The following is a 144,179-nucleotide window of genomic DNA, read 5'->3' on the forward strand; positions in this document are numbered from 1 at the left end:
AGGCGTATTCTAGAAGAGGTAATGATCCACCCCGGACTGTAACGCCAAAATGATGGTGATGATGACTTCAACGTCTCATCGAATCGGTCCAATAAACCAATTTGGCGTTGCCTTATTATCGTTATTGCTTTCTGAAAGAAGTCAAGGAGAATTTTTTTTTTCGAGTTTCAAACAAAAAAAATGGGGGCTTTTACAATTTTGCTCGATATAACCGTTTTGCCTTCTTTGGAACAGATTCAGACGGAAAAATGTTTCTTGTTTTCGACTGTCGCTTTGTCAAAGGCTATTTAAAAAATATCCAGGTTGCAGCGGGCTACGGACAATGGGCCCGAACATCATCGGAAAAAGCAACTTATTTAGCAATAAAGACGAGCAAATAATCGAAAAAACCTCACTAACAGAGATAAAACAATTAATTTCGACAATAAAAAACAACAAATCGCCTGGATATGGGCTCATTTCAGGAAAAAATTTAAAGCATATGCTCGACAGAGTAATAATTTATCTTAGGGACGTTTTACAACGCTTCTATGCAACTCAAATACTTCTAAAAGACATGGGAAATAAAAACGCCAGGTTTGAGTCGTCGTACCGACGAATAAGTCTGCTGCCTCCTATCATAACAAAAATAAACTTAATTCCCCAACATCAGTTCGGATTTAGACGAAAACATTTGACAATCCAACAAGTGCACAGAGTCAATCACAAAATTAGTAAAGACTTCAACAATAAACAAGTATGCGTGGCTGTATATCTCGGCGTAGCTAAAGCGTTTGACAAAGTATGACACCCTGGATTACTGCGCAAATTCTAATCTCAAATGACTACTTTCTAATGCTCAACAGTTACATCAAAGATAGAAAATTTTATGTTACGTATAACGAACCTATGAACGCAGGAATACCCTAAGGCAGTGTACTAGAACGCACTCTGTATCTCATCTACACCGCTGATTTATCGGGAAATAGCATGACGTTTGCAGATGCCATTGTACTAATGGCATCTCATAGAGACCCGAACATAACACAAACAATTTTACAAAACGACCTAAAAAACCCCTTGATTGGTCAAAAATGGAATATAGAAATTAATGGCGCTAAAACCACTCAAGTCAATTGCACGAACAGAAAGGTAACCATAGACCCATTAAAGATTGGAAACTCTGACGCAAATACTGATACGAAAGCTAAATACTTTGGAATTACAATTGACTCTAAGTTTAGTTTAGAAAGGACCATATAATAAAAAAGACGAAATGAAATTTCGATAACTGTACTGGCTCTAGGACCTCACTCAAAGCTCTCGCTGCAAAACAAAACATTAATCTACAAAACGACAATTGCACTAATTTGGAAGTATAGTATAGAAGTTTGGGGCACAGCTTCTAAATCCATTTTGACAATATATACTGCAACGTGCCCAGTCAAAGATACTTAGAACAATAACAAATGCACCATGGTATATACCAAACGCTTACATTCACCGCGACTTAAACATCGATACAATTGACGAAGCAATACAAACTACGAGCAGAAGGCACACAAGCAGACTTCTGACGCACACAAATCCGACGATGAGAAAGCTTCCTGCTGAAGAAAAATTCAATAAGAAGAGACTTAAACGAAAAACACCTGGAGATTTCTTGTAATATAATAAGAAATAAAATGAGAAATATGCTTATGTAATTATCTGAATTATTATAGTAAATATTTTACAAATGAATCACATATTCCTAAACGATCCTGAAGTGCAATGGCCTTACAGTACTAGTAACTGGAGTAACTATCGAAATATCTTTAAAACAAATTACTTATTGTTAATATAGACAGGTGTAATATTTTTTGGAAGCAATAAAAAAAAGCTTACAGCAACGGTGGCGACTCAACACGAAAAAAATTATTTGAGCGGTTACGCAGTGTGATAATTTTTTGACTCTCAGAATCGAAAAATTTCGGAATAAAAATTCGCGGTTATTATAACCAGATTATAACAAACAAAATTTCATTCTAACAATATTTTTATTTTGTGTTATTATTTTAATTTTCATGGCATTTATTTTTTTTAATATGATATCCGGCATATGTCCGCAGTGGCTACGAAAAATATCTGCCTTTCGGAGTTGGCTTAAAACTGTAGGTCGTAGGTTTTGCCAGTGCCCACGGAGTCCTCTTCCATTTACTATCGCCTGGTGTTTCATGTCCACAGTGGCCATCGAACCCGCGACCAACCGAATGGCAGTTAGGCAGAAACTTTCCGATAGAAAATAGCGTTCGCTTTACGTGTTTCCCATGAAAATCCGCTTGATTAGAAATCAACATAGGCCCTGAAAAATTTTACTAATAGTAACCAAACCGAATTGAATGAAATGTGTAACACAAATAAAAAAATATATGTGTATGTATATGTGTATATAAGAATCATATTGTATAGGTATATGCGTCACGTATGATGTATGACTAGAAGGGAACTTCCAATAATAATAAACATAATAACTTTCCCCACTACGCAATTAAATTAAAAATGAGCATTTATAATTGGAAGACATTCGGTGGTTGGGCCGAATTAAATTGGCTTTCGTAATGCTGCGTGCTTACAAGACGCCCTGCAAAGATATTAACGGTACTGAGCGGCAGGGGCGAAAAAGAGAAAAAGTAACATAAGAATAAGAAGGAAAAAGTACAAATTTTAAAGGAAGAAGAAGAACTACGAATCGTGTTACAAGCGCTGACTTACATACATACACACATACATGCAACAACATATACACACAGACAAGTACGCATACAAGAAAGCAACAAACAGAAAAGTCCATCAAACCAGGCAAAAGCAAAGTGACAGCAACAAGAATAAGAAAAAAATAAGTGGCAGCAAATAAAGATGACAAAAACAACGATGAAAACACAAATACACATACAAATACAGTGTAGTTGTGTTGACCTAAATTCAGTGCAACAGCAAAAGCAACAACAACTGCGTTATACTTGTACAAACAAGCATTCAAGCAACCCTCCGCACTGCCCACTTACCAACACCAGCCCAGCCCAGCCCAGCCCAGCCAAGCCAAGCCAAGCCAATCAGCGCGCCAACCAGGCAATCAGGCCAGCAGCGCACCAGCGCATGGCGTCGCATAACAATTTCGGGTTCTGTTGCACGTACACACCAAGCCAAGTGCATTCCTTTACCAACGGTTTTATTGCCATAGCCTTTGCCGTCACTGCCCACCTGTGGCCCACCTTCGTCGTCTCGGCGTACGAACGAGGCAGCGTGCACTTTGAAGTGCAGCAACGCAACGCAACACAAGAAAAACCTTAGATTTTATGTATTTTACGCGCACATCCATGCATGCGAATGACTTTCTGTATTGTTCTTTGTACAGCTGTAGTTTGAGCTTTTGTGGTCTTCTTCCTCCGTTGCCATCTTAGCGGATGCAAAGCGTTTCGAAATACCCAAGGCAGGTAAAAAAGCAACTGAAATTAGTTAGAAACATCGGTCAACCAGCTGTTGCTGCAGTGTAAACTATTTATTCTCCATTTTATGATGCATTTTATAAGTTAGACAATTAGCTGTGGAATTGCTTTGAAATGTAGTGGAATGGAGTTCTCCTTGATGATGCCCACAGACAAATGGTTGAACTAGATAGGAAGCCTATTGATTGTACATGTAGTTGAGCTTTTCTCACTTAGTGAAGCAAAAGTGAATTAATAGAATTTATTTCTATGTACGTAGTTGAGTGTACTTATGCCGGGAATTTCCACTAACAATTTGCAGGCCGTGAGTTCGATCTCTAAACGGCATGAAACGTAAGAATGAAGAAAAACTTCTAGCAGCGCTCGTTTTTCCATCGGGGCTGCCTTTCTTGCAGTGAACTTCAATTAAGCCGTTGTATTTGAGTCAACGATGAAATTTCGAGTCAAAGATGTGCCACTTAGGCCTAATGAAAAACAGAGAGGCACAGAAGAAATACTCTGTGTGGCCCTCTTCATACTCTAGGGTAATATTCACAAAATAAGATGATGTTCCAAGTGTACTGTTCGCATCTCACTACTTTTTAACATCTAAGTATATCTTGAAATTTCCGGCATACGTCAGAAAAAGATTAAGTGTATAATTGAGCCCTTTCGCTGATGATTGTAACTTTCGGTAAGTTGCCGAACATAGCCATTACCAGAGCACAAGACCGCAACAAAGTTCTCATTAACTAGTACCACTTGGAGTCAATTCAAAGAAATTGAAAATTCAAGACCTAGTAGATGCAGTGGATGAAGCTAAAAACGTATCGAAATACCACACACAGAACTGAAATGCAATGCTCGTTTGAATATGTAAAAAGCACCGTAAGCACGTCTGCAGGTAAAATCCGCCAAACAGTCGATTCATGAATGCCGAATTGTTGGAAACTGCGAGAGATCGATGCTGAAGGTTGTTCGGCAACACTTTGCGCTACAGCAGCTATGTTCTCAACAAGACGTTCAGTTTTTGGTTTGTCCGTATTTCTATCCGCGATAGAACCAGTTTCTGGATTTTGTTCCACCAACCTTTAAGCACTAGGGTCCACTACAAGTAGCACTAGATTGACATTTTGATATCATAAATTAGACCACTACTTGCGAAATGTTTCACAACCTAAAGGAAGAAAAAACATTTACAGCCATCTAATGCTCTTGTGGTACTGAGGATAAAGTCTTTTTGAGATAGCAAACGATAAGATTGAACTCCATCAGTCTTGCGTTTTTTTTTAAGAAAGAAATTGTGCAGTTTCCCTTTAACAACTGTCAAGGGGACGCCGATGTCTGAGATGGCGATAATTGAAACCTGTTCTGTCGACCCTTTCCTGGCAAGCTCACCAGCAATTTGATTTCCTTATGTTCTATGCTCTGGGACCCAGCTAAGAGAAATTTTCTTTTTCATTTCTGACAAATGCCAAGGATGGCATGAAAAAAGGTATTGCCTAGGAAGTAAGTTTTAGTCAAATGTTAATCTGCGCTAAAATACCATCCAAAAACATGTACGAGTACTCTTTGTGCTTTAAACACAAAGTCGAGTACTAAATAAGGCTGCAAAGTAAGCCAAAAAAAAAAATTTATAAAAACAAAATTAGAAATTAGTTCAAAATCGATAACGTTTACTTGTATAGGGTAAAAGATTGAAGGAGTTACTGTTGTAGTTGCTTAAAAAAGTTGTTTTTACAGACATAATTTTTGTGATCTTACTTTGGAATTGTGTCACATATTTTTGTTGCGCTTAGTTGTTATTGGCATCCTACTCGAAATAATCTATCCTTCAAATTATTAAAAAAAATACTATGTGAGTATAGGGTTTTCTAATAGGGGTGAGTCGATATTGGCAGCATAGATGGGCACTTTGCATGACCAGTGTAAAATTGCAGAAACTCTTTTTTTACTGATTAATGGAAAAAATAGCGAATGATGCTTGATCCAGGCCTTCGTTTTGGATGCAGGGTATGTAATCAATGAAAATTTTAGTGGTTACCTCTATTTCTTTAGAAATTACTAGAAATGAACTGTTAACTGCAATTTTTTAGTAATCCGTGAAAGTTTACTGGTACCTTTTTTGACTAATTGTAAGGCTTAATATAATATATATACCGTAATGTGCCCACGTATGATTGACTGGCTATGGAGGCCAGGTTTTTTGGAAGCGTCTATAAAATGTACAGTTAATATCTTTAAATGGCTGACGTCAAATTACCTCGGTAAGGTAGACAATTCGGTAAAAGTGCAGTTGATAAAACTTTATAATGAAGGGTTTGAGGATATTGTTTTCCCTTCCGAAGTTGACGGGCATTGGCCGCTAAGATCGAGCGATTTAAAGATGTGCGCTAGACTTCTTCTTGTCGACAGATGACCTCAAAGTCAACATGACCTAGGCTTTTGCTCAAATTCAACCGCAATATTCGGAAGTCATTGAAAATTGAGCCATACAGATTTGTGCTGAAGTCGAGACTACTTTCCAGAAACTTTAAGCTTCGAGCGTATAAAACCGTTATAAGACCAACACCCACAAGCGATTGCGAAGTCTTGGCGTTGAAATCAAATGAAGTCGATCAATTAAGTTGTTTCGAAAGAAAAATTCTCAGTGAGATATATGGCCTTCTACGACTTGAAGATGATACCTAACGCATTCGGTGCAATGACGTGTTAGACACACTTATCAGAGATGCAAATGTTACCAGATACGTTAAGGCGCAAAGAATTCGATGGTACGGTCACATTTTGCGAATGAGCAAGGATAGAACTGTAAAAAGATCTCCGAAACTAGTCCACAACGCGACAGGCGAAGAGGGAGGCCGAGAGAAAGCTGAAGCGCTGACATAGAAGGAGACATAAGAGCGAAGGAAATATCTTATGTCAAAAGAAAAGCTGAGGGCCGAGTGTAACGGAAGTAAAGGTTCACCCCGAACTGTGAAGCTATGATGACGATGATTAGGATTCGTACTGATCTCGGCTCTGTGCTAATATTCCATACATAAAAGCTTGCATGAGCCTTTCAAATAAAAAAAGTTTCACTACATTATACCTCACACGCAGCTTGTTTAATTCCACTTCGGCACGCCCTTATTGGAAAACCCTATAGATAGAAGCAACATAAAAAGGCAACAGCGCAAACAAAAATCAGGTGACCTTGTTGTTAAGTCATTGCGTGCCGGTTGTTGCTGTTGTAGCTGCCGTTTAACGCACCACACATAGCGGTTATTCTGCGATGAAAAATTGTTGTTTTGTGAAGCCAGCACCAAAAAAAGCTCACAAAGTCGCAGCCAAATCCATAAACAAAGCAAAGCCAAAACAACTGATCAAACTGAAAAAAAACCATATCTTCGACAAAAATTAATGCAGAGCGCCAAATAAAATGGAATGGGAGCGAATGTGTTCGCATTTATATTTGCTTACATTTTTGTTAATTTTTGTTTTCTGTTTTTCAAGCCAATTACGCCTGCTACTCAACGCTTCTGTATCGTAAGCAAAAATAATATAAAGCAAAATAAAAGCGGAAATAAGTTTGGATAAACCAAAATTTTTAATCATGAAATGATATCAAAGTTTTAAAGTGCGGCCACAGAGTGTTGTGTTGGTCGGACGCGAGGTGCTTTGAAAAATGGCAATTTTTTATTCGATATTAACTGGTAATCAAATAAGGAGAGAAGTTAACTTATTTTCAGAAGCATTGAAGTAATTACTGAGGATTCAATAAGGCATTGAGGTTGGCGAATTTAAGTTCGTAGTACGAGGATGGATCAATAAATCCTTGAACGTTAGAACGTATGGTATCACCAGCTTAAATCCCACAACTTTCTTGACAAGGAGGATCTGGCAAAAGAAGGCATTTTCACTTTCTGTCATATTTGCGAAATATTTTGGTTGCGACAGAAATTTGAAATGGACGCTTACGTTTTGTAAAAATTAAAATAAAACGAAAGAACGATGCACAAAATCGGTCAAAATTGGCCTAACTGGGGATTGTAAAAGATCATCATTTTCTGACAGCTTTAACCTCGCTGAATCGAAAAATAACACTTAGAATGTTGTAAACCCCGGGGAAAGTGTTGAAAAACCACCCTCATCCCTTAATCTCAAAATATGAATATAAACTGTAAAACATTTTAATACAAAAATAGCACGAATTTTATTCTCATATATTATTTAATTTTATAAGCAATTACTAAAAAGATGTAAAATCAGATACACCCTTATCAGTTTTAAAAAACCACCCCTTTGCACCCTTACATTGAGTGAAGTAATTATCTATTGTTTTAATCATTTTTTTCATCCCAAGATTATTGTCATTAATAATATTTTTTCTCTCAAGCGAGCTGATAATTACCCCATAGAATTTTAATACCCCCTGGTATTTTTGAAACCACCCCTATTATATCCTTCTTACAAAATACAATCAAAAGTGTTCAAAAAGCCGAAAGTTGTTTCTTTTTCTAATTCATATAATCTTTGTCCTATATGAATGTTAAAAAGACTCTAGTAAACTTCAAAATCCCCACACTAAAAAAACTCACCCCCTTTACACCCCTTATATAAAAATAAATCATTAAAATTCCCAAAAAAGCGTAAGAAATCTATTCTTTTTTGCTTTCGTTACTTGCTTCTTGACCTTATTTCAAAAACATTCTAATCAATTTAAGGAGCACCTGATGGCTTAAAAAACAACCTTTTCACATCCCTTCAAAAATAAGTAATAGTCAAAACTTATATACTGATAAAAAAATAGTGTTAATATTGTCAATTTTTTTAGCAAAACCACTTGGTAAAAATAAACAAGAATCTGTTAGCCCCTTGTCATATTACAAAACTACCCCTATCATTTGCTTAAAAACACTAATAAGGTTCAATCCTTTTTCTATAGTACCCATCCCTTTTGCAATTGACAATATTAACACAATTTTTTTATCAGTATATAAGTTTTGACTATTACTTATTTTTTAAGGGATGTAAAAAAGGTTGTTTTTTAAGCCATCAGGTGCTCCTTAAATTGATTAGAATGTTTTTGAAATAAGGTCAAGAAGCAAGTAACGAAAGCAAAAAAGAATAGATTTCTTACGCTTTTTTGGGAATTTTAATGATTTATTTTTATATAAGGGGTGTAAAGGGGATGAGTTTTTTAGTGTGGGGATTTTGAAGTTTACTAGAGTCGTTTTAACATTCATATAGGACAAAGATTATATGAATTAGAAAAAGAAACAACTTTCGGCTTTTTGAACACTTTTGATTGTATTTTGTAAGAAGGATATAATAGGGGTGGTTTCAAAAATACCAGGGGGTATTAAAATTCTATGGGGTAATTATCAGCTCGCTTGAGAGAAAAAATATTATTAATGACAATAATCTTGGGATGAAAAAAATGATTAAAACAATAGATAATTACTTCACTCAATGTAAGGGTGCAAAGGGGTGGTTTTTTAAAACTGATAAGGGTGTATCTGATTTTACATCTTTTTAGTAATTGCTTATAAAATTAAATAATATATGAGAATAAAATTCGTGCTATTTTTGTATTAAAATGTTTTACAGTTTATATTCATATTTTGAGATTAAGGGATGAGGGTGGTTTTTCAACACTTTCCCCAGGGTTTACAACATTCTAAGTGTCATTTTTCGATTCAGCGAGGTCAAAGCTGTCAGAAAATGATGATCTTTTACAATCCCCAGTTAGGCCAATTTTGACCGATTTTGTGCATCGTTCGTAATTATATATATAAGTTCATTCATACCACTGCAGTGCTTTCCAAGCGGAGGTAGCCGCAATTAAAGAAGCAGTGGATTGGTTGCTTATTTCTGCCATTAGAGTAGGGAGGTAAATATTCATTCCGACAGCCAGGCGACAATGGGGGCATTGGGCTCGTTGTTTGTGCGTTCGAAATTAGCCGGGGAAATGCCTGATTTTTCTCAGGGCTGCATCCGAATACTTCGATATTGGGCTCATTCGGGTCCCCGGTCACAGTGGTATAGCAGGGACTCTCGAGGCTTTTCACTGTAAAATGAGCGGATTGTGATTCCCTTGAGAACCTGTAGCCTGTTCTTGGAAAGATGCCCCTCACGTCAACTCAATGGCCTCTAGGGTAGCACATAGACGTGTAAAGTCACGAGCTCCTTTAAGCCAACTGTAGATCAGGGGTGCTCGAGGGAACTTCTGAGGCTAACAAAGCCGCAGCTCTCTCTCTCAGCACCTTCTCTTTATCTACTCTGCTTCTGTTGGTCTAAGGTTCAGTTATCTGCTACACCTGCAAACCCGCTGGCAGCCGAGGGGCGACCGTTTTTAGAAAAACATGTTTTAGCAATCGGTGTTTCATGCATGAAGATCCGAACCTGTGCAGGAATGCTAGTCACGCACCAATCCATTCGGCTATGGCAGTCGCCTTTATTTGATAAAACCAATTTTGCTCGAAATCCCTTAACGCGAACCGAAAAAAAAACAAAGTTTGAAAAGTATTCCCCCTGGTTTCCCCCATTTCTCACAAATGAGAAGAAACGCAATTGTTTAATAATTTCGAAGGCTTGTTTGGCGATGTGCAACCTTAATTCGAATGAGGTTTTTTGCAGTGGACATGACATGTATATGTCGTCGTGAAGCTCATACAGCTCATCGTTTCATCGTCTGCGATACTCCCCGTCACCAACATGCAAAGGTCCAAACATCTTCCGCAAAATGTTTCTCTCAAATTCTCCAAGGAACGCCTCCTCGAATATTGGCATTGTCAAAGCTTCTGCGCTATACGTTAGGGCGGACATAATGAGGTACTAAAAAAGTGTTAGTTTTGTTCATCGAAAGAGGGATTTATAAACCAATTGCCTACTTAGTTCAAAGCAGCAGTTGTTAGCTGAAAAAATCCATTTTCCGCGAGTGGGCCAAAATACCTGCAAGACACATTCGGGCCGCTTGCGATTCGTTTCTGGACCGTCTCAAGGCAAGGCAAAAGGTGGTCATACCGAGCAAAAGTCAATTGATTCTTAATTTTGTACTTTAAATTGAATAAAAGTAAATTTCCAAATGAAATTGATGGCCTTTTGAATTAGTCACACTTCGAGTGCTGGACCCTGTATAATAAATTATGCCTGAGCGATTAAATTCTGCGGCTGGCACAATCTTTTCTAGCATCAGATTAACGCACATATTACCAGTCTTAATGAAGGAGTTTCTCATTACTAAAAAAGATAACAACAACACTCGGTATATTCTCCAGATCACTATTTATATATACAAACTCACTGTGTAAGCGCGGCACAGCTCCTTGATAGCCAACTTTAAGGTAAATATAGACACCCTGGCTACCAGACTCACTGAAGCATTAAGCTCAAGCAGTAAACTAATTGTTTTAATAAAGCGGCGCAATATGGTTTCTCTAATTCTTAAAAATTATTTGAATAGAAGATTTGCCTCAACAAACTAAAAAGCACTCAGAGGTGGTTATAATTGCAGGTTTTGGCTTTGTTTTATTTTTTTTTTTTGGCAGAGGAGGTTAAATTCGAAAATGTTAGTAGCATCCTCAAAGGTTTCGTCACTCCAGTGGTATGTATGGAATGCTCCCACAAACACTATAACATTCTTCCCTCTCCTGATTCCACTTTGGGACTGCTAAAAGCATTTCATCAAGGTGGAGGTTATACGCTGTCAATAGCCTTCATTACTCCTCCATAGTTGCAATATCTTTGCTGCTTGGGTTCGTCTTGAGGCTTACCTCAGGGGCTCGTGCATGTCATCTGTTCGTAAATACAGCCACCCCGACAGGAGATTTGGTTCAACACGGTTTATTTGGATAATATATCTGCTGGATGTTCTAGCTCGGTTGCGTTCGCCTTGCTTCCGCTTTGTGCTCCCATTCTATGTTTCGGAGTTTTATTACAATCCTTGCTGCAAACGTTTTTTCTGCTTCCCATTTCTCTGCGGTGGAGGTACGCAAGAAAGCCGCCATGTCTGATGAGAAACTGGGTAGATAGAAATCTATTTCGCCGTGTTTTCTACTTATCCATTCATCCAGTTTGGGAATCAACTTATATATCCAGCGGCCTTTGGAAGAGTGACCTCATCTCATACACTTTGCTATCGATCTGCGCACTCGGTTGTCTTTCTTTCAGGCGTCGGCTTGCGTCCACGTGAGTGATACCGTCGCTTAAGCTCCTTTGCTCGTATATCAAGTTTGCAGGTGTTAGCTGGATGGTATCAAGCTATAGAGTTTGCAACAAATTTATTTGGAAGCCTTAGCTCTCACATTACATTTCTACATTTAACCTACCACAATTTTCCATAACCGCCTGTTAAAACCAATGCAAGCCACTTCAGAACCTAAATGAAAATAACACTGGCTTTCTTGAAGGGGTTCAGTGCTTTATTACTTTGGTTTGTCTATACTTACTCGTACATCATCCACAGTAACACAAAGATCAAAAACATTTTCACAGAACGTGATTTTTTACGTACATATGAATTTTATACGAGTATATCGTCAAAGAGGTTTAATTCATGGTCAAACTGAACGTGGCTGCGGAGACCAACGACAGTAAAAAAATTAGAAAAAACGTAAAGTAAAAACTAAAAAAAAATATAATAACTAATAAAATACAGACATCAGTAACGTAAATCAAACACAATTAATAGCAGAAAAATCTACTTTTACAGCAACAAATGCAACAGAAATAAACAAGACCTTCCAAATAGTAATAAGTCAGCTGTGGGATTACGACAATGTAGATGCACTAATCCGAAAGACCAAAGGCGACGAAGCATCAGATGCGTGCGGATGGAATTGAATTTGTGATGGCATTAAGAAACGCAAAATATGCAAAATAAGCTGATATACTAAAATAAAACAAAAGTTGCAAAATTTACACAAATATATTAAGTTTTTTTTTGTATTAAAACAAGAATGGCATAAAATATTTTTTTCTGCGATGGCAAATGGCAAATAACAAATACTAAATTTTCTACACTTAAATATTCGGGTAACATCTCCATGACGTACCCAGTGGATACCAAAATCTTTTGGCTGCCGTCAATGTGGCTAAAATCTACTAAATTCCTTAAATGTTTACACACCACGCAAGTACAAGCACTGGAGTCAAACAAGAGAAATTTCTTTATTCAGTTGTTTTGGGAATGACCAAATAACCGTCCATCTGCGCTCAGTATAGTGGAACCTCTACCTAAACAACAAAACTACCATATTCATTATGCCTTGCCCAACCCTTCATTCAAGAAATATCAAAAGGAGTTTTAAGGCTAAGTTTCAAGATCCTTCTGAATCTAGCGGACATTCCCTCGAGCGTCACCACTGCGCATATTCAAAGTACTTTGAGCTGCTCGCCTCGCACAAAAGCCAATAAACCCTACGCTCCTTCACCGCGTAAGATAACTTTGCCGGTCGACAGATGTGATACACCAGAGAAGAAGTGGCAGCAGACTGACTGATTGGTTAACATCCGAACAGCATTACACACCTCGAATCGACTGTAGCCTCAATGGGATGAAGCTCCACAGATCTGTGCACCGTTTCGTGGGCAATGTTCGCAGCAGTCGCCAAAGTTGAGGATGGTATAAACCAGGGATGGCCAAGCTCCTTGATAGTCTGAGTCATTTTTTTAAATTTGAAAATTTTCGCGAACCGCAATTAAATACGTATTTAAAAGGTATGCAAAAAAGGTTTTGAAATACTTTTTTTACAGAAATTATATTTATTGAATATGAATATGAATTAATATTGAAATAATAAACAAGCAGCCCTTTTTAATTCAGTACGAGGTGTGTTCAAAAAGTATCGCGAATTTTGTGTTTTTCAAAAATTATTTATTTATTCATTAATATTTATTTTGTAATCCACTTCTGCCAACGTTTTTTCCAATCTTCGAAGCACTCCAAAAAATCATTGTTTTATCTTGTTCAGCTCCTCCTTCGATGCCGTCTTTATCTAGTCAATCGTAGCGTAGCATCGTCCTTTCATGGACCTCTTCAGTTTCGAGAGCAAGGAAAAGTCAGAGGGGGCCAGATCTGGAGAACACACAGTTTGCTGTTTTAGGTCAAAAAGGAGCGCACAAGCAACGATGGGTGAGCAGGGGAGTTTTCGTGATGCAGTAGCCAATTTTTGTTCTTCAACTAATCCGGGCGTTTCTGGCGGATTGCTTCGCGCAAATTGCGCATAACTTGCAGGTAATATTACTTATTGACCGTTTTACCCTGTGGCAAGAACTCATGATGCACAACGCCCTTGCAATCGAAGAAAACGGTAAGCAAAACTTTTACATTCGACCGAACTTGATGCGCTTTTCTCGGTCTTGGTTCGTGCGGCAGCTTCCATTGAGATGATTGAGCTCACCAGTTATGACCCTCTGGAGCAAATTTGGATCGTCGCGGACAGAGTCCAAAATCTCATTAGCAAAGTTCGTGCGATGCTGCTTTTGATCGAAATTGAGCAGTTTTGGTACGAATTTTGCGGCGACCCGTCTCATGCCCAAATCATTGAAAAAAATCGAATGGCACGAGCCAATCGATATGTCTAGGTCGTCAGCAACTTCTCTAGCGGTGATTCGACGATTGGCCAATACCATTTTCTTCACCTCATCAATTTTTTCGTCTGTTGCTGAAGTGCTCGGGCGTCCGGCTCGCTTTTCGTCGTTCACATCTTCTCGGCCTTCTGAGAACATTTTGTACCACCGATAAACGTTACTTTGGTCCAAAGTAGCTTCTCCGTATGACACACTTAATTTCATTTTTCACACAAAATTTGATCCAGGTTCTTTGATCCATCTTTTTGAATAGGTAAAAATCGAAGACGAGCCGAAACACGTGCAAGCAAAGTAGCTGTCAACAATTAACTGAACATTCAAAATGGCCGAGCTGGTCGGCAGGAGTGAGAGACATGAGTACCAACATATCGCCACAAAAAAATCGAAATTCGAATATACGTAACCTGCGAAAATTCAAAATGCGCGATACTTTTTGAACACACCTCGTATACTTCGATATTTAAAATTCTATCGTTACGGATTTGAACTAGGCATTATTTGAAGAATGGTAACACTTAGCTGTCATCTGATTTGACAGAAAATTAGTTTTATTCTTCCGCTGAATGAAAATGGTTGTGTATACGCTCAAAGAACGCTGGGAAATACTGCGACTTTACTTTGAAAATCATGGTAATGTTGCAGAATGTGTACGAAAATTACGTACGGCAATGGGAAGAAGAAAAACACCGAATGAAGCGTATGTGCGTTACTTTGCGAAAAAAGTAAGAGAAACTGGGTTGCTTATTGACAAATCAACGCGTGACCGACCAAAAACCGTGCGTACACCCGAAAATATTGCTGCTGTGGCCGAGAGTGTTCGTGAATCACCAGGAACATCACTTCACCGTCGTTCTCAACAATTGGACATTTCGGAGACATCATTGAGACGAATTTTGCGTAAAGACCTTGGTATGGCTAGCCGAGGCAGCCATATGAATGAAGTTGTGTTCCATCATTAACCGGAAGGATTGTACTTCAAAATAAAAAAAAACAGTTTGGAAAAATATTGAGTAGTTTCTTTTTTATAGCATTTTTAATTCCGTAAAGTTATATGGCGGACCCATTAATGGTCACAAATTCGTAACAATAGAGTAGCAAAGAAATGGAAAGGGAACTCGGGTACATTTATCGAGAGCCGCAAATAATCCTTCTAAGAGCCGCATGTGGCTCTTGAGGCTCTGGTTGGCCCCCCTAATTTAATCACAAGTAGGGGTAACCTTTAAGAATTTCCTCTTTCATGAGCTGCACTGAGATTTTGAAACCTTCGAGTGGTCTCTTTAGGAGGAGTACGTCTACCAATACTTGCTGATGAGCGAAAACCAGTTTAATTCTTGATGCTGTGAGTTTTAGTTTGGTAATTAGTAAATTATTTTTTTCGTAATTCCGTATTTTTGATGTGCTAAAAATGCTGCAGAAAGTGGCCTCATTTCTCAGATTTTAAATTATCATCCTTTTGCCATCAGCCAATATTTTGAATGAGACTCGACAGCACTGCGTCTGTCCACAGATGTGACCGGCACAAGTCTATTTAAGGCAAATACGACTTCAAAAATTTCTCACAGTGTTGTGTTGACTAAAGAAAAACCGTCTAACATCGAAGTTTTGCTATTGGGGCGGTTTTCAGCTACTTCGTGCGACTACGCGAGTGAGTGAATGTACACACATACATACATACATACATACATGCACTTGTATTTACTTGTATGTGAGACTCGCTCAAGGTCATCACGCTTGCAAAATGCAACATAAGACAATTATACAAACAACAATAATACCAAAATTCAACAACAACAAGAATAACCTACACAACTTTAACGAACAAAAAAGCATATTAAAATACACAACAAAAAGCGCCGAGTCTGCAACCAGCTTCCAAAGCGTTAGCATTGTGCCGGCGTGGCCTCGTGCAGCGCCAAATGGTTGCAGCTGAGCTGAGGTGAACTGAAACTGAGTTAAATGGCAACACGCAAAGCTCGGTTGCGCAAGACAATTTAATTAAAGCTGAGAAACTGAAGGAAAATTGGTTGGTTGGAGGAGGGGACAAAGGGGGTCAGAAGGCAGAATGGCAGCGAATGCGAGCGGGTGATGAACAAAGCGAGAATAGAATAGAGCCAGAGAGATGAGTGTCACCAAAATGGTAAATTTTTCAAGATTTCACGCGATAATGTTGGCTAAAGTTTAGAAAAAGAAATACTAGGTACAAGCGCAGGAAAATCCAATGAATAGATGTACTTGCATATGCATGTAGTAGTGAGCTGGCGGCAAAGGAGCTTAAAAAGATATTGTTAAATGGTTGAAAAACAAAAGCAAAAAATTTAAATATTCACACAATTCAATACAATGAAGTTGTTGTGCGAATACAACAAAAGCAACAGCCACAGCTACACAGCCAATACTAAAGGTAAAGACGGCATTAGCTACAATAGTTCAAGTTAAGAGAAGCAAAAGAAAGGTTCATAGAAGAACAAAAACAAAAAACAAAAAAAAAAAAAAACAGTAACCGCCCATATATTTGGCTATGCCGAGGACAAATTCTTTTAAGAGATTAGAGGTAGTCAGAGGCCCGAAAAAATTATGATTTTCAATACATTTTTTTGCTAGTCATTTACTTTATTTTACAAAAATAATAACATAGCATTAATACATTATGTTTCGACTTTAAACAAAATTTATAATTGTAAAAGTTATCACTATTTCTCCAGAAATCCCTTGCGGTGATCGTCACAAGTCTTTGGAGATTCATCTAAAATCAATCGGACAAGAGAAATTAGTTTTATTAATAGATAATCTTGTGCCTGATCGGCGATTTTTTTCAAAATTAACAATACGGCGGCCTCGGGAAATATTTTTTAGACTTTCGAGAAAAGAACCGACAATTAATTCTTAAAAAAAATCGAAAATTTTTGAAAAAAAAATCCCTCGAGTAACGAGTTTTTTATGTTTGTCAAAAGCAGTATAAATTTTATTGAAATCTACCTAGCGGTTTTTAAGTTACAGTGATCACCAGTTCAAAAAACATAGTTTTGAGAAAAACGCCTTTAAAGTTTTGTTATCGATTCCGGAGCGCCCAAGCGCCCTTTGCAAAAATGCAAAAACAAATTCCAATGCTTTGAAAATTCTGACTACCCCTAACCCTTTAATTACATAGAAAAGTTAAGTTTTAAAATTTAAATTTTGAACTCAAAAGTAGTCTTATGGGATGCACAGGGGAATTTAGTAAAATCAACTACTTTCAATGCGTAAACAGTTTTGATAAGTTGATCAATCAGCTGATAAAGTTTTCGGTCAGGGCTGATATGTCGAAATTTAAATTCCTGAGAACCCCGGAAAAATTGCAAAAAACAAAATTTTATTAAACTTCGAAAAATAAGGTATCGAAAAAAATGACGTAATAATACAACGAATCGCGATTCTGCAAGCATGCAAAATGCTTAGGCAGCGCGGGAGCGAGGTACACATTAACATTTTTTCCGATAGTCAAGCCGTGATCAAGGCTCTGACGACGCCATGGTGCAGAACCGAACTAGTCAACTCCTGTAAGGAGGAGAACAAATCGCTTGGGTTTGCAGGTAACAATTTCTCTGGTTCCAGGACATAGGATCATAGAGGGAAATGAAATTGCTGATGAGCTTGCGAAGAAGGGAAATGAATTGGTCTCAGAGACTTCCATACCGATCATCGGCATCCCACTGACTGTTAAAGGGAAACTGCACAACTTATATTTGAAGAAAGCGCAGAAAAGATGCAGCTCCATTTCTTCAAGTGCTATATGGAAAACCCTTTGGCCCCAGTACAATAAACGAAGGACTCAAAAAGTGCTGGGGACTCCACGCCGTTCAATTTTCAAATTCGTAGCTGTTTTTACCGGTCATTGGACGATCGGCACACACGCGGAAAAGCTGGGTTTACCATTCATCCCCCATTGCAAAAGCTGTGGGGACCTTTCAGAGAAGAAGACTGTTGAGCACTTTCTCTGTAAATGTCCGAGATTGGCAGCTAGACGATTCAGATCACTAGAAGCTCCTTTCTTCGACAACCTTTAGCAGCACGCCCACCTAAATCTCATTAAACTTCTCCACTACATCAACAGCTCTGACCGGCTATAGATATCTACCTGTTGGTCTCATAATGGTATCAAAACGGCGCTTTAGTGCTACTTGGGGAGTGCCAGATTGGTACTTAAACCATTTCACCAAAGCACGGCCTGTGGCATTAGTCCCCATTTTTTGGCGAACATAGATTTGACTATTAATTAACTAGGAAAATTTGACTAGTAAAAGTGAACTTTGCATCAAAAATTACTCCTAATTCCAATATTTCAATGAAAGATCTCAGACAAAAATTTAGCAATAAACTGAGATGACTTCAAAGGGAAAAACACTTTACGAAGGTTATGTGTTTGCATTTCGAAATATTTAGAAATAGTCGATTATTGGTACACCAAAAAAGAACTTTATCAAACTCCTTTTGGAGAATTTGCGAAACGGATGAGTTTCTTGCAATAGAATAGATTTTAGAATAAAGTAAAAACTTGACAATTGAAAAACAGTTTTTTATGTCATTGACAAGCAAGACAAATAGCAAAGGACCCAACTTACTACCTTGTCGGAGTCCAGACGACACAATAAAAACATAAGACCGATGATTATCAACAACAACCACACATCTACGATTCAAGCGATAGGACTGCAACTAACGGATAAATATGAAATGGAAGCCAAGGTATGATAATTTCTTAACCCGGATTGAATGCGAAAAGCCTTAGAGAAATCCCATATATATATGAACAATATCAACTTAGAAACCTTTCTGAAAAGCTGCTCGTATTTTAAGCAAATTTGTTTTTTTAGGGATAGTCAAATTTTTTCAAAAAATTTGATTTTTTTCTTTTTGCATTTACTTAAAGTATAATATCGTAAAAATATTCTGTGAAAATTTGAAATGAGTCCGACAAATACTATTCGAGTTATTCAACAAGTAGCAAAGGGCGCTCGGACGCTCGGACGCTCCGGAGCAGAAAGCAAAACTTTAAATGCCAAACAATTAATCAAATCAAATCAAAATCAAATCAATTAATCAAAACTATGGTTTTGAACTGGTGATCACTGTAACTTAAATTTATACTGCTTTTGAAAAACATAAAAATACCTGATTGAAGGATTTTTTGGTTTTCAAAAATTTCGATTTTTTTAAACAATTAATTGTCGGTTTTCTTCTCGAAAATCTGAAAAATATTTTCTTAAACCGTTAATTGGTAGTAAACGGCTACCCAAAACTATCAATTGAGGTAAGCAGTGCATTAGGAAAGTCGAGTAGTGCGAAAACCGTTCGCAGAGTGCTACCCAAATCTGGATTTAATGGCAGAGTAGCAAGCAAGAAGCACTTCTTCATGCAAAGAGCATGCTTGCAAGAGCTCCAGTTTTTAGGACGTGCCAAAATTTAACATTTTTGGCTCTGACGGCCGGTCGTATGTATGCATATATATATATATATATATATAATTGGCGCGTACACCCTTTTTTTTGGGTGTTTGGCCGAGCTCCTCCTCCTATTTGTGGTGTGCGTCTTGATGTTGTTCCACAAATGGAGGGACCTACAGTTTTAAGTCGACTCCGAACGGCAGATATTTTTATGAGGAGCTTTTTCTTGGCAGAAATACACTCGGAGGTTTGCCATTGCCTGCCGAGGGGCGACCGCTAATAGAAAAATGTTTTTTATTAATTTTGGTTTCACCGAGATTCGAACCGACGTTCTCTCTGTAAATTTCGAATGGTAATCACGCATCATCACGGCCGCCGTAGCCGAATGGGTTGGTGCGTGATTACCATTCGGAATTCACAGAGAGGTCGTTGGTTCGAATCTCGGTGAAAGCAAAATTAATAAAAACATTTTTCTAATAGCGGTCGCCCCTCGGCAGGCAATGGCAAACCTCCGAGTGTATTTCTGCCATGAAAAAGCTCCTCATAAAAATATCTGCCGTTCGGAATCGGCTTGAAACTGTAGGTCCCTCCATTTGTGGAACAACATCAAGACGCACACCACAAATAGAAGGAGGAGCTCGGCCAAACACCTAACAGAAGTGTACGCGCCAATTATTTATTTATTTTTTTTTTTTAATCACGCATCAACCCATTCGGCTACGGCGGCCTTATGTATGACGCAAGCCAAATACGAAGCTGCAGAGGGTCATTTGAAAAGCCCATGCAAAGTCAGAGAGATGGCACTACTGGCGCGTATCGAGGTTTAGTTTAGTTATCGTAGTAGCATCGCTTGGAAGAGCACACACCCAGTTTCAGCCAGATCGGAATATTACTTTGAGTTTGGCATTCGTTTGAAACGAAGAAGTCGAGTAAATTTCCTTTTTCATAACGACAACACACCAGCTCACGCCTCAGCAGTTGTGGTTGCAAAATTAATTCCAACTCGTTTCTCATCCCCCAATTCTCCAAGCTTGACATCCTTAAATCGCTCGGACTACTATTTCTTCCTCAATTTGAAGAATTAGCTGGCGGGAAAAATATTTTATTCAAACGAGAAGGTGATTGCGAAAGCGAACGGTAATTTTTCAAAATTGGGCAAATCCTATTATTTGGAAGTGGACGAAGATTATAAGCCTAAATACGACTATGTTGAAAAATTAAAAGGTTTACCCCAAAGAATTAAGTAGGTTTTGTTTTTGCATGGACATTTCAAACTATTTTCGCAAATATTTGAAAACTACAGTGGAACACTGAGGTGAACACGTCATGGTTTTGGCTTGTACCTTCTACTCAAAAATGAACGAGACGGTATCAATAAAACGGTCCGCGGATGACATATGGCAAAAATACATTTTTTGTTTTTTTGGTAGGACTGTTATAAGCTTACATGGCAAATTTCAGCGTGATATATCACATAGTTTGTTTTCTGTGCTACTGTAAACAAGTCAAGCTCGCGTCTGTTCTTCGAATTCTCTTTTATGACTTCAATTGTCGCAAAATGTTTTCCACGGAGCGGCAACTTCAGCTTGGGAAACAGGAAAAAGTCACATGGAGCCATATCAGGCGAATACGGTGCTTGCGGAACGATATTAACATTATTTTTGTTCAAATAATCGCGAACAAGACGTGATGTGTGAGCTGGTGCATTATCGTGATGCAAGAACCATGACTTGTTGTCCCACAATTCCTTCCTTTTAAGATGAATGTTCTCGCGCAAATGCTTTAAAACGTTAAATAATATTCAGCGTTAACCGATTTTGCGATTTGTGCGATTTTCAAGCACAATTTCCTTAACTTTTCCGATGTTTTCGTCGTTTACTGATGTTATTGGACGACGTTCATGAGGCAAGTTTTCAACCGATGTACGGCCCTCTTTGAACGATTTGTACCACTGGAAAACACGTGCACGCGATAGAGCAGACTCCCCATAGGTTGTCTGCAACATTTTTAAGACGTCTGAAGCCGAAATTTAGTTGGAATAACAAAATTTCAAACAAATTCTTTGTTCAACTTGAATTTCCATCGTTAAATTCGAAGAACACACTCGAGCTTGACTTGTTTACAGTAGCACAGAAAACAAACTATGTGACATATTTCGCTGAAATTTGCCATGTAAGCTTATAACAGTCCTACCAAAAAGCAAAAAATTTATTTTTGCCAGAAGTCTTCCGCGGACCGTTTTATTGATACCGTCTCGTTCATATTTTAGTAGAAGGTAAGTCAGCAGCTCTCCTTGGTAACTTAACGTTTATAGAAAATGAGATAGATAAAAATAAGCTATCTAAATACTTTGAAGGCGTCATTACATTAATATTTTGAAAGCGTCATACACATTTACGTAACATTTTTGTGCAGCATCAAATTAATTCACGCATTTGCATTTACATTTTATTTATTACTCCGTCGAGTTTAAAAATTATAATCACTTAAAGTTATCAGCGCAAGCTGGTTGCAATAAGCTGTCACCCACTGTATCTAATTTATTAGAAATTAACATATGTACATATCTACACTTTATAAAACAAAAATCACCGAAGAGCAAACAAACATTTCCCCTATAAAACAACCCCTTCGTTACCACATCCGCCATGCACGACTGTATTGCTGTAATTGTTATAGCTTCTGTTGTTATTGTTATAACTGCTAACACATATAACCATCAGCCGGTTATGATGGTCATCCATTCCACTCTAACTCACCAACTTATTGCTTCAATGCTCCACAATCGCTGCAGCCTTCAATATTTTAATTCTCCTCCTCATGGCGTGCTTTGCATTCCACTTTACTTCCATTCCATTGCAGCCCTCTTGACATTTTACGCTGCAGCGCTGCTTTTGCCCCTTTCAACCGCTGCGACTAAGCCAACCGCGAAATTTACCCAGACGTCAACGTCTAGTTTGCCAGCTACTATCTTGCAAATACCAACTCAACTAGTCAGGTGCTGAATACATTTTCAAAGCCCACACGCCTCTTGCCTCTTGAAATTCGACATCTCAACCTCCACTTTCAGCTTTCGATTGTTGGATTTGATTCATGAATGCCTTTGCGGCGGAATGTACGGCACAATTTTTTGCGCTTGCGCCACTGTCTCCTCGTCGATATACATGCATGCATACATTCATACATCCACATTGCTGTAGGGCGAGCGCCTAATGTTAGTTGTTGCACAATCTACAATAGCAATAATTGCGGCATTTTACAACTCTCGCATTGCATTTCGATTGCAGTGAGTGTGTGTGGAAAACCGAAGCAGCGGTTTTTATCTATCTCGAGAGGATTACAAAACATTAGAAGTGTATTTTGGAAGCTCAAAGAATGTTTTCTCGGTGATTCATATTTTATGTTCATCCGATGTTTTGGCTTGTAAAAGTGTTGCTCGATGCTGTACGGGAAGCTGGTAATTACCGAAGTTGTACCGTCGTTGTACTTTTATAAACATTCTAAGAAATCCATCAAAACTGCCTTTTATATCGAACGAAATCCCATACGACATTACAGCGCTGTAGGCGATATTTTTTATCACTTTCCACACAAAAAAAATTGTTACAGTTTTTCCATCGAAATTATGATACAAATTATATTTTAAAATGTCCGCTAAAATATTTCGGAGAAATATTAAGATTTACTTTTGCTGGGTCAATTTGAAAATACCTCGCAAAATTTAGTTTTTTTATTTCAATACAATAAGACTTTACAAATATTTGTTCTTAAACTCTACAAATATGCTTTCTATAACTATTTTAAGCTTAAAAAGTCTGCATCCAAGTCTGCATATGTCCAATTCATTCACTTCTTAAAATTTTTATTTTTGCTTGTGTTTTATTCTACATTTTTTTAAGAACATCGAATTTGTTTTTATTTCATTTTAAGTGCAGCTACACCTTTGATCAAAAAGTTCCCGGATATATTTAGAAAATTCAAAATACAATGGCATTCCTTAAAAGTGATATTATCGCTTTGAAAATACTCCCCTGCAACGTACTTATGCCAGCGCTTGATCCAGCTCTTGAAACATTTCTGGAACCCCATTTTCGATTTTTCCATTGCTTCTTCGGCTGTTGAAACGCGTTACCCGTAGTAGTTTTTTGACTCGATCAAACAGAAAAAATTAAAAAATCGCGGAAAGCCATATTAGATGAATTCGATGGCTGTTGGATGGTATTTGTTTCGTTCTTGCTCAAAAGATCACGGCTGATGATGGCGCTGTGCGACGGAGCTTTATCCACGAGTTGTTTTCCCACAAATCATTTCTTTTTTGGCGAACTGCTTCACGTAAACGTCTCATAACGCCTAAATAAGAGTCCCTTTTAACTGTCCGACCATGTAGCAAAAATTGTTGGTATACAATACCGTTGTAATCATCTTTTTATGGTAAGCATCGCATTCTTTTCTAACTGACAACGACGTGTTTTTTATGATCTTGGTTCATTCGGAGCTCTTCACTCACTCGCTGTCGTATGGGCTGCATGTTGTACTCACAAACCCACGTCTCGTCTCCATTAATGATGCGTTTGTCGAATGTTGGGTCGAATTCAATCTTGGAAATCATGTCTTTGACGACATCAACTCGGCCCCTTTCTTGTGTAAAAATCAAATCCTTTGGCACCAAATTTGCAGCAAACCCAAATCAACTACAAAGCCATAAGCAATGTTCAAGTTCTCTCCCGCCTCTCTAATGGTTAATGTGCGGTTATTGATCAACTTTTCTTTCACTTTCTTGATGTTTTCATCAGTTTTCAATGTTGATGGCCTGCCACTATGTTCGTCACCCTCCATAGGCTCACGATATCTTCTGGAACGTTCATGCCACTAGTAAGCCAGTGCTTTTTTTAAAGTCATTACGGAAATATCATAGTTCCCAATATTTCTAAGATTTTCGCACTATTGAGTTCACTGTCAACAAAATCGTTGTTGCAAATTCAAATCCATTTTCAAAACTGTACACAACCAAAACCACGTGCAGAGACATATTTATGCAAGACAACGTAACTTTTACTAATGTCAAGCAGTGGCAATAAAATTTAGGTATGAATGTTAATCACAGATGTGGCAACCTAATGAAAATAAACGGAACTCAAATCAGTTGAGGTAGAGCGTTACCATGTGGTTGTTTCGAGAACTTTTTTATCAGGATCCTCTAATCTCGAAACTGAGAAGTGATAACGCGGCAGATGGCGTATTGTTGAAGATGCTGAAGATGTTGAACGCCATCAACATTAAGTTTGTTGGTTTTCTCGCACTGGACTTTTTTTTTTGACGGGGCAGACTAGCAAGTGCAGCAATCAGACATTAATTAAGTCCATTGTACTACACTTGGACTCCCTTTTAATTTTTTTTGAAATCTACTCGATCTCCGAAGAAATCTGAGTAGATTTTATGGTGCCAAGTAGACAAAGTGGTCGCTTCTGCACAAGCTGGACAGAGTGCGTTGTCTGAGAAGCCTACCTTCTCCATGTGCTTCGCCCACAGAAAGTGGCCCGTCATCAGTTCAACCAGCCGTCTGCACTCCCTTCTGCTTAATAAAAGGAGGATTCGCGACAGTCGATCGGACATGACAGGTAACATCAGTTTAGTCCTTCTGCAGCCTCTCTCAGCACTGGACTACTAATCAGGTCTTTTAAATAAGTTGCAGCCTTGAATAAGAATCTAGCCTTATAGGGAATATCATTTAACGATTAGCCAATTGAGGGACTCAATATGCGCTTTTTCAGTTAACACAGTCCAATGCATATTGCCATATGTCTCAAAAGTATTATCCGAGATTTCTTAGCACAATTCACCAATATTAGATTTTCCTGTAAATTTCTAAATTTATGCTAAAATATATACTAACACTTTCTTAGAGCGCTTGAGAGAGAAAGATTCTGCGGAAGATTTTTGGCCCGTTGGTGACGGCGGTTATCGCAGACGATGGAGCTATGAGCTGTATGAGTTTTATTTCGACATAAACATAGCGCAGCGAATAAATATCCAGCGGCTACGTTGGCTGGGTCATGTCGTTTGCATGGTTACAAACGCTCCGGCTCTGAAAGTATTCGATGTGGTACCAGCTGGCGATAGCAGAGAAAGAGAAAAGTATCCTCTGTGTAGGAAAGATCAGGTGAAAGAGGACTGCGCTTCCCTAGGTGTTTCCAATTGGTGCCGGTCAGCACGAAAAAAAATACTGGCGCGCTTTGTTAGAGTTGAACATCGCCTAAGCGGTTATCGCCCCATTCAAGAAGAAGTAGATATATTAAAAATTTCAGCCTGAAGAGCTTCAAAAGATGTCTCATTGAACTCGTTGACAACATCAATAAACCCTACATTGATTAAACCCTGATTTCTATCGCATGAATACCAAATAGTCTTAGTACTTCAAATTAGCAGCAATAAGCGTCGAGATTCTTTTCAGTTTTCACTAAAATTTGTTGCTCTCAATTGATTTCAATTTTGTTACTTTGCAAGGATGACTCTTTAATGTTAATAGCCCAGTGAATAGTAGAGTTCAGTTAAAAGTAAAGAACAAGTACTACTTATGGGACAAATTGCATTGTATGACAAACACGCATTGGGAGCTTCTGTGGTGATTCTCCTGCCTTTCACAGTGGCATTGAGTTTCACACTCATCCACTCTGTCAGCAAGTTTTTATCTCTTGAGTAGACGCAACAACTTTTGCTACCAAAGGGTCTATTACGATGCTCTCAGCGCCCCCTGATATATTCAGATATTTTTGGGGTTCTCAACTGGCATCAGCCCCACTCAGCTCGAAACACGACAGACACACTTCAGTTAACTACAACAATTGGCTTCTCTTTTATTATACTTTCTGCACTTACACATAAGACTATAGATTACCTTGTTTTGCCGCTTCTTCTGCTGCGTCAAATCCGCTTCTGCAGCCTTGATACATCCACATACATTAGCTCACTACTATCGTCAGTGCTAAATGCGAGTCGCAGGTTTTTATCCACGCCAACACTAAAATGGCAATTTAGAAGTACATCATCCATATGTACGAGTAAGAGCACATCAACATATGTACATATATATAATATATTGTTAGCTTCGGATGGGCATCAACTCCGCACTCAGCTGCTTAGGTGCGGCAAAGATCAACCAGTTGAAAGCGTCGATCATCTTCATCATCAACATTAGATGTGCGCTAGGTCGCAGAGTCAGACGCTGGCGACCGCTTCAATCCTCAAGTGATCACCACCAGCTATAACAGAATTTGTTCAAATATGTATGTATATTCATATGTCTGTCTGTATGTATGTATGCACAATGTTGAAAAGTGGATAGATCAATTTGTCGTTTGTACGATTGCGCTTCTTTGGAGACTGATTACTAGCAGATACAAATTGGATACATGGCTACCACCTACGCGGACTCTGTTGGATATGTTTCGCATTATAAATACATTTGTACTTTTATAAAAACTACAAATTACAATACAAGGCGAATCTATACAAGGTGGCGACACTAGAATAATCGATTTGTTTTTTTTCTTGCGATTTGATATTTTGAATGCCAAAGTGATCAGCTGCTGTGTTTGAAATTTGAATAAGTCGAGCCAAGGAGCACCACGAGATTTGGTGGCTTCTAAAACACTCAGGCTAAAAATTTATAAAAATTTGTATTTAGAGCTCCAGAAAGAAAGATAGATAGTCAAGGAGGAAAGGAGAAAAGTATCAGCGAAAGAGATGGGAAAGAATAGAGGCAGAGACAAATGTAGTTATTCCTGTGAGAACTTTCCAGATTCTTTGGCAAATCTGTAAATCTCCTCCAGTTTTAGAGAACGAATCCCAAGCCTTGCTCTAGTAAAGGCAGGACACTCACAGAGAAAGTGCTCAGTACTATTCGCCTCCTCCAAGCAAGACAGGCACATCGGGTTCGCAATGATTCCAATGGTGGTCATATGCTGACCCCATGGGTTGTGTCCTTTAATAATACCGTGATTCGGTTGGAGTCTTTTCTTCCAAGTTTTAGTAGAAAGTTTGACAGTTTTCTGTTCGGACTTGTCACAAAACACTTTGCAGTTCTGCAGCGTTCTAGACCTGTGCTTACATTCTGATTGAGATTTTGATATGCAATGCAAATCTCTAGTGCCATCTTGTATACAAATTTATGTATGTATAGCTTAATAACTAAAAGTGTTCCTACCCGGCAGGTAAATCCACGGTCCTTTAGCGGCGCTCAAATTATCACTGGGGTTAAGAAGTGAATTTTGTGCGACGGATCCGGCGAAGCAGTATTACATTGGATCGATTCGTGGGTTGCCTCAAAATATAGGTAGTTTTTCGAATTGAAATCTGAAATTTGCTAGTAATAGTGCGACAGCGATACAAATTATATGTTTTTCACATTACTGTAGAACCTGGTCACTTAATATTCTGTTATAAGAGCAAAGAATTATTGTAGATCAGTGAAGAACTTGGGTACAGCGCCGAAAAGAGGCAAAATCGGGCAACTCCGCTACAGAGGAAAAACATCCGTGTGTGCATAAAAGTTTTGATCCTCACGACACTGGTTATAATTGCGATGTTAGGTCAGGTGAGGTTGATGCAGTAGCCTCTGTCGGACACACTGATGCTTATAGCCCATTGTCATGGCGCATGAGGAACTTGTCCTTATCTCTCCTAAAACCAGTGTGTACTTTGCAAAAACTTTTAGAAGATCCCTGAGTCCCACAGTATTGAGATCTTCCAATTCATTCAAGAAACGTCTACCTAAAATGGTAAATCTACATCTGGATAGAGCAGGACAATGGGACAGAAGAGGTGCGAGACCGTCTCTTCATCTTTCTCAGCTTGTATGTGTTTGCAGACCCATCCTCTGGGCGTGCCGACCTATTAGACAGTGCCCCGTTATAACTGAAATCAGTGTACGAAGACTGTGCTTACTTCGGCTTAGCAGAGATTCTGTGCGCTTAGCATTGTCTAATTGTCGGGTAATTTTAGAAATGATCGTTGGACCTTCCCCTTCCACTAGAAACCGGTCCCAGTTCGCTGGCAACAGCGGTGCAGTCAACATCGCGCCGCACGTGAAAGCTGTTTTAAAAGTGTGTTAGGATTTTGCAGTTGCGAAAATGCAGCGGTCGTTGGAGCAACGTTGTTCGATCAAATTTTGCGTAAAGCTTAACAAAACGAGTACCGAAACCATTGGACTACTCAAGGAGGCTTGCCGGGACCAATCTCTGTCCAGTGCCCAGGTAAAACGGTGCCACAAGTCGTTCAAGGAAGGCCGGGAGGACGTCGAAGACGAACAGCTATCTGGAGGGCTTTCGACGACGCAAACAGACGAAGATGTGAACCGGGTTCGTGAATTCGGTATTAGCACGGTATTTTACAAAGAAGTGCTCCTTCGGCTGAAGAACCGCGTCGCCCGGGTTCAGCCCGACCTTGTCAACAATTATACCCTTCATCACGACAATGCGCCGGCGCACACCGCCTTCCTCTGCACCTCTACATTGGCCAAGAGGGGGGTTCCGGTGCTTCCCACCGTCCCTACAGCCCAGACCTGTCCCCTCCGGCCTTCTGAAGTGGAGGCGTTTCGACTTCATCGAGGTGATCCAAAAAACTGAGACAGCCGAATTTCACAGCTACCTTGGATGTTGCCGACTGCTTTTTGAGGAATTGTATCGCCGCCTGACTATCAGTGAAAATGTAGATATCATCTCAAGGTATGGCTTCACTCTATACCAGAGTCACGCCTCTCATTATTACCATCAGTTCAGCCTGAAAAGCATTTCAATAGTCGAGATGCCGAAAACTGAAGAAGATTTTCAGATGCTCGGTATATACACCCCGCCTTCGAGCTTTGAGCCATATGTGCATACTTGGATGGACTCGTCTGTCTTACATCGTCCCGTTCCCACACTTCCATCGAGGGTAGCAGGGTCGAGGTTGCACTTTTTTACAATACAAAAAAATAGAGTGGATAATCGTTATTTCCAGCCACCTGGAATGTACGCAATTGACTGCTTTCTTAAGCAAAAAAAAATGCAAGTTTCTCATGAACGAGTTGTTTAAAAAGTCCGTGAAAAGTCAGAGAGATGGCACCACTGGCGCGTAACGAGGCCATATTTAGTTGGTAGCATCTCTCTCAAGTTTCAGCCAGATTAGAGTATTTTTTGTGTTTTGCATTCGTTTGAATAGAGGAAGTCGAGTGATTTTCCTTTTCCTTTACGACAACGCGTCAACTCGCGCTCCGGCAGTTTTGGTCGCAAAATTAATGGAAATAGGGTACCAACTCATTTCACATTCCCTCTATTCTACAGACTTAATTCCCTCGGATCCCCCGGGCTACTATTGTTTGACAATTTGAAGAACTGGCTGGCGGGCAAAAGATGTTATTCAAACGAGAAGGTGTTTGCAGAAACGAATGGCTAATTTTCAGACTTGAACAAATTATTCGGTAGTGTTCGACGAAGTGTCTAAACCTAAAAGAAGACTATGTCGCAAAATAAAGAAGATTTACCCCAAACTATTAAGTAGTTTTTGTTTTTGCATAGACTTTTCAAACGAGCCTTATATAGTTTATTAAAGTGAAAGGAAGCCCATACTTTTCCTTTTGACTGCCTAAAATCCAGCCACGATGCCACAAATTCACGTATTCTGGATTAGAAATATTTTTCAAAAGTTCGTGTTTTCCTGCAGGGTGTGCGTAACGTTAAACTACTATATGATCCATATGCTTTTAATACTCGTATCTGCATCAACAAGTGGGCTTTTGTATTTTTTCTTTTCGTGTAAATTTTTTCATCTTTTTACAACCGTTTCAATTCAGCATTCATCGACAGGAACTTGGCAATGCAATGTTAAATAAGTTCTACAGTTTTTCCTTTCATTTGTTTTCTTCGCCTTTTACTGCCACGCTCGATCACTCGTTAGCGATCGTGTCATTTTAAGGTTAATGTGAATTTAATTCAATTACGATTTTTTGGGTCAAATAAGGTGCCGCTTTCGATTTGGCGTCGCTTGCAAAGCGCATGTAATGAAGGAAATTCCATGTGAGGCACATAGTTAAAGGGGTCAGTTGTACGGGTGGATGCCATGAGAGCGCATACACACATACATGCATACATTTCTACATATGTGTAAGCATTGCCATATGTGACTAATTGAATGCTATGAATATTATTGCTTTAGTGGTGACGACTTGAAAATTGATTTCATTGAAAATTATTAAAGTAGATTTAGAAAGTAATAAAATCCAATGAAATTAGTAATTATTTACAGTAATTAAGCGGGATTATATGCATCACCTTCTCTCTTCAGTTTGAGGCAAATATATCGGGGTGGGGAACTGGATCTTTCAGTATTATTTTGATATGAGCGCAGATTTCCTAATTAGATAATTCACTGCTTGAATACGGGGAAAGAGTTAAGCGAAATATATTTGCTTTAAAGGAGAAAATTACACCGAAAACGCACAGAATATGCCGATCGGCGTCACAAAGTAATTTTTCTTGATGACAATGCACCGCCACATCGAACAAGAGCGACACGGGAATTGGTGGAGACGTACGATTGGGAACCGCTGGTGCATGCGGCTTTCTCACCAGACTTGGCGCTTTCCGATTATCATTTGTTTGCATCGATGGGCCACGCACTTTCCGAGCAGCGCTTCAATTTTTCACGAAGAAGCCAAACAATGGCTCGATGATTGGTTTGCGGCCAAAGACGGCCAATTTTTTTGGCCCGGCATCCACAAATAGCCTGAGAGATGGGAAAAATGTGTCGCTGGCAATGACTATTATTTTGAAGATTAAATTTGTAACCATTTTTTGTTAATAAACGTTTGAAATTGAAAAAAAGTCTCATTTAATAGGTATATACCTGGTAAAGTATTTAAGTATTGATTTTCGCGGCACTGGTTCTTATTTCGAAGCAGTAGAAGACTTTTTAGCTTACATTTAGAATGCAGCTTGAAAAATGGAACTGAGAATTTTGTCTCTAACCTGGAAAGCCGTGTAAAACTGAAGGCAATTGAATATTAAATTTAATTTTTGTCTCATAAACATCACGCAATACAGTTAGGTTCATAATTATAATTCTAAAAGAAGTGAACGTCGAAAGAAAATGAAAGATTACACTGTGTGACAAAAAAAAATTAAATATACTTTTATGGAGACCTAGCACAACTTGTGGCTATAGAAAAACTAAAAAAATGGTATAGGAGAAATTTCCAATACACCCCCAAAATCTCATTTTATGGCCATAAAACCGCTTTTCAGTAGGTTGATGTAAAGAATCACTTCTAACTTCGCCAATATCCATCCGATTTCGAATTTGTTTTTTTTAGTTCGAAAGAACAAAAACAAGCCTTTTTGACAGTGTGTTGACAATTTTTCTGATATTACAACTGACGAGACTGTAGACGGAAGTATTTGGAATTTTTTTATTTTTTCAACTTTGACATAATTTTTACGATATTATCCGATATTGAGGATTGTTTTCAGGACACTACTGTTATAGTAAATTTAATTTTGCGTCGAATGAGCTATATTTGACTGTAATTGAATTAAAATTAATAGAGTTCTGTGAGTTTTAAGACTTAATTTTTTTTTTTACTAATTTGGTATGTGGGTATAACTTAAGCTAAATGGGAATAAGGACGTGTTTTGATGCGTTATTATAGATACGTAATATTTATTGGAGTATATATGTATACATAAGAGTACACTTTACTACATACAACAGAACTGGTAAGAACTTACGAAAATATCTGACATATTATCACACATTTTTTTTTCAATTGAAATATGAAAAAGCTCCCAAGTGTACCAAAGTTCACACTGTACATTGATTAACAAAAGAAGTTTGTTAATATATTATAATTTAACCTCATTAAAACGTCAAAGTTGTATTTTTTGGCTTCAATTTGTGAGAAAGAAATGTGCGATTATCGCAATAAATTTTGTTTCATATGTGGTTTGTGGATCAAAAGCATTGTTTGAAGTTACAAAGTAATAAAGCTCTGGTTGATGGCTACAACGATTTCTTTAAGCGTATATATACTACTTCTGATCGCTGGTATGAACCAGAATTTGCTTGTACTGAGTGTTCATTGAAATTCAAGAGATATAAATCAAAACGTTGCCAGAAAAGTAGAATTTCTTTATATTCTCCGATAATGTGGCATCATCAGCCTTTTCATAAACCAGATGATTGTTATTTTTGTAAAACGGACGTAAACGGCCATCATTATAAAACTCGAAAGCACAGAAAGTATGCTAATGTTGCAACTGTTAAGAACCCCGTAGTCTTGGACGATATGATTGACTCAACTGCAGGAACTGAAGGAAGTTCAACTCATTGCTGATGATGATCAAACTGATAACAATAAACCTGATGATGAAGAGTACTTTCCGTCTGGTTCTAAGTCTTCAGAACGACACATTGTATCAAATTCAGATTTTCAGGATCTTTCTTGTGATTTACTTCTATCGGGAAGACAATCTGAAACGCTCGCTTTTCGATTTAAACAATGGAATTTAGTTGATGACGACTTCAGATGAATGATGATGATCGAATTTCTTATAGAGAAGTATTCAAAACTGATGAAGAGAATGACAAATGTACCGTACCATACTAAACTCCAAAGGGCCGTTGTGTACTGCCGTACCATACCGTACAGTGCTGCACTGCACAATACTCCAATAAATGTTATGTGTTTATAATGACACTTGTTATCATTTTCATGCTTCGAAACACGTGCTTATGCCCATTTAGCGTAAGTTATACCTGCATACCAAATTCGTAAAAAAAAAAAATCTTAAAACCCACACAAGTTAGAAGTGATTCTTCACATCAACCTACTGAAAAACGGTTTTATGGCCATAAAATGAGATTTTGGGGGTGTATTGGAAATTTTCTTCTATACCATTTTTCTTAGTTTTACTACACCTACAAGTTGTACTAGGTCTCCATAAAAGTATAAAATCACTGTCGCACAGTGTTATTTTATTTTGTAAAATACTTTATTGGAATAATGTGCTGAGTTTTGATTCCTGCAGCATTTGTGGCGAAAAAAAGAGATTTTTTTTAATATTATTTTATTTTTTTATTTTAGTCAGAAACAAAAAAAAAATATAAATAAATAAGAAAATTAAGAATTTTACTTGCTTTCAATACCTGCAATACTTTTTTATTGTAACAATTCTAAATTAAATTCCCATTTTTTTGGAAAACTCGTTTCACCTTTCATCGCCGAATTATCTCATAACTACTTGACGAATATAGTGCATAGGGTTTTCCCAACTTCGAGGTTGATTTACTCATATTGCCAGTTGGATTCACTGAGCTGCTGCGGCGGCTGTTGGTTCCCACTGTAAGCTGCTCTGTGTATTTTTTTTTGTTTTTGTTTATTTGAGATACCCGTACTTGCAATGGGTAATGTTGCAGGAAACTGGTTTTTCATTCATTCATAAAACCAAAGCTTCACGCGCATATTTACATACATACGCAATATAGTACATGCCTACATCATATAAATATACATACATACGCGTATATAAGTATGGACTCATGCTCGTTTAGTAAGCCATCAGGGGACTTTGCTAACTTGGCTTAGCCACTGCGAGAAATCTGTATACTAATTTATGAGTAATAACGCATTATAAATCATTTTACAGCTATTACTTAGCCTTGAATGCCGTAAATACTAACTTCTTAGCCTTGAATGCCATAAATAAATTATTAATAAGAATATCCATAATAAATAAGAAATTTCATATATTTTATTCGCCAAATACCGCGCCTTGATACCGGATTCTTTTAATTATTATTATCGATAACTCCCAGTTATGTGCTCTTAGTCAAATCTCTCATCTAGGCAATGCTTTCGCTTCTAAATTTTTAAATTCGTAATTATTTAAGCCACATCATTGCAAAATCCCACTCAAACATGCTTTTATTTCCCAGTTTGGTTCAGTATCCAGTTTTTAGTAGTCCGAAAACTTGAAAACTTTTTTGTTAAATTCCCTTGATCTATGTTAAAAAATACTGTTTTTATTTAGAGACCATACCAAAATTATAACTGAGCAAATATACCTATAAACATATTGGTGGCCACGTTTTTGAGACACCATTTACCTAGAGAACGACTGAACACCGATTTTTAAGGCTGAACCGAGCCGAAACCGAACTATAATTGTTTGGCCGAAGCCGAATATTTGTCATATCGTAATAGAAATCTTAGGAATCATGATAATCGAATCTTGGATCTAGGTAAATGAGTAAGATGAGTAAAACAGCTACGGGCATTCTGGATGTTCCATGACGAGCTTAATCCAACAAAAGTTGTTCGCGTTAAAAGCGCCTCAAAGCAAATGGTCGCCTGTTTTTTCGGAAAATCTGGTCATATGGCAACTACCTATGGTACCTAGTGGTACAGAAATAGTTACAGTGAATTCTGAGTGAGTGGTACACAACCTTTTGTTTGACAGAACTTTTCGGAGAATTAAGGAAAACCAGCCATCAACCATCAAGACAAGGTGAGCTCTCATGTGTCGGCTCACACAACATAGTTTTTCAGCACTCAAAAGATCGAATTAATGAGTCGTCTGATTTACAGGCCTGATTTGGCAACAAATGATTTCTTTTTGTTCCCGAACATCAAAAATAAAATGCGAGTCCAGCGTTTTTCATTACCTGAAGAAGCTGTTGAAGCCTTTAAACAAGTCGTTTTGGAGGTGTCCACTTCAGAAATGATGCTTTGAAAATTGGTTCAAGCGAATGCGGAAGTTTTGATGAAACGATTTCAGAGAAATGGCCAAGATCAGACCACTAAACGGCTCACGAGTGTGTGAATACTTTTGAAATGAGCGAGCAGAATTCCGCTGCCGAGACCCTATGATGTGGCAGGCGAAGTTACTCTCACAATTTTGTTTTCACTTTAGCCAATGGCCAAACCTGGTAGTCCATCATCCTTGTGCAGTAGTGTAGAAGTGTATTGACTGCCAAGGAGAATATTTTGAAGATTAACAAAGCTGCTTTTATTATTGGGTGCAGAATGTAAAAGGCAACCCTCGTTTGTGCTAATAATGAAATCTAAATAAACAAATAATTAGATCTAAGTTAAATATTTGACTTTGTAGGACGTAGGACTTCTTCAATTTTTGACTTAAGGCGTCCGGGTAGTCTAGAGCTTCAAAATTTAGGGTATTTTCAGACATTTTTTCTTACAATAAAAAAAAATGAAAAACGATATTGAAATTTTTTGGGCTTATTATTTAACTTGTTTTACATACAAAAATGAAAAAAATGTGTTTTAATCTTAATAATTTTAAAAATGGCGCTGAAGTTGAAAAATTAGACCTGGACGGTGTTGTTCATTTAGGCTCTTCTATTTATCTGAAACACAAAAGCCAAAAAATGTATTAATCAATATGACTATAGCTATGTCCCGTACTAGAATAAAACAAAATTTAACAAAATGGCGCGGTTTTGAATTTGATACTCTAAAAATCGGGGTTTTTTCAAAATTATATTAATATGATTCTAGTATGGGCGATAGCCATTCAAATTTCAGACGATTCGGTTGAATAGCTTCTTGTTTTTGATAACACCAGGCCGAAAAAGTCGTTTTGAGATACCATAAATGAGTTCAAAGTTTGAAGTACAGGAGCGCGCGGGTTGATAAGCTGTAGAAGCTATAATATTGGGAATTTTCGCATTAAAATTTCATAGTATATTCTTAAGATACTATACTTTCAAAATATCGAAAAAACAAAAAATCAATTTTTTGAAATTTCTAAACCATCGGGACCTCTTAATAAATGCTAATGCCGGCGACGCCACTTCACATAAATATTTGGTACAAAATGGTGAAAGTACATATATTTAGAAAATAATTTATAATTTTTTTTTTGAAAACTGAAGTTTTAAACTCAGCAATCGATAAGTCGGTAATTTTTTCTTGAGCCTTTAAGGGTAAATGACTGGCACTAGTTGGTTTTTTTTGAAACGTCCAAATATCAAGCAAAATTATCTAAAATTACAGAGCTTCGGATATGGAGATTTGTAACCCTCATCGCTTTATTTATTCCTAAGTTTGACAGCCTTTCCAAAAAGGACACCTCTTAACCACTTTCAGTTCAAACTGAGGACTTAGTACAGACTATTAGTGAATCCTTAAAGTAACCCGCAGGCCTACAAGGGCGAAAATCACCGATCCACCGATTTGATAAATGTTGCTGAAGATTTGTGTAACTCTTAGAAATTGCGAATTGGAAGAGAATTCAAAATATGCGTCACGCTCACGCACTAGGTATGTTAAGGGGTTACATGGGTTTCGTGGGTTCAAAAAATCGATCTTTTTTGGCTTATTAATTTCTACAATATCTCAGAAATATTATCCTAAATTTTCAATTCGATCCGAGTAATAGTTTCGGAGATACAGCCTTTTGAAGGTGTGCGCTCCAAGTCACTTTTATTGTTACTCAAAACTTTAAACGCGTTTTTCTCGGAACCGTGTTTTCAAAGTCCTTTGTCAAATGTTCTCGAAAACTACTCAACCGATCTTGATGAAATTTTACACTGGTGTTCGAGATACAATTTATTCGTGCTTGAACGAAGGATTTTGTTTTTTCAATTACAACTATTAAAAAAAAAAAATTGCAAACAAATTTGACCGAAATTTTAATTTTTTTGGAAAAATGTCTGCCAAAAATCCAATTTTTTCTCTCCTTCGTGCAAGCACGAGTTTATGGTCTTAACTAAAACACTTATTTTGGTTTTTTAATTTTTGATAATCCTGTCAGGAGTTTTGCTGGCAACGCGGACGCACCTTTCTTTCGAGGGGTCACCGGAAATGACGTCACAATATAGGAGTTTAAATTGTTTTTGTTTTTTAATTTCAGAAAGTATTCTTTACATATGTAGATATCTATAAGACAAAAAAGTTTGAGTTAAATAAATAATTTTTTACATAAAAATATATTGAAAATGGGCCTTTTTTTACTCGACGAAACCCATATAACCCCCTAAAAGGTACATATATAATAAATAAATAAAATATGTAATTAAAAATTATATTTTATTTATTTTTAGTAACTAGAAAGAAAAAACATCGATCTGTGGGTCAAAACTCACCCTGTACAAGTGTGAAACTTGTAGCATTTTCTCTTATTTTTATAAACATTTGCCATGTCTCATCTACTGATGCATATACATAATGTATGCAGCTGTGACGTCACATATCGACAGAAAATCCAAAAATAAATGGGAAAGTTTAAAAATAATCCGTAATAGTCAAACGTACGCGACTTTGTTTTTACTTTGTTATTGTTGTTGTTGTTTGGTTTCTGTCGCGATTACGTTGTTTAGCAAACATTTACATACACACGAGCACTATGCGCGAGCACACATGCACACTACTGCCGGTTGTAGTTTTGTCTTTTTTTCGCGATCACTATGCGCTCTCGTACTCACTTTCTGCTGCGTTCCAATTATAAATCAATGGGCTACGTTGCGGCTCTCAACGACTTTGGCATACATTTGTTGCTCCTTTGCACATTCACTTTAACCGTTTGTTTGGTTTTTATTGTATTCACTCGTAAAAAGTTGTAGTCGTTGTTTATATGTAAGTTATGCATTGCCGCTTCTCTTCCTCTGCTCATATGTGTTTATCGTTAGACCTATCGATCGATTGACATTGATTTCTCTTCCTCTTCCGCACTCTCTCCCTCCCTCTCATTCTCTTTCTATCATGTATTGTAGGCGATTTTATGAATGAAAATTTGTTTATTTTAAAACGTAATTTACGTTTATGTTCATATGTATGTAAGTTTGTAAAATAACACAAAATTAAAAACAAAGTGAACAACAACAAAAAAACGCAAATTTTATTTATCGCACGCGCCGATAGGCAGAGAAACAAACGAACAGAAAGGAAGAAGTCAACTTTACATACCCAAGCACATTTTAGTAAAATCGAATTTGTGCAGGCAGTGCATTTTTGGAATCAAATAAACTCTTAAATATTGGGAGTTACTGCTTGTTATATCAGAGGAATTTTTAGAAAAATTCTTGGCTCACAGTTTTATAGCCCATTCAATTTTGGTACAGTAAAGTGAAAGTTTTAAGTCAATCGAAAGTTGGGTTGATTTTTGACTTTTTTTTGCTTAAGATGTTATTGAGAATTTTCTCCTTTATAAAGTCCATGTTCGAAAGTCTTTTGTGTACCTGTGACCCATAGCGTAGCGAAAAAATTCTTAATGGTGCGCTACACCTTCATAAAATATTTATTTTAATCTACTTTTCGCCTTTCGGCCCATTACTTTGGGTCAATATTTGGTATGTACTCGTAAATAAGATTAAAAAAAATGTTGTGCCTTTATCACGCCACCTAAAAATAGAATTATCTCAGCGCGATAAAGGAAATATGAGTCATATCAAACAAAAACAAAGCCATAGCAGAAGGCAAATTAATTTTATCGTCCTTTTGCTGATAAGACCTGAAAAATACAATTCACGCGCCTGACTGCACACAAATTGTCTACAACTCGCTTAGAAAATGTGTATCAATATAAGCTTTTACGTACATAGAACGCATGCAAATTTATATGATATATGCAAGTAGATACGTAAGCATGTGTATGTGTGCATGTAGATACAGTTACGAGTAGATAATTCATGCTAAGTCATACAAATAAACGAAAACCACGACTTTATAACTCTGCCTGCAGCTCCTGCTCCTGCTGCGTCCTGCGGTTCGTAATGATTGCGGTGAAACACAATCGCACTAATACACTTGTGGCAGATAGGGCCATATGGATGTAGAAAATAAATACTCTTATCGCTTGCCTTTTGTTTAATATTCCCTTTGGGCTTGATATTGTTTTTATTCGCAGGCGACGAAGTGATAGTAAAGTGCGGTATTGGTTGGCACTGTCGTTGATGTCGAAGCGCTATTTGGAGGACAGTAAACATTTCACTGGAAAAATATGTTTGCTATAAAAATAGCTGTGTTGTGAAGGCTTTGTTGCTGAAACTGATAATCGGGTAATGGAGAGATCCGAGTCAGTTCTGGGAAGATTTTGAAGTTTTAAGGTTGGATCGTAGCTTATTTTTTAAATCACTTTTTAACTGCTCTTAGTAAATATAAAAAAAATAAATAAAAAAAAATTGAAACTGGAAATAGCGCATTTAAAGGAAATACCATACAAGTTTCAATGCGATATGCGTCACTGCTGGTACTTATAACTTCGAAATTGTGAAGGGTTTTATCTATTTAGAAAACGACAGAAACACCGCCAACAGTCGCGGACTTGAAATCAAGCTAAGAATAACTTTTTCCAAAAGGTGTTATTTTAAGTTCGAAGGCAATCGAAAAGCAAAGTCCTCGCTTGACGAACGCAAACTACACTCTAAATTCGTTTCATCCTCTGTTTCCCTTTATATAGCGAAGAAACGTTAATGAAATTGGGAAAACAAAATTTGATTCAACTGCCAAGGGTGGCACGCAAAACCAAGAGCGCCGACAAATACACAGGACACAAAGTGTAGGAGGATCTGTAAGCATCTGAAGTTATCTTGAATGATGAGACTCATTCCCAGTGCATGTGAAGAAGTAATATTATCGCATTTGCAATGTAAGCAATCACCGTGAAGCGTAATTATTGGGTCATGTTGTTGTTGTTGTTGTTGTTGTTAAAGTGGTTGAATATTTCCACTAAAATAATCCTAATTAGTGACCAGCACCGTTTTACTTTCCAAGGCAGATCCATTTAGTGAGGTCCAAGTATAACAGCAAATCCTTTACCTCGATGTCTGAGATCTCATTAATTTGCTGTAAGAAAGGCTTACCGAAGGAGCGGAGTCGTACCCTAGCTAGCCCTGGATGAAATGGAATTGGAGTCTAAGGCCTTGATAGCTGCTAGACTGTCTGAGAAGATATCTAACTAACTTCCTTGTAGAGTTTTAGTGATTTGCATGCTTCTCTGATCGCTAATAGTTCTGCCTGGAACACGCTGGCATAGTCAGGAAGATAACTAACTAACTTCCTTGTAGAGTTTTAGTGATTTGCGTGCTTCTCTGATCGCTAATAGTTCTGCCTGGAACACGCTGGCATAGTCAGGAAGTGAAATTGACTGAGATAGGTTGAGCGGCTCCGAATGCAAGCCAGTTACTACACCACAGTTCATCTTAGAACCGCCAGTGTAGATTTCGATATCATATCTTCCAATCACCTTCCCTTTGCCCCATTCGGCTCTCGGTGGAAAACGTGCAGTAAAGTCTTTCTTGAAGTTAAGGTCGGGGACTGTGTAGTCTGATCTGTTTTTGAGCAGCGAGGGTCTCTGTAGGAGGTTCTTGCAGTGACCCTACGATTGTTTTTATATGTAAGTCTAATGAGTTAGTACACTGAGCGCTTCAGTAGGACTGGTGCTAAGCGCTCCTGTAGGTAAGAGCGGGTAGCTGTTCTTTGAATCTTGTTTGGGTGATTCTCTTTTCTATTGCGGGCCACCAGACTAGTGCCGCATATGCTAGTATTGGCCTTACAATGGCTGTGAAGGACCAATTGGATAGTTTTGGTTGGATACCCCATTTTTTACCCAACATTCTCTTACACGTGTAAAGTGCTCTATTCGCCATATTATTTTATATTGGGCCATATTTTTATATAAATAAAGATAGAGCCAAAAAAGTGAAATATATAAATGGCGCGTAAACTTCTGTTAGGTGTTTTGCCGAGCTCCTCCATCTATTTGTGGCGTGCCTCTTGATGTTGTTCCACAAAAGGAGGGACCTGCAGTTTTAAGCCGACTCCGAACGGCAAATGGTTTTATGAGGAACTTTCCCATGGCAGGAATACACTCGGAGGTTTGGCATTGCCTGCCGAGAAGCGACCGCTATTAGGAAACATTTTTTCTATAATTTTGCTGTTTCATGCACTGAGATTCGAACCTATCCACTCCGGAAAGGTAGTCACGCATCAACCCATTCGGCTACAGTGGCTAGAACCATTGTAATAGTGAATTTGTCTTTCCACAAACTAAATAATAAGTTAATGTTGTCAAATTGTCCTCAAATACCTTACGCACCATTTGAGTTTAGAATAAAATGTTTTACTGTGTCAGTCTCGTTATTTACTAGGCACACCTCGTATTTAGATAATATAAAATGAGTTAATTAGAAAAAATATTTTTTTCCATATTCGACTAAATTTAAAAATATTTTTTTTCCATATTCTATTAAATTTGAAAATACAGTTACAATTCAAGTATAACCCGCAAAAGAAATTTTTTACTTATTCTTAGTTAGTGAGCTTTCAAATCTATGTACGGATCCCCCGAGTTGCGGGGGTGCAGTAACTGAGCTTAATTAATGTTGGTATATTTTGCATTATTCCTGCGGGCATTCTCTTTAAAATTTTGTGATATTAACCATAAGCAGACAAATATATGCACATACACACATACCCACCTCGAGTCAAATAACCAAATAACTTTTACGGCCATATGACAAACCGCATTAAATGAAATATTTAATGTCCTGGCACCATCAAAGCATACAGATAAATGAGTTTATGCAGTAAAGGCAAAATACTCCCAAAACTGAATAACACAAATATTGAGCTAAAGTGGTATGTATGTATATATTTGCATACAAAAATGCCCGAAATCCGTATGCCATTTACCTGCAGTGACTCACTCGATAAATAATTTGGCGCTGTAGGTACCTAACTTGCAAAAAGATAACAAATCAACTGGGGACGCTAGTTTTTGGTTTGGGAACAGGAGATTGCCTTGAATACCGCGATTTCAGTTAATAAATATAAGCATGTATGCGTATGCCTATATATATGTGCCTATATGAGTATGTGTGTGAGGTAGGTGTGTACGAGTATACGCTTGAACTTCGCATTTGGGCTTTTGGGGATAACCCTGTTGAATCAGCATTGCTCCCTGAACGCTTTCTGAAAATGAAATAAAATGAAATCAAAACTAGTTTTATAAACGATTTTGTTTGTCCACATTTTTTTAAGGATTAATGACCAATTAAAGGCATAACTTATAATTAGGTTGAGTGTGTAGAATTTTGGTTATATTATTTGCGGAGATGATTCAAATTTATATTTCTCGCCCTAACGCAGCTCGATAAAATATATTCGTGAAATTAAAAAGTAATTTAAAAAAAAATTACTTAAATTTTTTCGGTATTTTCTAGGTGATTTTCTTTGATTTTCCGACTGTTTACGACCTTTTTGGCTTATTTTTGTTAGGGTGGCATATAGTGGTTCGCAAAATTAGCTTCTCGCATTAGGCGGCCGCCGTAGCCGAATGGGGTTCTGTATGACTACCATTCGGTAGGGCCCGAAACCCACAGTGCGTATGAAACGCCAAATTATAAAAAAGGTTTTTCCTAATATGCAATGGAAAACTTCCGAGTGAACTTCTGTTACTCATGAAAACTATCTGCCATTTAGAGGCGGTATAAAACTTCAGGTCCATCCATTTTCGTAACAACATCAAATTGCACGCCAAAAATTGTAGGAGGAGTTCGGCCAAACATCTAATGCATAAATTTTATGGTGTATCTGTGTTCAAAATAAAAGGAGCACGATGAATTACCACGTCTTAACTATTTTTGTGTTAATTTTTTTATTTTTTATAAAAGTACCTCGCGTTTTACAACAAAAACCATATAACTTAAAGCTCCAAACTTTGCACAAGACTCACAAAAATTTAACAAATCTAAAAAAAAATACCTCAACATTTCTTTTCATTTAGAATTTTTAGAAAAATGCCTGCTCCATTCAATATTCGTATACCAAAGTGCACCCACATTTAGGTGATTTTATTGATAAACCTTCCATTTTGTGTATTTATTTGAAAAAAAAGAATTAAAATTGAAGCTAATAAAACATAAACTTTAGAAATAAATTTCTCGTACGGAAAACCCCTTATATCCCTTTCAGATCAGACACTAAACTGCTGATGCTATTTTTGTGTTCGCTCTAGTAATACACTGGTGATTTGAAGGTGTATATGTGAGGTCTCGATCGCAGTAGTTGACATTCGTTTGCAGCGTAAAGATCTCTTTTTATCTGACGTCAAAAATGTCTAAGTTCATCCCGAAAAAACAGCATTTGCGAGAAGTCATTCTTCATTACTACTTTTTAAAGAAAAGTGCAGCTGAAACATGTTGTATATTGATCATTATTCACTGTAAATAATTACGTTCCATAAAATACAACTTGTAAAGAGTGGTTTCGACACTTCCAAAGTGGCAATTCGACGTGAGTGATAAAAATCACGAAGGACCACCGCAAAAAATTCGAAGATACTCAACTACAACAATTATTGGATAAAGACGCACGTCGAACCCTTGGTGATATGTCCAAAGAGTTGGATGTTGACAGATCAATCGTCGGTAAATGTTTACACGCGATGGGAATGGTTCCGAAAGCGGGTAAGTGGGTGCCACATCAATTGAAGGAGAGGGATATCGAGAGACGTTTGGTGACGTGTAAGATGCTTCTTGAACGACAGAAAAGAAAAGGTTTTCTGCATCGCATCGTTACTGGCAATGAAAAATGGATCTATTATGATAACCCTAAGCTTGGAAAATGTTAGAGACTGCCAGGTAAACCAGGTCTATCGACAGCGAAACAAATATTCATGCTTCAAAAGTTATGTTGTGCATCTGGGGGGATCAGAAATATGTCATCTATTATGAACTCCTTATACCATCTTAAAGCATCACTGGCGATCGTTACCGACTGCAGCCAATGCGGTGGAATCGAGCACTCAAAGAAAATCGGTCAGAATGGGACGGTAGACATGACAAACTGATTTTGCTGCATGACAACGCCAAGTCACACGTTGCTTAATCGGTCCAGAAATATTTAGAGGGGCTGATATCCCCAGACATTGCACCTTCGGATTACCATCTGCTCCGATCAATGCAGTCAGCCCTTATTGGAGAGCGGTTCACTTCTTACCAGAGCATCGCAAACGGGCTCAATGAATGGATCAAGTCAAAAGAACTCGAATTTCTGGTCAGAGGAATCCGTATGCTGCCTGAAAGATGAAGTAAAGTTGTAGCTTCCAATGGCACACACTTCATAATATAATATTAGGTATTATTTAATTGTATAAATAATTAGTAACTTTGGCTAAGAAAAGACGTAAACTTATTCCTATACCCAATATATTTTGAAGCTTACACCCTTTTTGGGTATTTATGGCCGAGCTGCACCTCCCATTTGTGGCGTGCGCCTCTATGTTTATCAAAGTTTAGCAGGACAACTCTTGTTTCACTTCTAACTTCACTTTCTAAGTAGCAGTTTAACCACAAGTAGAGGTTTGGAGTGGTGCCAAGAGGATACTTCAGGGTCTTGGAGTTTTATTCGATACGAAATTTTCCTTCAGTTGTCACATTAATTTTATTCTTTCAAAAGCGCATTCGCTTCTAGGCTTCATTCGTCGCAATATATCGGAAATTTCTGAACCTATACACTGCTGTTTACGACTCTTGTTCGTTCTCACTTAGAGTGCGTTGACCCTACGAGTAACTTTCGATTAATAGAATGGAACGGGTTCAGTAAATATTTCTTAAGAAGGCATTACGTTCCCTGCGATTTGAGTCCCCTGTTCCATCCTATCCTATCTCTAGAAAAGCGAAGGACAGTTCTTTCACATTCCTTTATTTTCAGTGTTGCTAATGGCATCGTCGACTGTCCAGTTCTTCTTGCGCGGATAAGCTTTAATGTTCCACAAAGCAGTCTTCGTAATTTTTATCCTTTTTATGGGTAAAACTTTAAGACTAAATTTGCGCGTAAGGCACCCATTCCTCGCGCACTTGGAGACTATAATTCATTATCTTATTCCAGCTTGCTTGATTTTGCTTTGTTTAGATCTAATTTTGTAAAAAATTTTAATTTAGTTACTTAGTATTGCATTTATATCGACTGCTAATATTTTAGGTGGTAAATTTACTGTGTTTTTCTTTACATGTTTAGCCAGTCTGTAATTTGTACGGTAGATTATTAATAGTATAAGATAAATAAATTATATATATTTATAATTGGCGCGTACACCTTTTTTGGGTGTTTGGCCGAGCTCCTCCTCCTATTTGTGGTGTGCGTCTTGATGCCCACAAATAGAGGGACCTACAGTTTCAAGCCGACTCCCAACGGCAATAAGTTTTAATGAGGAGCTTTTTCATGGCAGAAATACAGTCGGAGGCTTGCCATTGCCTGCCGAGAGGCGATCGCTATTAGAAAAATGTTTTTCTTAATTTTGGTGTTTTACCGAGATTCGAACTTACGTTCTCTCTGTGAATTCCGCACCCATTCGGCTACGGCGGCCGCTAAATAAATAAATTACCAACTTTATTAAATTAAAAAAAATACTTTTTTTATAAATGCAAAAAAATTTTTTAATAAAAATATATTATTGTATTTTTTTTTTTAAATTACCTTGAATATATAAAATAACAACATTAAAGAAGTCTTCTATAACTTCCACGGACACTTTGATTAACTATGTATGTATGTGTGTATGTATGTATGTTTATATGCATGCATACAGCGTTTTTTCTCTGTATCAAGTATAAAAAATACCTGGTAATCCAAATAAGTTAACCTCGATGTGGCGTAAAATGTCAGCAATGAGCGTTCTTAGCAATTTTTTCTTGATCTCTTTTCCTATACAAAATACCTGGTACGTGCTTGAAGAAGTGCACGCGTGAGCGTTTTACCTTCGCAACAAAATAAATATGTATATGAATATTTCGACTCGCATTTACATATGTATGTACACACATACTCACACATATTTGTATATAAATATTATATCTTGCAGAATTTGACTTGACGTACTTGAGGTGATGGCAAGAATTCTACTTTGCTGATTTTGTGGCTAACCATGTCTAGTTTGCCACTGTTGTAGTTCTTTACAGTTTTGTTGTTCTCGCAAAATATCGTTGCTGCTGTTGGTCTGTTGGTGGTAGTTGGTTACAAAATCGTCCGAAATGTCACACTCTTTGACCTGATTCTTGTTTTAACCTTTTTTAAATATTTGTATGTGTGTATGTATAGTCTGTAGAAGCTTAATTGGTATAAAGTGGGGTGAGGGTATTCATTTACTTTGCATAGGCTACGAGGTAATTTCCATGGACATCTTTACAGTGAAGGTACCAATTTTTTTTTATGAAGTCTGTGGACTATGCAAAAACGTACATTAACAGTTTTGTGCAAAAGTTTAATACCACGAGGGCGGTAGTCATAAATATTAAAATTAGAATCCCAGTATCCCAGCTGCCGTAGCCGAACGGGCTGGTGCGTGACTATCATTCGCAAGGGCGTAGGTTCGAGTCTCCGTGCATGAAACAGCAAAGATAGAAAACCGTTTTTTCTAATAGCGGTCGCCCTTAGGAAGGCAATGGCAAACCTCCGAGTGCATTTTCTGTCATGAAACAGCTGCTCATAAAAATCATTTGTCGTTCGGAGTCGGCTTGAAACTGTAGGTCCCTCCATTTGTGGAACAAAAGCAAGACACACGCCACAAATAGGAGGAGGAGCTCTGCTAAACTACTGGCAGAAGCGTAGGTGCTAATTATTTATTTTTTATTTTTATTCTAAAACTTAACTCTGAAGAGCACAGCTGTAAGTAACTATTTAGAATCCTTCATTATTTATTATTTTGTTAAGAATTTCGTTTCAATTTAGAGTTCCTAGAAACAAATTTCGTAGCCTCTGAATTTAATTTTATGCAAACTAAAAATGGGTAAAGCATAGATCGAAAATCAGTAGACATAGCTACTCTTTGACTGGTAAAGATGTTTTATTGTTATGGAAGTGATAACACAGACCAAATGCTGTTACCGGAGAACAACCACCACCACCTATTTCAGACGAAGAGCTGCAGATGGCTGTTGTTGTTGTTGTTGTTGTTGTTATAGCTGAAGTGACAGTCCTTGGCCGGATATAAATCCGGCTCTTTCCGATTACGTAGAGCCGACTGTCGTAGGAACGAGCTGCAGCTGCCCGGCGAGACCTGCTTAACTTCGGCACAATTTCGTTCTGGATATTGCAGTAGCTTAAACTCTTACTTATCCAGAAAAGACCCCGACACACTCAATATATGCTCGGCTATGAAGGCACACTGCACGATACTAACTACCTACTCATATGCTCACTCAAACCTATCCACCTACACCTCTCTCCCTCTGGACACAACCCGTCGAAGCAGCAGGCTTCCTGGGCCTACCGTTATATGAGTTAGACGATGACGATCAGTGACTACACCGCCCTGGCAGGGCTTAGTAAACTGTTACAACAACAACAACCCACGCAGACTGCAAACCAAAAACCAGGATACACTTTTCGAAAGGTTTTTGACATATTGAAACCGATTCTGAATTTAGCACGTCAAACTATCTAACGGTGCTACATAACCTTAACTATTTTCGGAAATTGCGCCTTTTGTACTTCTAAGCCAGCATACGAAAACGCGAGGCAGCTCTATTCTGAGCTTACATTTGGCGTCTATGGGTCAATGAAATTCGGCAAATTTTAGTCTAGTTCTTGGTTCTGAAATTTAATCACATCGGCTTGTGTAATTGGTCGATTTCTAATGCCACATTGTGGTGTTGCACAAACGACAAATTTTCTAAAGCGAAATCGAGAAATTGCGGACTTGTGTATGACAGAATAAAAAAAATATAAATTGAAATGAGAGCAGAGAATAAAAAACCGCATTGCGTATAGACACCAAATATTATAGAAGAGGCTAAACGCAGGGCTTTGTGTATTCGAAAATATATAGGTTTCTTTCAAGCCATGAACTCAACTATACATTTGTAAATCTGGTAAAAAAAATGTATATGGAATCTTTGAAAGTTTCCCTGTTTTATAGTCTATAAAAGTCGTTCTGAAGTTGAAAATCCACTAATCTTCAAAAATAAGCAAAAACTCGTAAACTGGAGACGGAGCAAATGGATATTTTTTGTTTACACGGATGAACGTACATTCCAGATTGCACCTAATGCAAGAGTATGAGTGCCTCGTTTTCAGGAGGACCGATTCCAACAGAAGTGAGTGTAAAATCAAGGTCTGGAGATTACTGCTTGGAAATCTATGTCTCGGTATGGACAAACTTAACATGGAAAACTACATGTGTACAAAATCCTACATGATTTCTTGTTGCCGTTTCGTGAACTGGAAATACTTTTGAAAGGAAAAATCTTCCAGTAGGGCAATGCAATATCACACAGCACTTTAATCCCAGAAATGATTAAGGTGTCGCGATATTAAACTTCTGGATTTTAGTATTATTGAGATTTGCTGGAAAGTTTTGGGTGGCCTTTACACTGCCTGGAATTAAGTGAATATTTCGTAATTAAAGCAATTTTGAATTGAATTGTTGTTTGGAAAGTAATGGCCCATAAATACAAATCTTTCTTCTACTCGTATGACGTAATATTGATTGATCGTCGAGATCAAATGGACCCGAATGAAATCAAGAATGCTCCTGTTGCAGATATCCTGAAATTTATCCGAAAGATAGAGAATGTACTTATAGAATGTGGCTTCCAACCAATTCCGAATCTGAGACAGGGAATATACAGGTTAAATTGAGACTGATGTGAAGTAGTTAAGGTAGCAGTTCCAGTCAACTACTTCTAAATCATGTAGTAGGACATAAAAGATCTTTTTGGTCGAAGTGTCGGTCATTGGGCACACTACAGATTCAAATTCAAAAAAATTTACGAGTTTTTATATTCTCTACTTGATGAAGGTTGTATCGAGTGTTTTTTTTTTTTTTTTTTTTTTGTTAACTGTATAAGAGTACCATTATCGGCGAAACCAACCGTACTATACGCTCGGCATACTCCAGTTTAAAGAGAGAGGCCAGCAATGTGGGTCTTGCGGTGAATGAGGGTAAGACAAAGTACCTGCTGTCAACACACAGGGAGTCTTCGCGTCTTGCACAATATGTCAGTATTGACAACCAACAATTCGAAGTTGTGAAGAACTTTGTCTACCTTGGGACTAGTATTAATAACAGAAATGACGTCAGCCTGGAGATCAAGCGGAGAATAACTCTTGCCAACAGAAGTTACTTTGGGCCCAGTAGGCAACTGAGAAGTAGAGCTCTCTCTCGAAGGACTAAACTGGCACTCTACAAAATGCTCATCATTCCCGTCCTAAAATATGGCGCCGAAGCATGGACGATCTCAACAGCGGATGAACAAGTTTTGGGAGCCTTCGAGAGAAAAATTCTGCGTAAGATCTTTAGCCCCCTCCGCATTAGAGAGGAGTACCGCGTACGGTGGAACAGCGAGTTGTATGAACTATATAGGGGCATGGACAGAGTTAAGTGTGTAAAAAAACAGCGGCTACGCTGCCTTGGCCATGCCACCCGTATGAAAGAAGACGTTCCTGCACGGCGAATTTATGACACGGTACCCAAAAAAGGAAGGCGTGGAAGAGGAAGATCACATCTCCGTTGGAAAGACCAAGTGCTGCAGGGCCTGTCTTCTGGCACCAACGAGCGCAGGACAGAAACGCCTGGCGCGCCATTTTGGATTCGGCCAAAACCGACACACGGTTGTAGCGCCACATAAGTAAGTAAGTAAGTAAGCATGAGAACTATCGATAACGATAACTATGGTTTGAGAGCTGAGAATGGCAAACTGTTTTTGCAAGTCATTAAAGGAATCGTTAAACGCCAGAACAACGCTTTCAAATTGTGGAAATTTAGTTTGCAAAAAAACCATCTGTTCGCGAAGTAGGTAGACCACTGGTGGCTCATCGGGCCTTATTTTTTTCGAAACGAGTCCTGCCTCAGCAGCTCCTGCTGCTGCTCGCAGTGAATGGCGAGCGCTATACTCGTAGAGCCATGTTGACTGATTTTTTGTTTCCAAAAATTAATCAACCTAAACATCGATGACATTTGATTCCAAAAAGACGGCGCAATTTGCCATACAGCGAGCTTACTATTTGAGTTATTGCAATATTCAAACTACCATTGACAGATTTATTGGAAAAATTAACTCGAAGCTGCGGCGGAAATGTGACGGATATTATATTAAGAAAATAAATGCCATGAAATTATCTACCAGTTGAAATTAACTAAATAATTGACGCGAACACTTATTTTAAGTGTCTGGCCGAGATCCTCCTCCTAATTGTGATGCGCGTCTTGGTTATAGTTATACTAAAAAAAATTCATTTCATCAATATTTCTGTTTTGTTTTATTAGCTCTTAAAAAACACCCGATATAAGCCATAGTGGTCTTAAATTTTTGCGCAAGACTGCACAAAAGTGTGTACGGTTATAAGTAAATTTGTTAGTGCTGCAAATTTAAGAATTGGCACACTACTTAGGTCGTAAATAAGCGAAATATTTATACTCAAGCGAAAAGCACGTGCCGTTCTGCTTATCCATTTAATCTAGAACAGGAGTTTGGAGTTGAGTGTGCATGTACGAGTACATGTGTGTGTGTGTGAAGTGATAAGTGTAGAATGTCGAAATGCACTTATTTCTGGGTAGATTCATCTAACAGGACTTATTGGTCAATTTGCTCCAGATCACGTAATATTTTCAAATGATTCGGTTATCTGAGAAACCCTATATGCCAGTCAAAGCTGCGACATCTACTGATTTCATATCTACCATTACTACTTTTTATTGTTGTCGTTAATAAAACGTAGCAGAAACATAATATTCATAAAAATGCATACGAATGGACGGAAATCGATTGCTTTCTTTTTGCATTCGGCACATTTTTATTTACTATACATCCATAGCTACATATGTACAGTGCTGGGCAAAAGTATCTGCCATTGATATTCATCATACAAATGATAACATGAAAGTGGAGAAAATATGAATGAAATGCAATAATTACACGGTGTGACAAAAAAAAAAAAATTAAATATACTTTTATGGAGACCTAGCACAACTTGTAGGTATAGTAAAACTAAGAAACATGGTATAGGAGAAATTTCCAATACACCCCCAAAATCTCATTTTATGGCCATAAAACCGTTTTTCAGTAGGTTGATGTGAACAATCACTCCTAACTTCGCCAATTTCCATCCGATTTCGAATTTGTTTTTTAGTTCGAAAGAACAAAAACAAGCCTTTTTGACAATGTGTTGACAATTTTTCTGAAATGACAACTGACGAGACTGTAGACGGAAGTATTTGGAATTTTTTTTATTTTTTCTCTATTTTTTCAACTTTGACATCATTTTTACGATATTATCCGATATTGAGGATGTTTTTTAGTACACTACTGTTATAGTAAATTTAATTCTGCGTCGAATGACCTACATTTGACTGTAATTGAATTAAAATTAATAGAGTTGTGTGAGTTTTAAGATTTTTTTTTTTTTTTTTTCTAATTTGGTATGTAGGTATAACTTAAGCTAAATGGGAATAAGGACGTGTTTTGTCGCGTTATTATAGATATATAATATTTATTGGGGTATATATGTATACATAGGAGTACACTGTACTGCATACAACAGAACTGGTTAGAACTTACGAAAATATTTGACATATTATAGCACATTTTTTTTCAATAGAAATATGGAAAAGCTTTATAATAATGACCGTTTGCGTCCGTTTTATAAAAATAACAATCATCTGGTTTATGCCACATCATCCGAGAATATTGAGAAATTCGACTTATCTGGCAACGTTTTGATTTATATCTCTTGAATTTCAATGAAACAAACAATGAAACTTTGACGTTTTAATATGGTTAAATTATAATAACAAACTTCTTTTGTTAATCAATGTACAGTGTGAACTTTGGTACACTTGGGAGCTTTTCCATATTTCTATTGAAAAAAAATGTGCTATAATATGTCAAATATTTTCGTAAGTTCTTACCAGTTCTGTTGTATGCAGTACAGTGTACTCCTATGTATACATATATACCCCAATAAATATTATGTATCTATAATAACGCATCAAAACACGTCCTTATTCCCATTTAGCTTAAGTTATACCTACATACCAAATTAGAAAAAAAAAAAAAAAAATCTTAAAACTCACACAACTCTATTAATTTTAATTCAATTACAGTCAAATGTAGGTCATTCGACGCAGAATTAAATTTACTATAACAGTAGTGTACTAAAAAACATCCTCAATATCGGATAATATCGTAAAAATGATGTCAAAGTTGAAAAAATAGAGAAAAAATAAAAAAATTCCAAATACTTCCGTCTACAGTCTCGTCAGTTGTCATTTCAGAAAAATTGTCAACACATTGTCAAAAAGGCTTGTTTTTGTTCTTTCGAACTAAAAAAACAAATTCGAAATCGGATGGAAATTGGCGAAGTTAGGAGTGATTGTTCACATCAACCTACTGAAAAACGGTTTTATGGCCATAAAATGAGATTTTGGGGGTGTATTGGAAATTTCTCCTATACCATGTTTCTTAGTTTTACTATACCTACAAGTTGTGCTAGGTCACTATAAAAGTATATTTTCACTGTCGCACAGTGTTATTATTCCTTGAAAAAAGGGCTATACGTAAGTACTCGTATGTGTGTCAAGAACAAAGAAACAAATTTCATTTGTTAAGAATTAAACTTTTTTCAAATCAACTGGTTTTTGGCTGTATTCGTGCAATGCAACAATCTGGTATTGCAGATATACTATTTCATCAGGCGACAAATTTTAATTTTCTTTCAAAACCGAGAAACAGATTAAAATTTTCTGAAGTTTTTTGAGGAGCTGAATACGAATCAGATCGGCTATATGTAGTTTAAGAGGTCTCGGTGGTCTAGACATTTTAAAAAATCGATGTTTTGTATTTTCGATATTTCGAATGTATCTTAAGAATATACTGTGAAATTTTCATGCGGAAAGTCCCAATATTATAGCTTCTACAGCCTATTAACTAGGTAGAGAGCGGTCCGCGCGCTCTTAAACTTCAAAATTTAAACGCATTTATCTCGAAACGCCTTTTTTCGGCCTGGTGTTGTCAAAAAAAAAAACACCTTTCAATCGAATCGTCTGAAATTTTAATATGTTTTTTACAACGTCTATAGCCATCGCCCGTACTAGTATCATATTATTATTTGAATTATTTCATATTTTTTTTATTAAAAAACTGAAAAAACCCGATTTTTAGAAAGTCGAATTCAAAACCGCGCCATTTTATCAAATTTTGTTTCTTTTATTCTAGTACGGGACATAGCTACAGTCATATTGATTAATAATTTTTGTGGTTTTTCTAATTCAGATACATAGAAGAGTCTAAATGGACAACACCGTCCAGGTCCAAGATTTTGGGAGGGTCAACTTCAGCACCATTTGCAAAATTATTAAAATTAAAAGGGATTTTTTTTCATTTGTGTATGTAAAAGAAGTTAAATGAAAAGCCTAAAAAATTGAAATATCGTTTTTCATTTTTTGATTAAAAAAAAAAATCCTGAAAATACCCTAAATTTTCGAGCTCTAGGCCACCGGGACCCCTTAAGATTTTCGATTTATAAAGCAATTTAATAATAAAGTTTGTCAAGGAAGTGTTTTGACATCTCGTCGAACAGTTACATTTTCTACCATAACTTTGTATCTATGGGGAAAGTTTACAATCGGGTTCTACAAAAATCAGCCTAAAACTATAAAGAATGAACCTCTGTAAAAAAACAAAAATCGATTTTTTGAAAATGCTGGACGTATGTAACCCCTTAAGAAAATATGTAATTTTTCCTAGTTCCTTTTCGATTTTTGGTTTTATTTGTCTAATATAAACAACACACGGGCTGAAAATTCACAGGCCTAACACGTAGTTGGCACTAGATTTATTGCATTCACCTGACTTCAAACACCAAAAAACAATAAAAAAATCCACAAAATCGTTTTGCATGATCGAAAAGTGAAGTTGCGCGAGTTAGCTGAATCAAAAGAAGAGACTATGAAAAAACTCTGTTGAAAGTGAGTGCCGCGTTTGCTCACTGTTTTCTTTCATCAAGATAAGTCAATCAAAACAATGTCAAAACTACATGAATTGAACTTCGAATAGCTCCCACATGGGGAATGTGTTCGCCAGATTTGGCTCCCAGCGGCTATAGGTCCCAGCAGATCTAACAAATGCTCGCCGGTAAGAAATGTCGCTCGAATGAAGAGATATTCGCTGAAACTGAGGCCTATTTTGAGCAAAAGATAAATCGTTTAACAAAGGGGTATTGAAATATTAGAGCGGCGCTTGCGCTGTTCTTGCTGGAAATTACGTTGATGAGTAAAGCTAATTTTAAAAACAAAAAACCTGTTTTCTCTGTTAGGCCCGGGACTTTTCAGCCCATGTGTTAATTTATAAGCCAGTATTAGGAAATAAAGTTGTCCGTTTAAAAATAACACAAAAAAAAGTAAAAGCAATATACACTTCAAACACAGCTGGCCAGGAAATCCTTTTTTGTTTTAAGTTATAAGTTTTAAAAAATGAAACGTGAATCAGTACTTTATATGACTACCCCTAGCATCTATAACACCTTGTAGTCTGCTACTCATTAAATTATTAAATTTTTGAACATTATAGTCCTGAGTTATTTTGTGACATTCCCCGAAAAGAAAGTTTTTCGAACTTTTGAGTATATTTTTGCTACTTTTTCTTTGAATATGCCCACACATTTTCTATTATATCCGGGCTTTGGGCTCGTGTAATTCTTTACTACTTACTTACGTTGTCCTGGCAAAACTTAACTTGAGGTTTAGGTCAACAATGAATCCAAACTATCCATCTTATCTTCAATAAACACCAAATCACTCATTCTTTTACACCATAACTGATAGTTTGTAAATTTTACTGCCGGTATAATACTCCGCCTTTCCATAATACAGCATAATTTTATTCTCATCGCAGAACATCACATCATCTCAGTAGCTAGATTGTGCTAGGTACATTCTAACGAAAGATAACTGCTTTTCAATATGCTGTGCCGAGAGCAAAGCTTCTTTCGAAAAAATCGTGAAGTTTTGAGAATGAACTTTTGCAAAACTTGGTGGACTGTTTCATGAGAAACTTCTACCTCCCACTCATCTCTAAGCTCATCAATCAGGATAAAATTGGCAAAGTTATGTGGATTTGAACATCCCGTTGCTCCTGGCCGGGTTTCTTCTAAACTGGCTCAGCTTTAAAGCGTTTTTTTGAAATTGTTTATTTTTGAAGTTCGTGATCTCCATAACTTAAAATCTGGCAATCATTTTGAAATTTTGCACAGTACTTCTTCAACAGGTATTCGTGGGAGCTTTTTCGTAATAATTAGTAGTCTTATATCGAAAAGAGGCTACCCCGAGAAGCATCTTCTTTAAGAAATGTTATTGCAAGTTCGAGCGAGTGGTGAGATGCTTTAACCATTTCGATCCGAAAAGCAGCTGAAGTAAATGGAACTTTGGTTACGTGTTCAATCGTTACAATAGGGAAAATAAAAGCATTCCATCACTTCAGGATTTGAATCGGTAAAAAGGGGTGGTGGGAGTGGCTGGCACATATAGGTATGTCCCGTCAGTATTTTTGAATGGGTATGTCCCGATTAGTATTTTATGATCGGGTACCTCATATATAATTGCACTTTGGTTTTATATGAAACTAATTTTATTTGGAATTCAATTAAATGCTTCGGTAAAGAATATAATAGAAAATAATACAAAAGCAATATAAATATTTAACATAAAAAAGTTTGGTCTTTATTTATGGTACGGAGCGAAGCAATCTTTGCAGAGAGGAATCTGACATTCTTCGCAAATTGTTTTTGTTCTCCTCTCTTTTTTTTATCTGCACAGCCTGTGCAACGTCTTCGATTGGGAAATGAAATGAGTAGGTGACCTGCAACTAGCTTCCTTTTTCTTCCTGACGTGCCACTGTGTTGAACAGCTGCTCTTTCCTCCCCTTCAGCAATCATCTGTTCCGCCAGCTCTATCATAACTTCTGTAAGTGGTTTTTGTTTCCGTGAAAGTTGCGAACTGATTGCCCAACAATTTCCTACTGACATCATTAACAATTGGTAAAAAACTTGTTTCCACTATTTATTAGACTTCCGATCCAACTCATATTGCCCTGCAATTTCATCAGCTCGGTCAACTCCCCCCATTATCTGCCTGTAAAATTTTATCATTTCGGGGCAGTCCACGCAGAGTCACATCAGTTTCTCGAATTGTTGCAGCTAACTGATTTACCACGCGCTCGCTTAGAGTTCCTTCGACATTTCCATCTTCTCTCCAACAATAGATATTAAAATCGTAAGTATAGCCAGTAAGAGCATCACATCTGAGCCACATTTTGATACCACGTTTAGTGGGCTTCAATGGTAAGTATTGTTTCATAGAGGAGCGTAATTATCACTGCTACCGTTTGAAAAGTCGTCATCCTCATTAGATGATTCCAAAATTAGGCATTATGAGTCTGTACAAACAATGTGAGTTTATAAATGAAAAATAATATCAGTACCTACATTTTAATAAATTTCCAAGAATGTTCAATACTGACTGGGACACCATGAATACTGGTGGGACACATATGTACGTCCCAGTAAAATGAAAATGCTAATGATATTTAAAATAAACAAAAGAACGAATACTTACTTACCTCAGTATATAACGAAACCACTAACACAATAAATCACTATACTTTTGGTTGGTTTTAAAACTCAAAAACCAGGAATAATTGCAAAAAACAGTGTCACTTACGGAATTCGCGTCCAAACTTGCGATCTTTTTTCAACTTATGAGCACGTGTTTACCATTAAATATCCAATAACGGAAGGAAATACCGCTGAGAATACCGTAAACTACTACCATTTTAGTCCTTAATTTCCAGGCTAGGCATCCTCGAACATATACTGGGACATATAGGTCCCGTTCGGATCGAAAGGGTTAAGTGCCTAAGAAACATTGCACAGTATCTAAAGTCCCTCGGCTTTGTGCAAAATTGAGATTCCCTATCCATCTTATGACTAGGAGTCTTTTTTAAGTTCGCTCACCTCTAATCGTCCTGTGTCAACCGCGGATTTTATCAACAATTTCTGGTGGGGTAATGTCAATTGGGCCCCCAGAGTAATCGGCGTTACATCAGCGGGTACAACCGCGATCAGTGATGGAAATTTGGATGGTTGTATCAATCGATGGTTTTTAAATGTTTTTCTAGCACTTTTCTTTGCGTAATGGCTTTGACGCTCTAAAGTGAGTAGCTAAAAAGCCACAAAATGGTTGCAGGTGTCCGTTTCAACCAATAAATTTTTAAAAATTTATAGATCAATCGGGAAATTAGAAAATGTGCTTTTGAAATCTGCGTCTTGACAAGCAAAATATTGTATTCGAAGATGCAACGCTAAATATTCGCACTTTAGGGATTTGTTGACTAACTCTAGTATTTAATAGCTTTGAGCATGAGCAGTCAATTAATTTTTATAACTTAAGCGCTTGAGTTGTGTTATTTGAGAGTCTTGAAATTTGGTGGCAGTACAGAGAGGCCACCAGATGACAAATTCAGCAACATTTTTTGAGTGAGTGAAGGCTGCTTGCAGAAAACCATATTTTTAACAGCGAAAACTAACGAAAACTAACGAAAAATGTTTACTACTAAACTTCCACTTACAATGACTCTCAAAAGTATATTAGTCAGTCCACTAATCAAATTAAATCCTACCCTACAAATAAACAAAAAATATTGTCCGAACTGAGGAACTCAAAATTTTATTATATTTAATCATCTAAAAATTCAACATTCCTGGCAAAGGCACTGCACCAAGGCTGCCACATTCCATATCAGCAATAAACACACAACGGCTAGGCAGTTCCTTAGCAGCCACTTGATTGGCAAGTTCATTGAACGCTTATAAGGGTCGTTGGAGGGCATTGGCGTTTATCAGTGGGCCCAGGAAAACTTTCTTTGCACATTTTCCTCCAAGTGGCAGCAAGTGGCACGCGGCGAGTGGCGAGTGGCAAGTGGCAAATGACATTATAGTGCACTTGAAAATTTCAAATCCTCCGTCGAGTGCAGTGGCCGCTACAGATATTCCCTATCGATGCACCAACACAAACTTGCTTGCACTCGTACATACATACACAGCAGGCGCAGGCAAGTTGGAGCTTATCAGCTCAACACAAATTAAACAAATATGCAGGCCTCTAATGTATGTCTGTATGTATGTATGTACTGGCCTGCATACTTAGCTACTTGCACAGGGAAACGTTTGTATGTTTGTTTGTGCGTAAGCGAGGAAAAGTAAATACAGTAAAATAAAAATAGCAATGAAATGCAAGCAAGGAAAAGCAATTTTCCTGAAACAAAAAAACAACAACAATAAAAACGTGTAATGCGAGGAAAACTTCAAGCAGACCAGCGAAGCAGGCTGCAATAGGCAAAAACGAAGTAAGTTGAGGAAAATGATATTATGACCACTGCTTGAGAGGATTTGCTGCTATACATCGGGCGGTTTACAGGGTCTCTCCAAGCACGTCTGCATAGCAATACAAATGGCAGTTCAAGCTAGGTATGCATATCTTTATATAGACTTTATAATATTTAATAAAAAACCCGCGAATCGGGTTACGGTCAGAATATGAATAAAAGAAACTGCAGTCCCAAATCGTTCCACCAATAAAAATTAGATAGTAAATTTCGGCATACAAAAACCAATTAGAACCGATAAGAATGAATTTAGAACCATCGACATTACATTGCTAAAGATGAAATGATTTCGCTACATTTCGAAACTGTTCAATCTGCACGGAGAATGAAGAATACGTTGATTAATGCCCAAAATATTATAGATTTTATGCTGAAATCGGGTGATAACTCGAAATTAAGTGAATCTGCGCGCATGCAAAACATATCCCCAATAATTTAAGACGCATGGAGGTTCGTAGACGAAATAACTAGCAGACTATGAGTTAACCAGACCCGTGAGGTAATAACTTTTTGGCAGTTCCGCGGGGATAGTGGTGGACTGTGAAGAGATGTTTAGTACGTAGGTGTAGCTGTGAGGCTACAAGTCGTGCATGTTGGTATGCCGGTATAGCAGTACTCATTAGAGTTTCCTCTTCACGGGCGTCATTCCGAAAAAAAAAAAGATTTTAAATGTTTATCCGAGCCCCTTGGCCAGCCCTGTCAGTGCTTTCCACGAGGCTGTGCCTAGATTCTTCAAAGACTAAAGTTTTTATCCAGAATTCTGAAGTTATGCAGGAGTGCATTTTTCAAATCCTCGTCAAGTACAGCGGCCGCTACAGATATTCCCTATCAATGCACCAACACAAACTTGCATTCTAATAGGAAAAGTTGAGTCATTCTGATAAAATGTGTTTCAATCAGGGGCCCCGACTAACTAAACTTGTTTGAAAATTACTTTGAAAAAATTACTTAAAAAAGCTTATTTTTATTGCTAATTTTGAGATTGCCAAGCGGCCATTAGGACCATAAGTACACCCAGCTCAAAAATATTCCAATACGTTACAACAAAGAGGCTGAAAACTTCATTATTTAATAACTAGCAGACCTGACGAGTTTCGTATCGGTTCGACAGTCGGTTCTACGAAATGAATGAAACACTTTTGAGTTCTGTTGTATTCAATTTCTTTTAGAAACCAAAATGTTAGTGAAAGTCTATTCTGCTCTGGCAAACCAAGTAAAGATAATCAATAAACTTTTGAACTTCAAAAACTGAGGAACAACGAGCTAGAGATAAGGCCAGTTTGAGAAATACGAAGATCCGAAATTATTATCGGCAGTTAAGCTGCACATTACTAATTTTAAAGGAAACCGGGCTGCATCAATTTTAGCAAAGACAACATTTGCTACTTTCAATTACTACTGTCGCTAATCTAAAGGTAGATTTAGGGCAAGTTCATCATACAAAAATTTGCGTAAAATGGAGCACTAGGGAAGATGCCGCCCTCAGCGATTATCGCGCCAATCAAGAGGAAGAAGACGATGACGTAAAATTACTATAAACTCGTTAGATGCGCATAGAGGTAATTGGAGTTACGATTAGGAAGGACACGGGGGACAAAAGCGATGCGAATGTGCAGAATACCCGACTTTATCTACCCTATTTCCGTACCGTGGCTGTCGTGGGGAAATAACATCAGCGGTTCCCAGGTTGGATTCCTGTTGCAGATCTTAAATAACAAGTAGAGTTTTCTTACAACTAGCGACAACTGCCATTCGAATTCAAGCTCCACATTTGTAAGGCAACATCAATACGCACACAGCGAATTGGATGAAAAGTTGAGGCTAAACCACTTTCGGTGGTGGCCACCGTAGCCGAATGGGTTGGTGCGTGACTGCCATTCGGAATTCAGAGAGAAAGCAGGTTCGAATCTCGGTGAAAGACCAACATTAAGAAAAATATAATAGCGGCCGCCCCTCGGCAGGCAATGGCAAACCTCCGAGTGCATGAAAAAGCTCCTCATAAAAAAGATCTGCCGTTCGGAGTCGGTTTGAAACTGTAGGTCCCTCCATTTTTGGAACAACATCAAGACGCACACCACAAATAGGAGGAGGAGCTCGGCCAAACACCCAAAAAAGGGTGTACGCGCCAATTATATACCACTTTCGGTAGTTTAATATTCTAACTTCTACCTAACCTAACTTAACAATCTTAGCTCTTGTTTTTGTTTGCAAACTTAAAAGATTTTCGTTTTAAAATCACGCATCCACATGCGCATTCACCCTGTACGCGTGTGACCGTTCCAATGCAACGCCAGGAATAATCGCCTGTGTATGCAGTTGAAGAAGCAAAAGAGCGGACGAGCGTACAAACGGACAAATGACCTGGCGAGGCGTAGCTCAAAGTATAGAGTGGCTATGTGCGTGTGAGCAGGCGTGTAAAGGCAAAAACAGTAAAAGAGAAATCCATTAGCGGTGTACAGGAGGGACAATGGCCCCTACTGCAGAAACAACAACACCAACACCAACACCAACAGCAGCAATAAGTCGTAAGGCAGCACACACGTACTTGCAACTCTGACTCCAATCGCAGTTGGCTGACCGGCGAAGGCGCAAGCATGCGAGCATTTTCGAGTAAATGTGTGTGTGTGTGTGTGTGTGTCAGTCAGCAACATAGTTTGCTGCACCACGTGGTTTTGCATCGGACGCAGACGCCAAACGCAGTTCATTGTCCGATTTCTTGCAATGTAATCTGCAGGAAGTGTTTACAAAAGTACAAAAACAATGCAGTGTCTACAATGCATGCGCCAGCATTGGGATAGTTGCTCAACTACAATATATTGTGTACTTGTGTACATATATGGATGTATATATGTATAGGTATGTACGTGTGTGTGTAAATTAAAGTCGCTCTGGCGCAATTTAAAGTCGCTTTGGCAAAGGACATTTGCCGGCACGCTCTTTTCCGTTGTTTATCAATGAATTGAGTTCTTAAGTATGCACCTAACTACGATTTGCGGCTTCCACGCGCACATCCCCTACATCCTCAACCCCCCCCCCCCCCCGTTCATGCCATCGCTCATTGGTTGTCACAATCTAAAGTGAACTCAATTGAAAAATGTTTGCTTTTCGAGTTGGGAATTGAAAATGCGTGCACTTAATTGTTTTTGATTAAATCAACTTATGGCATATTGAACGCATGAGGCATGCAACATTTTGTTGCACGTGCATTTACATATGCCAATTGACATTCATCGACAACATATGCGGGCATTTGAGTGTGCCTTTTTTGGTAAAGCGCACAGAAAAAGGATTCCTTTAGTGCATGCATGTACGTGAGTGTGTGTATGTATGTACCCCCATTCAAAATATCGCATGCTTCCTGATTAATGCAACCCTTGTGGCTTGTGCTGGCAAGCTTTCGTTTTTTTTTCGTTTATTCGTTTATGCATTTTAAAGCATTTTTTACTAATTCATTCAATTCATTTCAATTGCGTCAATTGCGTTGAAAGGCTATTTTCACTCGCGGTCATATGTTACACGCGTCAGACGTCACCCTGCCGCTTCAACGCCAACAGCTGAGACATCAACATGTCATGCCACTTTTCCATTTCGATGCTTCAGCGTTTTGTCCTTATGACTCGACTGTCTTTATTAATGACCAGTAGCTGCAGCAAACAGCAGGCCAAGCTACGACATGGAATATCAGCAGTGGTGAGTAGCTGAAATTATGTACCTCTCCTGCGGGCAGGACCAATAAACGTCCTTTTGTGTGTCATCGCCGCAGCAAATAAGCCACAAAAATGACTTTCCGGTGTGGTTTATTGACCGCAACGATTCGTCGCGCCTTTAGGGCTGCACAATTAGCATATTGTTTAGTTTTTTGTTGTACCTACAGACATACATACTTACATGTATACATAGATATGTATGCAGCTATGTTTGTTATAGAGGATCACCAAATGTTTACTATCTTTTATGAGCAATCAAACTGAATGCTGGCAATTAAAAAACGCTTTGTGGAATATTTCTTCCTTACTTTGTTTTACAAATTTGCACCAAATTATAGTGTAGTTATATAATTTACACTTCTGGTTAGCTGTTTGCGCTAATTCGGAAGGAGATAAACAAGCGTTAATTATAGCGCAGGAGGGTTTGGTGAGTTAATGGAAGGCAACGCAAATATGGCGGAGTTCAGCTAAATATCAAAACTGAGTTAATGCGGAAGGGAAGGGATGAGGAAGGGAATATCTTTTCCTATTTGGCGAGTTTTTTATGTTTTTTTTTTTTTGAAGGAGGTTTAAATCAAAATGTCAGAAACATCTCAAAGGTGCCATCACACCAACGATACGTGGGGCAAGCTCCCACTAATACTATAACAATTCTCCCACCTCGGCTAATTCTTCCTTGGAATCACAAAAGTATAACATCTGGGTAGAGCCGCGTTTATGTCCGAAGACACAACAGGTATCTGCGTCCAGGTTCCTCTCCTGTAGGCCTTTGAAGGCTACACACCGACGATAGTCCCAATTACTCTCAGTGTGTTTATAGGTGGTTCTAAAGTAACGGAGGCATCGGAAAAGTTGCATTAGTGTTAAATTAACTCACTATCGTCTTGTCTTCTGTACGATATTGTTTTAAAAATTTCGCTCAGAAGTCTGTGCTTGTCGTCGGTTCGTCAGAAACTGTCCGCCTTCTCTGCTGCTGTACCTGCTCCTGCATCGCTTTGCGCTCCCAATAAATATGGCGGAGTCGCGTCAAGATTTTACCTGCGAACGTTTGGGCTGCCTCCTACTTAGCGCTGGTTGCGCACATATGAGGATGCTGGGTTGGTTCATGACCCAGGGCTTGTTCGAGAATAGCTCGTTTCTCTCTGACGCGGTCGCAATAAAAATCACGTGATCTGCGTTTTCGTCAGTATTCGGGCAGTTTGGACAGAAAGGGCTGTCTTGGTCAGCTTAAAACGGTGCAGATATCCTGAAAACAGCCATGCCCTGAGCTGAGCAACTGCGAAAGGAGGTTAATAGTTCTGACAACAATCAGAAGATGCCGAAATAGAGGCAAAGAGCTTGAGAACTTAAAATGATAATACGAAACAGAAATATTGTTGGTAATTTTTTTTTATTATAATCTAACATATATTTTTTTAATAATATACGATATACGGTATATGTCCGCCGCGGCTACGAGCTACATGGTCCATTCGAACGGTCCAATTTTTGACTAAATTTCCAATAAATCTGAATAATAAATCAAAATGAGTCCAATCAGCAAAAATGTGACGCAAACTACTGTCATTTGGCCTCAATTCTTGCGCGAGCTGTATTTTATTGGCACGTAGGCCCAGGTCCTTTTGAAAAATTCTCCGGAGTCCGAAGTAGTCGGCCGACAAGATGAAAACGGCGATGAATCAACATTTTGGCGTCTTCTTCAACACTCCGCTCTGTGAACTTACTGCGAGGAAAAAATTACAGAACAGAAGTGTTGACACCGTTTGCCATTCTTATCTGTCCAACCATAGTTATCGATATCGATAATTCTCCCTCATCTAAAACAAACTTCCAAATATATATTAGGTGGCGCAAAATTAATCCTTAAGAAAAGTTTAGTCCCATTCTTAGTTCTTAAGATCAATAACAATTTGTCAGTCTGTCTTTTTCTAAAAACCGCAAGGTCGATCACTAGGAATTCATATAAAAGGTGGTGCAAATTAATCATTGAATTTGAATAACTTTTTTGATAAATAAAACTACTTGTACTATACAATATAATGCAGCTGTCTAACTCAGAAGTGTCAAATATGTCTGAAAATTACAAATCTTCCGATAGAGTGATTAATTTTGTGCCACCTTATTGTAATATATACATATAATAGGCACTATCGCCGAATGGATTGGTGCGTGACCACCGTTCGGGAGTGTGTAGGTTCGAATATCGGTTGCCCCTCGGCAGGCAATGGCAAAGCTCCGTGTGTATTTCAACCATCTAAGATACTAAATGAATCCTGTTAAGTTTAAACAATTTTCCAAAATACTGGGAATTTACTTCAAAAATAGGTGCTGTGTTGCCAAGATTGGATTGCATTATATGGCAAGCACGCCGTTTTTCATCCGTCTTTCGGCACTTATCTTTCAATTCAGCGTGGCCTCTAGCTCGATATTCGACACGTACTTCGCATTGGATGGCAAAGGGGATGGTAGTGGGGAGTATCCATGAGGTCGGGGTTTGCACTTCGACCTCACGGCTTTTTGTGCTCTCTACTCATCACAGTACATCATGCAGACTTAGTTCCCTTACTAATCCCGTTGGCCGTAGCATAAATCGTATAGCAGATACAACCAACCGTTCCATGTTTTGCGCAAAGGTGAGGTATTCTATATTATGTTCTGTGGAGCGGTAAACTGCAAGCCACATTTTTGATTGAATCGATCAGCTGTGCGACTTTTTTTTAGGAATTGTCATCCTTAAGCAATAACAAAAAGTATTAAGGTGTTAAGGGTAGTCAGAATTGGAAATTGGATTTTTTTACCTTTTCTTTAAGTATAATATCTTAAGAATATTGTGTGAAAATTTGAAGTGAATCCGTCAAATGCTTTTCAAGTTATTCAACAATTAACAAAGGGCGCTCGGGCACTCTGGAGCGTTCAAGAGCAAGTACCTAGCAGCAGCTACAAGCAACGGACTTCTCGGGTTTTATTGTTATGAATGTCCATTTTGATGTATATATAAGTATACCTAAATATATATATTCTCTATATATGCCCTACTATATATATGTACAATTTCTAGGTAGTACAAGTGCTGAAAAAAAATTTTTTTTGACAGTCTACCTGTATTCGTTGCACTGAGCAGTCAACAGTTGTGTGTTAAAATAAATTAGTTTTGAAGTAATTTACCATGGGACGTCATTCTAGAAAGGTTTCAAGATAACTTCGGAGTTCTGAAAATATTAATAAGTCTCGTTCAGTCAAAAGAAAAATGTCTTTAATCTGGGACTTAATTGTGAGCCTAATACTCATCGGTATGCTGAAAAAATGGATGCTGCACGTACGAAAGTGGCAGATAAGCGCGCTAACGATAACACTCGAGAAGGTAGAATGCTAAGTAGGCAACAGCAAATCGATATTTTGGAAATTGCTATGACGGCTTAGGAGCTATTATTTGGGAATAGATGACACATTGTAAGTAATCAAATAATTCGTATCACTCTACATAAATCGATAGCAAAACTTCAAATGCGTTTTTCTCAAAACTAAGTTTTTTGAACTGGTGATCACTGTAACTTAAAAACCGCTTTGTAAATTTCAATAAAATTTATACTGATCAAAGGATTTTTTTTTTCAAAAATTTAGATTTTTTTAAACAATTACATGTGAGTTGTTTTCTCAAGATCTGAAAAATATTTCCTTAGACCGAATTATTGTTAATTTTGAAAAAAAGCTTCGATCAGGCACAAGATTATCTGTTAACACATTGCCGCCCGGTAATATTTTGCTGAAGTTTACTAGAAGACTGCTGATTTTAGACCTAAAAATTACTTGTGATGATCACCGCAAAAGACTTCTGGAGAAACGGGCTCCACACAAACAGCGATAACTCTTATAATTATTAATATTTTTTTTTAATTTTGCAGAAGTCAAGTCGAAACATGATGTGTTAACGCTATGTTTTTATTTTTGGAAAATAAAGCAATTGACTTGCAAAAAAAGTCATTGAAAATCATAATTTTTTCGGGTACCTGACTACCATTAACCCCTTAAGTAAGCATTAATTTCAAATAAATAGTTATTTTATTTTACTTACTTTGCGTGAATATAATTGAAGAAAACACTAGAAGTCGAAGAGCTTGGCTTGTATGCCTCCTTTAATTGTTTTTGCTATTCGTCATTGCAGACAACAATAACAATTGTCGAATCGTTTTTAGTTAATGAATTGCGCTACAGGAGTTACCGAAATCTCTCTTCTTCACGGATATTTGCTCCACTAGCATTTGAGTATTATTATTTCCTTTTTTTTCTCCCAGCTTTCGTTTCATCTCTACTTAACATCTGACCACAGATGCCAGTAGAGGCCAAAACTTTGTAAAATCGTTTTTGTCATCCCATCCAATATTGAATCGTGTCGATTCGAATAATTATTTATTTTCAATTACTACTTAAGTTTTATCCATTTACTATAGCAGGAATTGCAAACGCATTTTTCATCCTAACGAATAAATCAAAACTTCGCACCCTGAACAAAATCAAAAAGGCAATACCGATAGTTCAATGCCCGCTCAGCTCAGCTCAGCTGATTTCACAGGCATAGTCGTACGAGGATGAAGAAATGCGTGCGGGTCACACGCACAATGCATACCAACAAATGAACCCACACACGTGCACACTGGCGTATACTCCTAAGCCAATTTTCACAGCATCCTAGGGAGCGAGAGCAACACGCGTGCAAAGATCATCAACGTCATCGTCAACAATAGCAACAACAATAACAACAACAGTAGACGCATCATTAACAGAGAATACTTCAACCACTCTGTGGAGTTCAACGAACGGCAATTAAACAATAGAAGAAAAACAAAAACAACTACAATACAGCTAGACATACTCACACATGCTACCCGTACAGCCACAGGAATTACAAAGTTAATGTACTCATACGGAAAAAATGTAGTCAAAAAGGGAATAGGAAAATTATAGAATCAAATTCTTGCTTACCAACACACCTAAACAAACTTGTGTGTGCATGTGCACATAATAGCTTGTGGCGCTGGCGATCCTCAGAATCTAATATCTCGGGCGCAAAAGTCAAATGCCAGAGGCAGACAAAGAAATGCTGAATCATTAGAAGAGATAAAAAGCGGAGAAGAAGTGAATTCTGTAAGTGAAATAATTATTTGTGCGGCGTGGAATATTGGACACAAAGGAAAATAGAAAATCGCGGAGTAAGAAAAAGGGTATAATTTTGCCTCTAGGCCTCTGGTTTTCTCATCTAATACAGAATAAATAATAATTGAAAAGAATAAAGGACTTTGAATTGGTCAAAGTTTTCATACGGCTCGTTTTCTGTGTCATACAATTCATTTAAGTTCGAAAAGAATGCGTCTCAGGTTCTGCAGAACCCATTTGAAAGACGTAATCACCGAAACCATGAATGCCTGAATCGATGATCTTGACGTAAAAGTGATCTTCCACTCGTAAGTAGTATAAAACGAATAAGCTGAAATCACGATGTGTACCCCAAAATAGAAGGAGGTTCACGGCTTAAACACCTATTGAGAATGCATTTGTCAGTTTCCAAATTTTGAAAAAGGTAAAAGTTAAGTATTACAAGATTTGCGGCACGCTTTTCGTGTTTAAGGAAAGCTCAAAACTTGATTCTGAACCAATTCGAGTTACTCCCACAAAGCTCGGTGTACATATTTCTTTTCTTATATCGAAAGCGCTTTAAGAGACATGCAAGCGAGACTCTGCTCCCAACGAAACTGTGTCGACCAAGCAAACAAGCTTTGCGTAATAGTCGAGCCATTGGCCAAATGGCGCTCGCCGCAATTCAGAAGACATTCGACACCATTAAATGCAGTGCAATTTGGCCGAAAATAATTCGCCTGATCAAGGCGCTGTATGAGGATTTTGAACTGGCAGTACTACGCAAAAGAGCTATGAGTGAACCATTGGCCACTAATGCTAGGATTAAGTAAGGATTCGGCCATTGTCCTGTGTATGAGGTCATGTGACAATTCACCACGCGCCCCAGAGGCATTGCAATGTTGTTCATCAGGCAACTGAAGAATTTGGACTGTGCTGACGATATTTGCTTGCTGTCGCGCAAGTTGACCGATATGCAAGCCGAGGCGGACGAACTAGTAAAGCTGGCACTTAAAGTCGGGCTGGAAGTAAACGTCGCAAACCCCAAAGCAATGAGAATCTAACATACCAATAATAACCACGTAATAATAAATGGCAAAGAAGTGGAGCTTGCTGTAAGTTTCTACTACCTGGGCTGCATTGCACCAACGGACGGCCAAGCAGAGGAAAACGTCAACAACATATTGAGCAAGTCAAGGGTTGCATTCGGGCGCTTATAAAAAATTTTTGAAAACTCGCAAATTTCCAGAAACACCAATTCGACGCTGCTATGGAAACATGGCTTGTTTCGAAAACAATTACAATATTCTGGCACAACATAATAAGCAACGGAGATCTCTGGAGACAAACGAACGAGGAACCCACCTTACGTCAGCTAAGAGGTAGGAAATGGAGTTGTGTGGGTCACGCTCGTAGAAAACCACCCCACAGCATCACAAGAATGGCCGTACATTGGAATTCTTAGGGAAACTGAAGCCGCAGCTGGCCAAAGAACACCTGGAAAATATGCATCCTGCATGACTTATCTTCCATAAATACAAACTTGGGCAATGCTAAGACTATAGCACTTAATCACGTACGTTGGAGAAACCTTGTAGAACCCATATGGTCCTCAAGGAGTAAGGGAAACAAAATGTATATTGAGAGACCCCGCTGCACAGTGCGGCCGATTCCCGAAAAGCTGGTCAAAACTCAAAAAATTAAGTAATTGATTCAAAATTTCTTACTCGGGGGTTGTCGGGGCCGCTGATTACGAATTTGATCTTAAAATTTTGAAAATCCACCCCCTTCTACCCCTATTGGCCACCCCCTCACGTGAAATAGCGTATATTCTAGAACATAATCAAGATGCGTGTTAATTGATATGTTTTCGGGGTCGCTGATTACGAATTTGATCTTAAAATTTTGAAAATCCACCCCTATTGGCCACCCCCTCACGTGGAATAGCGTATATTCTAGAACATAATCAAGATGCATGTTAATTTATGTTTTCAGGGTCGCTGATTACGAATTTGATCTTAAAATTTTGAAAATCCACCCCCTTTCACCCCTATTGGCCACCCCCTCACGTGGAATAGCGTATATTCTAGAACATAATCAAGATGCATGTAAATTTATATGTTTTCAGGGTCGCTGATTACGAATTTGATCTTAAAATTTTGAAAATCCACCCCCTTCCACCCCTATTGGCCACCCCCTCACGTGGAATAGCGTATATTCTAGAACATAATCCAGATGCATGTTAATTTATGTTTTCAGGGTCGCTGATTACGAATTTGATCTTAAAATTTTGAAAATCCACCCCCTTCCACCCCTATTGGCCACCCCCTCACGTGGAATAGCGTATATTCTAGAACATAATCAAGATGCATGTAAATTTATATGTTTTCGGGGTCGCTGATTAGCAAGTGGTAGCAGCTGAATCTTGTTTTATTCAGTAACCATTACTTTTTTGAGTAACCTTTAATAGGTTTCAAAGCAGCATATGACGGCGTTGTATTACTATACAGTTTGAAAACTCAAATTTTATTAAAAAAATTGCAAAAAATGTATCTACGTATTGCTGCAGCTAAAAATTTTGTGTCGAGGTATTGATATGTACTAAAGATTTCTCGCATTTTACTAACCTTCCGAAGATGATTCCATTTGGTTTTGTTCAATTTACTCCATTACAAAATCTTTCAAATGTGTACAACTTTCACTATTCATCGACAGTAATACGATGCTCAAACGAAGGCCACGTTGCGACTGAAAATACAGAGGATACTTAGGGTACAGGACGTTGCTATGAACGGTTTTCACTACTCAAGGCATTACTGTAGCCAACCCAAAGACAAAAAAACTCTAAGGTGGATATGCTTCTCTGACTTCATCAACATCATCAAGTAGCGATTACATCTTAGGGTGAGCTTTAGCTTCGTTTACAATTCTCTTCCGTTCTGCACGATTCATAGCAATATACCTCCAGCTCCTAACACGTAGTTTTTTTCAGATCGGCAATGACTTGTTCAAGCCCGGGTCATTAAGGAATTTCTTGCTAAAAAAAGATACTTAAGGGTAGCTATCCCCCATGCGCTCAATGGGACATTTTCTGCCCTGCATAAGTTCAGCAATTCTTATATCCTTCGAAGTACTTTTCTTTCGAAAACCATTAAGTTCACTTCGTCTTAGCTTGCCATTGTACAGCACTCGCAGCCGTAAGTCAGCACCGGCAGTATTATTAACTGGTAAAGGCGGAGTTTGCATTCACGAAGCTTTCACTCAGAAGAGTTCTTACATTCCTCTGTGAATGGCAATTTGGATAGCCCTAGGACCATGAAATGATCTGTAAGTAGACAAGACCGATGTATTTGAATCAAAGACGCCATGAAATCCATTCTTATTTGAAAAAAGCAAATGAAATTCAATAAAATGGGCCAGTAGCGCCATCTAGCGTAGAGTTAATAAAAACGAACCACAGAAATTTATTCCTCGTACTAAAAACATGTCATGTAAAAATTTTCTGAAAATATTTGCAAAAACTTATACTAATTAACCAATTCAATTACGGGTGTATTCCTTTTTTGAAATAAACTCGAAAAATATCAGTATTCTTCGACCAAAATTCAATTAATAATGTCTTCCTTGGAACTAAACTTGAAAACAAAGCCTTCTTAGATCAAACTTCATTCAAGGATGTCTTACTTTGTTGAACTAAACTCGAAAAACCCGTATTCCTAGACCCGTGTAAAGCCATTTATTACTTAAGGCAGTATGTTGCTGCGGGAGAAGATATCAAAGCAGCTCACAACCTAACTTCCTTGGCTCTAAGTGCTCCCTCACGTTTAGAGATGTTACATACCAGATGAACTGTAGTTTGTTACAACTCGGGAAACATTGTGTCATGATTAAGATCTGAAACCTACGCCTCAATTTCTGAGCAATACTATCGTCTATCCTATAGACTATGAGAGATCATTGGCGATCAACTAAGTTAACCTAATTGAACCCACCGAGCCAGGTCTTTAAGCGGAATAAGATCAATTTAGATTACCATCCAAGCGATCGAGCAGAAATGGTTAAACAAAAGTTGAGACAAAAACCATTTCAATACAAAAGGAAGCCAATGAAGGGAAATTACACAAGCAATAGCACATCATTACAAAAAAGAAATCTGATAATCGTCAAATGAATGTACAAGCAGGAGAAAGAATAAGGAATCAAAGCAGACAAGGAGGTGAGAAGTCATGCTGAGCTATAGATTGATATTGATTGGAAATGTATTTTTGTATGTACATACAAATGTAACATTAATTGTTATTGTTTACGAATCCTGTTTTAGAGTCGCGTCAGGATGGGTGCAACCACAAATGGATGCTACCATGAAATTGGAGACCGAACCAAAGAACCAGATAAGTTGAATAACAAATTGAAGATTGAAGTTGAAGCTGACGATGTGCACGTGTTTTCCTGGAAAGCAAGCGAGTGAGCGACTGAGTGAGCTAACAATAATTTGAAGAAATATAAAAATTATGTACTCGTATGTAAGCGAATGCGCCGCGTCTGAGCGAAATGGAGGTGTCGGCAAGGAGCGTTGAACTGAGGGAATTGCGTACGTTGGCAGCGCGCGCTCATTGTTGGCGCACAGTAGGTGAAAGGTTAAAGTGAAAAGTAATTAAAGTTGATTTTTTCTACCTAACTCTTCTGAAAATTCGTTGCTTCGTAGAGGTACTACTTGAAAGGATCATTGACAGCAAATTGTAAAGGAGCAGAATATGTAACTTGTTGATAGTAATTTTTTTCGTGTAGAATGTTGTGATTTGTTTGCAGTAACTTGAGCAACCCCTAAAAAGTATTATTTGTCTTGTTTTTTTTTTTTTTGTTTGGTGAGAATTAAAGTAAATAAAGAGTAAAAACAGAACACACCTCCGACAAGAGAAATTTAATACCAAAATTGGAGTATTGATTTTTGAGATTTTTTTTCTGTTGCTGCCTCAACGTGGTCGCTGTTGTTTAGCGAGAGGATCAAATGATTTGCCACAAGCTGGGAAATTCAATACTAAGTAAGTATCTAAGTGAGTAGTGGCTTCCTAGCGGCTGGGTGTTGAAGTAATTTGTGTGTTAATGCTGTCTAAATTTAGCATGCGCGGAGGGAAGGCCAAACAGGGCGCAGAGGACTCATACCAAGCATCAAATTCCAAAAATAGCATGACAGCAAGGATGGGCGCAGCAAGCGCGGCAAGAATGAAAAGTTATGAAGGGTGAATCGTACCAAAAAAATGTATATATAAAACAAAAATTAAGTATAAAGTAAAGCGATCACCAACACTTTAGGGGCGCTAACCAAAATAGTAGTCTGGCGACAGGAGCGCTTGAGCAGCGCTTGGGAACTTTTCGAGTCTGAGGGTAGTTTTAACAGACAGTAGCAACCCCCCGAAGGTTAACACAGATTACAGCATTGGAATGCCGTTTGATGCTGCGCATGCGCGGGGCCCACAATCAACAGGAGTAGCAGCAATCGCTGCTAATGCATAGCAATTGGCGGCAGCAACATTCGCATTTCACAAATATCAAAGAAAAAAGAGAAAGTAGTAATCAAAAGGACACGAGTGGCGTTAATTTAAAACTATTAAAAGTGCGCTTCATTAGCAGAGCAGACACAGGCAGGCAGCGGCTGTTTCGGAAGGGAGTGCTCGCTTGCAACGTCTGAGAATATTTATTTATTTATTTCATTAGTTAACTTATAGAGCAGATTCTTACAAGCGAAATGAATGAGAAAAAATATTTACTTCATTTGCGCCGATTAGTGGTGGCTGCGCGCTGTCAAGGATTCAATTGCCGTCAATTGTTGGTTAAGGATAAGAGTGACGATAAGGATGGCAGCGGAGTGAAAATGCCACATTATCCCACGTTTGCGCACTCCCTTTTTGTTCCATTTTCTTCTCGCGCATTGTGCATTGTGATAAATTTTTATTAATACTTCTTTTGGTTAAGTGCTGAGTCTCTACTTTGAAAACACTTCCCTTCAATATTTCAATGTGCCAATATAGTTTGGATTGATTGGATTTTTAAAATGTTAATTTTCCACATAAAAAAAAGCAAACAGAACAGGAAGATCGTACAACCCCCGACGCTGCTTTGAGTAGCTACGTTGCGCGCCGTGTGAAGTGAAGCAGAAAGTGATAAAATGCTAATCGTTCGAAATGAATTTATTATACTTCAATTAAAGGAGCAGACTGAACAAATAGAGGGCAATAAAAAGAACACGATAGCATAGAAAAAATATAAAGGAAGAAAAAAATTGAGCGGTAGAAATTAAAAGCAGAAAATAACAATAAGAAAAGAAAAAAAAAACAACTGTAGCAAAATTTTACTTGCAGCCAAAGTAAACATAGCCAAGTACATACACAAAATACAACCCCCAATTGATAGCACTTCAAGAACAAACAATCGAAATCTTCAAATAGGCCACCCCTCTAAAACACCCTACTGCTTTCAGCGTTCGATCATTTCATCACTCGCACAGACATGAAAATGACACACAAATAAATACATACCTGGCAGGAAAAATTAGAACTTCTTCTTGTTTTTTAGTAGGATTGCCACCTTTGCGATGTTCATATATTTATTTATTTCAGAAGAAACCATTCTTGCATGCTTCACATATATATTTATAGGGTGTTTTTTAAAAGCTTGAGAACTTAAAATGAGTAACAAAGCAGAAATATTCTGGAATAAAATTTTTTGTATTATAAACTGATAGATAATTTCATGGCATTTATTTTTCTATATAATATCCGGCATATGTCCGCCGTGGTTACATGGTCCAGTCGTTCAGGGCAATTTTTGATTACTTTTTCCAATAAATCTGGCCGTTTGGCGTCAATGGTGGCTACAAATACGGTGGACCCAGACGCGGGTGAATAGAATTGGTTCTTTCTGGATGCCGTTCTGTGCCGTCCCGAAGTAATGCAGAAATTAGTCCCGGGAAGGGTGTCTCCCCAGAAGGAAGAAGTGACGCAGTAGACGACGGTCACTGTAAGTGCGAAGGCATTTTGAACTCTGCCTCACACACCAAAAAAAACCAAATGGGTGCTTGAATAATAATAACGAAATAAATCGATTGTTAGGCGCGCTGTGTGGCAAGTTGCGCCATTTTGTTTGAACCAAGTGCCGTCGATGTTTAGCTGAATAATTTTTGGAAACAAAAATTCCGTCAGCATGACTCGATAGGGCTCTCCATTCACCATAACGGCAGCTTCTTCCTCATTTCGAAAGAAATAAGAACTGCTGATGCCGCCAGTGCTCTATGTGCTTCGCGAAAAGATTTGTTTTTATTTTCAAATTAAATTTTCACAATTTGGGGGCGTAGTTCTGGCGTTAAACGATTCATGCTGACTTGCTCGGCCGAAATGTCAACACAGTTTGCCATTCCCTGCTGTTAAACCGTAGTTATCGATATCGCCAGTTCTTATCCAGCTAAAAAAAAAAAACCCGATAAAAGAAAGTATTACTAATATTAAATAAATAAGATTCAAGTCACTTTCGAAAGCCACTACACCTTGACAATGAGCGATCAAGGTCTAGTGAGATCTTTTCGATTCCATACAAAATTCTGTCTACAGTACCATTTTTGAGTTTTACTTATAGGAATCCTAAACAGATCGACATGGCGCAAGATTTTACTTGAAACATTAAAACTTAAGCTGATCAGCAATAAAGGACAATCTACATTACCTGAAATAACATCAAAAATAAAATAAATAGACAAAAAAATATTCAGCTATTTAACGAACTTAAATTGATTAATTGACAAAAACCAGACGATTCATAAGTGAGGTTAGATTGACCTGTCTAGCTGAAAGCCATCACATAGACCTATTGGTCCTTAGTGGTACCAGATGGAGTTTGATCCGTACGTTTCTTTGTAGTAGGCTTCTTGTAATAAGCCTGCGTCTTTTGTGAATCTAAACAAGCTCTGAAGCTCTAACCCCGGAAGACATTCTAACCTCTCATATTACAGAGCTCTTAAGCATTTAGAAGGTGTTCAAGAGTTTCCCTCTCTTCTAGTTCATTGCAAAATCTGCAACTTTCATTGTTTGTAAATCCCATCTCGTATGCGTGTGCCGCTAACAAATTGTGGCCTGTCAGTATACCTTTCCTTTCTAGACAGGGCTAGTACGAATCTGGCGTATTTGTCTGTATTCTTTGTACACATGATTTTCGCGGTTTCACAAGTGGCTAGGTTATTCCACCTCCTGTCTATCCGTGTTTTCATGTCCGCAGCGATGTCATTGTATACCGTATTTAAAGGTTTCAGTATGTTGTTTTCTTTTTCGAATTGTATGTAAACAGCGCTTTTTGCAATCTCATCTACAATTTCGGTTCCTGCAATGCCGTTATGTCCGGGTACCCAATAGATGTGTAACCGTTTGTCTGCGGCTAGTCTCTCTATGGCTTTCCTGGTCTTAAGAACGTTTTTAGATGAAATTTCATATGAGTTTATTGACTTTATTGCCGCTTGACTGTCAACGTATATATTGTATTTATGTTGGAGTTGCTCGATGTCCTTGACGATTGATAACGTATCTAAAAAATAATCTGTCAATGCTACAAAAAAATAAATAAATAATTGGTGCTTATATTCTTTATTTTTAGTGTTTGACCGAGCTCCTCCTCCTATTTGTGGCGTACATCTTCATGTCGTTCCACATATGGAAGGACCTACAGTTTTAAACCGAGGTTGATGGTAATTTTTGAGAGAGGCGAGCCCTATTAGGTTAGCGAAATAAAGTACTAATAACGAAATAGGTTCTTAAATCATCTGCATACAAAAGCCGCTTAGTCAGAAACACAGGATGCAACGACATTTCAGAGTAATATGCAGACCAAATGTCCTAAAAAACTGGCTTAAGGAACGCCAAAGGTGAGCAAGAAACAGAAGAAGGTTTGCCAAGAAACGCCATGCAAAACTAGAGAACTATTTCTGTGATAGCTGGGGCTTTATCCATTGAAGGAAAGTCAAATAAAACCCTAAGAGATTACCGGCGCAGTCAATTCTAATTAAAATTATAGTGACGGGTGTGCAGACGGTTGTTATGCGGTTTAGTGAACAGCTGACTTGCTTATTGGATAGTTTTGTCAGTAAAAGATGGACCGCAGCATGCAAAAAATACCGGTATTAGCTGCCCTGATACTAAAAAATAATTTTTTATTTTCCAAAAAATTTGTAAATTGCAATTTTTGAAACTAGTGCAAACTAGCATTGTATCCAGTCTTTTTTGTTCTTCTCTTTAAAACTTTCATTATTTTTCATTCACAATAGAATGAAATTTTATAAATATCCGCTTAAATTATGAGAATTAAATCTAGCTGTTAATCCGCTTTAGTTACACTTCATTCCTAAAATAATACCGACACAATCTGTCTAGGAAAACACAGTGCAAGTTGATATATATATTGACAAACTAACCTGAAAATGCTCAATATTAATGAAAACAACAACGCGTAAACAAAATATAGAAAATTTAGTTACATACCTTTAATTTGGCATTTCATTAAACGGTTAACGCATTCTCCACATATTGGAAACTTTTTTGATCGATCTTTTTTTCTCTAATCCAAAACGTCTGTTTGGCGATATCTCAAAAAAACGAAACAAAATTGAATTTTCGCATTCAGCAAGCGGTTCTAGTCTGGGCGATTCGATGGTCAGGTTCTTGGATTTTTTGTTTTCATTTTTTTTTTGCTCTAAACTAGTGTAATTGATTAATTGATGGATTGTGTGATATGGCGAACCATTTTCTTAAAATGAAAATTCTTCCAAGATTATTTAATGGTTCTGTAAGCCTAGCAATTAACTGAAATGGTATATCGAGTAGCAATTTTGAAAAAAAAGTTGCCAACACAACTTAAATCAATATATCATTCTCTGTGTTTTCATGGGCAAGAAGGATTGGGTTTTCGTCATCATCATAGCCTGATTTGAGGTTCCTTACCCAAGCAAAACTTTCCGCCCCATCAGTGGCAAAGGTATAACCTGGGTAGTGTCAATTTAAGGTTCTCACAAGTAATTTCACTTATCGTAATCGGCTGGGTGATGGATATATTTACTAAAACGAAATTCCGGCTATGTCTAGAGGATGATTAGATATTTCAACATATTCTAATGCGGCTTTGACTGGATCTGGATTAAAATTTTAGAAGAAAAAGAAAGTTGAGCCTATGGCTGTGAAGAATCACTGCACTTTTTTTTGGGTGTCTGAAGAGAACTTAGTTGTTGAAGGTTAGGTAAGCGATATTTTCATACAAAAGATCTTCTAAACCGCGGTGTCCCTCTGTTCCTGCAATATTTATTGAACTAATTTTTTTTTTGCCGTCAATGGACTAACAGAACTGCTAGGCCGATTGATCTCAGATTTTTACGCACTGTTTGGTTTTTGCTCTAAATAATGTAAAGCTTTGTCTGAACTCGTAAAAAGTACACTTTCCGACAGAGTTAAAAAAACATTCAAAGAATATTGTAACCAAACGAAAGGTGATTTAATCCGTTCATTAAGGTTTTCACTTGACTTTTGTAATTTGCAATTTTTAAATGGGGGTTTTTTTTTGCTTACTTTACTTTACTCTAATTCTGCAACCAGACTCTGATCAGAACTTTACAACTTCAAAAGCAGTATTAAATTCACGGGACGAACGGTAAAGTGTCAGAATGTTGGTTGAGGCTTTAACTATTCAGCTTTGACACCGTCACACTCTGAAGACAGTCGTTCCATGATTTCCCTGCAGAGAATAAACAAACACTCATATTTAAGTATAGAAATGTGTACGTAATCGTTGTATCTCGGTATCTCCCTAATTTGTCTTATTCGCCTGCTATCTTTAGAACTTCTTCACCACTTTTTAATGCCCAACTGTTGGCTGGTTTTATTTTTTCCTTTTTGAACTGTTGCTTCTCCGCAATCAACTGGTTTCTTTGTTTGTTTTATTTGTCATATTGATACTGTTTCATTTCAGGACAACATCCTTGTTGCACTATAGAGGTTTCGGGGTGGTAAAAAAAAGAATTTGTTTGTTTTCATGTTTGCTTATATTATTTACATTTCTCTTCAATTTATTTCAACATAGGGTTTGTCATTGAAAAGTTGGACACATTCGAGGGTCGAAGACTAAATGTACACACGCACATATACACATGTAGAATATGTATTTACATGTAATTATAAGCGCTTATTTACATTTAAATGTCTTGTGTCAATAATTCCACACTACTTTTTTTTGAGATTTCTTAAGCCACTTGTGCAAATATTCATGAGTCAAACGACTTTTTTTAGGAATATGATTTTCATTACAATATCTTTGTAGCCCACTATTCGGCAAAAGTTGCGTTTGATTTTGTGGATAATTTGGTGCCATTTGATGCGTGCATTCTTAAGATTGAATTGCCTCGTGAAGGCTTAAAGAAGAGGGATGTATGCCGAGCCGTCTCCAAGTAGCGAAGGCGTAACGGAAGTACTCTCTTTGCCAAGTCGTGTGCCTACTCACTTCCTCGAATATAACTATTAGGTACGCAGCTAAGTTCTCGCTGTTGTTTTAATGAAAATACAACTGTAAACTGTAACTGAAAAAATGGTTACAAGTGAATCATCGAAATTATTGCCCATCGCTGGCTACTACTTTTCCCCATTTTTCTCGTAGATCTCGTATACCAACGCGGTAAAACTGTTCATCTTTTGAGGCTATCCACAGATCAAGCCATGTTTTATGTCTTCATATGAATGGAACTGCTGGTCAGCTAGACCATGTGCCATCGATCGGAACAGGTGATAATGTGGGGAAGGATTTCCCATTTCAATGTTTCCAGGTAGGTTTTAAGGGGTTTGGCAACGTGAGGCCGAGCGTTGTCAAGCTGTAGAATCACTTTTTCATGCCTCTCCGCGTATTGCGGGCGCTTCTCGCGAAGTGCTCAGCTCAATCGCATCAATTGAAGTCGATACGGATGAAGTGGATCCCCAGTGATGGTTTCGCTTGTTTTTAACAGTTCATAATAAATAACACCAACTTTGTCCCACCAAATACATAGCATAACCTTCGCAGCGTGAATATTCGGCCGAGGCCACGACGTACATAGAAGCATGACCGGACAGTCCCCATGACTTTCTTTTCTTTGGATTGCTGTAATGACTCCATTTTTCATCACCCGTCACGTTGCGATGACGAAACCCCTTCCTTTTCTGCCGCTGGAGCAGTTGTTTACAGGCGAAAAACGACGTTCAACATCCCTTGGTTTTAACTCATAAGGGACCCAAGTCCCCTGTTTCTGAATCATTCCCAAAGCATGCAATCGCTTGGAAATGGATTGGCGGGTAACTCCAAATACTGAAGTAAGCTCTTCTTGCATTTGACACGGATCCTCATTGCGTCCTTCAGCGTCTTCGAAGGTTTTTGGCCTTCCTTCACGCGGACGCTCGTCTACATTAAAATCACCGTCTTTGAAGCGATGGAAACAATCTCGGCACATTGTTTCACTTAAAGCAGCATCTCCATAATCTTTTTGTAGCACTCGATGCGCTTCAGCCGCCGTTTTTTTCGAATGGAAGAGGAAAATCAACACTTCCCGCATATGACGACTATTCGGCACAAAATCAGACATTTTCACAAAATCAAAAATATATGATACCAAAACAAAATCACTAATGTGTCGAGGCAGTTTGTTTACCATATGTCTAAGCTTGGTTTATGATGTTTAGGTTATGTTAGAATCGACTAGCACACACTGCTGGCGGCATCTATAGGGAACTTAGTTGCGCACCTAATATAAGACGCTTGAATTGCTTGAACAATCTGAAGACCCTTTATAGGATGTGGTAACTTCTATTTTAACATAACTTGTGCAGGGCTCTCGGCTTGTATAGAGGGACTCAGCCAAAAAAGCAAAAAAACCGCCAGAAATGACAAAAAAAGCTTCACTGATGATTCCTTCACTTGCTAACGATGCCAAAGTGGCCGCTGGAACGAATAACATGCATGAACTATTCCGCGTAGTGGGCAACTTAACCAGCCCGCATGGTAATAAGAACCAGCCAAGTGCTGCCGACCAAATCCGCGGATGGAGCGAGCCCTTTCAGCTAACAAGCAATGTTACCAATGGAGACGATGATTGCTGCGAAGCCACCAATAACAACCCGAACATGAAGATCCCAACAACACCCCCAAGCATAGAAGAAATTAATGATTCAGTCGCCAAGCTAAAAGTAAATAAAGCAGCTAGATGATGATGGAATCTAACCGGAGCTTATGTCGGCAGACTCGCAAGCAATGACTGAAATATTATGTACATCCCTATATTTCCGCAGTATGGATTAACGAGCAGCTGTCACCTTCGTGAACCAAAGGCAATATCGTTAAACTTCCGAAGAAAGGCGACCAAATGTATCGTCTACACCGTAACACCGTCTACAAAATACTAGCAACAATTCTTTAAAGAAGGCTGATGCACATCGAAAACTCACTCAGCAATTTTAGTAAAGTTTAACAAAGTGCGAGGAGGATTTGCTCTTCCTCTGCTACCACCAGCTGATACCGCATCAAATAATTTCAGAGCAAGAGCGTTTTTGTATCCATTCGGACGACGAATGTTCGATATTAGAAGAAATAAGTCTTGTCATTGCGGAAGAGAAAGGCCTCCTCTGCGTTGGAAAGATCAAGTGGAGAAGGACTTGGGTTCACTTGGTGTGTCCAACTGGCGCGCTTTGTTAAACTCGGCCGAAATCGCGTAAGTGGTTATCGCGCAAATTAAAGAAGAGGAAGTCTTGTTATTAAACGTGACATACAATTTCTCGCGGCTGGCTTTACAGTAATTCACTCTGTTAACAAAGTTTTTTGGCACATTTTCGCCAGTTTCGGCACTTAGAAACTTTGATTTCATATTCCAACTCTTGAAGCGTTTTTGTATTGTTAGCGTAAGATTCGTCCTTAATGACGACATAAAAAAATTATTATATTGAAATCACAGCAGCTATTAAACCAGTTGCATTTTCGAGACAGTGCCTAAAGTATAAAAAATCGTTATCTTCAAGGAAACAAAAATAAGCTTAACATGGCGTGGTGGCGCTCGTCACGGACTGTAACAGCGACTTTAGCTCCTTTTCGAAAAAAGGTCTCACCAAACTCCATACAAAGCAATCACTTGTGGATGCATTGGACAAATATAAAATCCCAACACTTAGTATAGAAATTGAAGCCAAGAGATCCCATTACATTACCACATTATTTCATTGGAACGAACTTTTAGAGATGCATCACCTCTATGAGCTGGCTGGCAATTTGGTCTATGAAAATCCGTCAGACCACTTTTCGTGGGAGTACGTCAAGTCAATAGTCTATGTCGATAAATCTGCTTCGATTGACAACTTGGGCACCTAAATTCGATCCATTATTAGCGACATAAGGGTACTTAGGGACGCTGGAAAAATGAAAAGGCAAACAAATTATTTATGTATCTCTAAACAAAGCACCAGCTATACTTTTAGCGTAACCCGCCAGGCGATGCCCTTCCCCTTGGGCCTTTAATGAATATGTAAATATGTGTGCCTATTCATATGTAGATAATTTTATGGGCATTCGACTTGCATCCCTATTCGTATGCAAATTTGATCAATGAAGCGAATTCGATGCAACTTGAAGTGTGGTAGAAGTACGCAGCAGCAAATGCTGCGCACACGTTTGCCTCACTCTCGAGTATGAGTATAATGGCAGAGCATATGGCGTTGGGATGAGGTAATGACATATGCACATAGGAGTACAGAAGAATGGTTACATACTTGCGTGATCATAAAATCCATCAACTGATATACCTCACTGCGTATAGAGAGAGTTTCAAATGGCACAGGAAAACGTCGATTTGAAGCTTCTTTTCCTTTTGTCTATTGAGGCGTATATTTTGCTTATTAAGGCGGTCATTTAGTGTACGCACATATGAAGGTAGGTGTTTTGATACTAAAAAACATAAAAATTCCCAAACTTTCGAAAGGCATTTTTCTACATGCAAATTTGTGAAAAGTGAATGCACTACGGTAATCCTAAGATAATCAAGTATTACGCTAAGCTTAACCAACCAGTGTCATCGAGGTTTACGTCAACCCCAAAGCCAAATATTTGCGGTTCAATAGTTGTGCTGTGTATTCGGGTGTCATCTATTATGAAAAAAGTGAAGTGAAATTGAGGATAGATACCGAAGTGCAAATGAAAAGCTTATATAGGTATATATAATTGGCGCGTACCCCCTTTTTGGGTGTTTGGCCGAGCTCCTCCTCCTATTTGTGGTGTGCGTCTTGATGTTGTTCCACAAATGAAGGGACCTCCGAACGGCAGATATTTTTTATGAGGAGCTTTTTCATGGCAGAAATACACTCGGAGGTTTGCCATTGCCTGCCAAGGGGCGATCGCTATTAGAAAAATGTTTTTCTTAATTTTAGTGTTTCACCAAGATTTGAACCGACGGTCTCTCTGTGAATTGCGAATGGTAGTCACGCACCAACCCATTCGGCTACGGCGGCCGCGAAAATGAAATGCTTAGGCCAAGCAAAAAAACAAAAAGAAAATCGAGACAAGGCACTCCCAAGGGATCCGCCACGTCCACGACCAGATTTGTAACTTTCTTATTACTGGTCATTCCGAGCCTTGCAGAAGGTTTAGCGCCATCCTCTCTCGAACTGCATAAGAAGGCGAGACCAATATAAGACCATATTGTATTGGATAGGAAACCAACCGACTGATTTCTTTTAAAAGAGGCTTGAAAACCCACATCCTTCATTATTTTTCTATGATTTGTGTTTTGTTAGAAATAATAAGCTTATCTGTTATTTACTCTGAGCTGGCTTTCTTAGCTTGGCGATCAGAGACTTTTCCCAATTGCGTGGAGTTCTGCACACGGAATTATCCTAATGCGTTACCAGGAAGAACTCCTCTGCGTTGAAAGGATCAGGTGGAGAAGGACTTGGCTTCACTTACGCCATCCAACTGGCGGGGTGCCAGACTGTTACTTCAACCGTTTCACATACCTACCAACCTACATATTAGTCTCATTCGTCGCCCCTGAGTCCCGGTACATTCTAATATTACTAGACCAGGATTAATAGTCGTAGTCTTTATGAGTACTTGCCTTCCTGCCTGTTATCCATATTTGATACGTTTTATTCGCCACAGCAAATTTCACTTGATCTTGATGCACTCTTAACTCATGGACTACATGTACGGTATCCCCCCTCTGCTTCTATGCAAGCAGATATTCAAATCACAAAGGAAAAATTCACATAGTATCGCTACTGCAGTCAACTCCTTTTGTATTTGCACGTGCGCCACGCATTGATATACCATACGCAAGTACACATCACACTTGCATACCTACATACACACATACATATTTGGTTACTGTAGTGCTCATTTCTGTTACTGTAGTTGTTGCAGTGATCTACGCCGAGTTCATAAAACTGCTGTGCTGCCGTTTGACGTTGTATATCACCACTAGCTGCTGCGCTCGCTGTTGCATCCTCCACATATATGTATACACACACACATGCACACCCATACTGATGCAGCGAAACTCACACTCATACTCGCTCCCCATGGCAAGAAGTTCAACGAACTGCATTCACCTCGGTGGCAGCGACGCCTGCTGCAAGTGTGTATTCCTTGGCCACGCTGCACTTTGACGATCCTATCCTTTCGTTCGTTTACTCTGGCTGGCTGGCTACCTACACTGAAACACCTCGCCTCCTTAGGCACGTACATTCCCCTTCACCGGTTGGCTGTTGGCTGTTGGCTGCTGGTTTGTTTTGTTGACTTTTTTAGTTATTTTGGTCATTCACTTTTCCGGTGTGTTGGCTGTGTTGTGACGAAGACTTTCCTTTGCCGTTTGCCGTTGCCTTTCCGCGACGGCTTTCCTTGTGGGCAATGTGGATTTTCTTTTCGTCTTTCGACTCCTGCTTGCTGGCTGACTGGTGCGGTGATTGCAAGTGCATGTGCTTATGCTGCATGCAGAGGTATTTGTTGTTGTTATTGCAAGTGCAATGCAATCCGTTTGGCTGCGGCATGCTACATCAGCTATCAGCCGACAACAGGCAGCGGCCACAGGAGTAATGTGCTGTGCTATGATCGCTGTGGTGGCAGGAGGCCAACTCACAACAGGCGCGCTGTGCTATGCCACATGCAACAACACACGTGTACAGTTGTTGTGCGCTATAACTTGAGCCTGCCTGCTTGCTTTTTGGTGTTGGTGGCTGTTGACTGCTGGAAATGTAAACATCGCCGCAGCCTTTGCGCTCAGGCTCCCATTGCTTGCTGTGCTGTTTACCCCCCTTCGCCCCCTCCCTTTTTCGATCTTCGATCTCACAGTTGTTCGCCTTATCGGCTCCACGCTTGTTGCAGTATTATTGCCTTTGCTGGCACAACCAGTTGGTTGGTTTGAGTATTTTCTTCATTCCTGCTTTCGAATTATCTTCAGTCGCGGCAGCCTGATTGCCTGCTTGTCGCTTACTTTGGCTTTTCTTTGCTGATCCACTTCAACTGGATCCTATGACTTGACTTTGCCGTCTTTGCTCTTCGCCGTGCCCGGTTACTGTGCTGTGCCGCACACCACTCAGGTTCCTCTCACACAGCATATCCCTTTTTCGTTGGAATTTTTCATTTGCTTCGCCGTTCCTGCTTAAATTGTTGCCAATCTTGCTCCTGCATTGCAGATTTACTATACCCAGCCACGTACATGTGTTTATATGTATGTGTGCCAATGCACGTCTGCGTGTGCGTGCGATATTCATATTTCTGCTGATACAATTCGTATTTGTATGATACTCATGCACTTGATCTCTGATCCGTCGCGTTTGTTTGTCGCCTCAACGGCGAGTTAAGAGGATTTTCAAGGAATTGCTGTATTCTGATAGCGCGACTATCGCGAAAAGCAAACCAACTCGAAAACATTTTTGTCAACATCAGGGGAATGCATATATACATATGTACATATACATACATACATATTTGTATGTAAGTATACAGTGGCACAGTAAAGTCTACATACCCCATTGAAAAGCGAGGTTTGGAGATTTTTGTGAACATTGTAGCATTAGAATATATTCCAAACAAATCCAATCTAACAACAAACAATAAATTTTAACAAAAAAATTTTAATCCAAAAATATTTATTAACAAAAACAAACAAAATTCATTTTCCAAACACAGAAAAGTCTGCATACTTTGTAAAAAGAATGTGTTTCACTTAAAAGGAAATAAAAAGACAACGGAATTAATAATTGGTGGGTCCGCCACGACTTTCTAGAACAGCATTTAATCTATTTTGCATGGAATTTACCAATACTTTTGTGTAATTATTCAAAATTAAATTCCACTCTTCAAGTAAAGCATTTTTGAGGTCCTGTTTATTTTTAATTGTCCTTTTCCTAATGCGACGATCCAATTCATCCCATAAATTCTCTATGGGGTTCAAATCCGGTGACTGGGGTGGGGAATGAAGTTGATGGGGCACATTATATAGTAGCCATTCTTTGACAACACCAGCGGTATGTTTTTGTCGTTATCTTGCTGAAAGTACCAACCCGCCGTAAGACCCAGTTTACTCGCGGATTGCTTCAAATTATCTTTGAGAATGTCCAAATATACCATGCGATCCATATTAATATCAATAAATGTTAATTTACCCACCCCAGCCGCTGACATGCAGCCCCAAACCATTATGGAGCCACCACCGTGCTTCACCGTAGGAAGAAAGTTTTTGGGCAATAATGTTTCATTATTTCGACGCCATACTTTTTGTTTGCCATCATAGCCAAACAAGTTGAACTTGCTTTCGTCACTAAATAAAACATTAGCCCAAAAATCTTCGTATGCATCAATATATTTCTTAGCAAATTCGACTCGTTTCTCCATATTTATTTTGCTGATGAATGGCTTCTTTCGAGGCACACGGTTGTGGAATCCATTGCTTCTCAATAAATGTCTCACCGTTTCTGGATGCACTGAAGCAATATCCTGATTTTTCAGGGTTTTAGCAATTTCTATTGCTGTTATTCTTGGATTTTCTTGCACGTCTAACAATATTTTTCGCTTAACACGAGGAGTCAGCTTAGGTGGGCGACCACTTCTTGGTTTGTTTTCTACACTATTAGAGTGATTATATTTCCGAATAATTGTTTGAATGCTTGATTTTGGATGTCCGACCAGTTCTCCAATCTCTCTTAAAGATTTTTTTTCCTTATAATATTTCACAATTAGCTCACGTATTTTAACACAGATTTCTTTACCCATTTTGGTTAAATTAACACAGCTACAATATTAATATCGAAGAACTAAACTTCTTTCTAACTAACGGTATCTAGTAAAGACGCCTGAAGTGATTGGTAGCACTGTTTGAGTACAGAACTGCATTTTGTGTACTCCACTACAAAGCCGTATGCAGACTTTTCTGTGTTTGGAAAATGAATTTTGTTCGTTTTTGTTAATAAATATTTTTGGATTAAAATTTTTTTGTTAAAATTTATTGTTTGTTGTTAGATTGGATTTGTTTGGAATATATTCTAATGCTACAATGTTCACAGAAATCTCCAAACCTCGCTTTTCAATGGGGTATGTAGACTTTACTGTGCCACTGTATATGCAAGCCTTGGTGTTCGTCGAAAGGGGTGCCAACCTGAACGAGGTTCCATCCTGCAACAAAGAGTTTCTTTCAGTGCTCAATTACGATGTGTTTTTAAAGTTGATACAATCAACGAAAAATAAAAGTCTTCCAGCTGTGCTAGATCGTAATTATATTTATAATATTCTGAAACAAAATATTTACTTAAATAAAACAAAAACTCTTTTCAAAGCAGACTAAAAATTTAATATTGAAATAATTATTCCCAAGCCCACATAAATTTCTAATCACATAGAAGTGGTCCTGAAAATTTCTGATTACGAATTTTTGATAGCTTGAATATATAAAATTAAAAATGTAAATTTGTGAGAACCATCCCGGAATTACCCTACTAAACGTATGCTCCAAGGTATGCTCCGAAATACTACCACAGAGATTCAGCTCGGTAAAGGAACAGGTCTTGGGTGAGTATCAATGCGACTTCAGACCCGCCAGATCTGTAGTACACCAAACAGAATCGCTGTGAATACAATATGGACGTCCATATGCTATTCATAGATTTTAAGCAAGCCTTTGACGGTATCATCATCATCATCTGGCAGCTTTACAGTTCGCAGTTTGCTTTAGCTTTGTTCACGATTCGCTTCCATGCATCTCGATCCTCGGTAACAGTTTTTCAGCTTCTAACACCCAGTGTCAGATACATTAGAACTTTTTCAAACCATTTTAGTTTTGGATGCCCTAATGCTTTATGCGCTTAGTGCGCTTAATGTGGCCTTAACATCGACGATGTACTCGCTATTATATAACTGCAGCAATTCTTCATTGTAGCGTATCCAAAAGATATCATCTTGCAGTCATAGTGTACCAAACACCGTTCGCAGCACTTTTCGCTCGAATACTCGTAGATGCGATTTTTCCTTAGAAGTCATGGTCCCAGCCGTATTCAGGAACTAGCCTTAGTATTGATTGGTATAGACGTAGTTTGCAATCTCTCGGAAGAAGTTTAGATTTTAATAGTTTGTTATGAGCGAAATATGTCCTGTTTCTTACCGCGATTCTGCTTTGTATTGGGTCGTCTGGGCTATTGTCGTTCTGTATCGTGACGCCCAGATACTTGAACGATTATGCGCCCTCGAAGCGGTAAGTGTCAATTATAATGCATACTGGCTGTCTTCTCTCCATCTAGCGTGAAACCTTCCGATATTTGGTTTTTCTGCATTTATTTTGAGTATCATTGAGAGGTATTTACTGCACTTGGGGTCAACTGAAAGCTTACTAGACTCGTAGTGGCGTCCTTAACGGACAAAAAAGCAAAAGCCAAAATTCCGAGGAATGCAGCAAAATATTTAGCATTAGCACCGGAGTGAGGCAGGGTGGCAGCATATGCTCAGTAATCTTTAACTTAAGTCTGCACCATGCAGTTAAAAACATCACCAATTCCGGTAACGTACTCAATCGGTCTGGTTTAATAATTCCATATGCGGACGACATCTCCCTTCTTGCTCCAAACTAGCGCTGCCTTAACGACTTATTCGAAAGCATAGAGGCAACAGCAGGGAGAGTTGGGCTCGAGGTCAACCAACAAAAAACTAAATGGCGTTGTTTAGAAGAAGGCGGGCAAAATATAACACCAAGTCAATCCACTTTTGAAGGTGTTGATAAATTCAAGTATCATATTTTGGCATACTAATCACAAACGCCAATCGTCCTAGAGAGTGCATCCGGGTCCGAATAATTGCTGTAAATAAAACACACTTTGGCCACATGCTCCTATTCAAATCGAAGATACTATTTTATTTAGGACTTGCAAACTCAGTGTATATAAAACAATAGTGAGACCCATTACTACATATGGCTCGGAAGTGTGGTCCATGACAGCACCCGAAAAAGTCTTTGAGAGAGAGAATCTCAGAGTCTTTGAGCGAAAGATACTCAGGACGATATATGTACATATGCTCCCAGACTAAACGAAAGAGGTGTTTACATAACACATATCAACGAAGAGTTGCTCCAACTTATACATAGCGAGAACATTGTGAAATTCATTAAAGCGCAAAAGTTAAGGTGGATTGGATATCTTCTAAGATTGGAAAACACGCGTGTAGTGCGAAGTAATGGTCGGCCGCGTCTAATGGACTGCATCTAAGGGGGCCTACAAACGCTCGAACTACATTCTGTGACCGGGAGTTGTTAAATAAAACGCAAACTAATTCTTCAATCATCAAAATTTGTTTTGTCACCTTCAAAATATTTTCCATTCGAAGCAATACACATCTGCCAACGCTTAGTCCAGTCATCAAAGCAGCTTGTAAACGCATTTCTTATTCAGCTCCTTCAGCGAATTATCCTTAGTGGCATCTATCGACTCAAAGCGGCGCCCGTGGAATGACAATTTAAGTTTTGGGAAAAGGAAAAAGTCACAGGGGACTAAATCCGGTGAATACGGTGGTTGTTCGATGATATTTGTCGAGTTTTTTGGTCAAAAAAGTGTTAACAATATGAGTCTTGTGAGACGGTGTGTTATCATGGTGCAAAATCCATGATTTTTCTTTCCACAAATTGGGCCGTTTCCTACGCAAATTCTCTCTCAAGCGTCGCATAACTTCCAAATAATATTCTTTATTTACCGTAGAACCATTTGGAACGAATTCTGAGTGCACAAATGATGATAATCAAAGAAAACGAGTAGCTTGACTTTCACTTTTGGCCGACTTTGGAGTGGTTTTTTGGGTTTCGGCTCATGTGGATAGCGCCATTCAGCCGCCTGTTGACTGGTTTGCATGTCAAACTAATATACCCACGTCGCGTCACCTGTTATGATGCGCTGGATAAACGTTGGGTCCGAATTCACTTGCTCGAGCATGACTTCAACCACCTTCTCAAGATGAATTTTTTGAAAGAAATTCAACTCTGTTGGAACGAGTCGAGCAGCTACGCGTCTCACCAATCTATGGTGTAAAAGGTTGCGAATTGAGTCCTGAGGTCCCGAGCTACCTCCCTAAAACTTAAATGATGTTTTTCCACCGCCGTTTCCTTGACTTTTTCGACATTTTCATCCGTTGAAGACGTTGAGGGGCGACCAGATCGGGGCAAATATTCCATGACTTCTCGGTTCTCGTGTTTCTGATAAAGCATACTCGCCATAGGTTTTCTGCAACATTTTCAACGATTCAGCACACGAAATCCCGTTCAAACAATCAAAATTTAGGAAAAATTCTTTGTTTGATATTTCATCCATAGTGAAAATCGCAGAGCACACTTGCGGTTTGATATAATTAAATGCCTAAAACAAGCTAATCGAGGCCGAGCTGCTCCTCCAATTTGGGGTGTGTGTCTTGATGTTGTTTTACAAATAGAGGGACCGACAATTTCAAGCCGACTCCGAAAGGCGGTTTTTTTAAGGAGCATTTTCAAGGCAGAAAAACAATCGGTAGCCTTTATAAGTTGCAGTAGTCACGCAGATACCCATTCGGCTACTGCAGCCGCCACTACGCGGATATAGTTGGTACTTCACAGGAGTAAACATCTGAATCCTAAAAACTTTTTACTAGTCGATTTTGCATAGATTTCGAGGGATTACTTCCCACTAATAACAGCGATACGAAGGCGCGGAATTTAATACGAACGCAGCACAAAGTGTGGGTTCGCTAAACTAGCGCGATAAAATACAAGAATCAAAGTCATTAATAACATTCTAAACTGCAGAAAACCCCGAACAAGAATGTTGTGTAACTTATCAGCAATACATTTTTTTACTAGCTTAAGTTCTTAAACTTTACTTCCCTTCTCACTAAATTTCGATACGATAGTCCTTGCAGTGCCATAGCCTTTAATATTTTTCTAATATAATAACAAAAGTATCTCAATGAAAAATTCTAGCCATTGGGAGATCTCTAAGAAAAATCAGTTTAATAGCAAAGGCATTAACCAGTTCCCACGTTACGGCAAATCTGTCTACATTTTATGTTATTATCACTTGCGCTGAGGATCGCAGTTGAGGCTCGTTTGTAACCCTTCCGCCACACTCCGAATTTCTGAATGTTTACTTGCCTGCCTGGCCGCAGTTTGTCTGTCCGCGTTTCTACTACTGCCCAAGTCCACCTGTTTTCAACAGGATTTGCCTTCCTCACTGTCCTACCATTACATAGATATTTCTAAAATAGATAGATACACATACATGCATGTTGCTTGTTGAATGTTTTGTGTTGTTGCCCTCTCCATACAATTAATTTTTCCTTTGAAAAGTCAATGCTTTTCCCAAGGAAACTCCTTTTGTTCGGCCAATGTTATCTACTAGACATTTGAGGGCATTCAACTTTTCCCCCAACGACGCGCAACAAGTGAAGTGTTTGTATATACGAACGTCCATGTTTGTACACACACACATACACATGCACACCCAACTGTACAATAGCACTTCTTAGCTCATCCTCTTTCAATTCACACAATACGAAATGAAATGAACAGCCCATCCCGGTACGGCAAAGCGATCAAACAACAGTACGCTTGAGAGTAGCGTGGAGTGAGTATTTTCTTTGTAGATTATTGTTGTTGTGGTTGTTTTTCACTGCAATGTTGTTTAGTTTTGTTTTCTGTTGCTTTTCTTTCGCCTCGACTGCGCAAGCGTAACTGTGATTTTTCCATTTGGTGGCGCAATTGCAAGCCACAGCATGTACACACATACACACATCTGTACATAACTATCAAGCAAAGCAACAACAACAAATTGAAAGAGTTCAAGCGCCCCTGCCTTTCTTCCCCAATATTCACAGCACTCGGGCATACGGACAAGAAGGTAGCAAAGTCATCAAAAGACAACGCGATGTCTGACTGACTTTTGCGCCATGCGCGCAATCCGTCACTTTACCTCACGTAGGCAACCCAAAGAAGTGCGCCAAAACGAACGGACGTAGCATAGTAGGTACCTTCGTCCACCGTCTATGGAAGACCTGAAAAGCGGCATTCGTATCTGTACACTGCGGGTTCGCCTGCGAGATTGTGCGAATTTGCGGTTGTAAGTGCCTTCATCATGCGTAAGTGCCTACATATAACTGCAGCGGCGCGTTAGTCCGACATTTCGTCATTCAGTCATTCAACGAATATGTATTTATGTATGTATCTGGGCTCTGATGGGATCTGGGCGATGGTCTTTATATGCGAAACCGCACAACACAATTTGAGTAGGTACAAAATGAGGCAAGCGTCAACGCTCATAAAAATGACAAATTCCTGAAGTTACAAATAACAGCAACAAGCGGTAAAAAATGGTTAATTTTGATGTATTCATTACAAGCTTGCCTTGTTTTGTGTTGTACTAGTACTTGGCTGCGTAAGTGCCGAAAAGCGAAAGACCCAACGAGGTTTAGGTGAAGAACAGGAAAGCTGCGCAGTCAATTATTTTTGGGAAGAAAAGGTTAAGAAGTGCATACGGCAAGGGAGGGAGGTAAAGAAGTCCGGCAAAATGTGGGAAAAGTACAACCTCGGACACATGTAAATCTACAAATCTGCATGTATAAGCTTCACCGGTTTTTAACGGTTTGAACTTTCGAGGAAAAGTGAAGTTCTGCTGCGCGAGGATTCAAAGCCTCTGAAGTTTTGTGTTAGTTGTCACGAGTAAAATTTTATGTGCCTACTATGTATTTATTACAGAAAATAAAAACTATTGAGTGCATTTTTTTAAATGAGCGTAAAATATATGTGACTACCTGCATAAAACGCTGGCGCCAATCCACGATGAGTTGATTTAGGAAGGAGCCACCGCCCAACTCTGTCCCGATTGTTCAGCAGCTAAGCATGCGGCAGATAAAACTGATGAGATCAGTTTCGGCTCCCAATTAAACTACTTGTCTTAGAACGTTATTGAACGTATCGAGCTTCTCTCGATATCGAGGAAGTCGGATGTTGAGAATGCGGCTTCCTAGTTATCTACAGATCAATTAGCCTTTCAAGAGAAGTGAAGAAAAACTAAATAGCTTGAGATTCTTAGAGTTCACATTTTAAGTCTCAGCTACCTGATCGACGAAGGAATTTTCAATTATTTATGGGGCAGCATGACGGAGACCTTATATTTTGTGATGTCTGTGGTTGCATTCGATCGGATGTCTTTATTTAACTACGTGGTATTTAAAAGCCTAAATATGTCGTTTATTTTGAACTATCAAAAAAAGAGGCAGCAATTACAATGAAGAGGGTTATCCTGTACAAGGAGTCACATATATATATATATATATATATATACCCGTTTTGGGTGTTTGGCCGAGCTCCTCCTCCTGCCGAAGGGCGACCGCTATTAAAAAAATCTTTTTCTTAATTTTGGTGATTCACCGAGATTCGAACCAACTTGCTCTCTGTGAATTCCGAATGGTAATCACGCACCAACCCATTCGGCTACGGCGGTCGGAGTCACATAGTCATTCCAAAATTCTTTGGCAAAATAATTTCCTGAGTTGACCCGACTTCATGAATTAACAAAACAATTCTTAGGCAGGTAAGGTTTCTAAGACTGCATTAGATAGATTTTTTTAGGCGTTGCCGGATCCCTTCTTTAAAAGCTGGTATCAACAATTGCAGTTGCTTACTAATCGTTGGCAAAGACGAATTCATAACTTGCCGCGGAATTTTATTTTAAAAACTCAGTAAGAACAAAAATCTATTGTGAGCAGGTGAAGCGTCTTTTCGATTGTTTTTTCAAGCACTTTATCTCCTAGATTAAAGAGGTTTTTTGGCGCTTAGACCAATGTCTCAAAATATCACTACAAAAAATAGTCCAGTGTTTATGTCCATTTTCGGAAATAGTCTTATCACTGAATACCTCTTTCAACAAATCGAAGGTTCATGGATGATATAGCAGCTGGCACCGCCCTACTGAAACTAAAATCCTTCTAGACCATATTCACTTATTTTTTGAACAACATTTTCTTGGATTAACTATAGTTTATGAAGAAGTATGGATCGGGTGTTGATAAGTTAGGTTTGAATGGTTGCCCAGAGAGTGGGCACGCTTGGGCGAAGAAATCAAATTCATCCTTTGTGATACCATTGCAAGGGAAATAATGTGAAGGAAATCAATAGGACGAAAGGTGAGAGAGGGGCAACTGGATTACGAACGATGACTGATTTGCGGTTGATTTAACCGCTTTATGCTGCTGATGAAGTTTATCAGATTTTTGATACCAAGGCCCTAAATCTTAGACCCGCAAGACCAGGACCCTCAGAAGGTGTCATGAAGATTCCTTGAACGCCTCCGATCCACACGTAGCCAGAAAGATTTCGGTTGTTGATGAAGTGAAGGTCAGAGAGTTTTCGAGAGACGTAAGTTGAACGCATTCTTTGGTAAACGAATCTGAATTTCATGCAATTAATTGAGGAATAGGCACAATCATCCGATCAGTCGTAGTCTCCAGACGGCGACGGAGCAATATGAGCGAAAACTGTTTTGATTTTTTTCGGATATCACAAACACAGTCTTTCAAACTCGCTGAGTGCCGATTAACGGTCTGATAGTGGGCACACCTTCTGTATTACAAAATTGTTAAAAATTCATATAAAAGACAAAGTAACTTTATATGCATGTCACAGGATCAGTGTGGCTATACATGTCGAAAATTTGCTATGTTGGTTCGGTTTAGACCCTACTGCGTGGTTTCCACAAATACGTCTCTGAATGGCTTAACGAGATGACTGAGTCATTTAATCTAAGGTAACATGGGTTCCTGGCCATTGAGACATTAAAGGGTAACTGCAAATCTGATGATCTAGCGAGACTCGGCACCGAATTGAGCAATGTGTACAGAGACAATGATATAGGGATACCCTTACAAACTTGTAAGCTACTTATCTTTGAGGAAATTGAAAGAGCAGCGAATGCAAGATGGCGTAATGAAATCGCCTGCAGTATCATCCGACAATTGTGGCCGGTTCTCAATGCTAAGGGCACAGAATCTTTGCTTAGCCGAAATAAGCACAATCTCAATACACTGATTTCAGTTATAACGGAGCACTGACTTATAGGCAGGCACAGCCAGAGGATAGGTGTGAAAACATATGACTTCTGCAGAGGCTGTTTAGATAAGGAATAAACTACCTCGCACCTTTTGTGCCATTGTCCTGCTCTATTCAGACGTAGGTTTACTATTCTAAATAGAGAATTTTTTAATGAATTATAAGATCTGAATTTTGCAGATATGAGGAACAAAATTTTAGGAGAGATAACATGAGGGCCAGTTCCCCATGCGGAATCTCAAGGAGCTATGAGCCTGTGTGTGTCCCAGATGATAACCAGTTCAACCTAACCATGAGCTTACACCCAGCTAACACTCAGGCCATTAAACACCTCCAAAAGCGCATTCAGCAGTTCAGAGAAGGTGAAGAAAAAGGGCGGCAAGGTCTTTTTTAGTTGGTGATACGTACTATACGTAAAACGAACCAGCTGGCATAAGTGGCATAAAAAGCGGCAGTGTTTGCGATCTAAACTAAGCTATATAAATAATCGGAACCGACATAAAACTTCAGGCGCCTCAATTTGTGGAATACCATCAAGTCGCACACCGCAGGCGAAGTTGCTCGGCCAAACATTTCATAAAGAATGAAATTGAAATTTGAAAAAGGCGAGCCAAGAAGCACCGAGAGAATGCTATCTCCTAAAACACTCAGGCTAAAAAGCCCATTGTACTCAACGCTGTAGAAAGTAAAAGGGCAGAGAGTCAAGGAGGAAAGTAGAAAAATGACAGGGAAAAAGATATAGGATAAGATATATAAATATATAGTATATAAATAGAGGCAGAGATAGCTGGTTCTGCGAGAATTTTACGGATTCTTTGGCAAATCTGAAAATATCCTCCACTTTGAGAGAACGAGTTTTACTCATTCTCGTGGCAGCGGAACCCAAAATTCGCAGACTTGATCTAGCAAAGGTAGGACACACAGAGAGAAAATGCTCAGTGCTATCCGTCTCCTCTAAGCAAGACAGGAATATCGGGTCCTCAATGAATCCAACAGTGGTCATATGCTGACCCCCCGGGATCCTGTAATAATACGTACCATCAAACGAATGTCTTTTCTACCAAGTTTTAGAGGAAAGTTCGACAGTTTTCTGCATGGACTTGTCACAAAACACTTTGCAGTTCTGCAACGCTCTAGACTGGACACTCGCTCTTTATGAAAACTGCATATATACGGGCTGATCCAATTTATGATACCTGTAGAACTGATTATTGGCCCTGGCCCCTGTGGGGTAACCGCTGATCCGCAGTTAGCCAATTCATCAGCAATTTCATTTCCCTCATTTCCTAAAGGATGTATGCGCCAGTTTTATATACAAGGTGGCTCCAAATTAATCATCCAAACGTAAAATATGACTGACGTAAAATTATAAATCTTCCGATAAGGTGATTAATTTTGTGCCGCTTTGTATACCTATGAATGTATGTGCATATACGTATCGGGTGTTTTTTTATTAGCTGCATGGGAACTATCAATACCGATAACTATGGTTTGACTGCTGAGAATAGCAAACTGTTTTGACATTTCTGTTTAATTTGCTTTTTTATTCTGAAATATACTTAGAAAACAAAGCTGCTCGCGAAGTTCAGAGAGCATTTCTTTTTACGCGCAGTTTACACGCCGATAAGGCTGGTCCCTATTCCTTTCGAAATGAGGTAGGAGCTGTGGTCACGGTGAATGGCGAGGGCTGTCGAGACAAGCGGACTGAATTTTCGTTTCCAAAAATTAATCAGCTAAACATGGACGACATTTGCTTCCATTAAGACGGCGCTTAACAATCGATGTATTGCAATATTCAAGCCACGATTGATGCCGTACGGCCAGATTTATTGGAAAAAGCACTCAAAAATAGTCAAATGGACCATGTAACTTGTAGTCACAGCGGACATATGCCGGATATTGTTTACCACAGTTTATACTAAAAAAAATGCACTCCAACAATATTTTTTTCCACTATCATTTTAAGTTTTCAAGCTCTTAAAAAACACCCGGTACATATATTTAAATTAGTTATCGTACTCAAGCTAAATATCTTAGGTATTCATTGGAAATCAATAGTAGTTACGCTCTTCAACAAATATTCGTCGTCTCCTAAATGATGCCTTATTATTCGTTTTCACTTTGTTGCGCTAAAAAAGAAACAAATTTTTGATGGATGCTTTGTGATTCATAGATACAGAAGACAGCGCAGAATGCATATCCGCCATCAACAAATACAAATTTCAAATAAAACTTTCGAGGAATATCAGAAAACAGGATCTTTATACAACACACACACAAACACATGCCCCACACCACATTAACCCTACTCCTTTGGCATTCACAGCCAACTCGTAACAAACCATAGAAGCAACAAGTACAGTCAGCAGACTCGTATAAAAAGCCAAGGCGCTCAAATGTTCAAAGGATCTCAGACAAAAATAATTTCAATAAAGTCCACAAAGCAGGAAAAAATCAGAAAATCAGAAAAACGTAAAAACATAAAAATAAAAACATAAAAGCGATAAAAAAGACGTTAATAAACAGAGTGAAAAAAATCACTAACCAAATGGTTGTGCGCTCTTACCAAACCTCCGACCATTACACGCTACTCATGCCGCTACGACGTGGCGTATCCTCCACAGCACATTTGGGGATCACACGCTGACGATCGATCGCTGGCAAGCGGTGTGCTCACTGTGTACGTGTGTGTGTTGCAAAGTATGTGTATAATTCAAGATTTTATGGTAGAAGGACATTAATGCTTTACGCCAACTCATCGTCTTCGTCGTCATCGTCATCGTCCGACGCATCGATGAGCAGCGCGCACTCCGCTCCTTTGCCATTGCGACGGACCTTGACTTGACGGTGCAATCGTGGAATCGTGGCGCAGAGGATCAAACTGGTTTCCCATTTTTCAAATACTCGTACCACCTATGTGCGTGCGTATGTATGTACGAGTATAAATAAAACTCCTTTCAACTTGATATTTATTTAGCTGTAGTGGTGGCATGAAGCGCTGGGAAACCAGTTTGTGCTACCTCATCCCAGCTAACCAGCCAGCCAACCTCGATCCATCCTCCATGCGCCGAGCACGATCGTGATGACAATGCCGCGACCGTGGGTAGCAATGTTGGTGTTGGTATTGTTGTTGGCTTTCTGCCTACCTGACAGGCTTGTGCTCGCCATGCTCGCTGTCTTCCTTGGCTCCCACGAAAAGGGATATAAATTATTATATATGTATGCGCTCATATGTTTGTATGTATGTAGGCATTATGCATATTTTAGTGCAGCCTCAAACGTCGCCCTCACTGACATTCTGTCGTTGGCTTGGCGTCGCTGTTGTGATTGTAGCCAATTCCTGCCTGGGCGCTTGTGTTGGTGTTGTCACGGTTGTGCCTTTATTATTGCTTTTGTATTACACAATCCTTTCGCTTTTCGTTATTTGTTATGTGCCATTGCCTTTTTCTTTCTTTTTCTGTGTTAATGTTTATTTTCTTCATTTACAAAAGAGTCAACTCCATCAACATTCGCCGCATCCCTTCTTGAAGGCATCTACTTGTATGTATGTATGTATGTGCGTGTGTGTGTGTGTGCATGTATTCACATGAGTGCCTATCCCTGTTGTCGCCTTTTTTGGCTTTATTTATTTCCATCCTTTCGACTTTGGTTTGCTACACACACAAGATCCCCTCGAAGATGGCAGTGATCGCGCCGATCGCACTGATCGCACAGCACAGATCTTTGGGGAGCGCGTGTGTAGGCAAATAAAACAAGAAATATCACACCCAAGTGCAGAATACGCAACGTCCCGAACAGAGCGCAGCGTGCGAAGCCATGGATTGTAGGATATTTCGATATGAATATGAAATGCCTGGATATTGGTGGCGTACGTGCGTCAATTTGTATGTATGTATGTATGTATGCACATGTAGATATGTAAATATGTACATATAAATGCGAGACTGTATCCCCATTAGGCAACATTCGAAGGAGGTTAAGAGGATTTGCTTGCTGAACAGAAATATTTTTGTGAATACAAGCCCACATACAGAAATATTAGTATATACACACGCTGAGATATTCGCTAATGAAATGTCATGAAGGATAAATGCAACTTTGGTGCGATGAGTGCAGGCAAAAAGCGCTGTAGGGGATATGACTCACTGGTTTGTGTTATTGTCAGAAAATAAACCCAAAACAAATTATGTATTTTATTCCAAAATAAATAATGTATTTCTTAAAAACAAAAAATCCTATACTTCAAAACTTATTTCATAAAGAGAGGAATGGGGCTCAGGCGAGCACATTTCAGGCTTTTTAATATCGTCTCAATTGCACTGCCCAACAGAAAATTCTTACACATACCTGTTGGTTACTATCACCCACGTTTTCTGCTTTTAAGGCTATGAAAACAACCGCGCATCAGCAACTTGGGTCAATGTCGCTAAAAGTAAAACCCTGTATCTCAGTAGTATCACCTCGGAGCTCCTAGATGTTGACGGGCAGCAGTTCGAGTACGTGTAGAAGTTTTGCTACCTTAGGAGCATTGCTGACGCTAGTGGAAGCTCTAATGTAGATGTTGATCCGATGAAGGGTATGTAAAGCGAAGTCTAAAAGGTGATCAATTTAGAGGTATTGGATATTAAATTGAAAAAAAAACAACGAAAATACAAATTAATTGGGCAATCTTCCTTATTTTGGTGTAGAACCATTCATGACATTTATTTTTTAAGGATAATCCCTTTCAAATGTTGACCGCAACTGCGCCGTAATTCGGCAATCTATAAACACCAAGTTTGAATGACTCCCTGGAGTACTTCGGTCGGTATTTTGTGAATAACTTTAGTAATATTGGCTTCCAACACCTCAATCGAAGCTGGGTTATCCACAAAACACTTAGACTTTACACATCCTCACATATAAAAGTCCAAAGTTGTGATATCTCACGATCTTGGAGGCCAATCCACTGGTCCGAGACGAGAAATAAATTGCGCACCGAAATGACGACTCAGTAAATCAATTGTTTCATGGGAAGTATGGCAAGTGGCACCGTCTTGTTGGAACCACACGTTGTGAAGTTCACGGACTTCAATTCTTGGCATCAAAAAGTCGTTTATCATGGCGCGATGGCGTTCGCCATTCACTGTTACATTGGCGCCAGCCTCGTCTTTGAAGAAATATGAGCCGATGACTCCTCTGGCCCATAGGCCACACCGAACAGTTGTCGTCAATGGATGCAATAACTTGAATTTGACAGAACCAGCTGAAGAGCTCACATACTTACGAGTATATAGTAAAAAAGTTATGTTTTTAGTCAGAATTTTTTTTTTGTTTTCTAGTTTACATAGAATTTTTTCTTCAATTTAATTTATGCTACCCTCACTCTTTACTTTATCAGCTCTGAGTGGACGTATGTAATTATAGAGTTACTTTGAATTTTTTTTTTTTTTTTGTTTTGTTAGTTTACAACTTTTTTTTCGGTTCTCTTTGTATTAAATTCCTTCATCTGCAATAAGCCAACCCTACTTGGCACTGTTGCTTGCAAAAAATGATTATTTAGACTCTCTCTCTCCTTCGGCCCCGTCTCACCTCATCTAAAATTCTTCACGGAAGTTAGAATTGATTGATCTGTGATCTGAGATCTGAAAAGATCTCATTTAGACCTCTAGGGTCCATTCTGTACCAGTGCTATGTATTTGGAGTCGAAGATATTATTTCATGTAATATAATTCTTAATGCACGTCTTCACAAGTTTTTATAAGCCTTTGGGCTGAGGTTGAGTGTTCCCATATCGACTGCGTTTCCAGAGCTAGTTCCTCATTTAGTTCCCTTTTCTGAAAGGAGAATAATGGGTATATGTCTGACGTGTTCAATCTCGGCAAGCGAATGTCTGCCCTAACGAGCTCATGGTCTCTCTCATTACCTTCTGTTCCTTTGTCTCCTGGTATCCAGTAAATAATGGCCTGCCCATCCCCGCAGAGTTCATCCATTTTGAAGACATTCCGAGGCTAAAAACACCTTTTTAACATATTTCGATCTAATAAACAAGTAATTCGGCCGCTATAGCCGAATTTATTTGCGCGTGACTACTCAGGGTTGGAAACGCGTTGTGGGCATGAAACACCAAAAGATAAAAAAGTTTTTTTCCAATAGCGGTTACCCCTTGGCAGACAATTGTAAGCTTCTCAGTGTATTTCTGCCATGAAAAAGTTCCTCATAAAAAACCATCTGCCGGCATGAAATTGTGGGTCCTTCCATTTGCGGAAATCGTCAAGATGCGCACCACAAATAGGAGGAGGAGCGCGACCAAATACTAAAGAAGGGTGTAAACGCCAATTATATACAGTGTAATCTCTCCTAACGGATACCCCCCTTGAGCAGACAGTTTCTTTTATACCAAATCTCGTCTATCGGAAGAACTTGCCCTCGTTTGAGTGGCTACCTCGCTTGGACGGGCTTTTGACTGTGAGTATCCGCACAAGAGAGGTTTCAATGTATATACTCGTACACAAGTATATACACCTTTCAAAAATGTAGTGGTGTTTTAATGTCTTATACCAACCCAGTCGACTAAAGTTTTCGATTTCATTTCAAGCTCTCTTTGAGCTTTACGTATAAGGACCAAAAATATCTGCATATCGAAGATTTTGCGTAATGTAGATCACTTATAGCCATCTAATTTTTGTAACGGATCGAAACTCATTTTAGTAAATTGTAGATTCTCTACTCAACATCTTTCAAAAGACATTTCTTGGTAATGATCCAGTAGGTAGGTAGGTAAGATGGCAAGAGTACCCCAGGTACACTACAAGTAGCACTTACGTGCCGTTTTGATACCATAATGTGGGCCACTACCTGTGAAAGGATTTAGGGAGGAGAGAAAACCGTCTATCGCCATCCAGTGCTGTTGATGTAGCGGAGGAGAGAAAAGGGATCTAGGCTGGAGAATTTCTTCAAGTCATCCCCAAAGGGCACGCTAAGGAATCTCAAGTGCCTAGCCGCCAGAGTCGGACATTTGCAGAGAAAGTGTTCCACAGTCTCTTTCTCTGCAGGATCCCTACAGCTTCTGCAATAGGGGTGGTACGGAATTCCAAGCTTCTCCGCATGAGTACCGATCACCCAGTGAAGAGTGAACACCACAATGAGCTTTTGAATGGCGGGTATTCCCATCACCTTAAGCGTTCTGTTTCTACCGTATTGAGGCCATAGGTTTTTTGAAATAGTACACGATGAAACAGACCTCCATCTGTCTTGCGCTTTTTTTAGAAAGTAATTGTGTAGTTTCCCTTTAACGACGGCCAAGGGGTTACCGATGTCTGAGAAGGGGATAACTGAAATTGGTTCTGTCGACTCCTTCCTGGCAAGCTCATCGGCAATTTCATTTCCCTCTATATTCCTGTGCCCAGGAACCCAGATAAGGGAAATGTTTCCTGCACGTTCGAGACGTTTGAGTTTCTCCTTAAAGGAGTTCACGAGAAGAGAGCTGCAATCCGGCGACGACAGTGCCTTGATTGCAGCTTGACTATCGGAAAAAATATTAATGTCTCCCTCCCAACAGCGATCCCTAAACATTTTGCATGCTTGCAGGATCACGAAGACCTCTGCTTGAAAAACGCTGCTTGTTTCCGGCAGTTTAAAGGAGACCAAAATGCTGGCTGATTTAGAGTAAACCCCCGCTCCCACTCCAGACTCCATTTTGGATCCGTCAGTGAAAACAGAGGTATCTATATCCGTACGGACTCTCCCTTCTTTCCAATCTTGCCTGCTCAGAAAGATAGCCCTAGCACAACCCTCAACGCACAGTTTGCGGATGGTGAGGTCAGTGCGAATAACAGAGAAGGAAGGAAAGATCTGCTTCAAGATGCTACTATGTCGTACAGGAAGTTGTCTCCAAAGGGAAGTTGTCTCCAAAGGCAAATCAATGGATTTAACCTGCAGATCCACAGGAAGTAAGTACAGAATAACGTTGCGCGCAGCAGTGGGGCATGTTCTACAAGCACCAGTGATGCCCACACATGCACTTTACACTCACTCTAAACTAGTGGTGTTGCAGCCCTTCTGAAGAGCTACCCACCAAACTAGGCAACCGTATGTCAAAATTGGCAGAACCACTAAGTTGTACATCCAAAGTACGACACGTGGCTTGAGACCCCATTTTTTGCCGAACATAGATTTACAGGCGTAGAAGGCTATATTGGCCTTCTTAATTCGATTTTCTATGTGCAGCTTCCAGTGGAGCTTGGGGTCAAGTATTACACCAAGATACTTGACTTCCGATGAAAGAGTAAAACACTGGTTGTTAAGTCTAGGAAGCTTAAAAGGTGGAGGCTTGTATTTTCTGGTGAATAGCATCAACTCCGTTTTGTCAGAGTTGACTCTGAGACCGCAACTGGCAGCCCATCTACTGAGTGTAGCCAGTGCACCTTCCAAAATTTCAGCCATTACTGATGGGAAGGGACCTTAGACCATTAGGACCAAGTCAACGGCATATACTACCACCTTCTTTACCCCACCCCTGTGTAAGCGAGTTAAAGCTTCATCCACAGCTACTAGCCAATCCAGTACACAAAACAAAATTCTGCAAAACAAGAAACTCGAACTTGAAGGACTCCGTAAATTTCATATCTATGTATGTTTCATTCCATTCTATATTCGTACTAAATTTTCTACCTCTAAGCACTGAACTTCCTCACTTCTTAGGTGGTCGCTGCTGTACATACATACGCATACATACGCATATAAGTCAATGTGAGAAATTTCAACAATGCGTTCATTTGGCTACCGGAATCAGCACACAAACTAAGAACAAATAGACGAACTCTTTGGTTTTCGATAAGACTTTATGATCCAGTTAGTACAAAGGAAGCATAGAAATCAACATTCACCACATCCATATATACATGGAGACGTAGATACTTTTACCTGTACGAAATGGATATGCGAACTAGTCCTGAATGGCCGACTGGAAGTCATTGCACTCCGGTAAACATTAAATTTTAACACATTTTTGAGTGTGCAAGTATGTTTGGGTGTGCGTGTATGTGTGTGCTCACCACTCCACATTTAATGATCTATGATGAGTTGTGGCATCTTTGATGTCTAACAAAACAATTAGACATACAGACAGACATTTGTTAAGTGTTGATCACTGGAAACAATTACGAAGAGAATGAAATCCACAAGAGTAGATATGCGTGAGTGTGTGTACGTATGCTAGAATAAAAGGCAGCTAAAGAAAGCAACAATAACTACTATACATAAGAACCACTGCGAAAAGGTCGTAAAATTTTTTGGGTAATGCACATCGCCGTATGTGTGGAGTATAAAAAGCGCATACAAAAACTTCAAAAAATATTTATATAATTTTTTCTGTTGATAATTCAAACTTTCAAACCCGCAAAGGCTCGTCAAGAAGTAAACACAAAAATTAAATGTAAAAAATAAATGTGAGTACAAAAAAAGTACAAAAAAGTAAAACAACAAAATCAGCAGCGCCTTGCTGTCCGAGAAAAAAATGGCAGCGTAGCAATCAGGAAAGCCATCGTTGACAACCAACGAAGAGGATGAAGAAAAAAGATTTTGAGCGATGAACGTTGAACGTGGAGCGGTGGACAGTAGGCAGGAGCGACTGTCAAAACGATACGGTCAACAGAAAGGAATTTATTATTTCAAGAAATAAAAGCAATCAAAATAAATTTTATTACCACTGCGGTTATCTGCCCTAACCCTAAATGGAGGGACGCGCAATTCTCGGGAAGTTTTTTTTTTAATTTATTTCAATTTTTTTTTTCGTCGCTTATTCGCTTTATACGAATTTGTTGTTGCTTTTAAGTACAATATAAAAATAATTGAAAAAAAGAATATTTAGCATTCGAGCGGTCGAAAAGGGCAACTTTTATATGTACGGTGTACTTATATAAATATGTATGTATAATTGAGACTTCTTGCCCTTTTGCTTGTCGCACCCGCTGCCTGCGCGTCTGCTCAATCCACACACCAGCGCGTTAATGAGCATGAGCAGGGTTTTTGTGTTGAATTAATATAATTTTGTGGTACTTGTAGCAAAATAAGCTTCCCTTTTACACTTCCCACTACAAGCGAAAACATTTCAAGTGGTAACCTCTAATTTCAAGGAATTAAGGAAATAAGTAAAGTAAGTGAAGAATAAAATACAAGTGGTAGAGGGTAGTGGGAATCTCGAAATGGTTCAGCACAAAAACTCAAACGTGGAGGGAGGGCAGACAACTTTTTTTGCAATCTTACAGAATTTAGTTCTGTTTTATATGAAATTGAATATTATTAAAAAATCAAAAATTACAGCGATATTATAGTGAGTCTTTCTTCGAGTCATACGTGCATCAAGCTGTAAGTCTAGTCAACTAGAAAAGAACTGCATATCCAGGATTTGGAATTGACCCTCAAAATCTGGATTTAGGGTCGAAAAACCAATTTTTCATAGGTTACTCGGTAAAAAAGTATATAAAATGTTAATATATTTTAAGGAAATTTGAAATTTTTTCACTTTGAATAGCGTTTTAAATGACTATTTTGATACACTGCGTACGGAGTTTGAGGACAACTTGAGAGTAAAACTAATGGTACTCACACTCACCAAGGTAAACGTACGCCCGTATCAGCTGATACGATGAAACCCATGTAAATGAATTGTTACCACCGTTCCGTTCCGTAGTATCGTAGATGGTTGTTTCATCGTGTCAGCTGATACGGGCGAGCGGGCGTACGTTTACGTTGGTGAGTGTGAGCACCATTAGGAGCTTATTTCAGCATACGAGGCCAAACATTTAAAATTTTCATATTTGTGGTCTACGAAGTGTGGTCCGGTTTTGTTTTTCTAGAAGCAATTGTCAGGAGATAGATTCATGGATATACTGCGGTTCACACGTTCAACAAAAAAATGAACGCAGTGAAAGATTGAAAACTGACAAACTTGCCTTAATTTAAAATTTAATTTAAAAATATGACATAAATTTATTGAAAATAGTCAGACTTGTAACAAACCTGAGGCAAACCTTACAATCGATGAGCAATTGTTCCCAACTAAAACAGTTTTTTTTTTTTGCAAAAATCTTCAACTTTGTTGTATGGGTCAAATTGGCTCACTTTAGCAAAAATAGGTTCATATATAATCTGCTTCTTCTTTTTCTCCTCCTTCATCTTCCCTTTCTTAGCACCCCCTCCTTGGTGAATCATTGCTGCATTCACAACCTTGCGCCATCTGTCTCTATCTAAGATTACCTCCTTCCACGGCCGCACGTTAAGCTTTCCAAGATCAACTTCCACGCCTTCGATCAATCCCTTTATGGGGCGTCCTCTCTCGTCGGCCTCCAATAAGGCGCAATTCAATTACCTTTCGAGTTGTTCTCTCCTTGGGCCTTCTGAACTTTGAGCCATTTATCCTCTGAGATTTTATAAATCTTATCACAGTTTCATATTTTGCTAATAGTTCCAGCTCATGATTATATCTCATTCAGAACGTACCGTCTTGCAGTCTTACAGGCTCATATATTTTTCGCAATATTTTTTTCTTTCAAAAACCGTTAGCTGATTAATGTCACCAGTCTTTAGCGTCCATAGTTCGCAACCATCGGTAAGCAAGGCGCGGATCAAGGTTTTGTATATCCTTAACTTTTGGTCGCAAGATATTAATTTTGCCTTAAGCAGCTTCGAATTGTGAAAACGAAAGACTTGTATATGCTGAAACTCTATTTTTCTCTTTACTGTCAAAGATATAACCTTCTGGGCCAATATTTTGATACCCAGATAGGTAAATTCTTGTACACTTTCGAATGCATAGTTTCCGATCAGCAGGTCATCATACCTCAAACCGGAGCTGGATCGGACCATACACTTCGTTTTCCTTGTGTTAATTCTTACCCCAGTATTTCGTATTAGTTTTTCTAGTATTTCGTATTATTTTTCCCCAGTACTTTGTATTATTTTTTTCCAGTATTTCGTATTATTATTCTAGTTTTATAGAGGCACTCTTTAATTCACTTCTGCTTTTCGCCATAATAAGTACGGGTATATCATCTGCATATGCACAAAGCTGGGAGAGCTTGTTGTGTATAGTCCCATTTGGATTTCTTTCGGTTATTGCTGCGTGTAGGTCTAGGTTGAACATCAATGTTAATAAAGAGTCTCCCTGTTTAATAATGGGAAATGAATCCGAGCACTCTTCTTGCACAATGACCTTCGCCGTGGTATTTGTCATTTGCGTTATAATAGAAAACTAAATTAGCTTTAGGGGAATGACTATAGACTGCAGCAAAAATGTAATTTGCCTTCTATTTATGCTGTCGACTGCTTGTTTGAAGCCCACGAACAGCCAATAGCCAAATTATATACTCGGCGTTGTTGTTTACAATCTCTTCCCACCTCTTGACCAATTTGTTGATGCCGTTCCGCCAAAAATCGCCTGGTCTGAAGTCAAAGAAATTGTTGAGCCGGTTTTTATTATCTCTTTATTATCGTAGATAACGCCCTTCTTTTGGTTTGAGAGGGAGCGGAAAATATGATGAATACGAAGAATACGGCGGATGCTGAAGGACCTCCGATTCGAGCTCTTGGAGTGCGGCTTTGACCACTTGTGCAACATGGGGCCAGGCATGTTGAACAGGTCTTTTTAGTCGAAAAGCCTTTCTCACGCGGTGTAGCTGGGCAATGTGCAGCTCCTTGTTGACCGTGGTATTCTTTTGGTGCATTTCCCAGTGCACCATGCCCTCCCAGTCCCACCAAGCACATATCATGATCTTCTTTGGATGAAGATCCGGATTAACTCTCGGCTTTGGCGCATCTCCAGGAGTCACTCCTTCCTTTCTTTGCTTCATGTTGATGTATAGGCACCATTTCTCATCTCCCATGTCGGTTCAGTACAAAAATCGCTGTTTATGAACGCGTGTTGCTCGATGGCGGGCGAGATGCTGAGAAGTAATTTGAAGGCGACTTTCTTTGCCCTTTTCATTCATCTCGTGAGTCACCCAGACTCCCAATTTTTCGACAAAGTCCACTGATTGAAAATTTATTAAGATTGAGAATGGTTTTATGATCGCAGTTAACTTTTTCCACCAATTCACGACTTGTTTGCTGACCGTTCTTTTTCAAAAGTGAATTGAGACGTTCTTCCTCGAATTCAGAAGGCCTTCCGGTGCGGGTCGTATCGGCGTTAACGTCTCCGTTTTTGAACTTTTCCTACCATTTCCGTGCTGTAGACCCGCCTATGACACCTTCTCCATATATAAAGGGTGATTTTTTAGCTACTATCATTTCAAACAGTTGGTTTAAACAGCTGACGCACGTTTCGTGTTTTGTTTCACTGTCAAACATCTCAAGCTTGGTCTATAATTTAACCATGAATCGTTTTACAAACGAACAACGCTTGCAAATCATTGTATTTTAATAAAAATGCGTGTTCTGCTAAGATAGTTTAAGATCCACTTTTTTATCGAAAAATTTTGTTCAGCGACGAAGCTCATTTTTGAATCAATGGGTACGTAAATAAGCAGAATTGTCGATTTTGGAGTGAAGATCAGCCAGAAGAATTGCAAGAGCTACCAATGTATCCAGAAAAGCGCTACCGTGAAATGATATCCAATTTTTTTTTGCCCAAAATGCAAAATGCAATGCATGACATGTGGTTTCAGCAAGATGGTGCCACATGCCACACAGCACACGTAACAATGGACTTGTTGAGAGGCGAGTTCGGTGAACATTTTATTTCACGTTCGGGAGCTGTCAATTGGTCACCCAGATCGTGCGATATAACGCCTTTGGATTATTTTTTGTGGGGCTATGTTAAAGCTCATGTCTATTCAGACAAGCCAGCTTCAATTAACGCATTGGAAGACAACATTAAAGCATTTATATGTGAGATACCGGCCGAAACATTGGAAAGAGCATGCCAAAATTGGACTAAGCGGATGGACCATTTGAAGCGCAGTCGCGGTCAACATTTGCATGAAATAATCTTCAAACAATAAATTATATGGACTGTAGTGTAGATTTAAATAAAAATGTCATGCATTTTTCTAAATTTTACGTGTGTTTTTTTGAAAAACTTTTCTATAGCTCTTAAAAAATCACCCTTTATATAGTTGCTAGATGAAACATAGGGCCTCAGTAAACAAGTTATAATTTCGTTTGTTTAGAGCTAGATATTTAATTTGACTCCAGGAACGGCCTGCTCTGTCCGCCTCTGCTGCTATTTGTCGCCTCCATGAATTGGCTGGTCCCCCGCACATATGGCTTCCTTGGGGATTCCAGGGGGTTGGACAATGTGTGTCCGATCCATTTCCACTTGCGACGCATAATTTCTATGTGAAGTGGTGTTTGCCCGGTAGCTGCCCGACAACTTTTTGACCTCGATGAAGAGCAATGAAGAGCAGGTGTCGGAAATGATGATTTTTGCCTCCTGGGTATTCCATTTCTAAGCCTCAAAACTAATAAAAATTTAAATAACTCAAAAATACAACAAACATAGTTTTGTAGAGCAGAAAGTGTCCTATACCCTTTGCCAAACATCAAACAAATCGTTGTAAAATAAAAGAAAATATAAAAACGCTATGAACTTATGCCCCAACCCAATATAAACAACACTCGTAAAACTAGTGTCAGAGAAGTGTGTCACTACTTTTAAATAGGAAGGCATGGGGAACTTAAAATCTTCAAACCTTTTTCACGTCTTTCTGATTTTTTGAGTTATTACGTTCTTCCAGCAGACGGCCGATATGCTCATAGGTATTACTTGCATATAAATTAAACTTTTTTAAGTCACATTCATATTTTTTTTAACAAAATGAAGCCATAAAATCTCCATTATTATCGACATCTTTCAATGCATTTTAAAGGAATTCTTGACTTTTGTCCAAGCTTCAATAAATATCAGAATCATATTATATGCGAATGCAATTGTATGCGTTTTTGTTTGGGCTCCCACAAATTGCATTTAATGCCGAACAAATGTGAAGTCAACAATAGGATCAAATTTATTTTGCGCAAAAGGAGCAGGCAAACAAAAGAACTTGTGCAAGGCGCAAATGACGAATATGACACCGAATAATAAATGCAAGTCCATGTATGTATCTACTTATACAATGCTATATGTATATATATGTACATATATAAATTAATGTGACTATACATACCTGATAGTATACATACAGCTGCGGTCAAAATAATAGTAGGGCCCACACAGTGGGAAAGAGAGGAAGAAGAACTAAGGTTTTTGTTTACGTTCAATATTTGTTGTTTTTATTTTATGGAACTATGAATGTTATCAATTAAATCAGGAAAGTAAACTTGGAAAAATAATTCATTATAAGCTTATTAAAATTAAAACTCAAACGAACCTTTGTATATGGGCGGTCAAAAATATGGTAGTATGATTTTCTAGATAAAAAAAAATCATTTAAAATAAATCTTTCTTTTACTCAGATTTAAAGGAAAAATAATACGTAAATAATCAACTAATAGTTAGTATTTAGGTTAAGTTAGGTTGACTTAGGCTGAAAGCCATCACATAGACCTATTGGTCCTTAGTGGTACCTGATTGAGCTTGACCCTTACGTTTCCTTGTAGTAGGCTTCATGTAATAAGCCTGCGTCTTTTGCAAACTTTTGCTCTGAAACTCTAACCCCGAGAGACGTTCCAACCTCTTATTTAGTAGAGCTCCTAAGCATTTCAGGGGTTCTGCCGAATGCAGGGCAAGGACATAGAAGGTGTTCAAGAGTTTCCCTCTCTTCTAGTTCATTGCAAAATCTGCAGCTTTCATTGTTTGTAATTCCCATCTCGTATGCTTGTGCCGCTAGGAAGTTGTGGCCTGTTAGCATACCTACGATAGTGCTGCTTTCCTTTCTAGACAGGGTTAGTACGAATCGGACATATTTAGCTGCATTCTGTGTACACATGATTTTCGCGGTTTTGCAAGTGGCTAGGTTATTTCACCTCCTGTCTATCCGTGTTTGAATGACTGCAGCGATGTTTTTGTGTATTTAAAGGTTTTAGAATGTCGGTTTCCTGTTCGCATTGGATGTAAACAGCGCTTTTGCCAATCTCATCTACAATTTCGTTTCCTGCAAAGCACTTATGTCCGGGTACCCAATAGATGTGTAACCGTCTGTCTGCAGCTAGTCTCTCCATGGCTTCCCTGGTCCTAAGAAGGTTTTTAGATGAAACTTCATGTGGATTTATTGACGCTTGACTATCAACGTATATTTTTCTGTTGGCCTTTCCTACTGCACAATAAATCCGTCCATCATTTTCAAGCCGTCAGTAAATATATAATACCTCTTTTCCACCTCTCTTCTTCTATTGTTGTTCGGAATCTCTTCGCCCAATTGTATTTCTGAGTCATATAGTCCGTATTGGTCCGATAACTCATACCTATTGAGCTATGTCCAAATATTTTACAGGTAAATTCACCCGTTGCATTAACTCTTGCGGCAGATCTAGTTGTCAGACCTTCTGCCGCAACGTCAATAGGTGGTAGGTTGAGTATTCTTTTAAGTGCTGTCGTAGGAGTAGTTTTCTTTTTTAATTTTTAGTATTTAGGAGCGTATCCTTTGTTCGCTATTACCGCAACACGTCGCCGATGCATCGAATTAATGAGATTTTCATATCGTTCCTTCGGTAACTATTTCCCAGCCCTCTCTACTGTTTTCCAAAGCTGATTATTATTTGTTGAGTGAGCATCAGCAACTGCCTTCTTCACATCGCACCACAAATTCTCAATTGGATTGAGGTCTGTAGACTGTGCGTCTATTTCATAACCTCAAATTTATTTCACTGTAACGACTGCAGCACCAAATTGTATGCATTGGCTCATAGTATTGTTGGAAAAATGAGTTCTTCGCGAGCATGTGGTAGTGTGATTTCCACCATAATTTAGGCATACACAGCACGATCCATGGTTTCCTTTATCCAGTATATCGGTCCTACACCATAAAATGAAAACATTTTTTTCCCTTGTTCACTCCTCTCGGAAGTATAGGACCTCGACAAGACTCAGTTTTGCGTTGCTTTCGTTAATCTGTTTTGATTTCTGACAGGGTAGGTGATTAGCCTGCCGCTACCAGTCCTAAGTAGTGGGAATGCGGATGGGAATGTATTGACGCGATCTTCTTGCACCATACAGTATGATTTTGGATTCATCACTTTTAATTTTAGTAGCAGGTGCGAAGGGATTATTCTTTGAATGCCTTACCATGGAGTTAATTGATTTAGCAATAAGTGCGCGAGGCAGTCCGCGTGTTTCAGGTTGGGATTTATATTTCACTGCGTTACAATTCATTGTCGCTGAACAGCCCACAATTTCTTCAACTTCTTTGTAAGTTTTCCCTTACGAAATTATTTTTTTGATAAGATTGAGCTATTCAGCGATGCAGTACGTCCCTCGTCCCATAGCTGAAAATTTTTCAATCAGATTTTCAGACCAAATGATATCAGGATACATAAAAAATGCAGTACTTACCTTTTTGTAAAATTTTTACGCAAAAAAATATTTTATATATATTTTTTTCTCAGCTCACTTTTTGCACTACTAATTATTATTTTGATTGACTCATTAGCCAATATCCTTGAAAATAAATGAAATTGCGACACCATGTGCTAACGTATACCGTTATAACGGCACTTTTTTATTGAACTCTGTCTATACAACGAAGACCTCAGCACAAAGACGAAAACGAGGAAAAATAAAAACATTAAACCATGTGCGGTATTAGCACTGTTATTATTTTGATCGCAACTGTGCATACACACATAAAAGAGAATGCATGTACGAGATGTAGTAGATGTGTGAGCTTTTGCGGGACGTGCATTGCTATCCTCGATTTCTCCTGCTGGCGTCATCAGCGTTGTTGTTGTCACCGGCATGGAAAAATTCCGCAGTGCGAATACATACACACACACATATGTACATACATATGTACATGTAGGCAGTGTGAAAAAATATTTAAATAGTAAATATATGTAGGCAACTTTGTGCGGCGTTTGTTGTTGTTGCTGCGGCTGCGGCTGCACAAAACGGATACGTTGCGAACGTGTTGCAATATTTGCATTTCGCGCAAAACCAAAAAAACAAAAAAAATAGTACCTCATGGAAACAAAATACATCCACAATAACAATAAATAAACGAGGGCAGCAACAAAGGAGAAGAGAAACAAGCAAATGAATTAATTGAATTCGAGTGCTTTCTTTGCACGAGTGTTGTTGGGTTGCGGCAGGATTGGAGGACAGTGGGCAACAAAAGCGAATGGAAACGCGACTAAACTGACTACAGTGATGGCAGCCACGAAAAATTTACTAAATACGTGACGTTCAGTGCGGCGGTCTGTTGCTAACAAAGGCGCGTCTCAAGAATTTATTCATCCATCCTTTCATTCGCTTTTTCTTTGACAAATTAAACAACTTAAGAAAGTAAAATGTGAAAGTTGATTTTATGCATTGGAAAGAGTCGACGCTTGTTGACGCAAATCAAATGCAGGAAGTGTCACACGCTTAAAAAACTACCAGATAGCATCACGAGAATATATGGATTAGAGCCTACAAGGTCGCAGAGGTCGCGGTCGGCCAAAGATTACTTGGAGATGGTCGATGTTGCGTTAGCTAACAGATCACAGATCATCACATGGGACGGCGCATAAACCACAGCCCAGAACTGTGTAAGTTGGAAAAGTCTCATCGTTGCTCTATGCTCCCAAGCGAAGTTAATAAGGATATAAAAAAAATTAACCAGAAGCGCATTAGTCGAAGTGCGAAGCATTCGCAAGGACGTATTAAATTGACTATACTTCTACATCCGCTCTTATAAAAATCGATATGGGAAGCTGTGATTCTGGGAGGCTAATAGTCCAAGACCGGCTGGTATACCAGAAATGCGCTTTAGATACGTTATCCTATCTTTATTATTTTACGTGTCCTTTATTCGTCGAAATTTTTTCCAAAATGAAGGTGACACTCTCCAGACACGTCCAGCTGTCCAGATAAGTCCACTTGCTGAAACATCTACAAAAATCTAGCTCTCTCGAGAATTTTTGAACATTGAGCACAGATAATCCAAAAGGTATCGATTCCCCAAGTCCTCTTTCAGTCTCTTTTTTTGCACATTTGTATGCTTCCTTGTTCGTTGCGTACCTAAAAACAGTTCTTCCAACTCTTCTCGCTATTATCAAAGTGATCCCAGTTTCTACACCTCACCCACTACTTGGCTTGGCGGTGAGACGGGTGCACGATGACGCGATCAATGAGGCAAGCAATGGAAAGTTCGGAAATTATCCAGGAAAGCTCGTTCTCTTATAGACCAATAAGTCGGTTTCCTATTTCATTGCAAGCCTTCGAAAAACTTACTAAATCGGCTCAGTCCTATAACTGCACAAAGAAACCTCATCACTATGCAACAATTTGGATTCAGGAACTATCATTCTACCATCGGTTCCACTCTGTAAAACTCTGCAACTCGAGAACTCTGTACTCGAAAATAAATAATACTGCCTTGTCGTCTTCCTAGACATAACTAAAGCATATGACAAGGTATGGCACGAGAGGCTGCTATACAAACTTAAAATGAATCTTATTTAGATAGTAATCTGAATCTGAGCTACTAGAAATAATCACGCTTTTACTGCTTCTAATCTTCTTCTTCTTCTTAATTGGCGCGTTAACCGCTTAGGGGATTTTGGAGAATTTAACAAAGCATGCCAGTCGTTCCTTTCTCGTGCTAACCGGCGCCAGTTGGGCACACCAAATGAAGCCAAGTCTTTCTCCACCTGATTTTTCCAATGTAGAGGAGTCGTTTCTCTCCCTCTGCTACCACCGGCTAGTACCGCATCGAATATTTTCAGAGGCGGAGCGCTTGTATCCATTAGGACGATATGACCCAACGAAGCCGATGCATCTTTATGCGCCGCACTATGTTTATGGCGCGGCAGCCTTAGCACATTGCTGAACAAATGGTAGTGAAATAGAATTAGCGCAAATAACTTTTACGCTCCGCAAGGAAACTTGTCCCCCAGCGCATCCTGACCACTATCAGACACCCCAAACGGAGCACGCTAAATACTTGGGCATTCATTTTTATCGACGCCTCACGTGGCAATATCATATTTTTTCAAAGTGGAAGCAGCTTGAAATAAAGTGAGCGATCTCTGATCTTGCCTATGCCCCTTTCTACTTTTTCCTCTATAATAAGTTTCCAAAAATCTTTCTGTCTAGGATCCAACACAGCTATTTACCCATAGAATGAAACCAATTGCGGGGAATTGACCATTTGCGGCCCCGTATCTGCTATTGAGTGGGCTGTGCCCCGTCTTACAAGGACTAAAAACAGGTTTATAATTAGTAGGTCATTCAAGGGCAAGTACGGTTAGGTACCATTTCTGAAGATCGTACAGAGTATCCAGAAGCTTTCCACTAACAAATAGTGCCAAGTCATCTGTTGAGGCAAACACTCGGCACATCCGCCTCTCCAGTTCCTCGAGAAAGTCGCTCGCGACAACTGACCTAAGTATTTAAAGAAAACACACACTTTTTCGGGGTGGCCCTGTTCAATCTTCTTCAGATATAAATTTTTCATTTAACAAATTACACTCACCATCGCCCAGATACCATTCGTAAGAACGTTTTAGATTTGAAGAAAAAATTAATATCCGATGTATTTATGTACAAATTTGTAAATTATCACTTTTCCCCGCCTTTCTGGTCTCTCCTCTTGTTTCTTTCAAAAGAGTTTTTCCTATCATTTCTTCAATTTATGTTAATTTGTACGTCCTTTTACGAAATAATAAGATTCGCTGTTAATGTTGACTTCAGCTTTCACAGGAGTATCGGTACATGTATACATACATATACTCGTATACAAGACTACAAACACCAGTGCACAATTCACCCCTCCAACCACCATTTAGTTCCCTAGTTGGGTTAATGGACAAATCTCAAGTGCGCCTTTTAAGTGATTTTTATGCATCGAATTTCCCAAGAAAAGGAACTCGTGAAGAAAATCCGCAGCGCGTAAACATAGAAGTAAAGTAAAGTGAAGTGAAGACATAAAGGGGTAAAACAAAGTGGGAATGGGGAAGTAATTTTCTCCTTTATCGCCAACAGCAACAGGCGGCCACGCAACCAGCAACCAACAAGGAATCGACAAGTCACAGGAAGGTACACACTTTAGTTGATTGCTTGGTTTACTGAATGGCAGTAGAAGTGGTAGGAAAAACGGCTACACAGTCAGAGGCTGGACATACTGAATTGGAGTGTTGCCAAGTAAGCGTGTGTTTGTGTGTATGCGTGTGTTTGCCTGTTGGTTTGCTTTGTTGGTCAGGCCGCGCTTTGATTGCCTGGCCTGGTTGGTTGGTTGGCTCCATTTTGTCGTTTCGTTCGGCAGCTTGCCATAGCTGGCTTTTAGTTTACTTGCCTTGTGGCCTGGTGGTGCGTTTCAGTCCTCCCCCTTTGAATTGGTTGCTGGCATGCGCATTCGCCACGCTCCAGTGCATCCGAGTTGGCGTGTATTTTACCCCATTTGGTGCAATGGCTTGTTTATCTCTTAACTTTTTTTTTTGCAATTTTCTTTCACTAAATTTTCTGTTAGCAATTGGCGCAATACAAACCAACGAAGACACCATGCAGGCCAAATGGAGTTTGACGTGATGTGGTGCGACAGGCTGCATAGATCAGTAGGGATTCCACTTTAATACATTTTATGAATTCTGGGATTGTGGCTGTGGTTTATAATCGTAGTAATAAAGGCAGAACTGCCCTCTTCTTTAAGACACGTTTAAACGCTTGTTTATGTTATAAAGAAAATGAGGCCGCTAAACAACAGGTCGGTGGCTATGATCAAGATTCTCACCAGTTTAGTCCATATGAGAGCAACTCATTGGCCGAATTTAGTAAAGCGCATTAGTGATTTATTTCTCGTGCTAACCGGCGCCAGTTGGAAACACCAAGAGAAGCCAAATCCTTCTCCACCTGATCTTTCCAACGTAGAGGAGGGCTTCCTCTTCCTCTGCTACAACCAGCTGGTACTGCATCGAATACTTTCTGAGCCGGAGCGGTTTTATCCATTCAGACGACATGACCCAGCCAACGAAGTCGCTGAATCTTTATTCGCTGCGCTATGATTTTGTAGTCGTGAAGCTCATACAGATTTAATGATTTGATCTTCGGTAAGTCTTGACACATAATGAGTTCGGTCGAATATTGTATGAGTCTGATATATAGACCCCTATTACGCCGCACAAATGCATTGGTAAAGGGAACATTGTATTATTGAAATCCCTGATGCTCTATGCTAATTTAATTTCAATATCGGGCGTATGATTACATTGGATGAATTTCTGAAGAGCAGGTTTCAAAACATTATACTTCAGTTCTCCCTATAGGTGCATGCCTCAAGCTTTCAAAATGAATACATATGCCAGACATGAAGAAATCTCCTCACCTGCTCTTCCAATAGTAAGACAAGGCAAGTTCGGGTACCGAAGAATGGAAATTTGCTCAGAGTGGGACTTTTTTTGCTCTTTAGCCAGCTAATGCCGTCCGCTTAAGTTTTTTTACTAACGCAGAAAGAGCGGAAGACAAGGCGTACCTCAATACGGGGAGCTTATGACCATATCTATATTTAAAACTAAACAATATTTTCAAGTAGCCCATCACATTTGAAAACGCTGAGCTTCGTCACCCAAACTAGCTGAACTAGCACCTAAGTACCATGACCCAGTAATGTGCAGGTCGGTGAAGTTTGCATGCAAAGGCCCTTCTGTTTCACTTGTTCCAGCATTTCGGGGTAAGGTATGCCGGCCGTCTAATAACCCAATATAAAGAAAATTTTGTCTCATAAAGGCTAGAGATAATCACCTTAGCATCCACAATACAACCAAAATCATGTGACCGCCTTTTTCTGCGCTTCTTTAACCTGCCGCTTTGCCAACTCAATATTTTCAGCACCAGTAGAACAGAGACCACGTGCATCAGCCGACAAGTTGTTCAACCGCGCGGCTAGAACTGCCTTCGCTTCGCTGACGTTGATTGTAACCGCAGTGCACCACGTTTTGAGTTGGAGCAACGAATATTTCTCAGCATTGATTGTTGATTCATGATTCATTATGTTAAAAACTTCTTATTTACTTATTTTTATTTTTTTAGGATGGTAGCTTGAAAACCATCTCTGATGTAAGTGTTTCTTATTGGCTAATATCTAACTACCATGGGATAAGCCTTCTCAGTGTCGTGTACAAGGTCCTATCAAGCGTACTTCGAGAAAGGCTGAAAACCCTCGTCAACAATCTGATTGGGCCTTATCTGTGTGGTTTCAGGCCTGGTAAATCTACCATTCACATTCCGCAAAGTCCCGGAGAAGACCCCAGAGAAGCAAATCGGCACCCACCACATTTTCATCTATTATAAAGCTGCATTCCACAGTACGATAAGGGAGCTCCTGTATATCGCCATGTCTTAAATTAGCATTCCCGCAAAGCTCATCCGGCTTTGCAAGACTACCTTAACAAACACCACCAGCACAGTGAGAATTGGCAAAGATATTTCTGAGCCATTTAAAGGGAAGCGAGGTTTTAGACAAGCCGATCCTTATCATGCGACATTTTCAATTTAATGATGGACAAAACTATAAAGAAAATGAGGCCGCTAAACAACAGGTCGGTGGCTATGATCAAGATTCTCACCAGTTTAGTCCATATGAGAGCAACTCATTGGCCGAATTTAGTAAAGCGCATTAGTGATTTATTTCTCGTGCTAACCGGCGCCAGTTGGAAACACCAAGAGAAGCCAAATCCTTCTCCACCTGATCTTTCCAACGTAGAGGAGGGCTTCCTCTTCCTCTGCTACAACCAGCTGGTACTGCATCGAATACTTTCTGAGCCGGAGCAGTTTTATCCATTCAGACGACATGACCCAACCAACGAAGTCGCTGAATCTTTATTCGCTGCGCTATGATTTTGTAGTCGTGAAGCTCTACAGATTTAATGATTTGATCTTCGGTAAGTCTTGACACATAATGAGTTCGGTCGAATATTGTATGAGTCTGATATATAGACCCCTATTACGCCGCACAAATGCATTGGTAAAGGGAACATTGTATTATTGAAATCCCTGATGCTCTATGCTAATTTAATTTCAATATCGGGCGTATGATTACATTGGATGAATTTCTGAAGAGCAGGTTTCAAAACATTATACTTCAGTTCTCCCTATAGGTGCATGCCTCAAGCTTTCAAAATGAGTACATATGCCAGACATGAAGAAATCTCCTCACCTGCTCTTCCAATAGTAAGACAAGGCAAGTTCGGGTACCGAAGAATGGAAATTTGTTCAGAGTGGGACTTTTTTTGCTCTTTAGCCAGCTAATGCCGTCCGCTTAAGTTTTTTTACTAACGCAGAAAGAGCGTCGACATCTTTCCTGCCACCGACTTCATCACAGCTCATGTATTTTCTCATTATTTTTCCATAAGTGTCAACAACTTCCGCGCCGCCAATATCAACATCTCTGGCATTATTTCCCATAAAAGTGTCATACTGCGCGCTTACGCTGATGATATCGACATTGTTGGCATTAGTCAGCGGGCAGTCAGTGAGAGAGTTCTCTCCAGTCTTGAAAAAGAATTCCGTGGAGTGGGTCTTGCGGTAAACGAGGGCAAGTCACAGTACCTTGTGTCAACCACCAAAAAGTCTATGCGCATTGGACAGCAGGTTGCGATTGACAATAACGAGTTCGGCGTAATAAAGGCCTATATCTACCTAGGCCTCAGTATTAACATCAACAACAACGTCAGCAAAGAGATCGAGCGGGGAATAACTTTTACCAGCAGATGCTACTATGCGCTCGGTAGGCAATTAAAAGATAGAGTCATCTCTCGACGCACGAAAAAACGCTCTATCAATCACTCATCCTTTTAATTGGGAGACGCACGGGAAAAGAAGGTTCTGTAGAAGCTAGAGGGAGGTGGAGATGTTTAAAACAATGAATTGTCTTCCTTGCAGATTCTTCGCACTTTCAAGGCGCTTAAAAAATACAGGGTGGGCCAAATAAGACCTACTAATGACTAAAGACTACTGCCTAGCAGTATGCGCAGTTGCTCCATCTTGTTGAAACCACAAATTAGGATACTGCTCCGCCGCAAAAAGTTTTCAATCAATGCTCCTAAAATCGATTCCGGCGTATCATCCTCATTTTCGAAGAAATTTCGACCGATAACTCTAGTGGCCATAACACCGCACCCAACAGTACATTTAGATGGGTGCAACTGATGTTGGTGTGTTGCCCTTGGATTTTCAGAGCCCAAAGAGCCCCCATTTAAATGGAAATGCGATTCATCGGACATCAAAACATTATTTAAAAAATCAATTTGTGTGGCTAATTGTGTAAGAATAAAAAAACTCGATAATTTTAACGCGTTGTGTTGTACTGTAGGGTTCCATAACAAATTTCCAAAATTCAATTATAACCTACGAAAAGAGAAAAATAAATATGTCAAAGAATAAAAAAGTTATTTGAGCTTAATATTAGTAGGTCTTATTTGGCCCACCCTGTACATGTAATCATTGGATGCATTTAAGTTAAACAAACGGCGGCTGCTCTGTTCCGGCGATTCCACATGATGATTTGAACAAAGCCGTGTGGAAGGCGGTGGAGCTAAATGTATCTGGATCTAAATCATGTGGTAAGCTGATAGCAACTTATCGGTAGTTCTTCCAATTACGCAAGATGCACTCCATCCCAACTCCGATGCACCCGTTCAGGCCTATTCATCTTAAAATTTGTGAGTTGCTTGTGAAATGACGTAGTTTCGGGGAAGTACTGGCAACTAAAGTTTAAGCCTTGGTGCAACAGGATTCCACTATGTTTCAGGAAATACAAATCAGACCAGAAAATATTACTCACTCGCTGCTGCTCCACTCTTCTCTACCCTCTCTCCAATATGTACTCGTACTTATGTTGTTTCTCCTTTCCGGACACATGACAAACTCATCATTTTGCCGCTAAAAAATTTACCTCACTTGAATGTGCTTGTACTCGGGAACCAATCGACTTCTTTCCTGCCACCGACTTCATCACAGCTCATGTATTTTCTCATTATTTTTCCATAAGTGTCAACAACTTCTTGGAAAGGACTTCCACCTAATTCGCGGTGCGCGTTTGTTTCATTGCTTATGTACCTATTTCCTCATTTTCGGTGCCATTTCTTTTTTATTGCTTCTTCGCACTTATGTATGTATGTACGTTTGTATCTATGTATGTATGTATATATGTATAGTCGTGCCATGTTTAGCTTCTGGTTTCAAAAGCCATAAAGTCACTGGCAAAACAACTTGTAGCATTTAAGTACTAAATGCTTTAGCACAATCACATACATCTACAAGTTTATGCACATTACACATATACATATATGCATCTACATATACATACATATTTGTGATTGAACGAATTTGCCTCATTTCAACTACAGGAAGCCAACGGAGCTTAATTATATGGGTTTCAAGAAATGGTAGTCAGGAGACAAGCAGCAGGAACTGTAGATTAAAAGACGAGCGATTCATGCACATAAATATGAAACATTGGCGCGCACTCGAATGTGTTATTAAGCGATTTGCGGAAACACAATCCCACCATGACAAATCAAAAAGTAGAAGAAAATGCCTCGCCAGTGTACGGGAAGACCGAAAACTTCTGCGCGAGTCTCCCAAGTATCGTAAAAAATCCTCTACTGCCCTTGCAGTTGCCCTGTCGGAAGTAATGGGAAAGTCCGTTAGTGCTCGCACAGCTAGAAGAAGGCTTCTGGAAGCAGGTTTAAAAGGATGCAAGGCCTGAAAGAAGCCGTGGCTTTCAGATAAAAGTCAACTGTCTACTTGGCAAACGTACATACTGAAAACCATAAAGTCACCTTAATCTGGGTCCCGGGACATCGGAGCATTGAAGGTAATGAAAAAGCAGATGACCTGGCAAGAAGGAGATCTACCATGAATAACGATCAGGCAGAATCGGTGTTCACACCATTAGGTGTAGTCAATAATACAATTTCCCTAAAATACCTCCGAATCGCGGATTGTAGATGGAGAGACCAAACCTTAAGCAATCACCAACATTGATAAACGTGAATCGGTGGGACGTCTGGAGACTAACGGCAGCCATAACTGGCTTTTGGTCTATCGGAAAACAAGTAACCAAAATGGACATCCCCCACAATGTCACAATCTTCCAACAAAATGGTGCGGAAGCGCTAGTTGGATTCTGGATGAATCACCACTTAAACCAACCAACGACATTTAAGTGTCACTTTTAAAAAATCCTTTACTTCTATTTTCAATTTTGAAACAGCCCCAGATAATTTGACGCCAGAGCACCGAAAACTTTAATCACATTTTATGAAACAATATTTTTCAGGTTGGCGTAATCCAATTTGCACGAAAGGTATCCAATATTCCGACTCTGAGCGGCAAATATTTTTTATGAGGAGCTTTTTCATTGCAAAAATATACTCTGAGCGGCAAATATTTTTTATGAGGAGCTTTTTCATTGCAAAAATATACTCAGAGGTTTGCCATTGCTTGCCGACTGGCGACCGCTATTAGGAAAAGCCTTTTCGCGCTCGATTTCGAACCTATACATTCAGCTTAGGTGCCGCCAATACCCTTATATATATATAATTGGCGCGTACACCCTTTTTTGGGTGTTTGGCCGAAATCCTCCTCCTATTTGTGGTGTGCGTGTTGATGTTGTTCCACAAATGGAGGGACCTACAGTTTCAAGCCGACTCCGAACGGCAGATATTTTTATGAGGAGCTTTTTCCAATACCCTTAACCCTTCAAAACTCCCTTCCCAGCAAATTTAATTTTTTTTTATTGTCTATTTTTTAGCGAAATACTTTTTCTTAATTATTGACTTCAGTGTGTCTCTACATAATATTCTTATAAATAAAACCTATTCTAAGTAGATACGTATGAAAGAGTCCCCTGTCAGGAGATTACAGATTAACCGATCTCATTTGCGTCGATCAAAATAAAGCCAACAAAATGAATTACTGTATACAATTCTCCCCCATTCCTTTCACATACAAATACAATAAAATTCACATGCACACAAAGTCAAGGATAACAGTGCCAACGCTTTGTTTTCGACACACAATACACTTCACTGTGATTACGACTGCTACAGCAACAGCAACAGCAACTCAGATACGAATCCGCGACCCTTCCACAAAAAACGGGCCCAAGCAACAGTTACATTCATACATTCATTAAATACATTCGAACATTCTTGTATTATACATTCATTAAAGCGGCTTTCCATTCCCTTTTATTCTCCCCTAAGCGAAGATCGCATTAAGTGATCGTGCGGGTATGAAAATTGAGCTGAAATCAAAAGCATAAGCGAAAAGTATCCTGCACAAAGCAGAGGCAGCGTCAACGTCGTCTGCAGTAAAAAGCAACCGACCAGACAATTCGCCTACTATTCGTACCCTCAGCAGAATGAAGTATAGATGAAACAATAAAACAAAAACAAAGCATAAGTAACAGCAACAATCAGCAATTTTAGAGCCCTCGAAAGAAGCAATTGTTGGCAGCGTGGAGTGACCGAGCCGTTGCAGTTGGTGCTCTTAAAGCAATTTGAGCCAAGGAGGGAGTCGAAAAAAGCGAAGTAAAAAAATTAAAATAATAATGCCACAAACATAGACATTCCAGCTACCCATTCGGGAGTAAACAAAAAAGCTGGGAAGGGTGTAGCAAAGAACTGAACGAGCCACAATCACAGGCACACAACGAAGTGGAGGAGAGTTAAAAACAGACGCCCGCCCTGTTGCCTGACGATTCCTTGCTTCGATTCAGAGAGTTATGTATTCGCATGCATATATGTATGTATGCTCATATATGTATACGTGTATCTGTCGGTTTTCCGCAAAATAACACAAATCCCTTTTAAACTTTATTCTGGGCAACCAACTGGGCTGTGGTGCAATATTTTAGCTATTAGTTATTCATATCTGTAGCTTAGGACTCAAACTCAATGAAAGTTGAGTAAAATTTGTATAAAAGTTCAGGGCTCATGGACCTAAAATATCTACTCCTAAAGTCATAGTAGATACGTTTTAGGTGAAGTAATGAAGTGAAAAGTTCTGCCCATTTTCTGCCAGAGGTTTTTTGTGACCCATAGCCCACGATGTATACATTTCATAGGTTTATACTACACGGCGGTTTAAAGGTGGCATACACTTCAAGCATGCCATTTGTCTATGTACAGAGATAAACTAAGACAGAAATTTCTGGAATAAGCGAATTGCCATTCTGGGTGACAGTCAGGTGGCACTAATGACCCTATCGTCCTGCGCGATCAAATCCCCACTGGTCCTTGAGTGTATCGATAAACCTAATCTACTAGGAAGATCACAATTGTATCCGGCTACTTTGGTCCCAGGACATAGGGGTATAGGGGAACGAAATAGCGGATGCATTGGCCAGAGAGGCTACGATCTCGCAATTAATAGGCCGGAGCTCTTCCTTACTATGGGGCAAAACTCCATCAAGTAGAAGCTTAGGAGTGCAGAGCTAGGACTAAGGGAGGTTTACTGGTGCCAACCTGGGGTTACACCAGGCTTAAGGTATTCTCACAGGACACTACAGACTGTGAAGTCATCTGCACATGATCGGGATTTGGTCTACGGACTCTGGTCGTTTCTGCAACCAATCGCAGGAGACTCCAATATACCTTTTCCTGGAATGCAGCGCTAAAGCGTGGAGAAGGTTGAGACCTCTTGGACAACTGCAGCCTGAAGAAAGGCACATGCGCTCAATCCAATCCAGCTCCATTCTGAGTTTAATAAGGAAACTGGGTCTGGATGAGGTACTACGATGAGTAAAGGACACAAAAGACCATGAGGTTGAAGTGAAAACCTCCCGTTCTGATAATATAGACCTTGAAGATGAGAGTTGCTGAAGATGAAGTGAGCCATATAAAATCGCAGAGATCGTGGAGTCCGAATCGTGGAGGAACTCAAAGCGATTGATGCAAAAAAAAACTTTTACACAGAAGAATTCTTGCCTGCAATTCTTTGCTGAAACGTAGTGATGTGGACTTATGTGAGAAGCAATGAATGATCTGAAGCAAATTAATGCCGAGTCCAGATTAACAACCGGGAAGGTTTTGCTGTGTGTTTGGTGAGATTGAAAAGGAATCATTCACTATGAGCTATACCTGTCGAGCCCAACATTAGGACCTTTACTGTGAATAACCGACCAGATTGAAGCAGGCAACCGACCAGAAACTATCAGAATTGGCGAATAGGACCAAAAAGGTCCGGGATTTAATTATTAATAAAATAAAATAATAATAAATTGGGCTTTCTGTTTGCGAGTATCGATTTTGCATAATTTTTTAAAGTTTTTAAGGGTCCTGTTACTTAACATTAGTAATATTTGGATATTTTTAAGTTTGCTGCAAATTTGATAACCTTTAAGCAACTATACAACTTCTGAAGTATTCATGAGACGGCGTAACTTTTACTAATGTCAAGCAATGACGATAAAATGTTGGGAGGACTATTAACCACAGATGTGGCAACCTAACCTAACTTAAAACAGTTAACTTAAAGCGTCCCCTGGCGGTTGTTTCGTGAACTTTTTGATAAAAATGGTACTCCAAAATGCTTATTGATTTTGAGTTACTGAATTCCGTATGACGAAATCCAAAATTTAGTACCACCTTTCAGAGTTTGCGGCCTGTAAACCTTCCTCTCAACCCAATCTGGCTATTTATAGTAAATGTTCCCAAAGGGAAAATGGAAGATAGAAACTTTTCCTCTGGTTGAAATTTATGAAAAAACGATTTTGGAGTTGCTTGAGGTTGGCAAAATTTCCCACCTCTTCCAAGAAAATATATTTTCAAACTTTGAAATTTCTCTATAAAAACTATATTTTACTAAGAGAGATTTGTCCATCGTATACTCGGGTCATAAAGCTTGCTATGACTCCGATTTATTGGTTATAAAGTAGATCTGTGCTTAAGTGGTTCATATGTAAATGCAACCCTGTACCTAAGCCAACCAAAATTAGAGGACTGCCAGAGATATGCACGCACACTTATGCATGTGTATATGTAATTGTTTTCCTTCATGTGAAGGGTATAAAGTTCCCGCATACCAAGTACTTAAAACCCATTATGCCATTCAGTAACTCCCTCCCAAGTCACGGTTGTGTCTTGAATTTCGCTTGTGCAGCACCTCCACTACTGTGGATCCTCACTCCACTTCTCCGCAGTACAGCTATTGTGTTGATGCCTGTGCGCTTGCGCTGCTGCCAAAAGCTATGAAGTATCCTCTTTTGTTTCGATTTGCATGCCAATGCGTTTGTGTGTGTGTGTGTGACTTTACCCTTCGCCTGGCCATGTTTTACTTAAACGTCGTTGTACTTTCGCTTTGCCAGCACTTTTGCCTGCCTTTTGTTTGTTTGTGCATTTTGTTGTTGTTCATTTTTGCCCATTCGTATTGCAGGGCTCAATTTCAATTCATACATACCATCATACATACCAATTCGGCCAGCCCATCTTGGCGTGAGCGTGTGAATGTGTGGGTATGTACGTAGATAATTTTTATGTGAGAACCCTTAAATAATTGCTTTCATACAGCTTTAAGCAAAAAAATAGTAGTACTTTAGTGCTCACTTTCTTTTGAAGCGGTCAAGACTTTCAAAAAAGATAATGCGAGTTATCTCGTTGGAATTGTCAGCTGTAATCCATCTAACTCGATCGGTTAGATAAAAATAGAATTGGATTTAGATGTTAGTGTTATGAATGTAAAAAAGAGGTATCTATGTATACGTTTATGCAAAATTACTTGTCCGAAGTTCAGCGACGAAGACACTGCTAACAAACTCCTAAAGACAATCGTTTGGAGTTTGCCAGAAAACATACCGATTATCTTTTTTTGTTCTTGGCGGTGAGGTTGGGTTAAATAAATATAGTAACCGTCGCTACAACGTGTGTGGTGATTCCACCAAAAATATCCCTCCTCTTCTCTTGGATTTTTCCCCCCACCCCGGGACTGCTTCCGCATTGCTTCGAGGCCAAGACGACATCCTAAGTAGGACACTTACTTACTCACCCTGCGTCCAGGGTCGCCTGGTTTGAGAAACCTATGCTCAATGCTCTTCAGCATAACTTTCCATTTCACTTCGTCATTCACATCCCATTTTTATTCGTCTATCATCATTTTCTCGTAGCTCGTTGCAGGCCTGTTCTCTCTATGTTCCACCTCTCGCATTTAAAAAAGGTGTGCTCCGCATCATCATACTTAGTATCTTTATATATGCAGTTCGTTAGGATCACTTTTCCCATTCGCCACAAATACTTGCGAAAGGACCCATGTCCGGACAAAAACTGTATGAGGTAATAGTTAACCTAACCGTGCTTTCTTTCTACCCACTTTTTTAGATCGGGTATTAGTCTCGCTTTCCATCTACCGTACCGTTCAGAGTTCCATCTTGCCTGCCAAAGTGTGATTGTTTGCCAAGAGCTTACTTAACATGCCACTTACTTTAGCAGCTCTTGTGGTAGCATGGTTTATGTGTGTCCAGTAAGTGAGCCTCGTGTCTAATTGCACACCTAGGTATTTCACCACTCTTTTTGTTGATAAAGTGGCATCGAGCACTTCTATATCTACTTCTAATGGTATACGTCTGTTGGTTAGAACGATTACCTCTGTTTTCTCTGTGGCCAGTTTTAATCCATGGTCTTCTAGCCATGTCTGAACTCGGATCATCACCTGATTTAATTTCCCCTTTTGACTTCGTCAGTGTTTTGAGCGATTATTACAGCTGCAATGTCATCTGCGTATCCCACTAAATGCACATCCTCAGGCATCTACCGATTGACCTGCAAATAAATGTCGCAATATTTTTTGCAAGCCCAAAATGATTTTTTGTATAAAAATACCCTCATCGCCCACCGGCTGCAGCTTGTCTTGTAAAGTATTGTACATACAGGCTGCGTACGGTATTTGAGGACAACTTGAGGGTAAAACCAATTTGCTTTTATTTCGAAAAAATTCAATGAAACCTCACGAATTTTTTACTCAACCTTAACTTATTAGGTATCTATAAAATTAAAAAAAAAATCAATAAATAATTGCAACGTACACTTCTGTTAGGTATTTGGCCGAGCTCCAGAGTTTCGTGGTGAAATTTTTTTCGTCAGAAAAAAGCTATAATATCTCAAACTTTTCAGGGTGTTTAATTTTGTTTAGAAGGCGTTTTGATTGGATAACTCGATGTTCTCGTGTTTGCTCCGACATAAACGGTCCTCTGCGCATAACTTAGTATTTGTACCGAATACCTTCACTGACCCTAGAGATAAGAAGCATTAAGCTCCCTCGAAAGGGCCTCACTGATTTTGAGGGGTCCTCGTGAATGAGCGCTTGCACTGATTGAATAAATGCTGCCGATCGGACAGTGTCAAAAAGTTCCTCGGGTTTTTGCATTTTGCAAAAGATTCTGTATCGCCGCCTTATGCTTTCAATTCACGACGAACCTTATGAATGGATGACCGAGCGCACTTAGAAATATTAGAGATTTCTAAATCGGTGTGATTTGTACATATAGTGACGATAACTGCAAGTCTCTGCATTTCCTGAGTTAAATTGTAGTCCTCCATGTTTTATCTGAAAAAGAGCAAAAAGAAAAATAATGGTCTCGGAAGTTAAAGCTACATATACCTTGCGCTTGTAATAAAAGCTGTGTACGCTGGGTGTAAACTTATGATATGTGGTTTGTTATGGACGGCTGTTGATGCCATAAAACATTGAAATAATGAAAAAAGTCACCTCTAGCGGCACCAGTATCGAAGACACAAAATTCAAATGCGTTATAGGATTGACCAACCGAAACACTCAAACTTTATTCTCTGCAAAATCTTTTGGAGGGCATACACAAATTTTAGATTTTGCAGCTTTACGAAATTGTCAAGAAATTCTGGAAGGCAATCCCAGTAGAACTACGGCAACACTTAGGCGACTCAATGCTTCGATACAGCATTACAGCTGTCATAAAAAACAAGTGCTGGCAAATTTTTTTAAAACAAACAAACTATTGGGTTGGCAACTAAGTAATTTCGGATTTTTTTTAGTAAATCAAAGACAATTTTTTCATGGAACTAAGTACCTTTATTCTGTAATGTATTGCCCATTTTGATCAATGACCTTTTTCCATCTTTCAGGCGGCGTCATAATCTCCCGTTCATAAAACTTCTGGTTTTTATTAGCAAAGACTGAATCAGGTACCATTTGACATCATCATCATTACTGAAATTTTTACCATTTAAGGAGTTTTGCAAAGATCGAAGCAAAAAGTAATCAGATGGTGTAAGGTCAGGACTATGCGGTGGATGTAGCAATACATCCCAACCAAGCTTCAATCATTTTTGGCAAGTGGCTAAAGATCTGTGTGGCCCTGCATTGTCATGATGGAATACAATACCTTTTCGATTTGTCAATTTGGGCCGCTTTTCTTCAACTGCATTGTTTAATTTGGTTAGTTGTTCAATGTAGACATCAGAATTGATCGCTCGGTTGGGTGGTAAGAATTCAAAGTAGACAATTCCTTTTTAATCCCATCAAACTGATAACAAAGACTTCTTTTGATGAATATCAGCTTTGATGTTGTTTGAGTTGGTTACCTGGTCTGCTCCACGATCTTTTCCGCTTGATATTGTTTGTAATCAACCCATTTTTCATCGCCTGTTATCAGTCGTTTTAAAAAAGGATCATTTTCATTACGTTTCTTTAGCAAATCGCAGCAATTAATGCGGGCATTGAATGCGTTTCTTTCAGTTCGTGAGGAACCCATGCATCGAGTTTTTGAACATAGCCAAGTTGTTTTAAGTAATTTTCAAAGCATTTATGTGATACATGAAACTTCTCTGCAATCTGACGTGTTGCACTGTGACGATCCGAATCGATTATTGCTTTGATTAGGGCGTCATCAACTTCAACTGGACGACCAGAGGGGTTTTCACCTTTGAGTAAAAAATCACCAGAACGAAATTTGGCAAACCAATTACACCAATTGACACTGCCATTATTTTGAGGCTTCGTCACCATAAACAGCACATAACTTTTTATGAGCTTCCGATGCGGTTTTCCCTTTGCGGAAATGAAAAAGGAAAATATGGCAAAAATGTTCCTTATGATTTTCCACTTTTCAACCAACGCCAAACGAAAACTACGCATCGATCAAAAGTAGTAAAAATATCCTGTAATGAGTTATTGCTTTATCGAAGCGGTATCGGTTAAAAAAAATCTTCGAACTCCAGTTCTAAATGCCTGCAAAATCTCCAAATTTTGTTAATTTTTTTAATATTTTATGTTAAAAAATAATTGATTTTCTAATAAAATTTAATAGTACTGCTATTTTCGTTCTCTCATCTGTACATACATACGTACATAAATGAGTGTGTGTTGCGACTGCTTCACAAATGGCAACTTACTTACTTGTGAATTGAAAAGGAGTTCACTTTAGTGCTTTTATGTGTACAAATACAAGAATGTGCCGTTTCCACTGACATATTCACATATAAGTAAATACTTGTTGCTGAATAAGATGAAATCCTCGAAGAGTGAGTCCGAAATTAAAGGAAGCGCATAATTCGGCCATTGGGGATTTTCTCCGTTTACGAAAATATTTGGTGCATTTTTTGCCTGATAAATTACATAATTAAGGATTTCAGTTATTTAGATCGCTTTAAGAGCTTATTATGAACTTTTGTGCTGGTATAAGGCCTGCTTGTCTACGTCACTAGTAACTGGGATGCCAATTCTTTTAAAAGAGATGTAAATATGTATTTATTTACGTTAAATGAAAATAACTGCATTGAAACCAAGGAAACAAGCAGGAGCAAAAAGTCGGACTTACATTTTTTTATTTTTTTCAACAATGGCTTTGAAAGTTGACTGTACTTAATTGGAGCCTAACAGAATGGCTTCAATTTTCGAGATAACGCTACTTGATCAGTTATGTTAGAGATATATGATGAATATAATTTTGAATAATTCAATAATTATTGTCATACGGACTACTTAGCCTATAATCGAATAATTTATATCAAACATATTCTTCTTCTTCTTGATTGGCGCGATAACAGCTTACGCGATTTTGGCCGAGTTTAACAAAGCGCGCCAGTCGTTTCATTCTCGTGCAAACCAGCGCCACTTGAAAACACCAAGTGAAGCCAACTCCTTCTCCACCTGATTTTTCCTATGCAGAGGAAGCCTTCCTCTTCCGCCTGAATACTTTCAGAGGCAAAGCGTTTGTAACCATTCGGACAGCATGACCCAGCCAACGAAGCCACTGGGTCTTTATATATATATATATAATTGGCGCGTACACCCTTTTTGGGTGTTTGGCCGAGCTTCTCTCCTATTTGTGGTGTGCGTCTTGATGTCCTTCCACAAATGGAGGGATCTACAGTTTCAAGCCGACTCCGAACGGCAGATATTTTCTATGAGGAGCTTTTTCAGAAATACACTCGAAGGTTTGCCATTGCCTGCCGAAGGACGACTGCTTTTCCTTTTTCTTCACTTTGGTGTTTCACCGAGATTTGAACCTGCGTTCTCTCTGAATTCCGAATGGTAGCCACGTACCAACCCTTTCGGCTACGGCAGGGGCCGGGTCTTTAGTCTTTTAAATTAGTAAATTTAATTTCGTGCCCAATTTGGGTTAGCAGTCTGAAGGACGATGAACTATCACCTATTCCTCAGCTGTTCTGCTTTCGCGATTGGTTTATACTTAGACAGCTTAGGTGCCTCGTTTTGACTGCACTTAAAAAACTAGTAAGTCTTTCTGAATTCGAATTCTTCATCCAAAGAAGTTCATGTTATGTGTTTGGTGGGACTGGGAGGGCATGAAGCACTGGAAATACTCGAAAAGAATGCCACGGTCAACAAGGAGCTCTACATTGAATGAAGCTATTCGACTGAAAAGACCTGATCGACATGGTCAAAGCATACTCCTTCACAACAACGTCGGGCTCCTTATTGCACAAGTCGTCAAAGCCGCACTCAAGAGCTCGAAATGGAAGTGCTTCAGCAACCGCCGTATTTTCCAGACCTTGCATCGACCGATTACCATCTTTTCCGCTCCCTGTCAAATCATATGAGCCTTCGATATTAAAGAGGTCATTAAAAACTGGCTCAACAACTTCTTTCACACCAGAACAGGCGACTTTTGGCGGAACGGCATCAACAAATTGGTCGAGAGGTGGGAAGAGGTTCGAATATAAAATTCATTAACTTATTGATATAATAATTTATTTTGGTTTAAATAAAAGTCTTCGGTAAAAACGCTACGAACTTATTCCCCAACCCAATACTTTGTCAGTTTTCCCTTACCCCCTTTCATGTTTTCTCCTTCCAATTTGGTAAACGTTTTTTTACAAGCCCAAGTGTGCTCATATCCCTTCAGGGCAGGCATCTAATCTAAACTTAATGGAAAGTAGAAACCCACAAACAATTTGTTGAGAAAATTCCTAAACGGATTTCCGCCCTCCAACGAATTATATGCCAAATAAAGTGGGTAGGTTTCATGAGTGTGTGAACAACGAGCCCAAATCTGAATGCCGACTGCACAAATATTTCAAACAAAGAAATTTCATCAAAACAACTTGTTTCACATAGTTTTCGTGAAATTTATGCGCATTTTAATTCGAAAAAGGGGTCATATAGTAGCTACTGTTTCCGCGCAAGGACCCCCGTACTAACTGCATAGCCAGTTAATAGAAATGAGCGCGCAAGTGCATTGTGGTCACGCAGAAATTTTCTCACAAAACTGGGCAGAAGAATGCATTGAAAAGCATAAAACATGCGCATAATTGCGTGGTCACGCTATTTAACACCTGTTGGTCCTTCAAGCAAGAGCAGGGGGGCAATCCTTGGTTATTAAATAAATTCAACTTTTTTCTACGATGCCCTATCCTGCAAATGAACATATCAAGAGGATAATTTTATATGCTTCACACGCATATGAAAATTGAAGAAGAAGTGAAAGAGTATTGAAAAGAAATTTGATTAAAACAGAAAAGGATTTTTAAGTGTGAAACCTGGAATTACACAGCTCGCACACACCTGTGGCAGGCAAGTCTGGTAGTTATAAAACAAATCCTGATCATAAATCGTCGGTCATTTACTCCTACCACCAAGTCGCACAGCACAAAAGGTAGTAAGGCTGTGTAAAATAGGGGTAAAACCAAGTGAAGTAAAGCAAGGCAAGGCAAAGGCAATTCACACACATTTCCCTCGAGGCCAAGATCAGCGCGCCGTTCTCATGCCGGTCATGCTCCTGTAATCACGATCCCGCGCTCGCTGTCGTTATGGCCATACAATCATACAATCATAAAATTAAGCAACAATTACAACAACAGCAACAACACTTGGTATGCACCACCACCACAGTCGCGACCAACAATCAACAACAAGGCGAGCGTGAAGCAATCAAATCAAATTTTTTGAAAAACTTTCTCCATTCGCCTTCGCGACACTGCGGCAAGCAAGGCTGGTTGTCTTTTTCACAGCGTCACAGAGAATGCGGCCAAAAAAGGCGAAAGGAAGGAACTGGTTTATGTAAAGGCTGTGGAAAAAGTTCCCATACTGCGGTGGCAGCGTAGCAGGTTGGTGGTGGTGGTAGTTGCCTTAGCAGTGGCCTAATAGTGGCTTACGCGCAGCTAGGGATGCGCATCCCGGGATCACTGTATCACGGTGTTTTTAAAGTACCGAATATTTCGATCTTTGTGGATATGAATCTCAGGCTAATTTACTTTCTTTGTGTTCCAAAATAAAGTGTAGAAAGGATTTGGCATAAAATAGTATTGAAAGAATGCTGAAATTATAAAATAGTCTCTTTTTGCTGCGCAAGTACCGGGTGTGGGTATGCAACATTGCCAATTCGAAAACAAATTCAACTCTTATGTTAGTGTTGTTAGTGAAGGAATTTAAATACTTTGGGGTAATCATTAATCATGACAACAAAAGTTCTGCGCAAAAATTTTGGCGCGATATGCGACAAAGGCGAGTGGCGGAAATGCTACAATCATGAACTCGAAAAACTATATGCGCACCCATCTGTGATAACCACAATCATTATCAACAGATTGAGATGGGCAGGTCACATATTGCGAGCTAGCAAGAATTACAGGCCTATTGGGATTTCGGGCATGGAGGACACAGGCACATGGAGGACCGAGACAATTGGAGGTATATGCTACAGAGGAAAGAGAAATACATTTATTTCTCGGTAGATGGCTATAGTGATCCATATCTCGTAAAGTATCAATCAAACAATTTAAAGTTTATGCTCGTTGTCAAGACGACATTTCACACTAAAAAACTTCTTTTGCTGTTTTTGGTTTCACATGGATAATGGAGACAGATATTCCCGTTCTACTGAACCGATTTTCATGAAATAAAATTGAAATGACGTAGAATTGATATCGTCATTGTGTGAACTATGATCATTTGAAAAAAACATAAGTATTTTTTTCGAGCCTTTAAACTCAAAAAAAAAGGATCTACGTCCGCCATTTTGTCAAATTTTATTTTCTGTTTTTTTTCCGTCATACGGCAGGAATTCAAATAACATTCATACCGAACAAGAATCTTTTTGTCTTTTTGATTTGAGACACCTGTGAGCCCCGGAATCCGTGTCACCAGCCGCATACCTTGAACGAACCTCATCTGGCCAAAACAAAATTGTTATTTTTTAACAATATATTAGAAAATAAAATACTGGAAATAAAAATAAGAAATATTTTTTTTTTAAGGAAACACCAAAAAACACCATTTTAAATGAGGCGAGGGCCTAAAGGCGAAAATGCAAGCCAAGCCACTGAAATTATGAATGGTGTTTATGGTGCCGATACTGTAACAGCAAATTACGTGTAATTTTGGTTCCATCGATTCCGTTCAGGTAATTTTGATGTTAAAGAAAATGTGTATAATGTCGATAAAATCACAGAAATCACAGAGCAAAACAACAAAACTGTCGAAATCCTTTCAGTAAAAGTCAATATCAGGGCAGTCACAGTCGTAGCATCGCCCAGGAGCTACAGAGTGATCATAAAACAGTTTTAAATCATTTGCGCCAAATAAAGAATTGGGGATTTCTGTTTCCCCAAAACGCCAAAAAGTCCGTATAAACGGGGCATTTGAGAACCAAAATCTTTTATGCAAATATTTGGTGGATTACCGAAGACAAAAAAGCCGTCAGTTTACCCATAATTTATAGAAATCCTCGCTAACACATAAAAAGCGGTTGCTTTTCTGTTCCAAAAATGTTGTTAATATTCAGATGCCCTTTAACTTCAATTTTCAGCAAAGTTTATTTAAAGTCACAAAATATTATAGTAGGCTAAATTGGTTATAGTTTTTATAAAAAAAATAACAACAAAGCTCATTGTTATGCACCCCGCGATCCCGAAATTGTTTTTGAATTATCCCGAAACCCCGGGGTCAACAATTACCACAACTATCACTGATATTGGCATCCCTACATGCAACCAATCGAGAGATCGATGCGCATCACTTGTCGCATTTTTTCCCCCGAACTACCCGCGATCGCGCGCTTAATGATCGTTGGCAGTACAATATTTCGGATTTCCAGCCGTGCTTTGTTGACTGCTGTTATTGTGGCCCTTTACTGTGCATTAAATGTATCCTTAGAGTTGCTGTTAAAATTAATTTCATTTTTGTAGCCTCAGGACTCGCGATCACACGATCGATGAATGATCTTTAAATTTTATATTTCTGCGTCGCAACCCGGCGTCTTTAATGGTTAATTGCATTTTACATAAGTGCACACACATGCAAACATACATACATATATCTATATATAGATATATACATATATATAGATATATATATGAAGGTATGTATGTGTAACGCTATTCGTTATAGGCTTGTCCTGTTGTGCTACAAATTTCTCAACTCGATCATTTCGAGGGAACGACTTACTCTACCCTTTCCTTCGACCATTTGTTTTTGTGTTCCCAGCGTACTTCTGGATTATGTGTATTTATTTTAAAATCTTTCCCGTGAAAAAAAGTGTTTAAATTTAAATTTCAACCCCCTCAATTTCATATGCACACATAAATTGATTTCACAAATAAGTAAATGCAAGCAAATATGTTTGGTTGAGTGATCGCATTCTGATCGCCGCCGTCAGCGCTATCCTGCCGTTTATACACCACTTTCAAAGCAAACAGACAAGACTGGCATGCCTGGCCAGACGGTTAAATAAGGATTCAGCCAGGACCGAGTGGTCGACATGCGATCGGTTGCTCGATCATTCACTCGACCTCCTCCGCTTGCCTTTGGCGTTGCGTACAGCTGCATGTGATTTGTTTATCATGTCCGACCTATTGCGCAAGGATTTATTATGCTTCTGAACAAGGCAGTGTACAGGAGCGGTTTAAGACCATTTTCCGCACCCTTCAAAAAATTATTGCCACATTAAAACCAAAATTGCATTTGCTTCAAAATTTTGTCGTGTTTTCCCTTTTTGATGTTTACAAGTTATTGATAATTGGCGCCAACATAGGAAAATGTTTAATTAGAAAATTATTTAAAATTTTCCGTCTCTGTAATTTTGCCGCCCTAGACAGTTTCTCATATTTCTTATGATCGATATGATATGATAGATCCGCTGCTGTCAATGCTTTAATGTACATTTGGTACACTTCATACTTTATTCAACACCGTCCTTTGATTTCGAAATGCCCTGCGCAACAGCCTTTGTTGTCAGCCATAAACTGATTTTTTTCAATCAGTAAAAATCAGTTTATTCAATAACTTTTTATTCAAATTCTTCCTTGTCGAACATCCTTCTCGCTTTATTCAAACATTGAATTTATTACTGACTCTCTGTCGCACTCCATTTTTTATGCATCTTTTATACTCGAATTGTGTATCCTTCAATTTTTAACTGCTTCAACTGCGTGTGTTTGCCGAGCACCTGAGCGTTTATTTAGGATTACAATCTAAATATTGAAGAAGTTTTTTGTTTGCATTTTGTACTGTTTTATATTATTTGTATGTGACCCTGCAGGAAAAACCATCAGTAGCGAACTGCTGTGCTTATAGTGAATTTAGAACCATTCATATTCCGTCTCTTTTTCACCTTTAAAAGCAACTACATTCCTTTTTCGATTATCTCGAGTTACAGTAGTATAGTATATTATCGACGGATAATATAATATACAGTAGGTTCTGTTTTTATGCGGCTTTTTTTTATGCGGTTTTGAAATAGTGCGGTTTTTTTTTAATTACAAAATCATGTCGACCTATCGGGAATTGTACATATAAACAAGATTCTAAACCAGCTAAGCAAAAACTCATCAGAGATTACATCAGAAATGCTAACCCTACAAGTATGGAACCGCCTGCATAACTATCTAGATCAGACGTGTACATTTCCTAAAGTGACGAAAGTGATTTTACGCCAAATCCTAAACGAACGCGCAACATGTGGGTATTGTCTGATTCTATTTCTGACTTAAATTTATTTTTCGATTCTGACGTTTCTTAAATAAAGATATAATTTTCAAAAATACAATATTTTGTTTATGCGATTTTATTTAATTATTTCAGATTCATGCGGTCTATGGAACGTGTCTATAGTTATAATATGGGACTAGTGCCCTTTTTCATGCGATTTTATTACATTATTTCAGATTTGTGCGGTTTTAGCATTTGAAACGTATCTATAGTTTTACTATAGAACTAGTAGCTTTTTTTATGCTGTTTCTTGCGGAACGTATCTACCGCTTAAAAACAGAACCTAGTGTATACTATAGTTATATATTAATGTAGTATAACAAGCGCTAAATTCGAAAACTGCTATCTAATCGAAACAGAGGTTGGGTGAGTGTTCAGTTTGGGACGATGAAGCTTATAGGGTCCGGCACTCGAATTGTAACCAACTTCAGACCGCTCGCGCAGCTTTTGCACGGGTTTCTAGCATCACGAAACGTCCTGGTGGTGGTCAACAAAAGACTGCAACGTCACTTGATATCGTTCAAAAAGTGAAGAAGCCACTTGAGCTAAATCCCCGACGAAGTACCAATCAAATGGCGAAAGAACTGAAAATATATGATCCTAGCATGCGCCACATACTGAAAAATTAAATCGAATCTCAAAGTAAAGCCTTATAAGATAAAAAAAGGTGCATGGTTTCACACCAAAACAGCAAAAAGTCAGACTTGAGAAAGCGAAGCGAAGGAGTTGCTTCGCTTGGCCGAACGTGGTCAATTTCCGAACGTTGTGTTTGTTGACGAGAAAATTTTTCAAATTGAACAATTAGTAAACTCCCAAAACGGTAGGGTTTATTTGACCGACCGTTCATACGAGAATTTGAGTCATCGATTGGCCACCAGAAGGCAGCACCCGTCACAGGTAATGGTTTGGGCCGCTGTAACCGCAGATGGGCGCTCTCCAATCGTTTTCATCGAGCCTGGCGTCAAGGTAAATGCGAAATATTGTCGGAAAAGTATTCTGGAGGTTGCTTTGAAGTCGTGAGCAGAGAAACATTTCGGTGGCAGATCATGGACGTTTCAACAGGACTTGGCATCGTCTCATAAAGCTCAAGTGAACCCAGAATGGCTAAAAAACAACGTTCCGAACTTCATCACGTCTACACAATGGCTCTCAAATTTACCAGACGCGAATACAATGGATTATTCTCTTTAGGCCATTTTGGAGAGCAAGGTCCGAAATAAAAGATTCACCACTCTCGAGGCGCTGAAAAAAGACATTGTCCGCGAGTGGGCTAAAATACGTGCAAGTCACATTCGGGCAGCTTGCGACCCGGTTCTGGAGCGTTTTAAAGCAAAAGGAGGTCATATCGAGCAGAGGTAAATTGATCCTTAATTTTGTATTATTTCCACATATTTTTTACCTTGAATTGAGTAAAAGTAATTTTCCAAACTAAATTGATAGCCTTTTTAAGAGTAGTTTATCCGATATTCCTTTGCTGGGACTTAGAAATTGTTTGGCTTGGCGCTGACCGACACAGTTTAGCAAATTTCCTTTCCTCCCATTTCCTAAGAAATTCATTAATGTGGCTTTTTATGCGTCCACAGAAAGGCTCAGGAAGAGTAAGTTACATATTTGCTCCTCGTTTTGCAAGGCCATATTATTTCCTCTCATGCCCGTCATGTCCCGGAATCCAGCCTAGTATTACTATGTTGAGATTGCCTAACCGGTTGAGAAGGTTTAGGCAATAATTTGCCAATTTAGAGGTGATAGTTGTTGACAGAAGGGCTTTTAGCGCAGCTTGGCTATCTGAAAGTATATAAATGTGAGTACCTCTCATTTTTCTGCGAAGGTATTCTCTCACACATATTTCAATGGCATGTATTTCTGCATGGAATATTGTTGGGTAGAGTCCCATAGAAATCGATTTTTTTAATTTTTTTCAATGTAAGTACATAGTAATATAGAAAGACTTTCTGGTCATATCATCGAATTGCAGTTTTCATACAGTTGCGTTCAATTAACTTTTAAGGCGTAAGTGCCATGAAAAATTTGGCATAAACTTCTAGTTTTAGATTTATTGAATTCGAAATAGCTACTGGCCATTCGATAAGTCCAATAAATCGAAGCGCGCTGTATGGCAAATTGCACCATCTTGTTGGAAACAAATATCGTCGATATTTAGCTGATTAACTTTTGGAAACAAAAATTCAGTCAGCATAGCTCGATAGGGCTCGTCATTCACCGAAACGGCTGCTCCTTCCTTATTTCGAAATAAGAATCGATGATGTCGTCAAGCTCTATGCACTTGACGAACAGATTTATTTGATTTAGTTAAGTAAATTTCCACAAAGCCATTGAAAGCATTTTTCTGGTGTGAAGTTCTAGATTTACATTTACTGAATTCAAGAAAGCTACATCCACCAGTCCTGCTTGAACCAGCATCTGGATTCCTTGGCACCAGCAAAACTCCATGGTGTACTTTACTGTGCGAGAAGGTTTATTCTTCGTTTATTACTAGGCTCAAATTTTGTTGCACGCTGAAGACAGATTACGCTAGTCGCCCCAATAATAGCGAGGTATGAACATAATTTGAAATTTGCGAAATCGTACCAGTTCTGAAATATAAATTTATTTTTCCACTTGAAATTTTCCCTACAGGGTATGCAAATGTTTACAGGCTAGTATTTCACATGCACCTATATTTATCAAGGCTCGACATATGTACGCGTACTTGATTTAAATTGTATACATAACTATGTACATAAGAATATGCATTTATTCATGTTTGCTTTAAACAATAAAAAAATCAGTTTAATAGACTTTGAAGGACATTAATTGATGATGTTGCAAGAAAGGTTACATAAAACGCGATAGGACGCGATAATTAAATGTGCATACATACATTTATTGAAATGAGACTGTATGTATACCCAAAGAGGAAGGATATTGTAGAAGATGAGATGGAATTTTACTCCGATTTTTCTTTATCAGCAGCTGGTTTGACTGAGATGAGATGGATGGGATAAAAAGATTTCATTTTCTAGCAGCTCCAGATTTAACAAAGGTTCAGCGGCGATGGTGGCCATTGTAGAAGAATGGGCCAGTTAAGTATACTCGTAGTGTATTACATGGGATAAGGCCACAAGCGAATTTATCGAACTTAATTCTGGAATTACTTCTACAAACTTAAATAAATAAATCAAATCAAGTATAATGAAATATCGCATACGATAAGTGCAACAAGATGGCTCCACCAAGCGTTAATAGACTCTAGAAATTTTGTTTTTCCTTGTTCACTCCTCTCGCGAGCATAGGGTCTCAACAAGACATTTGTCTTGCGTTGGTTACTGGTTACGTTTTTTTTTTCATGTGCACTCCTCTCGCGAGCATAGGGCCTTGACAAGACTTTTCCATTGTACACGGTTCTGTGATATTGTTTTGCACCGTGCCATGAGATGTCGGCATCTGCTAGTTCGCGCAGCATCGACCTTCTCCGACTCTTCTTTAGCCGACCGCGACCTCTGCTCCCTTGCGGGTTCCAGTCAAGTGTCATTCTCGTGATTCTATCTGGTGGATTTCTCAGTGTGTGCCCTATCTATCGCCACATTCTGCATTTGATTTGCCTAAGGATGGGTTCCTCGTTCGTTAATCTCCACAGATCTTTCATTACTGATGATGTTAGTCCAGAATATTCTACAAATGATGCGGAGACATTTGTTGATGAAGGATTGTAGCCTCTGTGTGATGGTGTTAGAGACCAGCCATGTCTCGCTTCCGTACAACAATACTGGCTTTACACATGAGCCGAATATTCGTAGTTTAGTGCGTCTGGAGGCTTGCGAACTCCCCCATACCGTATGCATTCGCCCGAAGCCGACCTTGCTTTGTTTAGTCTGCAGTTGACATCTTCATCTGCTCCACCATCTGCCATGATGATGCAGCCGAGGTAGCAAAAGCTTTCGACAAATTCCACCGGGCATCCGTGAACCAATATCTGCTTTGCGTTATTGTGGTTAACTCTCATGGCCTTGGCCTTGGCGATGTTGACCTCTAGTCCGACAGTGCGTGCCAGCGCAACTAGTTACGTTAACCTATATGATTTCTGACAGGGTAGTAAAATAAAATAACAGGGTAGGTAGAATAGTTAGTTCGAAAACTTTGGAACCAGTCAGTCTACCTCCATAGACATCTTTTTTTCATTTTCTATATTTGTTGTAAGTTTATTATACCAAGTGGTTGAATGGATGGAGCCAGAAAGGACGGGTTTTCAGTCTCCGAATCTTCATGGCTGTGAGTTGGAAAGGCTTAGTTTCCAATCTCACTTAAAGCTTCCGTTATCCCTCATGTCGATTTTGTGCGAATTTTAATTTTTATTTTTATTTTTTTGGATGTGATGGAATTGGATAGAGGAAGCCGGAAAGGCCTACTTTTCAGTCTTCCTTAAAGCTTCCGTTAGTCCTCATGTCGATTGTGTGCGAATTCTTTTTAAATGTGGTGAAATTGGGTGGAGGGAGCCGGAAAGGCCTAGTGGCCAGTCTTCCTTAAAGTTTCCGTTATCCTTCATGCCGAAAAATGGCCGAGATTCCGCGGCCTTCATGATCGAACCCTCGTGCGAGCTGAGATAATTAAGATAGTGCAGACTTGAAAATGTCTTTTTTTCTCAATCGTATGTGAGCTTCATTTAGAATTAGTTTTGGGGCTAGTTTATTCAGATGGTCTTCTAGCATTTGTAGGTAGTTTTTGCTCAGCCGTACTATTTCATCGGCTACACGAGGTATGAAAATGTCTCTATGAATGTTGTGGTTATTTATATACCATGGAGCTCCCGTAATTATCCGCAAGATTTTAGATTGCACTCGCTGAAGTTTTTCGATATTTGAAGGCGTAGCACTTCGTCACATTTCTGTACTATTTGTGCATATTGGTTTTAGCATGGCTTTATATAGTAGCACTTTGTACTCTAGAGCTAATGCACTTCGTCACATTTCTATACTATTTGTGCATATTGGTTTTAGCATGGCTTTATATAGTAGCACTTTGTACTCTAGAGCTAATGCTGATGTCGAATTAAGCATTAATTAGAGGTTTTTCATTCTAAGCCTGATATTAGTCACTTTCTTTTCAATACGATTCTAGGCATCTAAAGGACTTTTTTGACTTTTAAAATCTTGATTTGTTCTTGAGTATCTCGCAAATATTAAACATAAATGAGTACGTCGTGTTTGGCAGCAAGACGATTAAGGTCACGAGATGGTGCTGGGGCAGTGCGCCAACCTAAATCCCAACAATCTTCTCCATTACATCAACAGCTCAGGCTGGCTGTAGATATCTGCCTATTGAAAATCTCAAAATGGTATCAAAAATGCGCTTTGGTGCTACTTGATGAGTGACAGACTGGTACTTCAACCATTCCACCTACCTACCTGCCTACGATTGTAAAAGCAGAGTTTCAAAAAAGATAGTTTTTATTTCTTATCCACAAGCAAAGCATTGGTAGTATTCATCAATAAGTACCTCCTTACATAAACAAAAAGCAGCAGGAAATAAATAAATAGGAAGACAGGCCACAATATCCGGTCAAAAACTATTCCATCTTTCTAACAGTTCGTGTAAAAGTCGGAATAGCGCGCAACATAGAGGTCTACTTCGAATGCGAAATAATGAAATGGAGTATCAAGAGAAGTGAGAAAACAGAATGCAACAACAAAATTGTCAGCAACAGGAAGCCATGAAATTATACAGCAATTAGTGTCAAAGATCAAAACTGTGCTGAAGGAAGACAGAAAATTGAATGAAAAGGCAACAGATTTGATTTGATGAAAAGTGCCCAAAATGACGATGATGACGAGTGGAAGTTGGCAAGCAAAATACGGGATCAAACTGGAGCATGAAGCCTAATAGCAAATACGAGTATCAGTACAATTGTAACGCATAGTTTTTTCTGCAGCACTGAAGCAAAAGAGCCGCCATAATGCGCAAGAGAATGCAATCAGGCAAAAGAAGAATCAGATTATTGACACAATTTCGCCGCATCAGAGCACATAAAGTGGCATTTCTCACTAACAATTAGGGAGTTGAAAAAAATGGGAAAGTATTCGAATGCGGCAGGTGAAGTGACTTATCAGAAATAATACAAACTTAAAAAAATTGCTGTGTCAATAGATGTTTTTTTGCTATACCGAACTAATTAAGGCGCTTACAGTTTCTGTTAAAAATTAAATTCTATTTTTCAGAAAAATTAATAAATACTAAGAAGAGATTTAAAAAACTTGAAATCAGTAAATGGGTTTCTCTGTGACAATACAATTAATTTGTCTTACAAAAATATACAATACC

Source organism: Anastrepha ludens, chromosome 2 (genome assembly GCF_028408465.1).
Source record: "Anastrepha ludens isolate Willacy chromosome 2, idAnaLude1.1, whole genome shotgun sequence".
NCBI lineage: Eukaryota > Metazoa > Arthropoda > Insecta > Diptera > Tephritidae > Anastrepha > Anastrepha ludens.